The sequence below is a fragment of the Cajanus cajan genome, chromosome 6 (assembly GCF_000230855.2).
Source record: "Cajanus cajan strain Asha chromosome 6, NIPB_CcT2T_4, whole genome shotgun sequence".
Lineage (NCBI taxonomy): Eukaryota > Viridiplantae > Streptophyta > Magnoliopsida > Fabales > Fabaceae > Cajanus > Cajanus cajan.
This window is the reverse complement of record NC_138522.1, coordinates 2,901,088-3,045,266: the sequence shown is the minus strand read 5'-3', so window position 1 is coordinate 3,045,266 and position 144,179 is coordinate 2,901,088. Positions and strand designations below refer to the sequence as shown.

The following is a 144,179-nucleotide window of genomic DNA, read 5'->3' as shown; positions in this document are numbered from 1 at the left end:
ATGGGGAAAGCCCCACACATGACAATTCCTGTCTTTAGATTCTTGGGTTTGGAATGCGTGGAGGTGGACCACTTTACAACGGGGTTGCTGTTAAATTTTATATGATTCATTTTGCGTGAGTTGGTGATTTGCATGGCCCACCCTTATATTTTTTTTTCCTACACATACTTTAAAAAAAAATTGATGTCTTCATAATTATTAATAAAATTAAAGTAAAACTATTTAATTTACTTGAATAGTAGATTATGGTACTTTCTTTAAAAGATCACTAAAAAAGTGGTGTATAGATAAATAAGAAAAAATAGTGGGTAAATACAAAAATATCTAATAAATATTAATTTTATAAAAATAACATTTTAGTTTTTTAACATAAAATTGAGTCTTTTTTCACTTTTTCCCTTCAAATCACACTCATCGATTTGGTGGCGGCACCTACAACGATTTTTCTTCTCCCAGCACTATCAATTTCGTTCCAGAGGATCTGATTATTAGATGCAGAAGTAGCATCGTTAACCGACCAGGCAAACAATGCAAGATTCATAGACGAAGCTCTAGAAACCACAGAATCAATGCACCTCTACGTAATTTTGAGCGTTTCAACCATAGGCAGCAAGCCGTCACACGATTTAAGCGCTTTGATGGAGTCCTTGAGGCTCTTGAGCACGTGTTACGAGAGAAACCTCTCTGTCTTGGAAATGAGGTTGTCTTCGGAGTACTCTTCGGTCATTTTGAGAAACTCGTTGGTGCAACGTAGCGCAACTGTAACAGCCCATTTTTCGTGGGCCAAAGGCCCAATTTGTGGCCCAGAACGGGCCGTTTCAATTTTGAAACGGGCCGTTCTGGAATAGTGAGTATGGCCAAAATTGTAGAAGCAGAACGGGCCGTTCTGATGGGAGAACGGACCGTTCTGGTTTGGGAACGGGCCGTTCCAGTTGAAAAATTTACGTAGGTTTGAAGGGACCAGAACGGGCCGTTCCGATTTTGGAACGGGCCGTAGTGGTAAGTGGGCGAAAAATCCTATAAATAAGCCTCAAATTCTCTCATTTCTACACACCTCTCATTCTCACTCTCTCTTCTCTTCTGTTCTCTCTTTCGTTCCTCTTATTCTCTCTGAAGACCAAGAGGAACTCAGAGAATGAGGTTCTGCTCCAGTTTTAGTTCCGATCCTTGTTTAAGGAAAAAGAGGAGGAGGTTCTGCCCGAGTTCCTATTTATCCAGGTACGGGGGAAAAAGGGATTATTTATATGTGGAGTTACATGAGGGAATTGGGTAGAATAAGAGCCCTTAGGATTATGAGTAATTTTATAATTATTTCTGTTTGAAAAATTATTGGCATTATTTGATTCTGTATGAATTTAGGATTATGAATATATGATTTATTTGTAAAAATGATGCTCGGGGAGAGAGAACGAAATTATAGAAAAGTGCCTGTAGGCTAGGTTTTGGAAAAATTGAAATATTTCTGTTCGAGAAATTAATGATACCATTAGATTCTGTATGTATTGAGGATTAGAAATATATATTTAATTTGTAAGAATGATTATCTGAGAGGGAGAACGAAACTGTAGAAAAGTGCCTGTGAGTTAGGTTTTGAAAGAATTGAGGGTTTTATTGTTTATGTTAAAGTTATATGAAATTGATAATTCCATTGTTTATAATATTAATTTATGAATGTTGTTATTGTATTGATTGATAAGAATGAATGATCTTGATGTACTTGAGGGGTGTGTAAACCCTTATTTTGTTGGGCTTATCTGTTTTGTATGTGAGGTGGAATTGTGTACGTGATGTGAATTTGAATTATGAGATGAGATGTTGTATGAATGTGATTATGATTGTGATTGTGGTGCCTCACATCAGTGACTAGGGATGGCACGGCCCCTGGGTAAGTGGTGCTACAGGGAGGGCGTGACCCTAACATGGTGTGGGATGAGTAAGACAGTTAACACACACCACTTATGTCGATTATGGCAGCCCTGGCATAGGGTTAATTGCAAGAGACTGTATGGATTGTAATTTGATTGTGGTTCCTCACACTAAAGGATCAAGGATGATACGAACCCTGGTAGTTGATGTTTCAAGGACGAGCGTACTCCCGGATGATCAGGGATGATACGAACCCTGGGTAGGTGATGCTTCAGGGACGAGCGTACTCCTTAATGACTAGGGATGGCACGACCCCTGGATAAGTGATGCTACAGGGAGGGCGTGACCCTGGTTTGGTGTGGGAGGCAATTAACCTGTATCACTTGTGTCAGATGTGGCGAGGTCTTGGCATAGTGTTAATTGTAAGATTGGTGAGAATTATGGATGTGGAAATGATATTGTTAATTGTAAGATTGGTGTGAATTATGAATATGGAAATGATGTTGTAAATTGTAAGATTAGTGTGAATTATGGATGTGGAAATGATATTGTTAATTGTAAGATTGGTGTGAATTATGGATGTGGAAATGATATTGTTAATTGTAAGATTGGTGTGAATTATGAATATGGAAATGATGTTGTAAATTGTAAGATTGGTGTGAATTATGGATGTGAAAATGATATTGTTAATTGTAAGATTGGTGTGAATTATGGATGTGGAAATGATATTGTTAATTGTAAGATTGGTGTGAATTATGAATATGTAAATGATGTTGTAAATTGTATAATTGGTGTGGATTATGATGGATTGAGACATGTATGTGAAATGAGATATGTTAAATGTGAATTGAGATGTGAAGATGATGAATGATTGATATATATATATATATATATATATATATATTATTAAATAATGAATTATGATGAGATTATATTGTGATGTGTTTGTATGTACTTTGCATATAGATATTTTCTTTTCTCACCGTATAAACTGTGGATATTTTAGGTGAAGAAGATTCGACTACGAGTGACATCTAGAATGCCAACAGTTAAATTATGGAAATGCTCTGATAGTGTGACATCGGGGCAGATGATTTCTAAGACATAATATTTATATGGATTTGGTATTGTAATAAATGATTTTAAAATTGTAAACTCTTAAATTTTACCTTTCAAGTTTTATTTTTCAGTCATTTTCTTATATTGAAGAAAGAACAGATTTGAAGTTTTATGTGAACCCTTTTACGAACCCTTTGAAAGTTTATTATTCTTAATTAAATTATATTATATATATGTGTTGGGGTAGTAAAGGTGTCACACAACCACATTAGACGGGGAAAGGTCGATAAATTTGGCGACCATCTCAAACGCCTCGGAGCCCATTGGGGAAGGTCGTGAAACTGATGTGACACTACTCTTCGACTATTTCATCCTGGTCTTTGTTTTCTTGCTACGGTTGGTGCGAAACAGTGGAATGAGTGGCTTCCTCTTGCTACGTTATGAGATGATGGGAAAGAAGGTGAAGGAAGACTTAGTTTTCTTGATGTTGCAGGACTAAAATATAATTTTTATAAAATTTTAATTGACTAAATGCTTCCACATTTACATACTAATTTTTCTCATGTACCCATGCACCACTTGTTCAACATACCCACAGTAGAATCCACCGTAGATTATAAGTATAATTTTAATGATTTTAATTTTGAAATATTTGTATATACAAATGTAATGATAACAAGAATAGTTAAGATTATTTAAGTTATACTTGTATTATAAAAATAATTAAATATCTTCAAATTATTCAATATCATAAAACTTGATTTTGATTCAAATTTAAAGCTTCTTTAATGAATTTTAATTCATTAAATAAAATTTCACTATCAAAATTATAAGAATTATCATATTTTAGATAAATTTAAAGATGTTTGTAACATAATTTCAAGTCCTAATAAGATAATCATCTAAGTTTTTCTATAAACATAAAAATTCAATATCATCTTCAATTTAATTTATTTTTTTCTTTTCCATTTAGATGAGCAAAAGGTTTTCTAAGCAACATCTCCAAACTCAAATAATTAGATAAGTATAGACAAAAAAATAAATTATAATCTATGGACCAAATAAAAAGTTTTTAATGAGTACTCCATTTGTTCTCTATTATAAGAAAAAAAAACACAATTTTAGTTTTTAAATATAAGCAAATTTCAATTACTTTTGTTTCATTTAATGATACTTTTCCTATAATATCTCATGCATGACCTTCACTATTTCGTTTAACATTTATAATGAGAACAATTTATAAATAATATTATATGATTAGTAAAATTTAATATAGATAAATAATTTTCTTAATATGTGTAAAATTGATTTTTTTTCCTTATAATAGAGAACAAAGGAAGCAAATGACTATGAGATGAAACAATAATATATATTTTTTTTAAATTGAATTCTCAATTTGTTGTAATGAAAAAGGACCAATAATAACAACGATACAACACGTTACTATGAAGTTCATGGTAGTTAACAAACGGAGGTTTCGTAAGTTCGTTAAGATTTTAAAATATATTAGAAGAGGTTATGATTAAAAGAATAAAAAGACAATTCAGAGGGTTAAAGATAAAGGGAATGACAAAAAGTTCAAGATGACTCATATTTATTAACAATGCAATAGGTTCACATAGGTGTTATTTGATACGCGAAATATTTTAACTTCCATAAGAATTTTGGTTTCATATGTTTGGTGACGAGTGAGAATCCAACTTTCCTAGGAGAAAGTTTAATGTATATAAAAGATCATAATACCTTTTTTTAAAAACAAAAACTCTCGTTTGATTTCTTTTCTTTTTTCCTCTCTCTCTCACACTTTGACTCTCCTATCTTCCTCTCCCACACCTTCTATTTTTCATTCTCCCTTTCTTCCTTCCATATATATATTTATCATTCTCATTCTCATATTTTATGATTTTTGTTATCTAGTCAATTTTAATAATATTATTAAAGTATATTTTATTTTTGTAGTATTGTTATAATATTTTTTTAAAATTTATTTACTTTAGTGAAACAAGATAATATATTTTTATCCACTGTCATGCAACCTTTTATCCCTTTTCAAGTTCCCTTTTAGTAATGTCTTTAAATCTAGACCTATCATTGAATCGGTCAAGACATTAGTTCAAGATTCAATAGTTCGATCATGATTGAACCGATATTAATAAAATAATTACAATTAAATAATTTATAAAATAATATTAAATACACATCATATGATGATTTCATACACACTAAAAATTAAAATAAATTTATAATATTCTAAGTAAACCTAAAAAAGTCCAAATATAATATTTAAATTTAAATTTAAATAAAATATAACAATGTCTAGCAATAATAACAAACTTACATCTTGAACAAAAGTTGTCAAATTAATAATTAAAAAATTAAAATATAAAAAAATGCAAATTAATATAAATGATTAGATTATTTTTATAAGAAATTTAACAAAATAATTTATTCCAATTTATAATCATTATTAAATATGTATTTATTTATTATAAAATATTTGAAGCATTTTAAAATTTAAAGATAAAGTTGTTAATTTTTTAACGGTACTAGTTCAACTCGGATTTTTATACTTGTTTTTTTATTAGTTTAAACCAGTTTTAGACCAATTTGATTGGTTCTTAATATGATTGCACCAGCTTCTTTAAGTTATTAGTCGGGTTGATCCCATTTTGACAACTATGCTCCTTAGTCTTGCTTGCTAGTCCTCTATTAATTCCTCAACCAAATATAAAATGATGCATCTCTATACATATTTGAGAAACAAATACATATGATTGTATTAGTTGATTTTGTCGTTTGAGCTTGCCTTTTTATTTCATATATGGAGATGATGTGTGGTTGTAGTGGTTTGCAAGGGTTTTATTGTGGGTCGCGAAGGGTTTTACTATGACATCTTTGGTTTACTTTGTTAAATTATTGTAATGTTTAGAGACGAGGAAAAGCAAAGTAAATATAAAAAAATGTGAAAAAAGGCGAAACAAAAACAAAGGGGAGAAAGGAAAAAAGAAAATGAAAAAACATAATAAACCACATATACATTCAATTTTATATTATTTTATTTAGCAGTGCCAATTTGTTTCCCACTCCGGGGGATATTTCCAACTCCCATATGCTAGCCTTCGTCATGAATAAAGTCAATGTCTATGTTGAACTCGTTATACGACTAATTAGTAAAAATAATAATATTAACATGTATTATAAAGCATTTTAATTATTAAAACATTATAGGCTTAAATCCATTTTTACTATGTGTAGTTGTATGATTAATTAGTTTTGGCACCAAAATTTAATAATTAACATTTTTTTTATCGTTTTGACATCAAGTATTTACAAAATATGCTAAGTGCAATAACTCGATAACCATTTAAGTATTAGTTATAAGCAAGTATGTTGGTTCACTCGAACAATATAATCATTAAGGCCACATGATGTTAAATGAGAGGATAAGCGTGAAAGCTTCAAAGAGTAATCTTTGTTCTGTGCTCTTAATGTTAAAAGAGTGTAACGCTACTAAACAAGCATTTGGTGCTAAGTGAATGTGTGGTGGTGCTAAGTAAACGTGTGGTGATACCTAATAATGAAGCTTTTGAGAGTAGCTTTTTCTTTGTTGCTTGGATACTAAGCAAGGGACATGCCTCACCAAACAAGAGTCCATATTGTTTGTAAGTGTTATTTATATTTTTTTTTTTGTTGGGTTGAATTGATGTATGAACCTTATGAATTTATATGAGATGATTGATACCGATATGTTGTGATTGAGATGAAATATGTGAATGTCATGGTCATATAAGTTGTGAACATGAATGAGACCTAACCTAAAGATATAGGCACCTTTACGTGGAAGTATATGAAATCATAGACATTTGCATGTGATCATGCATCATGACATGATGAAACTTGTATTTTTAAGAAAATGCATAGAGAATCAAACTATTAAAAGTCCTAAAAGTTTTTTAACTTTAAATAGTGAAAAAATTATATTGGACTATGCCAATCCTACCACTATAAAACATATCATTATAATTGGGTGACCTTGATGTCTCTGTGGGGGGGGGGGAGATATTTTGTTAAGTGCCAATTTTACTTACATTGGTAGGTAAAATGAAGCACTTAATATAGAGTTATCTTTTACTTATAATTAAAACTTGTTCTAAATTTAGTAATTTATAATAGATATTTTATAGTTTTGTAAGTATTAATTATTATTATTATTATTTTATATAATTAGATTATTTTGATAATTATTATATTCAAATAAAATGTTGTTTAAATAAGTTTAATTAAAAGAAAAATGTTTAATTTTGTTAGATATAAAAATAATTTTATGTAATAAATCAACTTAAAAATAAAATTGTTGATATATAATGATCAGATTCAAAAATTTAACTTTATCAAATATTTTTTTTTTCATATAAAATATTTACAAAGTTTTAAATATATATATTTTTTTTCACAAACAATTATTTTTATAAAAAATAAAAAAAATAAAAAAAATTATAGTATTTCTCAACACAATCTTAGCTGTGATGTGAGGTGTCGATATTCTCACCTAAAAGAAAAAAATAGGTCATTTTTAATAAATCAATTCTCCAAATTTTTTCTCCTATGTTGTAATAAATTCATTGAAGATAGATAATAATATTATTTATAAAAAATTATATACATATATATTTCCCGCTAACGAACCCCGAGTGGCGTTCTTAAGAAACAAACTTTCCCGTTCATCGAACTTCAAAATTGTGCGCTCTCCACCGGCCTCAGCTCTCACTGATGTGATACTCGCACACTCACTGTTTGTGGGAAGATTCGTGTCACAGTCAGAGTCACAAATCCCTATCTATCGCTGGTGTGCGCCATGAACGTTCTGAACGTGGCGGAGAAGCCCTCGGTGGCGAAGTCGGTGTCCACCATCCTCTCGAGGAACCAAGGCATGCGAATGAGGGAGGGACGTTCCCGCTACAACAAGATTTTCGAGTTCAACTACACCATTCGCGGCCAGCCCTGCCACATGCTCTTCACCTCCGTCACCGGCCACCTCATGGAGCTCGAGTTCGACGGCCGCTACCGCAAATGGCACTCTTGCGACCCAGCCGATCTCTTCCGCGCGCCTGTCCAGAAATCCGTACCGGAGGTTTTTTCGTTTCCTTCAATTTGAACGTCGCTTTAATTTATAGGAGTCATTTCCGCGAGCTTTTTCGCTGTGGTTAATTTTGTTTGCATTGTGAACCCTAGGACAAGAAGGATATCAAGAGGACGCTGGAAGAGGAAGCGAGGAGGTGCCAGTGGCTTGTTCTCTGGCTCGATTGCGACAGAGAGGGTGAGAACATTGCATTTGAGGTGGTTGAGGTCTGTACTGCAGTGAATCGTCACCTTAATTTAAAGCGCGCTCGGTTCTCTGCGTTGATTGACAGGTTTGGTGTTGTGTTGTGGTGACTCCTTTTGGTTTTTTGTTGTTCTGTTGTTTGATTGTTGCTCCTGTTTATAGGGAAATTCATCAGGCTGTGCAGAATCTCGTGGAGCCGAACAAGTGGTTTGCTGATGCTGTGGATGCTAGGCAGGTGAGTAAACGCTTTTTTTCTTACCTAAATGGAGCTGAGCTTTTTGTATTTTTGTGTGTCTTTTGTTTGTGACTAATTGAAATTGAAATTAGGATTTGATGTTCTTGAGTTTGTTTTATTTGCTGACAACATTTGCGTGCTATGTGATATTGTTCTTGTTTTGTGCGTCAATGATGATTATTTTGTTTGTCTATAGGAAATAGATCTTCGCATCGGTGCTTCTTTTACGAGATTTCAGACCATGTTACTGAAAGATGCTTTTATCATTGACACTGCCACAGATGACAGAAATCTTGTCTTAAGTTATGGTCCTTGCCAGGTGTGCATCTTTTGAAGATATGACAGTGTATTGTTTGTGGTATTTATGCTTAAAAAGTTATTTAGTGATTATGAATTTCCGTTCTACTTTTTTTTACTACAGTTCCCTACACTTGGGTTTGTTGTGGAAAGATATTGGGAGATACAAGCGCACGAGCCAGAGGAGTTTTGGTTAATTAATTGTTCTCATAAATCAGATGAAGGCATTGCTAATTTCAGCTGGATGTAAGATACAAACCTCTTAGAGTATCATGGTTCTTCTTGTGTTTTATTTACTGCAGGCTTTGATATAATCTGAATTCATTTGGCAGGCGTGGTCATTTGTTTGATTACACTTGTGCAGTTATAGTATACGAGATGTGCATGGAGGAACCAACAGCAACTGTGAGTCTTGTTTAACGCTTGTGATTGGGCATGTGCTGAATTCAGACTAATTATTTTAATACACACAATTACTGTTCAGGTCACAAATGTAAAACAACAGGAGAAGCTAAAGTATCCTCCACATCCTCTGAATACCATTGAGCTTGAGAAACGTGCTTCACGGTACTTCCGAATGAGTTCTGAGCACACAATGAAGGCAAGTTAATGATGAAAACATCATTTACTTGTGTGCTTTATTTGGTACAAGTTTTACTTTTTCCAATGTACTAACTATTGTGTATAGTTGATTCCTAAGAAAAAAAACTGAAAGATTTAATCAAACTTTTGATCCATGGGTCTCTCTACAGTCTACATATACATCATATGTGAGATTTCTGTAAGCAAGCATTTTTGCCATGTAAGAGGCACTGTGTGTTGTTCACCAGTATTCCTAAAAGGTTTTCTGCCTGCATTTTTAGTTATTGGGAGACTGGATCATGGTTTACTGTTTATATGAAAATGTGATTGCCAAACTCTGGTGATTGTGGTGAATGAACAAATGTATTTAAACAATTATTTTGTAGACAAATTCAGAGCAGCAAAGTGGTTTTTCATTCCAACTCTCATTTAATTTGCATATTTTTACAGATTTGATGTTTTTATATGCATCTCTTGCTTACACCTTACTTAATTACTTATAGGTTGCAGAAGAACTTTACCAAGCTGGTTTCATCAGTTATCCTCGTACAGAAACTGATATTTTTTCTTCAAGGACTGACTTGCACGTGGGTAACTTTTTCTTTCCTATCTAAGCATGAATAACTATCATAGTTGTAGCCTCCCAGTTGGATTTGGACTTTAAAGATACAAAAAGGGGGTACTGTTATTGTTAATTTGCATGTAGTAACTAAGCATTGACTCTAGTTTGGAAAGGGGATGCACCCCCATTTTTCCCATTATGGACAGGCTATTTGGCATGGATTCTATTTGCTATGATGTTGTGGTTATGTGCACTTTTTTTGGTGTGCTACTGTTGTATACTACAAATTAAAGAGAAAAAGGTTAAATCGACTTGAATGTTACTTGAAACTCATAAGCGTTTTAATTTATTGTGGGTACATGACTACCTGTAGATGTTCGTTGTAAAGCATATATGATTACTTTATAAATGAAAGCTAATTTTCTTTTGTAATATATTGTTGGGAGATCAATTCAATTTTCCAAATAAATATGGTGGGTGAAAATCCAAGAACTACATTTCACGGGGTTGCAGAATGTATTTTGACACTTGGAGAACTCCACTACCATAATGAGAGGGTAGGCCAGAAGGAACAATTAAGGTCCACTGAGTCTCATTTATGAATGGAATCATGGACCTTTGCTGTTTAAAGGGGTCACGTGAAGAAGATGGATCATCCTAAACCAAAGCAAGAGGAGAGAGCGAGTATGAGTGTGTGATCACTTGTGTGAGAGAGTCTCTTGTAGTGGGAGTGTGTTATCATTTCTTGTAACTATTGAGTGTGGGTAAACTCGGTATGTAGAGATTGACAATTTGGGGTGAGTTACAATTGTTGTAATCATATTTGATATAGCGGAACACTTGATGGTTTTGTGGATATAAGCAAGAGGTGCTGAACCACCTTCCATCCAAAGTTCTTTTGGGTGTGTGGGTGATTTTCTTGGTGTTCGTTTTGCCCTCGACATATATGATAGTGGAAATTATAGAATATGTGATTTTAAGTAAAAAAGATCTGATTTTTACCACCATTATACTTGATTTTTGCGCTTAAGATTTTCATGTGTTGTTCAACTTGTACTGTTTTAACGATATTGTTGTTGCACATTAATCATCTATTTTTTCTCCAATGACTGGCCTTTTTATTTTCCTTTCAATGGCAGACAATTGTGCAAGAGCAACAAGGGCATCCTGAATGGGGAGTATATGCACAGCGGTTGTTGGACCCTGGTTCAGGACTTTGGAGAAATCCTAGAGGTGGTGGACATGATGATAAGGCTCATCCACCCATTCACCCTACAAAATTTTCTACCGGAGAATCTGGATGGAGCCAAGACCACCGAGTCAGACATGATTTCTTAGTATTTTCTTTACACATTTCATTTTGCTTTGAGTCTTTGACATTCATATTATTATTATTATTTCTCAAATTACCACAGAAACTGTATGAGCTGGTGGTTCGCCATTTTTTGGCATGTGTCTCAAAGCCTGCTGTAGGAGCTGAAACCACTGTTGAAATTGATATTGCTGGTGAACAATTTTCTGCATGTGGGAGGGTGATTCTAGAGGTGAGATTTCTGTCATGCTATGTATGTGTTTGTATTTTTATTTCACTTGTAGATTTTATTCAATTTTGCTCAGTTAATTCACTGGTTTCATATGCATGCTCTGGACAGCCATATTGTCATGTAAGACAAATATTGGATCTATTTTGAAACACTTGCAATACGAGGAAAAGTGAATACTATTTTCTGACCTCTCAAACTTCCAAAGAGTAGAAAAAGGATCACTATTTATGCAGCTTTCATCATAGAAACTGTGCTAGAATTATGGACACCAAACTACACCCGATTACTACAATTAAGGAAACCTTCATCAATAAATCCTAACGAAGGAATAAATCTAATTAAATCTGTACAAAAAGAGATAATTAATAATGCTCATGCTTCATATTTTACATGTTACAACCATAATTTTAAAAGCTGGCTCAGACCGGTTCAATTGGGAACTAGTCATGTAGCTAGTCCAAGCCTTAAATTGAATTGGTTATGTTATTGAACTGGTATAAACCAGCCGGTTTTACGGTTAAACGAGTGAACCGTGGGTTGTTTGCAAAAATCGTGTCATTACCTTTCTGCCTTTTAAATGCTTACACCCTGTCCCACATTCTTGTTTTTCACTTTTCCATTGTAATTTCTCATTTTCTCATGCAATCTTTTTCGCACAACCAAGGAATTGAGACCTGGTACTTTAGATAAACAGTGTTACTTACCATTAAGCCAAGCCATGTAATTATTAAATGTTTGCTTTAAATTACTTTTATAGTATACTTTTAATTTATAATTCATATTTAATTACATAAATTTATGTAGACATTATGGGACTTGAATTTATTTAATCACTTAGTGACCACTAAACCAATATACTCTATTATATAATTAACTTAAATAATTTTTATAGTATGTTTTTAATTTATCATTATATATTAATTTATACTATTCAACTAGCCTATAAATTGATTGTTTTGTCAGTGTTATATTAACTACAATATTTTTTAGGCCTTTTTAATTCATGGTATGAATTTTATTGAAATTTATAAGTATAAAATATATATGAAATGAATATTTTTTTAAAAAAATAATAAAAACTGGGTCATGTGATTTAATTAGTGATTCATTGGTTTGACCCTTGATCCATTGATCCAGTAGCCTGATCAGTTTAATGACTGATTTGGTTTTTAAAACATTGGTTACAACACTCCGTAGAATGAGATGAATGTCTATCTTCTTAGTTTGCTAGTAAGATCTTGGAGTTGTTCTATGGGTAGTTCCTTAGTTAGAAAATCTAGTAACTTACGTCTAGATGGACTGAAGGCGAACATATGCCATCTCTATGTCTAACTTTTCCTTGATGAAGTGACAATCTATTTCTATGTTATTTCCTTGTAATGGTGAACTGGATTATGAGCAATGCTAATGGGAATGGTGTTTTTGTTCTCACAAAAATAGGAACTTTGTATATATGACAATATATACCATAATAAGGAAATAATTTTACTGCACTACTCAAATCCTAAGCAAGTTTGTGTATGGAAACAAAGTTGTTAGGGAGTGAAGGGATGGGGGTTGGAATTGAACGTTACATTGTTACCACATCTGGCAATTGGGGTATGTGACCCATTAGCAGCAGTAATGTGATGATTACCAAACAATACCAGTAGCATTAAAATATACGAAACTAGGATTCTTACTAGTCATGGCTTGAGAATAAGTGTCAAATGGCTTACTCAACAAATCATGGTAAGGAACAAAAGGTTGTTGGCATTCAAATGAACCGTTTAGGTAGGATTGGACTGAGGATTAGCCATGGTACTCTCACCCTCCCCCATAACAAAACTACAAGGCTATGGCAGGGACAACACTCCACAATGGGAAGAGGAGGTGCCAGTGGCAGTGTGAAGGGATTGTAGAGGGTAGTGCGTGATCTGTATGCAGTGGAAGAACATCTTGAAAAGATAAAGTGTCTTGCAACATGTTCAGTGGTTGTGTCAATGAGGCTCAGGGTGGTGGTCTATCTGGCGAAGATTGGATGATGGTGGTAGAACTTCTAGTGCACTTGAAGGCACCAAATAGGGATCCAATGTTAGTAATGTATGCTGCCTAAGCTGGCTGCAGCCTGCAATGGAGGTGGCAACAATTTAGATGTCAATGGAACAACCTAGGGTTTTAGTGTGGAAGAAGCACCCCCAACATTTGGGAGCTTTGATAATTGATACCAACTTGGAAAATGAGGAAAAGTGAATATTATTATTTTTTCATTCAAAGAGTACAAGGACCAATGTTTATACAACTGTGTTAATAAAAACTATCCTAGAGTCACGGGCATCTAATCAGGCCTGATTACAAATAAGGAATTGGACCAATCAATCCTAATGAAGAAATAAATCTAATTAAACCTGTACACAAAGAAATAATGCACATGCTTCATATTTTACATATGTTATAGCCGATACCAAACATTTTTTCATTAAATTGTGTGACAAAAAATTGGAGCTTATACGATTAACACAACCCATGTTAAAATAGGTTTGATTTGTTAAATTTTAATACTTGAGTACTCTCATGCATTTGCTCCCCCAATTTCTTCTGTTGTTTTTTCGATAATGGTGTTGGTTTCTCTTGTGTTGATTTTTTTCATTGGTGCTTCTAAGTTTATTACAAAACTTTTCCCACCCCAAACGCAAGTCCTAATTAACAATGTTAGGAACCCGCTGGTGAGAGATCTGAGAATTCTATGGAAAAGGGAAATAGATAACTAATTGTTTATCGCTAAATGGATCTCAACTGAAAAGGCGAAAATTCTCCTTCCAAAGGTTTTCCCTTTTACAACTGAGCTATTGTTTTTTGATACTAACAATTCTGAGTGGCTCTCCCTTCGACCCCTTCTCCCATTTAGGCTAGGCTTCTTCCCTTTCAACTATAACTAACTATCTGATTCTATTCTGTAACTACTTTGTATTTAATCTCTAACTTCCTTGCTTCCTGGGTCCTATCAATGCCCTGCGTTTATGAGTACTTTATTATAGTTGAAACTTGTTCCTGTCTATCTAAACCTGTCTTTTTATCTTCATTCCTATTCCTTCATAAGCTTAAAATTTTGTTACCTAAACATGGCATGTTGAAATAAAGCATTAAAAATTCCTTTTCTCCTAAGAATTAAAGAGAGTGAATTTCTAACTAATCAGCATTAGTGATGGTGCAGATTACCACTGCAAAATTGAAAAGATCTCCTTAAAGCTACAACTGGTTTGCTGCAATCTGATTTTATCTTTACAGATAACCTATTTAGGATTTTTTTTCTATCTCTCTTCATTTTCAGCCACACTGTTATTTCAATCATTCAAAAATTCTTTTTCAACACATAACAGTAACAAGAACTTCCTATTCCTGCAGTCTTCATTATTCGATAAACTTAAATATATTTGTAGTATTTGTGAAATAAGCAAGTTTTAATTTTGGTCCATGTAAATATTTTTCTTTGTTTTTCATTCTCTAAAATTTGGAATTACTGCTTTTAGTGTCTATATTATGTTATCTTTGTTAACTACTTATGTGTTTATCATAAGATTCAGGAAACATCTATGGTGAAACTTCTAAATTTTTTTATAGGTCCTTAAAACAAATAGTATTTATCTACCTTAAAAGTTAAAAGAATTGTTAGGGACTAAAAATAATGATTTTAGATTTTAGATGATGAAAATAAATAAAAATTTAGGGGACCAAAATCAAAATTTGTCCATTTTTCAAGGACTTAAAACAAAAATTTCAAATTAAATAGGGATGAAAACAAAAATTCTTTTAGAGGGACCAAAATCAAAACTCACTCATTTTACAAAGACTAAATTTTAGCCTATCTGATATTATGCAATTTCATAATTATTTATTGTTGTAGGTACCACTTTTTGCCTTTTTACAAACTTGAATCTATATAATAACTTTAGCTTTGAATTACTTATGGGAATAACTAATATTTGTTTTGGTACATGTTCATGCACATACATGTATGGGTTTTATTTTATTTACTAAATTTCTAATAAATGTTGGAGGCAAGTTGCAAATAGTCTGATTATGTTTTGTCTTGTTTTAATGTGATCAGAAAAACTACTTGGATGTTTATCGGTATGAATCTTGGGGTGGATCAATGATTCCAGCATATACTATTGGTCAACAGGTTTGCTTTGAATTATAGCATCAGATTATATACAACACTCTTGTATTAGTGGTGGATTCTTTTGTTGTATATATATTTTTTTCATATTATTTCTGGCACTCGTGATTTCCTCACATGCTGTCATTGTCACAACTGTCAGATTCCTGATGGAATTCCACACAACAAAGCCCTGCATATCTCATTTTGATAAATTATTATACTTCTCTTGTATTGGCTTCACTGTTGTATTTAGTACCATATTAGAGGCTGAAGATTTAGGAGTCTGACAATTTTTTTTATTTTTTATTTTTTTTTGTGATACAAATGAAGACAAAATGGTCCAAACTAAAAATGTTGCAAGTAGTTACCCTAAGCATCTATTTAATGTGCTAATATACTTGAGAAAGTTGATGTTTTGTTGTGGCAGAGTTATGTCTGAAGCTTTACTTGCCATTTTCCTCACAAGTTGGACATACTGGACATCTATGCACTAATATGAGAGAGTTATATGTCCTTTTATTTTAAATTTCAAATAAGGATTTTAGAAGATTGAGTTAGTTAAAAATTAAAATCAAGATCAAATTATTCAGATCTGATTTGATTTTATTCTTATTTATTTTTTCTTAATCTTATCCTTATATTTATTTTGTATCTGACTATATATATGTCTCATGTAATTCTGATCAATGTAGAATAATAAAGATAATTTTCTTCTCCTAAATTTTCACTTTATAATAAGACTTGGGTAATTCTTTCTTCTAGAGCTAACTTTTGGGATTGAATTAGACTATGTTCATTTTTAATATGGCATTAAAGCCTATCCAATGTTGATGTTGGGCCATGCTAAAATTTCACACTTCATATGTACAGTATTGTGAGTGAGGATGTGCGTTAAGATGTCCCACATTCGTTAGGTATATGGTTCAAGTTGCCTTCGTAAGACTTGGACAGTTATTCAACCTTGAGCTATTTTTTGGGGTTGAGTTAGCCTTGGTCCATTTCTAATACTAGACATAAGTTTTTAGATACCTTTTCTATATATGATTGATGTAATATTTGGGTTTATGTTTGCTGTATGCTATTTGCATCTGAGTCTGAATAATGAATATTCATGATGGTGTTATTAATATTACAGTTCATTCCAACAACATTAACCCTTGATTCAGGAGTAACCCGACCACCACCACTTCTGAGTGAAGCTGATTTGCTGAGTTGTATGGATAAGGTGAGAATGATTTAGAATCTGACAGACTCAATAATACATTTAAAAATTTGATACTTTCTTGTGTGCAAGTCAGATTATGTGTCATTAAATACTGACAATTGTATATTTGTTTTTGTTCTTATTTCTTCAAAAGGAGGGTATTGGTACAGATGCTACAATGCATGATCACATCAAGAAGCTGCTTGATCGGTTTTATGCAACTAAGGATGCTAGCACTCGTTTCACACCAACTAGTCTTGTAAGCTCATACTGTTAATTTGAAGGATAATATTTTCTCTTTTTCTTGCGACAATCTCCATGCCTTATGATATTTTTCTTTGGCTGTCTTGACTCTTGTTTACTGCTGTTAAGAAGAGTTACTACATAATGTTATTAGGTTAGAAGAGGATGTCGTGAATAATATTTATAAGTCAATATTCAAATATTTCATTTGATAAAACTGATTCGTATAGGCGTATAAACTGTTGTAGTATTATTCTGCAATTGAGCATGATAACCAATGAATGTGTATATTAAGGTGTCAACCATGAACCATCGGGTTTAGTTGACAGTTACGGGAAGAATATTACTTTGATCATTAAGAATTTGACTTCACCCATACAGGTGAAGTAATCAATGCATTTATAAACATAGCAATTAGAATCTGTATGTGACCTGCATTTAATTTTGACTACAACTAAATATACAGTTTCCTGAGCTAAGAGTAAATCTATTGTGGGAGATCTGCTTAAAAGGATTTTATACTGTAGCATGAATTAAGTCATGCTATCATCTAACATCTATCCTTGTCAATTTTATTATATCTATCGAGAACTAAAGCTGCACAACAGAGTGGCGTGGGCTTGATTATTAATTTTGTATATATGCTGTAGCTGTATCCTTCTGGTTTTTACACAATGAAATTTTAGCAGATCAGTATTACAAACAATTGAAAAGTTTTACCCATTAAGGTTTTCGTCATGTTAATACTTAAAGAATTCAAGAATCTTTTTGCTTTTTCATTGGCTTTTTAAGGCATTTAATTCTCAAATATGTGGTTGTGCTGGCATAAGCAGCCAAAACAAAACATTAAGTATGATATTTTTTTCAATCACTTATTTATATTAATCATGAGTTTAATATTATTGTAGGGTGAGGCACTTGTTATGGGATATGATGACATGGGGTAAGTAATGCTATTTATTTTAAAAGTGTGTTTAATTCTCAAGTCTAATCTGAGTATATGCTTTATCTAACTTTAGTGGATAGCTATATTCTGTTAGTTAGATGCAGTATTATTTTTATTTTTGGAAAAAAATAGAAAAGAGGAATTATTGGTGTAGATATAGTTTAAGAAAAGTTAACCATTTAAATAGAGGTGTTCAATATCCATCTTGTCCTAATAATGTTTTAGATGATTAATGATGGTCAAAGAGTTGCTAATATTTATCCAGCAATTGACTCAATTATTTTGGTTGCTAATTTGTTGCTAAATTGGAAATCATTTCTCAAAGAATTTCTTTTTCATAAATTTCCAATCATGTTGATAACATGAGTTGACTTTGAATTCCTTGTTTGGGTTTGAATCCAAAATGTGATTTTCACATTCAATGCTTCCTTTGAATCTTACTCCGCTTGCTGTGTTCCCCATTCTTCATTGTACCTAGTGACTAGGGTAATAGATGCCATTTGCATCATGTTGTGATTCAGGAATTGTGTGTATTGTTGTACACATACCAATCTTATTTATAGAGTGAATACAATAAATGATAGAGATACTAATCTCTAATATTATGGAAACTAATCTAATCATATCCCTAATTGATAGTGAGGATAATAGCCCATAATATATGTATCCACAATATCTGTAATATATTCACAATATCTGTAACACTCCCCCTCAAGCTGGAGCATATATATCATATGCTCCAAGCTTGTTACAAATGTAATCAATCCGAGGTCCTTTAAGCGATTTTTGTGAACATATCTGCTAACTGGTCACCGGAGGCAGCAGTCAGACCGAAAGCGGCGATCGGAGGCGACGGCCACCTGAAGCCACGGTCGGAGTCAGCGACTGGAAGCGGTTGTAGGTGGCGACCGGAAGCGGCGGTCGGAGTTGGCGACCAGAAGTGGCGACCGGAAGTGGCGGTCGGAGTCGGCGATCGGAAGCGGCGGTCGGAGTCGGCGACCAGAGGCGATGACTGAGGCGGCGGTCGGAGTTGGCGACCGGAAGTGGCAGTCAGAGGTGGCAATCGGAAGCGACAGTTGGAGGCGGCACAGGAAGCGACCAGTGACGACGGTGTGACGACCCGAGGTGGCGGTCGGAGGTGACAACTGAAGGTAGCGACCAAAGGCGAAGGTCGGCGGCGCGGCAACTGGCGGCACGACGACCGGAGGCTGCAGTTGGAGGTAGCAACCAGAGGCGACGGTCGGTGGTGCGACGACCGGAGGTGGTAGCCGCCGGCGCAGCGATCGATGGCGGTCAGAGTGGGCACCGGAAGCGGTGGTCGGCGGCACAGCGATCGGAGGCGGTAGCCGCCGGCGTGGCGGCCGGCGGCAGCCGGAGGTGGCAGCAAGGGCCTTTGCAAGAAGAGAGAAAAATATATTCTAAAAGAAAAACCTAAGCTCTGATACCATGTTAGAATAGTGGATTAAGCCTAACTCAACCCTACAAAACCGGCTTGTAAGGTGAGGGTTGCTCTCCACTTATATACTATTTAATTGCCTAATCTCTAGCCGATGTGGGACTTGGGTTTTTCCCAATACACCCCCCTCACGTCCAGCACTATTGGGCTTGGTACGTGGATAAATGGTAGGTGGCCCTTTTTAATGATCTAGGATTGGCGGGACTTGAATACATCCCCTCATGTCCATGGTGCATGTAGCAATGAATGGTAGGTGGCCCTTTTCTAATTGACGGGACTTGAAATACACCCCCTCATGCCCATGGTGCATGTATCAATGAATGGTGGGTGGCCCATTTTTAAAGTGAATCTAAATGACTCTGATACCATGTTGTGATTCAGGAATTGTGTGTATTGTTGTACACATACCAATCTTATTTATAGAGTGAATACAATAAATGATAGAGATACTAATCTCTAATATTATGGAAACTAATCTAATCATATCCCTAATTGATAGTGAGGATAATAGCCCATAATATATGTATCCACAATATCTGTAATATATTCACAATATCTGTAACACATCAAAAGGCACTGTCAACCTAACGCATACTTTATTGCACCTGTCTTTTTCTACCTTTGAGGTTCCAGGTATAAACTATGGAAACCATATCTTAGAGCAGTTATGGAACGCGACATGAAATTAGTCAGCGAAGGAAATAAAAGCAAAGCTGAGGTTTTGGCAACTAGCTTGCAGCAGATGGAAGCTTGTTTCCTAGATGTAAGCCGTTATTTGATTCTTGCTCAGTAGCTTATAAGTTATTAGTTATTACCAAGGACTGGTTATTCAAAAGATTTGCAATATCATGCAGTTCATGTTAAAATTGCATCTTTTATGTTATTTCAAATTATGCTACCTACTTCTACACTGGGGTGACAAACCATTGTAGGTTTCTTGGCTTATAATAAATCACATGTGAAAGTAGTAATCATAATTTGATCACATGCTTCATAAAGGTTAAATATTTGAAAATTTTTAAATTGGTTTGGGTCCTGGGATGGCCTACTGTGGAACGGGACCTATCTAAAAATCAATAGATTAATTTAACATTTCATAAGTTTATTCTTGCTCAACATATGTTTCTTTTCTTCTCATCTTGTGAATATCTCATTCATCTACATCCTTCCTTATATTGTTATTAGATGTTTTCTTTACTTGAAATTTTGTTATATAAATCTTATCCCTCTTACAAGTAACAATAGAATCAACAGAAAGTAAAGAAGACAAGTGAAGTGCCTTTGTTCAGAGAACACAACTTATGATCTCACTCATTTTATTCTTGTATTGATGATGTTATTATTTATTTATTTTTTTATCTAATGATACCCTGAGGAAAATCTAAGGAATTGGGGCTGAATAAATTGATTTCACTGCAATAATACTGAACAAATGTGAGAGATATATTTAGAATTTCTATGCTATTATTGGATATAAATAATCGCTCTATTCTAATTCAAGATTCTTTGGTTGATGGGATCTTCCCTAAACACACAATCTGTTCTGATAAGTAAATCACCAAAAAATAAACTTTCCAGATTTCTGAAAATTAAACATTCCTAAATATTACATGATTTTTCACAGAAACAAACCTGCAGACCAGCTGAGTTGCTTTTGATCCTCATCCATTGGTAATGAGAATTGAGAACAGCTTAGTGCCTTTAGTAGTTAGTTTAAAGCTAAAACTGTAGGAAGCATCACAGTGGGTTGAGTATAATAATTGCATAAGCAGAATGGTGGAGAAGTTGAGGAAGCATGCACAATGTTTTAGGTGTAATCCTTGTTCCTGTCATTGTAATTCTTACTGATCAAAAAGTAATTGTGTAAGCATTAAGTAAATAAGCTGTCTTTAAATCGGATCATTGTCACCAATGAAATATCTCTCTTCAGTTGTGTAGCAATACATTATTAATTGTGCATCTGATCCTTTTGGGACTACAAGAACTCCCCTAGATGTCATTTTGTAGGGCAGGATGTGCTTTGTGCTCATCTAAACTTCTTGGTTAGGGTAGTCCAACTGCCTCGTACTTGTTACAACAAACTGGGCTTGTGGCTTTTCTCCACAAGTTATGGCCTTTCTGTGGGAGGGATTATGAGCAAAATTAGAATTTCCAATATATTGACATCTTTTGCATACATAGCAATTTTTTTTGGTAATGGCATGCACACTAGAAGAAAATGGTTGGTACTCAATTTAGTATTCCCACTAGTAGTTCCCCATTCAAGCTGCCTTTTCAGTTGCATGAAATTTATCTCAACAAGTTTATCTTGGTTATGGAGATTATGAACGTAAATGATTGATATCTTGTAAATATATGCAGGCAAGATTGAATAAAGTGAAACTTTTAGAAGCCATGGCAATATTTTTTGAAAGGTGATTATCCCCCAACCTCCATCCACTTGGATTCTTTATGCAAAAAATATTAATAGATCTCTTCAACCACTATTGCAGATCTGGTAGATCAGGCAATGATGGGCTGCATGCTACTGGAGAAGTTGTTCGACGATGTGGACTTTGTCAAGAATCAGACATGGTGCTAAGGAAAAATAGAGTATGTGTTTTAGGTCATTGTGGTTCCCTACCAAGAGAATGATTACATTTAATAAACAAAGTTTGGAGTTTTAGCGGTGCTTTCTTTTTTTTTATTCTTTTCTGTGAGTTATAGGTGGTGACGTTTTTGGGAATTACATAAATGGTTCAATTACGTGCCATTCTTGTTCAATCATGTGGTGGCTAGCCAACGAACATGAGACTAGGAGTGTGGATGTTAGGTTTTTGGTAGTAAATAGTTTTATTGCCTGAGCATGAAACATGGTCAAGAAAAGACAAAGTAGGCTCTATCTGGTTTATATAAGTTTTAAGTAAAAAAGTATTTAACCATATCTCCTTGAATACAGATGTATAATTTCTAATGTTTATACTTGCTGAATTTCTGTGCCTCTGTGCATGTGGGCATGCTCAATCATAATCTTGATATCATCCTTTTGTTTTATGTAATTTATATTTTTGAAAAGAATACAGGCAGATCCTGTTATCTGATTACATTTTTATATTATCATTTACCAGGATGGCAATTTTATGGTTGGATGTTTGGGTTACCCTCAGGTTCGTGTTTTCATTTTCTCTTCAACAGTTGCCTGTAATTGCTTTGTTATAATTACAACTTATCTAACCTTGGAGTTGCCAGTTGGCAATATGTTGTTGTGCACCTGTGCTCCAATCCCCCTTGTGTATGAAAGAGAGAAACAAATAAGTACAAGCAAACAAATAATGATAAGAAATTATCCTTAAGACATGACAATTAGAGAGAAACATGTTGGCAATATGTGGTTGTGCACCTGTGCTGCCCCCTTCCCCTTTGCAGATGAAAGAGAGAAACAAATAATAATAAGAAATTCTCCTTAAGACAATCTGACAATCACAATTAGAGGAAGAGAGAGCGAGGGCAATAAAACTAGGTTGTCTAGAATCCATGAGAACAACATCAAATAGAAGCAATAAAAACTATCCTATCCCATAACAGTGACAATTGGCAAGGATAATAAAGTAGTCATGAAAATACTGGCATTCTACTTCAACCCCGTGCACCAAACATAAAGTATCGATACTTTAATTTACTTCAAGTATCCGTATTCGATACGTATCCAATACGATACTCTCGGATACTTTTTCGATACGTGTTAGTGAAGTATCCCAACCTTTAGAAATATTATGAAAATTTTATTCAATCTTGATATTTTTAAATACTTCCTTGATATTTATTGGTGATACGTACTGATAAAGTATCCAAATTTTTAAAAAATTATGAAATATCCATTACTGCTAAATAAGACATATAAACATGTTTAATATAGAAACATAGAAACATTGGTCCTTGAAGAACTATAAATGAAAATTGTCTTCTATATAGATAATTTTTAAAAAGAAATGAGATTAGTAATATTATTTGTATTTGTAAATAATAAAAAGTAATTTATGATGAAATGATTTATAATTTATGTGTTTTTAGTAATGTTTAATAAGTATGTCTTAAATTTGGATTTGCAAAATAGCAATTATATATTTATATATTTACTGTTTATGAATTTTGATTAGAATTACAATTACACATTTATTATATTTCGTGAATATTGATACATATGATAACACATATTGTATATATTTTAAAATGATCTTATTGCTGTGTCAAATATGTGTTGTATTCAATATGCGTATTGTATTAGTGCATCATAGACCAAAGAAGTGTAAAAACAGCTCACTTGCTTAAAGTTTTTGTGTTTCTTTGTCCTTCCAATTCTTCTTTTGTTTTGTTGTGCATGTATTCAACATGTAGTAAGTTGTCAATTTTATAAAATGTAGACATTAGTTGAAAGAGAAAAGTATGTTTGATGAAATGTATAAAAAGTTGGAGTCGAGAATCGAGATGGCACAGTTCTGTCAGTTAGTCTAATTGTTTACTCTCTATTAGAAATAGAGAAATGTTAGCAAAACACTTTGTATCATATTCTTTTGGATATACTCTTTAGTATTTACCGAAATTTATTAGAAATCACAAATTTGTGTGTCCCACCTCTTATTTAATGACTCTCTCTCTCTCTCCCCGAAATTTTGTAGTTCTCAGTAAACTTTAGCCCACAATAGTGTGTTGGTAACATTTCTCAATAAGAGAAATAAGCTAGGCCTAAATCCTAAAAGCTAGCTATAGAGGGAGGATTGCCCAAGATAAGGAATATTCTGACTATATTCCTAGCCATTGTGGGACATCTTAACGTTCATTAGTTTTTGCTTAAGATGCTCAGTCCTATGAATACAATATCTCTTCGTATTGAAGAATATATTTTGAATATAAATTCCTTACCATATCCTATTTTAACCATATTTTAATGTACAATATCATTAAAGAGTAAGTAGTTAAGTACTCAATAAGATAAGTAACCGATTTTTATCCTCTCTGAATTCAGTTTAAATGAATTTTGAAAGTTTTGTGGTTTACCTCCCTTGCTGACCCCTCCATATTTCTTCGGCTCATGACTGACAGATACTAATACGAATTTGACCTCTATAAATGAACAGTGTAGGAATGCTGTTTGGCTCCCTGGATCAGTATCAGAAGCAGTTGTGACCACCAATACTTGCAACAATTGTACTCCTGGTTTGTGACTTAATTTACATCTATAGCTTTGCATTTAAAAAATGTAAATCTGTGGCTTGCATACTAATGTGTGATTTTGGACCTTTTTCTCTGTATTTTTTGATAAAATAATAATCAAATTTAAAGACTATGAGCACTTGAGTGAAAACATCCTTGTTTAGTACTGCAATTTGCTCATCCACCCTACCAAAAAGTACATGTTATTAGCCGTTTGGTGTTGAAATTTTAAGTATTTAAATTAGATAAGAGAAACAGACTTTTTAACAATATTTTCTTGAGAATGATGATGTCATTGAAGTGATATTGCAGGAAATTGTGCAGTACTTTGAGGAAAATTTTTAGGAAATTGGTGTAATATGCTGTGGTTTGTACAGATCTGTGATTAGAAAAATCCCATGAATCAAGGGGTCTTAGAGTAGAATTGGGAGATACTTTGTTTCCAAAAATACTAAAATAGCATAAAACTTATGTATTTATCCTGTATGATTATTTGGTATTGCCATTTATTCAAATTCATTCCATCCTAATTTTTGATATGGTATTAGAGCACCTGATCAGGATGGCTTTGTCTGCTTGTCCTAAACACTAAGATGTCAGGCTTCTTTCATTGTAGAGTCAAAGAGTGGGATTGGATGAAGTGGAGTGTGGGAGAACATGAGCAAATGTAAGACTTTGTCATTGAGTACAGAAGGCGGCATGCAATTGATGAGATAGCAAGATGTGAGAATGGCATTGCCCCAAAACGTGATAAAACGCTGCCATGAATGGGAGTGTGCTAGCGGTCTCAACAAGATGCTAGTTTTTTCATTCGGCTACTCCATTTTGTTAGGGTGTGTACAAAATTCGATGAAGTGTACCCTTAGAAGCCATAAATTGTTGAAAAGGGTTAGACATATATTCTCATGCATTATCACTCCTTAAGGCATGGATGGGAACAACAAATTGAATTTTAATATCTTACATCATTAAAAAAGGCTACTTACCATTTATCCACGTACCAAGCCCAATAGTGCTGGACGTGAGGGGGTGTATTGAAAAAAATTTAAGTCCCACATTGCCTAGAGATTAGGCAATTAAATAGTATATAAGTGAAAAACAACTCTCACTTTACAAGCCGGTTTTGTAGGGTTGAATTAGGCTTAAATCCACTATTCTAAGTAATACCATTATACAATGACTTGAAAATACAAAATAACCCGGATCTGCTTTTTGTTAAGAGTAACCAAGTACAACAAGTGAAATCATCAATAAAAGTGACAATGTTTAAACCCTAAAGATGATACTGTACATACAAGAGGGACCCCAAACATTTGAATGAACTAAGGTAAAGGGGGACGTAGCAATGTTTATTGGCAGGGAAGGAAGCCGGTGTATGTTTTTCTAATTGACATGGCTTACAATTGAGACTAGTTAACATGGATAGACTGGGAACCAATTATTGCAGCTTAGGAAGTCATGGATGTCCCAACAAAGCATGTATGGTTAGTGATGTGGCTGCAGGGCATTCTAATGGTGATGATTAGTAGTAGAGACCATGAGACTCACATCTGGTGCCAATTGTTTGACCAAAACTCCTCTCCTACAAAAGAAAAATATCTTTGTTAAAAATGACTGAACAATTATGGGATCTGGTAAGACGAGACAGAAAGAGGGTTAAATGGACAATAAGGTACATAAAGGACAAAGCCTGCAGTTAGAGAGGGTAATGAGTTAGTAGTACCAATCCCTTGAGATTTAGTTTGGGTACCATTTGCAGAAGTTATACTTGGTAAATGTCCATTTGTACAAAGAGAAGAAAATAAAGAGTGATTACTAGATTTGACTGAAGTCAATATCCCAGAGTCCAAGAGAAGGGTTCTGAGATAGGCAAGCAAAAGAATTATCAGTGTGTGCAATCGAAGCAGTAGCGTCAGGGTTTTGGCAACTTGCATCCTACTTGAGGAAATCATCGAAGATTGCTGGTGTGGTCCTGGAAGGCTCATTTGATCATGGCGTTTCAGCAGGGTCGGGCTTAAGCAGATCTAAATGAGCAGCAGATATGATCAAGAATCTGGGGAACCCAACACCTGCAACTATGAGAACGGGATGAGCCTTGACAACTTCTCTGAATTGCATCACATGGCATTAGGTTATGTTCCCCAGGGTAGGGTGAATTTGGTGCTGGAAGATATCCTTAATTACAAGATATTTTGCTATTCTACAAAAGAAATATATTCTTTCATGATTTTCAACACTTAGTGACTGTTGGGTCCACAGTTTGTTACAAAGATAACTTAATGCTAACAGATTTAGTACAGTACAATGAATGAACAACTTTTTTGTACAGTTATGACAACTTAAACTAATGTCTCTAACAACTATTTTTTGTTTGTAATAAATTATAAAATTATTAATTTAAATGTGTATTTAGGAGCAGATGCAATTTTGTTTTGAAACAAGGCATCGCTTTTTTTTTCCCCTACAATCATGTTAACATTTTTTTGGTGGTTAACCAGTAATGATATTTTTACTGCTAGGAATTCTCCACCCAGCATCCACCTGTCACATGTGGATAACCACATGTATAAATATGGCTAACTTTGTTTCAAGTGGTTAAGAGTAAATGAGTGTGATTGTATACAATTGTCAATCTGTACTTGTGATGCTAATGGTTAAATATGCCTAGTTAGTATTTAACAAAAGGAGAGAGAATTTGTGAAGTTTCTATTTCACTGAAATCTGAAAAATACAAAAGCCAAAGAGCTTTTCTACCTACATTCAGTACTTATAGAATGCAAAAGCTCAGAACTGGAAGTTAAAAATCTGACAGATGTCCTATAGTAAGCTAACCAACTGACAACCGAGAGGAAAGTAAAATAGCAAAAACAAATTCAAGAAAAAATATCTTAAGTGATTATAGTGTCGTGAGGTTATTGAAAATATCTAATGGTGATTAACTTTGCCTTACAATTGGCTTAGAGTATAGAATGTATGCATACAGTTATCAATTTTTACTTGTTGCACTAATGGTTAAATATGTCATAAGTGCAGTGGCATGTGGTTATTAAATGTCTAATGGTGGTTAACTTTGGTTCACAGGTGATTAAGAGTAAGTAAATGAATGTGACTGTATATAATTATTGATCTATAGTTGGGACACTAATGGTTACATATGCCTCACAAGTGGTTAAGAGTGTTTGAAGTTATTGAAATGTCTAATGGTAGTTAATTGTGCCTTAAAAGTGGTTAAGTGTCTCATTAGATGCTAGGTGGACAATTCCTTGCAGGATGTTGATAGAAATTCTTTCTTCCTTCATGTGATTTTAAGGCAGTCCAACAGTTTCCCTAACAAGCTACAAATCATTTGAGAGTTCCCGGAATAAGTTATCTTTGTGCTATGCTTGGTACATATGATCTATATAACCTTGAGGGGGAGTTTTAGAAATGAAAGTATTATTGTGTAAATGTCTAGGTTCGTTTCATTACATAAATATTTTGCTCATGGTGTAGTTAAAACACAGTTTTCTATACATGCTTCTCTTCTTTCTCTGTCTCTCAACTGTATTATTTAATTTATTTGTTTTAGTCATCTTACTCTTGCGTTTTGGTTTAGATGTTATTGTCATATCTAATTGGATAAAATGTTATAGGTCCTGTTTACTTGATTCAATTCAAGTTTAGGCAGCTGGAAATACCACCAAACTACAGTGCCAACCATTTGGGTAGGTGCACCTTTGCAAGATCAATTTCTTTTCACCTGGTTACCCTTTGGATATCTTCTGAAGGAGCAAAAGGAGACCAAAAAATATGGAAAAGGATTCTTTTAATGTTGTTCTTTAACTTTTTAGTTCATTCATGAATATATGATGACTATTCAAACCCTTTTCTTGTCAAAATGCTTATGTTTAATTAATGCATGGGAAATGATAGGTTGCATTGGTGGCTGTGACGAGATTCTTGCACAGCTGACAGAAATATGTGGAAGGGGCCCTCGCATGCCAGGTCAGTGAGAATGGCCGAGTAGTTGCTAGAAACGCAATCAAAATATAGCTTTATTACCTATTGTTTCATATGAATTACTGGTTCTTTGCAGAGTGCTTTTGAGTTCAACATTGTTTGTGAGCATTTAATGTGAAATAACTTATATGAGATGGTCTACGTGCATATGGCAGTTTCAAAACAGTTTGTGGAAATCAAAAAGCATTTTTAGGAGAGAGTAACATTTACTTTTAGGATATTATATTAATACCTCTAAGCTAGTTTTTACTTTTTTTTTTTTTTTTAATCTTCAACATTAGTTTTTAGAATTTTTTGTGGTCACAAGCTCGATAGTGGTGTCAGAACAGAATACATATTTTCATCTGCTTGCTGTCATTCACATTGTTTCGATAAACAAATATGCTCTCATTATACCTTACCATGTTTTCCAGCAAGAACTCGAGGACCAGCAGCACCAACTAGCAATTTCCATCATACTAACCCAAGGCAAGGAGTTTGTGCAAACTGTCAAGAAACAGGCCATTCTTCTAATGATTGTCCTTTACGTTCCAGGAATGTCCGACATCATGGAATGAGTGAACATAATGGTAAGGTCTCTGTAGTTTATTAAATTCCATACCAGTTTAGACAGTCTAGAGGAATCAAAAAATGTATTTCTTGTATATATAGCGTTGCCACAGGGACATGAGCAAATGATGTCAATCAATCAGGAAGATACTGAATATGTATTTTGTAACAGACAAATATTGACTTTGGATTCTGTGAAAATGGATTACTGGTTTTATTATAAAGTGGTTTGTATTAATTATCTGGGCTTGGTCTGATATGTGATACAAATTTAGAAGCTTTCCCCCGTGATATACGATGCTTGGTTACACAATGATTGCTAGGGTATATTGGTATTGGATTTGAATGCCAAGAAGCTTTTCATTGTAATCTTTCATCGATTGTGGTGAAATTTCTGTTTTTTTTTTCTGTGCACATTGGCCTATGAGTTACTGTAGCCTTAGGTCAAACCGCATAAAGTGTGCGGACACAATCGTTTTCTATCAAATCAAGGTTTGCGAAACAATACAAGGCTTTGATTCGGAAATTTTTTATTTTCCATTTTCAAGATTTCTTGTATCTTTTTTATTTATCTTATTTTATTTTATTTAATGGATTTTAGTAGACACCACTGTAACATATTTCATATTCTTAAATCTGTCTCATTCATCCTATGTTATATAATATGATAAATGTTAAAATTTAATGATTTACTTATTTCTATATTTCATAGCCAATCTAGCTCAAGTTATGGTTTGTGTTCGTAACTTTTGTGTATATTTTTTACTGGGGTGATAAAAAGTGAGGACTGACTTATTTTGCAGAAAATAAATAAGGAATTTTGATTAACTCAGTGCATCATGTTAGAAATTCTTGCTCTTCATTGTTCATGCTTTTTTGCAGTCATTATTTATCAGTTGCCAAAATTGAAATTTAAAACACTGTTTTATAAACCATTAAACAATGCAGGGGAAGCTTCTGTTTCATGCAGTTCATGCGGAACGCCATGTGTTTTGCGAACTGCAAATACTGCAAATAACAGGGGAAGGAAGTTCTACTCATGTCAAGAGTGCAACTTTTTTGTGTACGTGAACTCTAGATCTTTTTTTTTTTTTTTTGGCTGCATTTGAGGATTATATTTCAGTTTTTGTGCTATATTTATTATTTACTATTAGGTTAGGAGTGCCGGAAATGTGAAGAATTTCAACAATGAGTTCACTGGTAGTTGTGATTTAGCTAGTGCATTGTTTTATTTGGGGAGTTATTTTTGTTTTTAATGAGAGCAGGGGGATTGGCATTGATTATCTATATCAAATTTTTGTAACTATCACATCTTTGACACTTCCACTTAATAATGTCTAGACTCCTGACAATAGAATGATTAACCTACCAATCTCGTTCTTTTTGGCTGCTTTTTATCCACAAATAGCTCAAACTGACATTTATAAAATTTTATTTAATTATGACCACTGTTCATCATTACGTCTAATTTTTTGAATAGGAAACAACTCTCCATTTTCAATTTATGTGATGGATTATGTTGCAAGCGGTTTAGTGAAACAGAACACATTGCATGGTTTTAAGATAGTTATTTGTTTAATAAGCCTTATCACCCCTATCACAGATGGGAGGATAGCCTCAATGATGGCACTGGAGGCAGAAGTGTTACAAGTGGTAGAGGTTCAAATAGTATTCCAGCATCCAATCCTAGGGGAAATGGTGGACGTGGATCTCGTGGTAGAGGTGGCCGGAGTGGATCTCATACTGCTAACACGACATTTGTGTCTGCTACTGGGGATCCTATTTCTGGTAGAAGGTGCTTTGTGTGTGGTGATCCATCTCACATTGCTAATGTCTGTCCGAATCGTGGTGTCTGATCTCTTCTCATTGATTCATCTCAGATCCGTTGTATAGAAGGAAAACCAGGTTGGGCATCCAGAACCTTTTTTATTATTATTATGATTATGCATGTGTTTGATTAAGCACTGGTAATTTGATATGTAAATACAATTATAAGCCCTTGTGGAAGACAGCTGAAATAGGACAATCTCTTAAACTTCTCGTGAAAAAGTAGTTTGTTATGCATGCTTCTTATTTGTTTATTTAGGTATGCATGAGAACTGCAGATGCACTATGACATAAATTATGTAGGCTTTTGTATCATTTGCATCAACCAGCATGTATTTTCTAATTTTGAGGCCCAATTGTTTTCAAATCCAGAAAATTTGGCCACACCGTCTGTTTGTCGAGCACATGGTGGATAGGCTGTCACGAAACAGTTCATTTGCTAAATCTGTGGGAGCATGTGCGAGCAAATATTGTTTGACTGCACCTGAAGAGGGAGCATTAAATCCATACTTAGTAACGAAGCCATATATTATGTTTCAATTTTCTCGGCCAATTGAGATTTTTTTTTATGTATGCATTAATCTAATCATAGCATATACTTACACGTCATCTTCTCAACCTATTGTAAATTTGAAGATCATGTGCGTATGGGCTTTAACATTTTGCACAAAGTACAGACACGCCATTATTTTGGGCCACATAACCATGTTGCTGATTTTTCACTTAACAAGCAAGCAGGAATTGTTAATTTCCATCAAATTAAATAATCGAATGATTATACAAATGAGTAAGGAATTAGTAGGTGATATGATTAACTTTTCTTCTTTGTTGTATTATATTGTAAAAGATCTCTAAATCTCCTAATGCCCGGAGTTTGGAGGAAAGGAAAAGCGGGTTAGTGTCTTGCCAAATAATCTTTACTTTATTCTTTTTTACTTTATATAATTCTTGAATATGGGAATTTTTACTTAAAACATCTTTCCTTTCTCTCCGACTTAAGGTAAAAAGTAAATAGAACTTTCTAGAGTCATTTGTGTTGGCTACACTCGTCAGTTGTATTTTTGGATCTTGTAAACTTATAATGATATAATTTGATAATTAAATAAGGATGATTGGAAGTTCAGTTTTCGAACGTCACAGACAGCTCTAGTTTTCTCAAAATGGATAAAATTCTATTTAAAATAGATCCTCTTTTCTAAATTATATTATGCATACAAGCATGTGAACTGGGACAACTAGGGAGTAAGGACGACAATTTGCATTTTGCTTGTACTCGATAGAGGACGGTTTACGAAGATACGGCACATTAATCACGCCCAAGGCTTATGCGGTTGCGGACAATAATATTTTAGCAACCCAAAGGGTCGTACAATATTCTGATTACTTATTCTAATATTTGATAAATTTTTATACTTTTTCAATATTCTTTTTCTTTATTACTCATCTTTCACATTCTCACTTAATTAAGTGGTTCAATATTTCTTATTTTTAATTAAAGATCATGATTTCATACCTGATTTCAACCTGAAGTTGTGGTATGAAGTAGGGATGATAATGAGGTAGATTTGAGTTTCAATACTTTTGTTCTTATTTTCAAGTTTATATCTTATGATTTATATTTATTTCTGTCTTCATACTGGTGAGTATAAATTTGTATTTCATCTCAGTTTTTGTTGGATATCGAATGTATTTATACCCCTTTTATATCCACTTAGAAAATAATTAAATATTTAAAAAAAAAGAAAAATTCTAACAAGGTAATAATTATAAAATTATATTAATTAGGTAAATAATAATTATATAATTATATTAATTAAGTTTTACCTGATATAAATTTAAAAGAGAGTAAAAATTATATTAATTTTAAGTAAATTTTAAAGTAAATTCAGTTTCTAGAAATTTAAAACAAATATAAGAATGTGAAGAATTGTGGAATAGGTAAATATATATTTATCTATGATCTTGTACTTGATTTAATAAAATAAATATTATCCGTATTTATATTTATATTTAATTAAATTAGATATTTTTTTTATCAAAATTAAGGTAAATTGTACAATTAAGGTTAACCTAGTAATTGGGTGGGAAAATGTTAAAATAATTAAAAGCATGAAAATTTAGGTTCAATCTTCGTTACGATCATCTTTATAATCTTTCTTATCTTTAAAAAAAAATTAAAGTAAATTTTATCATTATTCATGAATACAAATTTATTTATGAATCATAATTGAAATTACCACTTTCCAAGTAATCCAATAAAAAAAAAGTTTCTGTTTATAAAAAGAAAATACTCTCTTTTCTTACTTGTCTGTTCCATATATAAAATTTTGTACAATTATATTTTTGTGAATTCATTTGTGTTCATGGAAGTAGGTAACCAAGAGGTGAGGGTTAAATTATAGCTTATGGCCAGAGATGTCCTTTGGTCTGTGGAGTGTAGCGTCGACCATACTGCGAAAGGTAGTGGGTAGCATCATTTTCAACCAGAAAGATCAAAAAAGTCTTTCCCATTTGTTCTTTTTAGGATATTTTAATTATTCCTTTACCTTTTTGTATTCTCTGCCATAAAAGCCTCGCTTGCCTTTTATTATTATTTTAAAACTTGACTTCAGCAGTGGTGCATGGAATTTCAAGGTAGGGAAAAGGCATCGAATGAAACCCACCGCTACCATGGTTACTGGTTAGGTACACATTTAGATGTAGATGGTTTAGCATGCTTCCCACAGGACAAATGATCTTAGCCATATGTGCCCACTTTCTAACACGTGTAATATTAAATAATAAATGAATGCAAACTTCACTCTCTTTTTTACTACAAAAATTAATACAAGGTTTAGTAGCTCCTTAGGGAGGATGAATCACAACTAACACTCTCACAAAGAAATCCATTAAATGATTATCCGACTGAATTTGACGTTCTTAATTAATGTTTTGAGTTTGAACTTAGTAGATAGTGAAAAGGTGATTGAAATGATAGATTTAATTAAAAATAATCAATCAATTTTATTTTAATTTTTAATCAACTTAATAGATGCTTCACATTAATAGTATAGTTTAAAAATTTATTAAAAAAGAAGAAGAAATAGAATAAATAAATTCTAAAAAGATATGGAAGGTTTTTAGCTTATTTGGTTTGATAAAAAAATTGCAATGAAATAATATTACAAGTCATTTAGTTTAAATAGAATGAAAAAAAATTGATTATAAATATAAATATTATGTTATTCTTATATAACATGTTTAACCCACACAAAATAGAAACAATTGATTATCAAATAGAAACCACACAACAAAACTGATTATCAAATATAAAACTGATTATCCCATATAACCTTGCAACAAAATTGATTATCAGCATGAAACTTATTACTATAAATGAAAAGGGTTGATTTTGGAAATTAAGTACGGTTTACTTATGCCAAAGAAATCCTTTTTTTTTCTCTATACTTTCACATTCTTCTCTCAATTTCTTAACTATTTTCATGCTAACAAACAGGGTGTAAGGAACTTTTAAATTTTATAAATGACTTCTTAAGTGTTGCATGAACAGTTAACAATATTACGAGAGTAATTTTGACAGTGAATATTTTTCTAGGGTAACAAAGATTATTTGTGATAATACAAAATCTAATTTAATTTTTAGTAATTGTTGGTTGATGCAAACCGTCATAAACCTTAGTTTTTGAAGTTTCACGTTAAGTAAATAAAAAAAAGTTTAATTTGATAATCAAGCTATAAAGATCTTATACCTAATTCCGTTTCTCGGCTTGAGTTGTAACGGAAAACAAAAAAGGGGCATCGAAATTTATCCGCTGTAATCCTTATATGCATAAAAGGACAACTTATTTTTCTTAGTTCATTGAATAAGCTTTGGACACATGCCTACTGTTAATGTGGTTACTTCATTAAAAGAAAATCTCAATAAAGCATTGCATTAATAGTAAAAAAAACATTTAAAAACTATTGCAATCTCGTACTATAAAATGTACATAATCTTATATTGGAATCTTGATATTGTCTTTGTAATTTTAATGAATATTTTAAAGCATTTATTAATTTTCGTTACCATATTTACATAGCTATTGTCAATATACTATTATCCTAACAAAACGTTATATCTACTAAATATAAGACACATATTTTAAAATAGAGAAAGACTTGGAGTGTAAGTTTACAATGAAATAAATTAAAAGATGGTTAGAAGGATATAGTTTAAAGGTAATTATAAAAGTAAATGGTTTAAAAAAAAAGTGTGTGCCAAATAGATGTATTGTCTTTATTATTAATATGAAAATAAATGAAAAAAGCTTTTCAACGATGAGTTAGCAAGGAGATTATCAAAAGTTATACTCTTATTTATCTATAAATTTTATTTATGTACTCCATCATTTTATTGTTATTACACACTCTTAAATTTACATAATATTTTTCATTCGTAAATTGCCAACAATGGCTAAATTATAATAAATAACACAAAGATTATGGCTTGAGTGGGGAAAAGAATAAAACTTTTGATTTTGAGGGTATCTCTGACAACGTAAGCAATCTCTAGTTTCCCCCACATTTCTCTGTCCTTGGTTTGCTTTTCGAACGGCTAGAATGATCAAAAGTTTCTGTCTTTGGTTTACATGGGTCCCTTCCCTACTATGGTGGCAACTATAGTATTATTCAACACTTCATTTTATAATCACATCTTCCATTGCCATGCCATATTCTTTTGCATTTATTCCCACGCCTCAATTCTTGTTGTGCACGAAGTAGTAACACTTTAGTCACACTAATTTTGCTTTTCATGTTTGTACAGTGATGTTGCATTTATTTTAGTGAAAATTCAAGTAGTTTTGCACAGCTTGTGGACTACGAACTTTCAACATGCACCCTGAATTTATTAGAAGAAATTCCACAACTCATTGGGGGCAGGATCTCTCTCTCTTTCTTTTTGAGATATGCCCAATGTCTTAAAATTAATAATTAAAAATTAATTTGATTGGAGTTGATATCTCCCACTCTTACAAAAGTTACATAATTTTAGGAATAATTAACTTTAATGAATTTTATATAAATGAATTAGACAACATTTAAGAGCATCTGTAATGGGGTTGCTTATAAATAGTCTTTATGTCACATCACTGCTATATCAACTCTAGCCCACTTTATAAATTGCTTAAATTAGCAGAGTTGCTTGTAGGAGTAACTCTGCTAAAATTTAAGCAATCCATAAAATGAACTAGAGCTGATTTGACAGTAATGTAGCACATGGAGTTACTTATAAACAACCTTACATTGCAGATGCTCTAATGATGAAAATATGTGATCCACATATCCTTGCTCAAACAAAATATCTTAGCCTTGACATTGTTAATTGTCTGAAAATTGTATAACTCTCGTGCCTTCAGAGAGAACCAAGACAGACATACACTCACATATTTTCTTTTATAAGGACACGTGCCAAACAGCAAGTGATTCTATGAAAATGAGATCATAATCAAGAAGATCTTTCGCATTATATATGTATCCCAATCTCTATTATGGAGCCATTTCCAAGTTATTGAGTGATGGTGACTTTCACACAACATTTTTTTCAAATAAAATAACAACAATAAAAAATTTGATAATGAAAAACTAATTATTAAACTCAATCTAACGGCAAGAAATATTGAAGTTAATACATAGATTTTAAGTTCGATTCTCAACGTTAGTTGGGACAAATATACAAGAACTTAGATCCAATTGTTATAATAGAAATATTTTTATTGATAATTAATATGATACAAACAATAATAAAATAATCCAGCAGATTATCAACTTAATGGTGTACATGAATGGACAAGAAAGCAGAATCATTCTAAATAAAGGTGGAGCCCGCATTAAAGTTTCCTTTGAATGATTTGACCTCTAACATTATTATTTGTCACATATTTGTATATTCGACCATACAACACATCTTAGCCAACTTTCATAATGAACGTTAAACTCATGTAACATGGCAACCAATGAGTAAAGTTTATACCATAAGTTTATTAATCATGTGAATTAAGGTTTTCTTGTTTCGTAATGTTCAGATTTTTTTCTTTGGTCGGAAAGGGCGTGAAATGTTTTCGTAATTTTATTTTTATAAACACTTGCAGAGAAAGATCTTTTAAATAAAAGAATATTATTTTTATGTAATTTAGATTAAATCCTACTCACTAGCACTTTTAATAATAAGTATCCAAATTAAATATTTTACAAAAAAGCGTTTAATGGATGCTTTCATACAAAGCACCCAAATTTTTTTAATCAGTCGAAATTAGCAATAGAACCATGTATATAGCACTACAAAGTGCTCATTGAATTTTTTCATATTAACCTTATTTAATTTTACAAAAAAAAAAATAAATAGATGAGAGTAAACTTTATTGTTAAGAATATAAATGAAAACAGATAGATTAATACTATCTTAAAAAGTTAAACGACAATTATTTTAGAACATTTTTTCCTCCTTTTGTAACAATTATATTAGAATGGAGGAGGTTATTTTTGTTTTCGAAACAAACGTCTAAATACACGGTCTATATATATATATACATAGTGTTTCTCTGTCATAATGCTTACAAAGCTTTCTTTATTTTGAAAAAAAAAAAAAAAAAAACTCTTCAAGATGTTTCCAATATTCAAAATCTCATCACGGAGACATAAGAATGTATATTCCTCTTGTTAACGAGTGTGGTTTACATATGTGCATAACTGAGTATAATGGGTTATATAAATCATAATGTGTTATGGGTGAGATTGATTGGACTTTAATTGATTCCGATTGGTTTAAAATTTAGATTTCAAAATTTTTTGTTGTTTAATTCAAATTCTTTTAATTAAAATCATCGAATATATGATGATTTTTTTAAAAAAATAATGGAAATAAATTTTCTTGAAATAAATAAATTTTTTAACATTAACTAAATTAATACATCACAAATTATTAATTAAATTGGTAAATTTGTAATATAATTTATTTATTTTTACTCTATTTAAGTATTTTAAATGCACTATAATACATGAAGATGACCCTCAATATATTTCAATATAATTTTTTTATTTCTTTGAGAAAATCTAGACCTATATATTATACTACAAAAATATCTTTAAAATAATTAAAATAATAAATATATGTTAATTAAATAAAAAATATAAATTAATTAGTTTGGTTCATATCAATTTGAATTTTAAATGTCTAAATTTTATACTTAAATCAATCAACATCAAATTTAATTAATTTGATTTAGATTAAAAAAATAACTAATTTTATTAATTTGATGACTCTAGGTCTAAAGCACTAAAGTATATAAAGAACATAAAAAAAAAAAACTCTTAACATGTCTTTCTAACAATATAAAATTGTGGATAAAATTCGTTTGAATTTGTGTGCAAAATTTATAACTCTTACATGTGTTGAATTGTTATTATATCTTATTTTAAACTTTGATTTACTACAACATTTTTCTCTTTTTATTCCAAAATAATAACTCTTACATGACATTATGACAATATCCAAAAATAAATTTCTTTTAAAAAAATTTAATGGGCATACTAGCTACAATATCAATCAATTTAAAAATAAATTTTAAATAATTATTATAAAAATTAACACTTAATATACTTGACAATTTGTTTTAAGATAATATTATATAAATTTTATATAAATTTTTGGGTTAAAAAAGTTTATAGTCCCTTAATTTTTAAGAATTCAATTTTCAAATTTTAATTTTTTTTTGTCAACTTTTAATTCTCTATTTTATTTATGTCACATAAATTAATTTTCAATATTAAATCTCATTTATTAAGTAATGATATATATTAATAAATGTCTGACTGAATTATTGATGTTAATATAGCTATTTAATAGATATTAAATTATATGATACGTATTATATAATTAATAATCACATGAATATCAATAATCAAGTCAATAATAATTTATTAACATACATGATGACTTAATAAGAAAACTTTAACTTTAAAGCCTATTTTATAGAATAAAAAAATAAAGGATTAAAAATTAATAAAAATTTAAGAAAAATTTAAAAACTAAATTTTTAAAAAGTTGAAAACTAAAAACTTATTTAACTTAATTTTTTTATTAAAGGAAGTGGTATTAGATTGAATATCAATATTATATTTAGATGGTTATTTTTTTATATATAAAAGTCAATGTTAAGAAATAAGAAAAAAAAAATGTTTTGATGATCTTTTATGCTATTTAACTATACGTATTGTTTATTTATTACTAAATGAATAAGTATTAATTATGAAAGTTTAGGTGGTCATAAAAGTCAATTTTAAATAAGTATTTTTAATGTTTAGATGACTTTTTTATATTGTTTATGTGTATATAATTATTTTTATAAATGAATAGATACTAAATTTCACCATCACGCTTAGTTTTTGTTTTTGCTTTTTTTTTTTTTAATTTACAATACGGATACAAAATTTAAAACTTAACATATATCACTGTTTTAACTAAATGGACAGGACATTTTTGTGAGACAATCATTTCTTTCTGTAGTAGGCTTATTTGGAAAAACATGTTTGATTTTATGGTAAAACGTGTTTATTTAATTAAAAAAAAAACAGTTTGACAATGAGAATACCACAGAATCCAACAAAATTCAACAACGTTATAGTTATTTTTCTTATCCATCAGTGTTATAGTTATTTTTTCTTCTTCATATTAATAGCCATGCGTTGTATAAAATAATTAAATTATGGTATAATAATCATAAATTATGTATCATAATATATATGATTTTTAAATAATTTATATAAAAATAAATAAATTTATTTTACTAAATAAAAACACATATTTTTACGAGTTTAGATTCTTTCTTGCAATTTTCTCTCTCAAGTCTCTTTCCTGCAATATTAATAATTATTAGATATATCTAATAGCTCAAATTTAATTATTTAAAGAATTATATTAATTATAAAATTAAATTTAAATTATTAAATATATTATTATGGTAAGAAAAAATTTAAAAAGAAAAAATTGCATAATAAGATCCAAATTCCATATTTTTACTGTGAAGGAAAAGGAATCAACCTCTGTTCTGCAACGCAACAAGAGTGGAGTCTGCAGTGCAGTCTACAGTACCTGCATGCGTCTTCCCACATCCCATCAGTGCGTGAACCAATCAGCATTCGCCACGTGAGCGCGGGTCCACTTATTAATAATTGATGCGACCGAGACGAGATTCGAGGCACGCCAGCGCAATCGTGGTCGGCACAAGCAACGGTTGAAAACGAACCTGCAATCCCAACACACACCCGCGAAGCAGCGTAACGTTCCCCCTAAGACAGTTGGTTCGACACCACGGTTCTCGAGCACGATTCGTTCTCTCTCTCGTTCGCCATTCCCAAGATAAAGCATTAAGCAACCATCACCAAAGAGAGTTAAAGGAAAAAATAAGAGTTAGAGAGAGAAACACAAACTCACTCTTCCCATGAAGCTTATCGGCGACGGTGCCGGTGGCCGGATTGTCCTCGTCGGCGTCAAATTAGATCCTCGCAGCCGTGAATTGCTCACGTGGGCGCTCGTTAAGGTGGCGGAGCCCGGCGACCTCGTCATTGCGCTTCACGTGCTCGACACCGCCACCGGTATCTCTCTCTTCTTTCTCTCTCTAACTTTATTCTTAATAATAATCTGAATCGTGATTTTATTTTTTCGTTGCAGAGGGAGCGGCGTCGCTGTTATCTCTGGTGAAGACTTTCGATTCCGTTCTCGCCGTTTACGAAGGCTTCTGCAACCTGAAGCAGGTTCGTTTCGCCGTTATTTATTTATTTATTTTTTTGTTCTTCTTCCGTTTCGGTCACGTGGAATAAATGTTTTGTCACCGCGGTTTCGGTTCCGGAACTCCGTTTGTTTGTACGATTTTCGTTTCGTTCAGGTTGGATTGAGGCTTAAAGTGTGTCGCGGTGGTTCGGTTCGGAAGGTTCTGGTGAACGAGGCGAAGGCGTTTGGCGTTTCCACGGTGATTTTGGGAACTTCTAAATCTCACCACACTATTCGTTCTTCCGCTTGGGTTGCCAAATACTGCGCGAAGAAATTGCCCAAGTGTGTCTCTGTGTTCTCTGTTGATAATGGCAAAATCGCGTTCCGCAGAGAAGCTTCCAGATTGTGTAGTGATCGAGGTTTAATTAGTTTTATTTCTTCGTTTTCTGCGTTTCTTTTGCTTAATAGTAATAATATGCGTTTAATTAATGATATGCTTCGTGAGTGAAGTGTGTTTTAGTACTTTTTTGGTGAGGGATGTTTGTTGATGAATGTTTGGTGAGAGAAATAAAAGTGAGAATGATAGAGTTTTTACTGTTGTGGCAGAAAAATTACTCGAAGGGGCAAATTTGTCGGCAAAATCATTGGTGGTTTATACAAGTAAGAGTACGAAGAGTTGTGGAAGTTGTGCGTTGCAGGAGTGTTCTGGAATTGAGTTTGAGCAAGGGTTGTGTGAGGATGTTGAGAAGGAGAATCCACTTGCTTTGGTTCCGTTTAAGAATCTTGATGAGGATGATGCTCCTTGTTATTCAGTTGTGGCCAGTAATTCGAAGCGTAGACCTGGTTGGTCGTTGCTTCGTCATGTATTTCATCCCAGAAAGCATACCCATACCCATAAGCATTGTATGAAAAATACATTTGTTTTTCAACGGGCATTGCGACAACCGACTTTTCATTCTTCGGCTGTAGTCCATCCAGATCAGAAACAAATTACTATTGAGCAGATTGATGATTCCCCACTTGATGGGGTGAGTGGTGCCATTGTGCCATTTGGATCTGCTTCTGTTTTTGCTTCTCCCTCCCTTTGTAGTGATTTGAGTAGCCTTCCTGAAGAATTGTTGGTGTTGCAAGAGAAGTATTCGTCTTCATGCAGATTATATAGTTTGCAGGAACTTGTATCAGCAACCTCCAACTTCGCACTGGGTTAGCTTTCCCTGCTTTGACTTTTGTTTCCCAGCTTCTGTTCTGGTTGCCTTCTTGGGGTATCTTCTAATAGGTTTTTTTTTCCCTCTTGTTTTCAGAAAATTTGGCTGGCAAAGGTGGTTGTAGTTATGTTTACAGAGGATGTCTTCCAGATGGCAAGGAATTGGCTGTGAAAATTCTGAAGCCATCTGAAAACGTGATAAAGGAATTTGTTCAGGAAATTGAGATCGTTACAACTTTGCAGCACAAGAACGTAATATCTATATCTGGCTTTTGTTTAGAGGGCAACCATTTGCTACTAGTTTATGATTTTTTATCAAGGGGAAGCCTAGAAGAAAACCTTCATGGTAGATATTTATTTAGCTTTGCATACTAATTGCTAGGGATTGCATAAACCTTTTCATTCTCTAATTTGTCTCTCTTACTTGTACTTTCTGGCAAAGTCAACAAGGCGGACTGTAGTGCATTTGGTTGGCAAGAAAGGTACAAGGTGGCCGTAGGTGTAGCAGAGGCACTGGATTATCTGCATAATGGCTGTGCAAGAGCCGTGATCCATAGGGATGTGAAATCTTCGAATATCCTTCTTTCTGATGATTTTGAGCCTCAGGTAATGTAATAGATTTTCTTTCATTTCTCTGTTAGATGTTACACTGTGAAACTTCTTCCACTGGATTTCAGCTATGCTTATGCTTAAATCCTTGTGTTAATTTCTTCAGCTTTCAGATTTTGGACTGGCTAGTTGGGCTTCATCTTCTTCTTCCCATATTACTTGCACTGATGTCGCTGGAACTTTTGGGTGAGTAGCATAGCATCCCTCTTGTTCCTCCTTTGGCCTGTTTACCTATACTTCTGATTTGCTCTGAGCAAGTTTTATCCTGCAGATACCTCGCACCTGAGTACTTTATGCACGGTAAAGTGACTGATAAAATTGACGTATATGCTTTTGGTGTTGTACTCCTTGAGCTTCTCTCTAATAGGAAGGTCATTAGTAATGAATCTCCAAAGGGCCAGGAGAGCCTTGTTATGTGGGTAAGTTTTTTTTATTTTTATTTTTATTTTTTTACCTTTCTTATAAATTCAGCTTCTAAGATTATTACAACACTGTTTTTACAGTAATGAAACGTGTGCCAATATAAGAACTGAACATCTTGCATTGTACTATATCCCTATGAATTGGATTTGAATGATATTGTTGAAAATCTCCAGGCAACACCAATTTTGAAAAGTGGGAAGTTTTCCCAATTGCTTGATCCAAGCCTAGGCAATGAATGCGACGATTGCCATATCAAGAGAATGATTTTGGCTGCTACTCTCTGCATTAGACGGATGCCTAGATTGCGACCTCAAATCAGCCTTGTAAGTCTTTTGCCCGTGCAAAGGTGCTCCGTTCCATTTGTCCTTCCTTTTAAGTCCTTTTGAATATCAATCATGTTTTTTAAATGATGCTGCAGATATTAAAACTTCTGCATGGTGATGAAGAGGTGACAAGATGGGCAGAACAAGAAGTTAATGCACCAGTGGAACTTGATGGATTTGATGAGGAACAAGTTCCAACTAATAATATTCAGTCCCACCTGAACCTTGCTTTGCTGGACTTGGAGGATGATACGCTTTCTATCGGTAGCTCTGAGCAGAGTATCTCGTTGGAGGACTATTTGCAGGGAAGATGGAGTCGCTCTTCAAGTTTTGACTGACCAGTTCATTTCGACACCATATTGGAATGAAATGTTTGTTTCATATATTATTCTTTTGTTTTTCTTAGGTTAGATTTTCAAATTATGCGGTAGCGCAGATTGGGTCTTGGAAGAGAGGTCCAACGGAAAAATGTTCAGCCCCCCTCCTTGACTTTGTAGCTATGTCTCAATCTGTATTCTGGAAAGCTTTTAGCGGCAGAACTCGTGTTGGTGAGCGTTTGGGCTTTTTGGAGCAAATTCTAACGGGCTAATTGTGTAAAATTTGACAAAAACAATGAAGAGTACATATTCCACAATGAGAGAACGACCTCTTGCTTCTTAGTTCTTACTTCTTAGTTGTCTTGTCACATACCAAAAGTCCACCTGTGGTGTTGTTTCGTCGGGGTTAAGAGGTGGCATCTTCTTTTAATCTTTCTTTCTTTAACTGTAACTATTTTCATGTTTCATTCTTGTGGTGTGAATAAAAATGAACTGTAAAGTTTGAGTTTAAGGTGATTTTCGCTAGATTTAGATGCTATAATTGTTTGTACGCATATGTAAGTACCATATGTATAAAGCGATGCAGGGAAAACTTTGGGATATTGTGAAGTTCAAAACTTTGATAAAAATAAAGTGCTGTTTAAAACATGTAATTATGATCTTAATACAAATGAAATTAGGGGACTTTAAAACAGATATTTAGCATAGGAAATGACGGTGACGCTAATGATGGTGAAGCAACGATCAGATTTCTAGATGACTTTCTGATCAAATATTCCATTGAATACTTGTAAATAATTCAACGGCTATTTTTTTACGTATGGTATCCTTTACTGGAGGCACTTGACAGCGATTGAGAAGAGAGAAAAAGATAATTAAAAAAGAAAAACAATTGTAAAATAAACACGAGTATAAGTGAAGTTTTTGCTTCAACTGAACCAACCGTCATTTTCGCAAGAATTTATTGGTACTAAATAGTTATTCTGAACCAACTCGTAGAGATGAGGACTCATGTATAGATGTACATTTGGACTCTTGAAATACAGATATATCAGGACTGTTTAATTACACTAGGTTAGTGGTCACTGGTCAGACATCAATACTCGGCTATGAACTTGTATAATCCAAGAGAAATACAGCTTTACTGTGGAGATATGGTATTAAATTGTCTCGTGACTTTTAACAGTTCAATTAGATGTATCCTTTTACTAATTCTTAAAGAAACGATTTCCTATACAGGTAGTTATCATTTACTCAACCAATAAAAAAAATAATAATTAGTAAAAACATGAGTTTCTTAATTTGTCTGCAAACCAAAAAATCTTTTGCCTTAACCATTGTTCTAGTAAAAGGATATCTTTAACCATATGAGATCTAAGAAAACTTACCCGCATTTATCAATTTGTGTTACTTTCTTTGTGAAGAAAAACCCTTTTTCTATATATACAGGTGTCATATTAAGGATATGAATCTTTTTCCTCAACTCCAATTCCTTAATGTACGTGAATGTTATTTTCATAATAAATCTATCATCTGTATTTATAATTTTATCCAAATTCATGTGCGAATCACGAGAGTCATAGTCATGATTAATTTTTAGGGAGATAACTCGATAAGCAATCTGTGAGTTATCTTGAAATATGAATCTCTCGGTCGAATGACAATCAAAATGGTAAAGAGTCTCTCACTTGTTTGTCACTAGCGTGAAGAACCTCTGTTTGGCCTATTCGAGATAGAAGAGCATGTTTAGTTAAATGGAGAATCTTGTTAATTCATTCTTTGATACTTTGACGACATGTCTCTTTTTGTTAGTTATTTCATGCTATATGCTAAAAAATTTAAAGGATTATTATAATCGATCTAGTGTTAGAGAATCAAAGTAATATACACAAGATTTTAGCTTTAATATTTTTGCTGTTGTTGTACAAAAACTAAATGCTATTATTTTTTTCTAACCTCATACACTGGTCCATAAAGTTTACAAAATGTTTCGTAAAATTAAAAGCTTTATATTACTGGTCTATCAAAATATATTCAACGTTCATGCTAACATTCATCTTCTATATATTAATATTTTTATTTGGATTTGTATTGACGGTGGTCATTCATATACTCATGTGAATCACTCTAGATGATAGTGTCAAGAGAGACTATCGAATGGTAACTGATTATAATCAAGTTAACTGACAGATTATATTATTGCAAAAAAAAAAAATAATAAGTTACATAAATCAAGACAGATAAAGAGTGCAAATTAAAGAGAAAAAAGAAAGAGAAATGAAAGCTAATGAACGACAAAACAAATATATCAACACTGACACATGCCGGGTGTCTTTTACAAGTGGTGCATGGTATATCATCAATTTTAACTTAAGATACATCTAAACTAATAGACCATTATACATCTTATCACACTATATTCAAATTTTTGAATTTTTGATTGAAATTAATTTTTTTTAATTACCAAAAAAAAAAGAGCAAGTGTTACGATGCACTGACGTAGCTGTTATTCACTTTCGGAACAGGCCGTTCTGAAATCAGAACAGGCCGTTCCAGATGAAAAAATAATAATTAAATAATAAATCAGAACGGGCCATTCCAGATGAAAAAAATACATGACGAATGGATCAGAACTGTCCGTTCCGAAATCAGAACGGCCCGTTCCAGATTCAAAAATAACACATGACTAGTTAAGGGCCATTCTAAATTCAGAACGGGCCGTTCTAACTACAAATTTGTCATAAGAATTTTTTTAAGCAAAATAATATTTTTTTTCACTCTACTGAATTATATTTAAAATTTCAGTATAGTTTTTCAATTGATAATGCTTTTCTAGTAGAATTAGAGGTTTACATTAATTATATGCGTAAATTTTTAATTCTAATTAGAAAATAACACCAAACAAAATTTCCTATTATAAATATAATTTTCTCATTTAAATTATTGCAAAAAATTGTTAGTTTTAGTTTTATATCTCGACATTTTCTTCTTAAAAAAACGATGTTACCAAATATTTTTAAATTTAATTTACATTAGTTTAATTGCTTTTAAGGTGCATAGACTTTCGTGGTTTTGTTGCCAATGCCACAAACATTAGGCGTTAATTAAATGTCACCTAGTGTGAGGAGAGATACTCATTTTTTGTTTGGATTTGCATTGGTTGCTAATGTATGTGGCATTAAACATAAGTTAGACAAAGGCTCTCTGCCTAATTAGGGTCGGACGTGAGTTTTGTCATACCAGACACGAGAGAATAGGAGACTCTTTGCCTCAATGACATTAGGTGCGGGTAGTTTGGTGCTAAGCGTGAGTGAGATATGAAGCTCATTCCTCAATGACATCAAGCATCCTATGAATGAAGTCCAAAACTAGGTCTAATAAGTTTAAAACCCAAAAAGTCTTATACTAAGGTCCATAATACAAGACCAAACAATATAAACTCCTATACTACCAAAAATATGATAAAGGTGGTCATCCATGTAAAACCTAAGTGAAAAGAAACCCAAAAAGTCTTATACTGAGGCCCATAATACAAGACCAAACAATACAAACTCCTATACTACCAAAAATACGAGAAAGGTGGTCATCCATGTAAAGCCCAAGTAAAGAGAACCATAGGCCCACCAAACCCATTGGGCTCACTAAGCTCAGAAGCAGTCAAAAGCCCAAAGGCCCATGAAGTCCAAAATTAGGCCCAATAAGCTTAAAACCCAAAAAGTCTTATACTAAGGTCCATAATACAAGACCAAACAATATAAACTCCTATACTACCAAATATATAAGAAAGGTGGTCATCCATGTAAAGCCCAAGTAAAGAGAACCCTAGGCCCACCAAACCCATTGGGCTCACTAAGCTCAGAAGCAGTCAAAAGTCCAATGGCCCATGAAGTCCAAAATTAGGCCCAATAAGCTTAAAACCCAAAAAGTCTTATACTGAGGCCCATAATACAAGACCAAACAATATAAACTCCTATACTACAAAATATATGAGAATGGTGGTCATCCATGAAAAGCCCAAGTAAAGAGAACCCTAGGTCCACCAAACCCATTGGGCTCACTAAGTTTGAAGCAATCAAAAGCCTAAAGGTCCATGAAGCCCAAAACTAGGTCTAATAAGCTTAAAAACCAAAAAGTCTTATACTGAGGCTCATGATACAAGACCAAACAATATAAACTCCTATACTACAAAAAATATGAGAAAGGTGGTCATCCATGTCAAGCTTAAGTAAAGAGAACCCTAGGCCCACTAAACTCATTGGGCTCACTAAGCTCAGATGCTGTCAAAAGTTCAAAGGCCCATGAAGCCCAAAATTAGGCCCAATAAGCTTAAAATTTAAAAAGTCTTATATTAAGGCCCATAATACAGGAGCAAACAATATAAACTCCTATACTACCAAATATATGAGAAAGATGGTCATCCATGTAAAGCCCAAGTAAAGAGAACCATAGGCCCACCAAACCCATTAGGTTCACTAAGCTTTGAAGCAATCAAAAGCCTAAAGGCCCATGAAGCCCAAAACTAGGCCCAATAAACTTAAAACCCAAAAAGTCTTATACTAAGGCCCATAATACAAGACCAAACAATATAAACTCCTATACTACCAAAAATATGAGAAAGGTGGTCATCCATGTCAAGCTTAAGTAAAGAGAACCCTAGGCCCACTAAACCCATTGGGCTCACTAAGCTCAGAAGCTGTCAAAAGTCCAAAGGTCCACGAAGCCCAAAATTAGGCCCAATAAGCTTAAAACCCAAAAAATCTTATACTAAGGCCCATAATACAAGACCAAACAATATAAATTCCTATACTACCAAATATATGAGAATGGTGGTCATCCATGAAAAGCTCAAGTAAAGAGAACCCTAGGCCCACCAAACACATTGGGCTCACTAGGCTTAGAAGCAATCAAAAGCCCAAAGGCCCATGAAACCCAAAACTAGGCTTAATAAGCTTAAAACCCAAAAAGTCTTATACTGAGGCCCATAATACAAGACCAAACAATATAAACTCCTATACTACCAAAAAATATGAGAAAGGTGTTCATCCATGTCAAGCCTAAGTAAAGAGAACCCTAGGCCCACTAAACCCATTAGGCTCACTAAGCTCAGAAGCTGTCAAAAGTCCAAAGGCCCATGAAGCCCAAAATTAGGCTCAATAAGCTTAAAACCCAAAAAGTCTTATACTAAGGCCCATAATACAAGACCAAACAATATAAACTCCTATACTACCAAATATATGAGAAAGATGACCATCCATGTAAAGCCCAAGTAAAGAGAACCATAGGCCCACCCAACCCATTAGGCTCACTAAGCTTTGAAGCAATCAAAAGCCTAAAGGCCTATGAAACCCAAAACTAGGCCCAATAAACTTAAAACCCAAAAAGTCTTATACTAAGGCCCATAATACAAGACCAAACAATATAAACTCCTATACTACAAAAAATATGAGAAAGGTGGTCATCCATGTAAAGCCCAAGTAAAGAGAACCCTAAACCCACCAAACCCATTGGGCTCACTAAGCTCAGAAGCAATCAAAAGCTCAAAGGCCCATGAAGCCCAAAACTAGACCCAATAAGCTTAAAACCCAAAAAGTTTTATACTAAGGCCCACAATACAAGACTAAACAGTATAAACTCCTATACTACCAAATATATGAGAAAGGTGGTCATCCATGTAAAGTCCAAGTAAAGAGAACCCTAGGCTCACTAAACCCATTGAGCTCACTAAGCTCAGAAGCTGTCAAAAGCCCAAAGGCCCATGAAGTCCAAAACTAGGCCCATATTATATTTATGGTAGAAAATTTTGTTTGGTGTTATTTTCTAATTAGAATTAGAAATTTACGCATATAATTAATGTAAACCTCTAATTCTAATAGAAAAGCATTATCAATTGAAAAACTATACTTAAATTTTAAATGTAATTTAGTAGAGTGAAAAAGAAAATATTATTTTGCTTAAAAAAATTCTTATGACAAATTTGTAGTTAAAACGGCCCATTCCAAATTCAGAACTGTCCGTTCTTGTTTAACTAGTCATGTGTTATTTTTTTCATCTGGAACGGCCCGTTCCGATCTATTATTCATGTTTTATTTTTTCATCTGGAACGACCCGTTTTGATTTCAGAACAGCTCGTTCCGAAAGTGAATAACAGTTGCGTCAGTGCATCGTAACACATACTTTTTTTTGGGTAATTTTAAAAAAATAATTTCAATCAAAAATTCAAAAATTTGGATCCAATGTGATAGGGTGTATTGGTAAACAGTAGGCTTAGATGCATCTAATGGTAATTTTTCATGGTGCACCCATACACCACTTGTAGTAATGGTCCATTAGAGAATTTACCCTTAAAAATGAATAATTAATTCCTCAAAAGAAAAACTTAAAAAAGACAAACTACTTATATATATATATATACATATATATATATATACATATATATATATATACATATATATATATATATATATATATATATATATATGGGAATGCTAATATACTCCACCTATTTTTTAGTTGGAGTATGTTAGCAACCTACACCAAAATTTTAGGACAAAAAAATCACTCATTTCTTTTAATTTGGTTAATTTGTATAAAGGATATTATAATAATTTAATTTAATTTTAAATAAAAATAAAATATTTTATCTCTCATATTAATTTCATTTTTCAATTTATTTCTTTTTTATTAATTAATTTTTTATTTGTTGAGGGGAGACATCATGAGAGATGAGAGAGAAATGAGTTAAAAAAAAAATTTAATAAGAGAGAAATAAACTGAAAAATGAAGTTAATAAAAAAGAGAAAATATTTTATTTTTATTTAAAATTAAATTAAATTACTATAATATTTTTTATATAAATTAACTAAATTAAAAGAAATGAGTGATTTTTTTTCTAAAGTTTTGTTGTAAGTTGTTAATATAATTCAACTAAAAAATATGTGAGAGTATATTAACATTCCCTATATATATATATATATTAATTTGCAATAATATGATGATCCGTTAAGATGATTAAGAATTGTATATACATTTTATAGTTTGCCATTATTATTCTTAAATTATATATATTTCAATACCACCTTACCTTGTGTTTGATTACACTGTCACAACATACGTGTCAAATTTCCACGTTCAATTCATAAAAATGAATGATAGAAAACATACGTCAATCTTATCTTGTTACCAAACATGTAAGTTCACAACAAAATCCCTCGCATGCATCGAATTCAAACCAACTCAAATCCCAAACACGCATAACATAACCCACCATAAATGGAACCCCCTTCCCTCTTTCTCTCTTTGTGGGCGTGTTAATTTGTTTCTTCATTAACCACCACCTTTTAGGTGAACAACGTTTGAACATATCTACCATAGGATCAAAACCCCAATTTTGATCCCTTTTCATAACACATAAATCAAAAAGAAGAAATTAATCAAACTGGAAAATTACCCATCTCCAGATGAAACCTCCCCACCCTTTATCATCTTCTTCCAAAAAAAATAAACCCATCGAACATCATTAAAATGGAGGAGGATAAAGAAAAAATATCGAGACATATTTGATCATATTCGACACAGAAGACACCAATGCCTGAAGCTGATCCTAGTGCCGAACGCACCTTCATATGGATCATTGCATGTATTTTGTTCATTTGTGTTCTTGCTGGGGGAGGGTGCCTTGTAGCATACACGGTCCTTCCCGTGTCACAAGTTCCACCATGGACACCTCGTATTGGGATCATGTTGGTGTGTCTTCCGTGGGCTTTTTGGCTTCTCACATTCTTATACCGAATCTTCTCACGGATTTGTGGGTGTAGAATCAATGTTGGTGGTGTTGGAAGAGAGAGGTTAGGAGATGGTGGCCGTGCAAATGCACCTGGTGATGCAAGTGTTAAAGAAAATAATGGTATCAATAGGACATTCTCTGTTGCTTCACATGAGAGTCAAATGCCATTGGCAAAATCAATGGCTTCCTGATCAAATTGGAATTTCACTATGGCTTTAATTTGGTGGGTTTATTGTTTCCAATTTGCACCATTATATATAACTCTTGCAATCCTCCACTTTCTCCATATCATATTGTTATATATATATATATATATATATGCTTCATCTACTTGATGATCGACGACCCTTTGCATCGAATATATCCCTAGTTCTTACCAATCTTCATGGATATACTCTCATTATGTATTCAACAACAATGAAAATATTATGATCCACGTCATTATATTTTCACTCAATTTAAACTTCTCTTTCTTTCTGTCTCTCTTAATTTAATTTCCACCTTTTATAATTAGTTTTTAAGATCTCTTTTGTTAGCACAGATGAAATTTGATTATTCAAATTTTCACTAGTGCAAAAGAGGCTTTTTACGTCAGTTATTTTAAGGTTTTTACGTCCGAAAAACCTCCGACGTTAAAGCCAGAGACGTAAATTTACGTCAGCGTGTTAGAGTGACGTAAATTTACGTCAGAGATTAGCGAACACCGACGTAAAAAAGTTACAAAAACCCAAAAAAAATTACGCTGAAACGGCCCGTTCTGCAAGGGGAACGGCCCGTTCTGCAAGGGGAACGGCCCGTTCTGCAAGGGGAACGGCCCGTTCTCCTTGCAAAACAGCCGTTCTTCTTGCAGAACGGGCCGTTCTCTCTGCTCCTGTCTGCAGCCAAAGATAAACATTACGATACCTTCGAACGAAATAAAGAAAAGAGGGAAGAAGATAAGAAAGGAACCTTCGAACGTAGGAAAGGAGCGAAGAATGGAAACAAAATCTGAATGCTCCCAAACAATGGCGTTACGTGTTGGCTGCGAAATCTGAACGAAATCTGGTGAAGAATGGAGAGGCGTTACGTGTTGGCTACGAAGCAGGGAGAGCGGGAAGGAAATCTGGTGAAGAAGGAGAGGCGCTACGCAACTTAAATTCAAAAATTCAACTTGAATATACGTCGGACAACAAAGGGACCGACGTAAATTCAACAATCTACGTCGGTTGTAGCTGAGGTCCGACGTAGATTGTTGAATTTACGTCGGTCCCTTTGTTGTCCGACGTAAAAAAATTTGCGTTATTTTCAAAAATGCCACCGCGTCGTTTTTACGTCGGATATATTGTAGTCTACAGACGTAAAAAGCCTCTTTTGCACTAGTGTTCATTGGCCTTGGATTTTGTAGTATTTTTTTTCATTTCCTTTTAAGATTTGCCAACAAACTAAGCTGAGATACTTATTAATTCCTTTCACACTTGGACATTTTCATGCCTATGTATATATATAGAGTTAATAATTACCTATATACGGTCGGTGTCGTAAACTTTTTTTACACCGGTAACCAATCATGTACCTTAATTGTGTCATGTCGTGACATGACACAATTAAGGTACATAGTGACATGACACAATTAAGGTACATGATTGGTTGCCGATGTAAAAAATTTTTACACTGACAGTGTATAGGTAATTAACTCATATATATATATATAATGATTATAATAATACCGGTGTAACTTTTACTAAGTATTACACCACTCAATAACTTTATATTAAATGTGAATTTTGTAAATCTAACCGTTAGATTTAAAGTTCTTTACTCTTAGATCATATATACAAAATTTTATATTAATCCAAGATGATTTGATACTTCATTTTTATAAAACAAAATTGACATAATATATTTATTTCAAAATATACTAAAATATGAATACTTTGATTACTTTTAAGTTGTTGCTCAATTTTAACAAAATTTGATATACACATATAAAGTGATATAAACTTTCAATCTAACGGTTGAATTTACAAAATTTACATTTAATATAAAATTATTGAGTGATGTAATACTTAGTAAAAATTACACTGATATTATTATAATCTTTCTCATATATATATATATATATATATATATATATATATATATATATATATATATATATATATATATATATATATATATATTTCAACGTGTGCCTGAACTTGTTTAAATTGTTTATTGAGAAATTAACATGAACATGCATGGATGCACGCAGGTTTATGGACAATATTTTACGTACAAACCCCTTAACATATGTGCAAAGCAGATGGATTTGGTGTTACCTTCGTGACTATCGACATGTTTTGATGAAAACTTTGGATATAAGTCTAAGAAAAAATGAATTTTTTTTATTAAAAATACTCTTTATTTTCATCAAATTAACATTTAAGAACTCTTTTATGCTGCATCAAAACAAACTTTATTTCTTGATGATGAGATCATAATTAAATAGAGACACGCATGTGTGATGTGTATGTTTAAATTTGTGCCCTTGATCCTGAATCACGAAAAGAAAAAACGGCTTAAAGGAAATACAGAAATTTTAAACAAAGATTTATCTGTTGTAGGCACAAATTTTGTATTTGTTAATGTAACTTCACGACGTATACAGAACCTTATTCAAATATTTTATCAAAGTTGTCTATTAAAAAAAGAAAAACTTTTTAACATACGCATGAACCTTATCGTTGTTATATATATGCATGTAAGAAGAAAAATCTAAATTAGACATTAAATATAAAAAATAATAAGTCTTAACAAAAATAATTTAAATTAAAATATAAAAAAGGATAAATATTAAGACTTTGTCACCTTTTCATAAAGAAGAAAATCATCTCTATATTGATTACAACAGTTTTATTATTAATCAATTTTAATTTTTATTACAGATATGTTCATATTCATATTTTTATAAACAAATATTCATATTTAAATCATACATATTCCTTAAATTAATTATTATTTAATATTTCTGAATTTTTTAATTAACGTTACTTAAAGTAATAAATAATAATAAAGCGTAAATAATAATATAAGTTACAAGTGAATTAATATCAGATAATTAATACAGAATTATAAACTTTGTTATTAGAGAATTACATCCTCAATTTGGAAATAGTTTGTTTATTATATCTTCATTTTTTAATCACGGGGAAAAAATTTGTTAGTACAAACACTTCTATTTATACATAGAGATTTTTAATTTTTATTACAAAATAAATTCATATTGATATTTTTTTTATAAACAAATATTTATATTTAAATTATGTATACAAATAAAAAATAAGACACTTCATACTTCATACTTTTGTGATGTCGTTCTTTGAATTATGTGTTAATAAGGATAATGTACCGGTACAAATCAATTTCAAAGATAATTTTTTTATAAAAAAGTTTTTTTTTATAATTATTATCATGTGATTCATGCGATTTTATAAAAAGATTAAAATTGTCAAAAAATAATGTGTACACTAAAATAGATAATCATATATATATATATATATATATATATATATTAATTTAGTTATTACTTAAAGAAATCCTTAAATTTTTAATTAATAATAAATAGTAGGTTAAGGGTGTTTGTTGGACTGTTTATTAATTTTTTTTTTCAGTTGTTCTTGTGAGTATATGAAAAGCAAGAAATAATGTTTTTTTTTCTTCATTTTACTGAATTTAATCATGTTGAAGTGGAAACAATGACTTTTCAAGCCTCACACACTACGATACATAGTGACAAATGCATTTTTAATTGTTAATAAGTATCACTAGTTCAAAAAAGATAATTTATTCAGTTATTTTAAGTTTTTTACGTTAGAAAAAAGTTTGACGTTAAAGTGGGAGACATAAATTTACGTCAGTTGTGAAATTCAACGTAAATTTACGTCGGATATTGACAAGATCTGACGAAAAAAAGTTGTAAAAAAAAAAAATATAACGAGTAAAACAGAACGAACCGTTCTGATTGGAGAACGGCTCGTTCTGCTTGGAGAACGAGCCGTTTGATAGAACAACCCAGCAGAAAAAGCCAACAACCCAAACAAATAGAACAACATAAAGACCGAATAGAACAAATAGCCATAATAGCAACGCGAAGCAAAAAGGTGTTAGCGATTCATACCTGAGTTGCAACAATGTGTGAATGAGAAACGAAGAGTTCATCCCACTCTACAGAAGATTAAAAAAACGATTTAGCAACAAAGGAGAGAGAGAGGGTTTATACATTGAAGAATCTAGAAAAGTGATGATATTCGAGTGAGTGTGTGTGTGCGTGTGCCTCCCATGCACTCTTTTTATTCGCTTTCGCTACTTTTTACGTCGGACCTGGTAGGGTCCGACGTAAAATGTAAAATTTACGTCGGTTGTTTGTTGTGTCTGACGTAGATTATACATTTTACGTCGGATCCTACCAGGTCCGACGTAAAAAAATTCACAAAAATTACAAAAATGCCACCACATCTTTTTTATGTCAGTTTTTGTTAAGTTCAATGAGAAAGATGTGACGTGAAAGCCTCGTTTTCCACTAGTGTATAAAAATCATGATTTGGTCTCTCTCTCAAGGTAGTTGATTCAAAGCTAATTTGGATGGATATGTTACCAGCCTCTTGTGTTGCTATATTACAAATTGTTAATGATAATTGATGCGGTGGATTTTTTAAAAGAGCATTGCTATATAAGCTGAAATAAATTCTGAATCAACGTCTGAATTATTAAAATATTAATATTTTTAAATAATTTTATTATAAAATAATTATTTAATTTAATATTTTATTATTTAAATAAGATTTTTAATAATTTATAACAAGTTTCAGAGTCTACTTTCGAACGATGCGACATTTTTCTTTTGAAAAACTTGGGTAAACTAATGTTTTATTTTTTTTTTGGTTCGTCTTTGGAGTATTCACCGCCGATAACAGTGATTAATCTCCTCGCTACGTTTGAGGCACCTCAAAGGATGGGATAGCTGGCCCCAAGATTTAACGCTGCTACATATACAAGACAAGATTCAAACCCCTTAAGGTCAACTAATGTTGTTATGGTTGAGATATGAGGAATTGCTTTTACCCTCTTTTTGGCATGTTATAAAGGTGTGTGAAAACTTGTAATTGAATAATTTTAAGATGATTCATTTCGACAATAAAAAAGTGGGAATATCTCATTCTATTTAGTTATTAATCCAATTTATAAGAGATTAGGTTGAGAAGTTATATTTCCAAATGTATTTAGAGAGGTTAATATAGTTGTTGACTATATGGCTTATTTAACTCACTCTTATGATATTGGTTATTGTATTTTTATATTAAAAAATCTACCATTTACTTTTATTGATAAAATATAACTATTTTATCTGGAATTCATTCCTCTCTTATATTAAAAAAAAAAAAGAGAAATAAATAGTAATAAAACGTAGTTAATATAAAATACATGGGAATTAATATCAAATAATTAATGTAAAATTATAAACTTTCTAATTTAAAAACTATATCTTTAATTTAAAAATAATTTAACAATAATATCTTAAATTTTAAAGAGAAATTTGTTAATATAAACATTCTTTCTTTTATATATAAAAACAATGTATTAAAATATGTGTGACATATTATTGATCCATATGAACCTAGTTTCCTAAGAAAGGCCACAAAACACTACACGATATGAATTTATGGTTATATTTGACAAATACAATATATATACCTGTATTTTAATTATAAGCTTAATTTAATTAATAATTTTGATTTCCACATAGAATTGCAATAAGATATATTACTATATTCTTAAAAAATTAATCCAATAAAAAAGAGTTTTACCTATTTATTAAACTTAAATTAGTAATTTACTTCCGCGTTAAATCTTGGGGTCAGCTATCCCACCCTTTAAGGTGCCTCCAACGTAGCGAGGATATTAGTTACTGCTGTCGGCGGTGGATACTCCAGGGACGAACCAAAAAAAAAAATAATTAGTAATTTACTTGATCGACTGGTAGCACGCTAATCTAACATTTTTTTTTTTGTTAACGTTACTAGCTTTTTTAAATGTATAAAAAACCCGAATTTAACACGAATGAAAACATTATTTTTATCAAAATTAGGTTAAAAACAAACGGGACCTTGCAAATTTGAATTTAATTGCGAGATCAGTGTAGACATGTGTGGATAATGGAAGAGAACAAGGAATCTGTAGTGAAGGAATTATCTGATACTATTTGATGATTCCGATTTTTTGGTTCCAAAAATTTAATCAAGTGAGAGTCACATGCAGTGTTTTAAAAACCGGATCGAACCGGCAAGTCGGACTGATTGAACTGGGTACCGGTGGTCCAGCCGATCCGAATCTTAAGTTAGATTGATTATGCAGTCGACTCGTTTCAAACCGGATTGGACCGGTCAATTTTTCGGTTCAACCGGTAAACCGGTAAGTCAAACCGATTCAACCACACTTAATATATATATATATATATATATATATATATATATATATATATATATTATTTTTTTTAAGGGACCATAAACCTAAAAGAATAATAATAAAAATTGAATTTCTTAATGGAAGAGCAAAAAGTCTTATTAAATATAGCAATAATTACTTTTCTAATTTATTTGTTTGTAATATATACAACTTAAATAACTTTTATAATATATTATTAATTTTAAATTATATATTTAATAATATAATATCTATATAAATATTATATATATTATTTTGTGATATCAATTACAAGCATATTATATATGTACATATTATTTATATTTTTAATTTGTATTAATATACAATTTAACATGTAATTTTTTAATATATATTTTTACAAAATAAAAATAAAAATAATTTTAAATAAGATAGAAAAATTAAAATTTAAAATAACATATGAATTTATTAAAATTTATAAGTATAAAATATATTTAATATAAATATTTAAAAAAATAATAATAAAATTGAATAATGCGATTTAACTTATTGATTCAGTACTTTAGCCGGTTTGATAACCGGTTCGATTTTTAAATCTATGGACACGTACTTCGTAAGCGGGAAAATCTCACTGCGCAACAACTCCCCTAAAAGAAGTGGAGGGAACTCATCAGTCATTTCATTACTCTCTCGTCACTCCACGCTCTCCACTCTCTCCCTCTCCCAATTCCGATGAACAAAAACGGCTCCCGGAAGCGCGCGCCGCCGCCGTCGCAACGCCCACCGGCGAAGCTTCCCTCGATGACTCAGGAAGAAGAGTTCATGGACGAAGACGTGTTCCTGGACGAAACCCTCCTTTCCGCCGACGAAGAGTCCCTCATTCTCCGCGACATCGAGCAGCGCCAGGCCCTCGCCACGCGCCTCTCCAAGTGGACGCGTCCTCCTCTCGACGCCGACTACGTCGCCCAATCTCGCAGCGTCGGTGAGTTCATATTTTCCGTTAATTGTTTCGCCTTTCCTCTGGTGCTAGGGTTTTGTTTTCGCCTTCTTATTAGTGGAATTTGATTGGTTTGTGTTTTTCGTGTTTTCTGCTCCTCTTTGTGGCCTTTAGTTTTCCCGCAGCTGGAGATTGATTACGTGATCGGAGAGAGTCACAAGGAGTTGCTGCCGAACTCGTCTGGACCTGCTGCCGTTATCAGAATATTTGGAGTTACTAAGGAAGGTTTGCTCCTGTTTCTGTCTTCTTTCATGCTGCAAAATTTGGTTGCTTATACAATTGGAGATAATAAGCATTGCTGGGTTGTCGCTTTTTAGTGTTACATGAGGTTCTAGGGAAGAAGGTGATAGGTACAGATAGTTTAGAGCCTTAGTTAGATAATTGTTAGATTCAGTTAGTTTGTTAGGGCGGCTGGATAAAAAGAAATAAGGCATATTGCCTATAAATCGGAGAAAAGTTTGAGTGATTGGGGTACTGCGGCAACCGGAACGGGTGACCAATATTTTATTTTAAGGAAAAAATATTAGAAAATTCTTTAAAAAATAGTTTTTAAAACTAAAATTAGGTTGAAAAGTTAATCACGTATAAGTAAGGAATTAGTACCCTACGATGTCTGTAAATATACAGTACCTTTAATTAATTACATAAAATTTTATAACTTTATAAATATTTAATTTATCCCTAAAAATATATTTTGTTATTCTTTTTTATATAACCTTTATAGATGAAGGGAATTTTTTTTTTGTATTTTATTAAAACTTACATAATAATTTAAGCTAATAAATAAATAATCGCTAAACTATCAAAATAACGTTAAAGATAGAATTAGCGTTATTAATTTCTTGAAATACTTTATTTTACCAAAAGAAAAAAAATATTTTAATACAAGAATTTAAGCTAATAAATGACTAGCATTAAATCCTGTCATTTGAATAACATTAAAGATATAATTGTTACTCACTTAATGTTATTAATAAATATTTTTATTTTCATAAAATGATAATTTTTATTTTATCTTATATATAAAAGCTTATGATAGCAAATGACTATTCTATAAATTTTTATAATTTACATGATATTAAAAGTAGAAGTATTACTCAATTAATATCATTAACCATTAAAAGTAACTTATATGTGCAAGAAGATTGTTTTTATTTTTATTTTATCTAAAGAAAAAAGATTTTATATAAAGATTCAAGTTAGTAAATGACTAATCAATAAATTCTTATGAAATTTTTTTTTCCATTAATGTTATGAATAATTGCTTTTTATTTTTATAAAATGATAATTGTTATTTTATAAGCTTCTATGATTTCATGATATTAAAGATAGAAGTGTCATTCAATTAATATCATTAACCAATAAAACAACTTATATGTAAAAAAAATTTATTTATATCAATATATTTTATTTAAAGAAATAAATTTTGTATAAGGATTCAAATTAGCTAATGACTAGTTATTATCTTACAATTAAATAACGTCAAGGATAAAAATGTTATTCAATTGATGTTAGAGCATCTTCAATGGGGTTGCTTATAAGCAACCCCATTACAGATGCTCTTATTAGCTATTACATATTAAAATAAATTTTAATGAAAAGAAAAAAAATGAGTTAAGTAAAGAATATGATACTAAATGTGAGGTGAATAAATTGTTGAACTTGCTATCACGCGAAACCTTTCTCTTAATCTCTAACTTTATTGTCGATATCTTTTTCTCTCTTTGTCTTTGCTTTCTTTTTTGTCAGTATTTCTCCTCTCTTCGTTCCCTCTAATATCCGTATATGCTATTTTATAAGAGTGTTTTTTTAAACCATCTCTCTCCACTATCTTCACTTCCTTCATTTTTGCTAACTATCTCTAATTTTCAGCTAGTAACCACCTTCCCTCTTATCTTCTTTTATTTTTTATTTATTTATTTATGCTTTATTTGTTAGTTTTTTATTTATTTATTTATGCTTTATTTGTTAGTTTTTTATTTATTTATTTATGCTTTATTTGTTAGTTGTAACTGCTTCCTTACTTGAAGACCAAGTTTTTACCCTTCCTTTCATAAATTTAAATTCTATTTTTATTTAAAAATTAAACCTTTCTTATTTAAAATTTCTTATTCATAATTGCCCTTCTTTACTTATTTTTATTAAATAATCTGAATGATAATATTTTTAGATCATTGTAATAAAAATGAGTAAAGAAGTGAATAAATTTTATTTGAGAAAATATGTTATATGACTCTTATATTGAACGCTATTGTTGGATCAAATTGATACTTGTATTAGATCGACTAAATGCTTTTGCTGGGTTGACCGAATGCTTTTGTCAGATCGATCAAATACTGGTGTTCTGATGATTGAACTTGGGCAACTAAATATTGATACTAGATCAATCGAATGCTTGTGCTGGATCGATCGAATGCTTATGTTGGGTCGATTAAATGTTGGCGCTGAGTGCTAGTACTGGATTAACCAAGTGCTAGTGTTGGATTGGTCAAAATGCTAGTGTTGGAATGATTGAACGCTAGTGCCGGATTAGCTAAATACTAGTGTCAAATAGATTGCATGCTAGTGATTGTTCAATTGAATGTTGATGTCGGTTTGACCAAATGCTGATGTTAGATCGACTAGATGTTGCTGAAATGACTAGATGATGGTGCTAGTTAGGCATGGCAATCTAACCCGCCCCCGTGGGTACCCGCCCGAACCCGCCCCGATTTGGATGGGGAAAACCCGTGTTTATCGGGTTCGGGTTCGGGTTTTCCCCGATTGATAAAATCGGGGGCGGGGGCGGGGGCGGGGATGTTAATACCCACCCTGCCCCCGTCCCCATACCCGCCCCTGCCCCCCGCCCCGCTTAATAATATAATTAAAAAATTATTTATATATATATAAACCAAAATTATAAATATTTATATGTAAAAATTTATATTATTTTATTTTTCTTTTATTTTTTTTAAATTGTTCATATTTATTTAAAAGAAAAAAAGAAGAAAAAAAAATAAAAGCGGGGGGCGGGGGGCGGGGCGGGGAAACCCGAACCCCGCCGGGGGTGGGGATGGGGACCTAGATTTTATCCCCGGCGGGTATCGGGGGCGGGGGCGGGGAACGTAAAACCCGCCCCCGCCCCGCCCCGTTGCCATGCCTAGTGCTAGTTCAATCAAATGCTAGTGCTGGATTGATTGAACGTTTATGCTAGATCGACTGAATATTGGTGCAAGATTGATCTAATGCTTATATTGGATCGACCAAATGCTTGTATTGAATTGGTTGATGGGTCGCGCCAGGTAGATACTGGGCTTATAGAAAAGAAATTGTAACTTGTGCCAAGTAAGTACTAGACTTAAACAAAGAGTCATGTGCTAAGCAAGTACTTAGCCTAAAGACTCTATGATATTGGTTTTAAAGACCTAAGAAAACCAAATAATAAGTTTTAGGAAGCAAGAGATGCAAATGAAATGTGATGCAATGGTGATGTGATGTAAAATGTTATGAGATACAACTTTTAAGACTTAAACTTTTGTTTCTTTTTCCTTTTCTTTTTGCTTTTGCTTTTCTTTAAGGTTATAAATTCCTTATCGTGACACACGACCAAGGATCATGGATGAGTGAGGCCTTTGAACACTCTTTGATTTGAATGACAGTTGGTTATTCCCTTGGGTTACCCTTAAGCTGTTGTAAGCACTTATGAGTTGAAATAACGTTATCTTGTTGGTTGCGCTTTGTAACATTTATCAAGAAATTATCAAGCATATTGTGACTTTAAAAACTCATAAAAGTAATTTGTAACACCCTGGATTTTCTTTTTTAGATGTAACGTGCATGTCCTTTCAATATATTATCATAAAATGTAAGGAGAATTGACAATAAGGGAATAGGATAATCTTATTCAAGAAAGTCATTGTGTGACAAAAATGAAAAATATATACAACGATAGCAATAGGAGGTAGTTGTTATGTGAGTGACACTTTCTAGATGATCAATGCTAGTACTACATTTCAATAACCTTGATTGCTTGCTAATAAGATTGAGAGGATAATTCAATGTATTTTTGCTCTAGCTTTTTTTTTATTGCTCTACTGTGTCTTGCCCCAATTGATACCTTGAAAATTAGCATGATGCTTATCTCTCATTTCGATGGCTTTTTTTTAATCCTATTTTTTCCTAGATTGCTCTTTCGAGTTTTTGACCTAGCATGTTGCTTTGATTTTGCTTAAATTGTCTTTTTAGGTTTTCAATTTAACGAGCTTTTTTTTACCATAATTTTTGCCTAGATTGTTCTTTCGAGTTTTCAACCTAGCAAGTCGCTCTAACTTTTGCCTAGATCGGTCTTTCAAGTTTTCAATCTAGCGAGCATTTTTTTATTATTATTTTTAGGCATAATATTTTTTCATTGCATTAGAATTTACAAGATGTAGGAGATCTTTGCCATCCATATTTGTGAGGATCAAGGCTCCCCTAGAGAAAACCTTTTTAACTACATAAGGTCCTTCATAATTTGGTGCCCATTTACCAAGACGATCTTTCTGAACTTGTAGAATTTTCTTAAGCATTAAGTCTCCTTCTCGAAACTCCCTGGGGTGTACTTTCTTTTCAAATGCCTTCTTCAATCTTTTTTGATATAATTGGCTATGACAAATTGCATTCAACCTTTTCTCCTCAATGAGATTTAATTGATCCAAATGGGTTTGGACCCATTCTGATTCTTCCAATTTGGCTTTTGTTAATACTCTTAAAGATGGAATTTCAACCTCAATTGGAAGGATTGCGTCCATTCCATAAACTAAGGAAAATGGGGTTGCCCCAGTCGAGGTTCGATATCCATGTAAAGAAAATGGAAGCATCTCATGCCAATCTTTGTATGTCACCACCATTTTCTAAATGATCTTCTTGATGTTCTTGTTTGCTGCTTCAACTGCCCCGTTCATCTTTGAGTGATATGAGAAAGAGTTATGGTGCTGAATTTTGAAGTCAACACATAACTCTGTCATCATCTTGTTGTTCAAGTTGGTTCCATTGTCAATAATGATTCTGTTTGGCACACCATAATGACAAATTAATTCCCTTTTGATGAACTTTACTACCACATTTCGAGTCACATGGGCATATGAAGCGGCTTCAACCCATTTGGTGAAATAGTCAATAGTAACCAGAATGAAGCGATGTCCATTTGACGCTTTTGACTCAATAGGACCAATAACATCCATTCTCCACATAGAAAATGGCCAAGGTGATGACAAAACATTAAGGGAAGTTGGTGGAGCATTGATGTTATCAGCATATGTCTGACATTTATGACATTTCTTCACGTATTTAAAGCAATCTTTCTCTATGGTTAACCAATAATAACCAACCCTTAAGATTTTTCTTGCCATGGCATGCCTATTGGTATGGGTGCCAAAAGGGCCTTCATGAACTTTTTTAACAATCTGTTGTGCTTCAGCAACGTCTACACATCTAAGCAAGATCATATCATGATTTCTCTTATACAACACCTCCCCATTTAGAAAGAAATTCATGGCTAATCTTCTCAAAGTTCTCTTGTCATTCTCTGAAGCATTTGGTGGATATTCTCTACTTTTGATATACTCCTTAATATCATAGTACCATGGATTTCCATCTGGCTCTTCTTCCACTAATTGACAATATGCAGGTTGGTCACGACCTTGAATTTTTATAAGTGGCATATCTTCATCATTACTCAATGTGAACATAGATGACAAAGTGGCTAATGCATTTGCCAATTGGTTATCCTCTCGAGGGATGTGATTAAAAGTGATTTTTCTCAAATTATCTTATCATTTCCTTAATGTAAGCTTGGTAAGGGATTATTTTTGTGTCTCGAGTTTCCCACTCCCCTTTTAATTGATGAATGACCAAGGCTGAATCACCGTATACCTCAAGTATTTTGACTTTTGCTTCTATTGTCGCTTGTATTCCTAAAGTGCATGCTTCATATTCTGCCACATTGTTGGTGCAATAAAAGCGTAACCTAGCTGTGATTGGAGTATATTGTTTTTCTGGGGATATCACACTGTATCGATTGATAATCATCCAGAGGTTGGTGTGCTAGATAATCTGCCAAAACACTACCTTTAATTGCCTTTTGAGTCACATAAGTAATGTCATATTCTGATAAGAGAACTTGCCATCGAGCAATCCCTCTTGTGAGAGCAGGCCTTTCAAAGATGTACTTGATTGGGTCCATTTTAGACACTAACCATGTTATGTGACTTAGCATATATTGTCTTAAAGGGTGGGTTGCCCATGCCAAGGCACAACAAGTTCGCTCAAACAATGAGTATCTGGTCTCATAATCAATGAACTTCTTACTCAAATAATAGATAGCATGCTCTTTTCTTCCATAATCATTGTGTTGGCTTAATATACAACCCATAGACCCGTCGAGCATTGTCAAATACATAATGAGGGGCCTTCCAGGGATAGATGGCACTAAAATTGGTGGACTTTGCAAATATTATTTTATTTTGTCAAAGACTTCTTGGCAATCATCATTCCACTTCATTGGTTGATTTTTACGTAACAATTTGAAGATGGGTTCACAAGTAGTTGTTAATTGAGATATCAATCGGGCAATATAATTCAATCTTCCCAGGAAACCTCGAACTTCTTTTTCTATGATGGGCGGTGGCATCTCAAGAATTGCTCGAACCTTGTCGGGATCCACTTTTATGCCTTTTTGACTGACTATAAATCCCAACAATTTACGAGATTTCACACCAAAAGTACACTTCGATGGATTTAGCCTCAACTTAAACTTTCTTAGCCGCTCAAACAATTTCTTCATATGGATCACGTGATCTTCTTTTCTTGATTTTGCAATCATGTCATCCACGTAGACCTCACTCTCGTTATGTACCATGTCATGAAACAAAGTCTCCATTGCCCTCTGATATGTTGCCCCAACATTTTTTAGCCCAAATGGCATGACCTTGTAGCAAAAGGTGCCCCACGATGTGATAAATGTTGTTTTCTCCTTGTCCTCCTCAACCATCTTGATTTAGTTATATCCTGAGTAGCCATCCATGAAAGATAAGAATGAATGTTGCGCTGTGTTATCTACTAACACATCAATATGAGGTAGTGGAAAATCATCATTTAGGCTGACTCTATTAAATATCGATAATCCACACACATCCGAACTTTCCCATCTTTCTTAGGAACTGGTACTATATTAGCAACTCATTGTGGATATTTGGCAATTGCTAGAAATCCTGTGTCAAATTGCTTTTTGACCTCTTCTTTAATCTTCAAAGATAATTATGGTTTCATTCGTCTCAACTTTTGTTTGATGGGAGGACATTCTGGCTTCAACGGTAGCTTATGTTCCACTACGATAGTATCAAGCCCTGACATATCCTGATACAACCAAGCGAAGACATCCTTATAATCATGTAAAAGCCTTATCAACTTATTACGTTTAGTTTCTTTCATGAGTGTGCTAATCTTGACTTCTTTCTTTTCCTCTTCGTCACCCAAATTAATTGTCTCAGTCAGCTCTTCATGTTGTTTGATCTCTTTGACCTCTTGTTCCACTAATCTTAATAACCCAGGGGAAGGCTCTAAATCATCCTCTATTTCCTCGCAAGTTTGATTAACGGGACAATAAAAATTATTTGATGCAACACTAGCACTGTCACTTTCAAGCACATTTTTCTCAAATCTATATTATTTAAAGTTAGGATAAGATTGATAAAGAGATTAAGGAGAAAGAAATAGGCAAGAGGTGAAGGAAGAATGAATGCATTTTATTTAATATTAAAAGGAAATACATTAGCTCTTATTTAAAGAAATAAATCTTAAAGCCTTGGGCAGAGCAATAAGATTAGCATTACAAGAAAATTACTTTAAATCTAAATTAAAAACCGTAGGCAACTTGACAATCTCTCAATTATTAAGCTCCATGTTTAGTGGACAAGCGTGAACCAGACTAACATGTTTGTCCTCACGAAAGTCTTGCTTAACAACAGGTATTGAGTTTGGAAACTCGAACCTAGCACTCCAAAAGCTCTCTTATAAATCACAGATAGGGACCCCATTAATTTTTGCCTCCTTCTTTTCCAGCCTGGCTAACCTCCTTTCTCTTTTCTCATACACAACTCACCTTTTATCAACCTTTGAGGGTCTGTAACGCAAACCAAATCGATCCTTATTATCTATGAATTTGGCAATTAACTTAGTCCTTGTGCATCTCTTCCCAGTCCACAACCATATTGATATCCACTCCTTAACTTGATTTTAGCTACCATCATGGAGGCACCAGATGGTTGTGGCTTCATGATGTTCTTTCCAAAACTTACATTTGCAATTTCGAGCCCCTGAAATGATGTCTCCAAAGCTTCTTCAGCAACTTCAATATAAGGAGTGGATGAAGGTTTACTAACCAATAAGTCTTCTTCGGCCATGACAATGATCAACTTGTCATCCACAATAAATTTCAGCTTTTGGTAAAGTGTGGAGGGTACAACCCTTGCATAATGAATCCATGGTTTTTCCAAAAGGCAATTGTAAGCTGGCGCAATGTCCATCACATGAAATACTACCTCAAAAGTAACAGGACCAATTTGGATAGGTAAACTTATCTCGCCGATCACTCCTCTACGAGACCCATCAAAAGCTCTCACTATCATAGTGCTTAATGTATGATCCATTATAGAGAAGTTTTGCCAATGTTACCTTTGGCATCACATTCAACAAAGAAACATTTCAACAAGTCTCTAGCTCTACTTATTTATGGGTTAGTTTTGTTCCCATTCACAATGGGCTTGATCGATCAAGTAGTTATGGATGTGATCTTTGCTTACGAAACGCAAAAAAAGAATCCCATTCCAGCCATTCTGTAGATAGTCTCTTCTCTCTAGAAGTATGTCATCAAAAGAAAAGAGGAATTCTATGATGTTGTAATCATTTACTATATGTTTGGATCATGACTCATTTATATGCTTCCAATCATATGGAATATATGCCAGATCCTCTAAGAAGTTTCCATCGTATTCCAGTGAAGAAATTAGAAGCAGCAGAGTGGAAAAGAGATCTCTTGACATTCGAAGTAGAGCACTTTACATGGGTATGCCCTTGGTACCATCCCAGAAATACAATCTTTAGTTGTGGGAGTTTCTTGAATGTTCCATTAATGGGGTCGAGAGGATGTGTAACACACACCCCAACAATCGCTCTTAAATAACTCAAATGGACTCAAGCTGTGCCTTAGAGCAAAGAGTTAGGAGGTTTGAGTTTTCAATATGCTTTAGATAATGTGAGGCAACAGGTAGAAGTTAGAGCTACTTGGGGGAAGGTTAAAAAGAAAGGGGAAGCAGAGCTCGAAAAACCTCGTGTGGTAGCCTCTTCGGAATATAAAGAATGGAGAAAGGCCAGAAGAATTTCCATCCTGATCCTTAAAGAAGTCCAACATGGAGAAAGTCAATCTCATGAAACCAACCAAGCATTGGCTTCTTTAACCTCTCCGTTAGAAGTCATGAAAGCTCAAATGAGATTGATGGAAGAAAAAGAAGAACGTGCTCAAACTGAAATAGAGATTCTTAAGAGGCAATGTCAAAAGAAGGACATGGAATATGAACACTTAAAAAATGAATGTGCCGATGCTTATGAAAGTTCAACTCAGCTGAAATAAGTAAAGAGAATGACAGAAAAAGAGACAGAAATCCTTTTGAAAAATATGAAAAGACAGATTGAAGCAATGAGAAAAGAGATGACAAAAATCCAAGAAGAAAAAGAGTGCTCAGATTTAAATGATCGTGAGAAAGAACAAAAAATAGAACGCATGCAAGAGGAGCTAACAAATGCACACCAAGAAGTAGAGAAATGGTGGAATGTGGCTATAAAATACTTTAACTCACTCAAGATAGCTAGTCAAAATGAAGAACAATGGTTGAGAAGAATTGATGATTTAACATTGGAGCAGGACCAACTAAAATTTGATGTCAAGGAGTTACATTTAATTGCAGAACACCATCGTGAAAAGGTAAAAGAGTGGATGAAGACATGCGAAGATATGACTAATGCTGTCCAAAAACAAACAGAAAGCTTGAAGACGCATGTGCACAAAGTAAATGAAGAGATCAACTCAAATCCTGAAATGAAGCTTCCTTGGAAGATCTTTAAGCTCATGAAATATTGTCAAAATTTAGCTAAGAGTCTCGTGTAAAATGAGATAACACAATTATTGTAACTAATTTTGAGGCGGAATATAATAATAGCACATTTGACTTGATATATAACTTGTCTTAGATATCATTTATTGAAGAGAGAATTCTCCCTTGAATGATTGTTAATCACATTTTTATCTTGAGATAATTGATCCTTGTTTGAAAATGTGGGTCGTACTGTTCCATTGCTAGTAAAATGACCTTATCCATTGAGGAGTTAATGCTCCCTTGGAATCAGTGTCAACCATTGTACGACCTAAGAGATTTTTGCCTCTAACGTTGAGATGTGGGGAATTACTTTTCAAATTGAATACAAAATCAATTTTTTTTTCTTTTATACTCATAAGTTCAATTTTATATTCAGAAAATAATACATCAAAAAACAAAAGTGTTTCCTCAACATCGTTATAGGACACGCTCTCGGGCCAAGATCATGGATGACATAGAGGAACGCAACGAAGAATTGAGGAATGATGTTAATCAGTTGAAGGAACAAATGTCCCAAATTCTAGAGATGTTGCAGTCTATGCAAGTGAAAAATGTAGAAGAGACCCCTCCAATAATCAGAGGAGAATCGTCAACTTCTCCTGCATAACCACCTGGCTTTATCCCAATCCCATCACAACCATTAACTCTAGATCTTAATAGAATTGGCCAACAAGTTGATCCTCCAGAGGTCCAATGGCCATCATATGGTCTTCCGCCCAACTACACACCTCCAACAATCATGGAACCTCTAGGTAAACACCAACTATTGGTGAATCAACCACCTACACAAATGCAACCTACCCAACCTGAGTGTTCACCCATGAATGTCGCCTCTTATAAACATCAAGTTCCCTGCCAATCCCAAAATACTGATTTTATCAATTAAGGGAATCTTCACCAAACTTCTGGGGGATATCAACCAACCTCTGGAATTGAGCACGTCCAGTCTAGTGAGAAGTTACAAATGCTAGAAGAGAGGCTAAAGGTTGTGGAAAGAGGTAGTTATGATATCGGTGAAGCTGTCGATCCTTGTTTAGTTCCAGATATAGAGTTCCCTCCAAAGTTCAAAGTGCTTGAATTTGATAAAGACAAAGGAATGAGTTGTCCAAAGAACCATATGACCATGTATTGTAGAAAGATGACAGCATATGCTAGCGATGATAAGTTGCGTATGCATTGTTTTCAGGATTTTTTAACTACGGTAGCTTTGGATTGGTATATGCATCTTGAACGGGCCTATATCTGCTCCTGGAAGGATTTAGCTGATGCTTTCCTTAAACAATATAAATATAATATTGACATGGTTCCAGATAGATTTGAACTACACATCATGTCTAAAAAAGATAGATTTGAACTACACAACATATTTGGAACCATGTCAATATTATATTTATATTGTTTAAGGAAAGCATCAGCTAAATCCTTTCAGGAGCGAATATAGGCCTGTTCAAGATGCATAAACCTATTCAAAGCTGCCCCAGTTAAAGAATCTTGAAAACAATAAATAAGCAACTTATCATTGTGAGCATATGCTGCCATTTTTCTACAATATATGGTCATATGGTTCTTTGGACAACTCGTTCCTTTGTATTTATCAAATTTAGGCACTTTAAACTTTGGGGGAACTCTATATCTGGAACCAAACAAAGATCGACAGCTTCATCGATATCATAACTACCTCCTTCCACAACCTTTAGCCTCTCTTCTAACATTTGTAACTTCTCACTAGACTGAACGTGCTCAATTCCAGAGGTTGGTTGATATCCCCCAGAAGTTTGGTGAGGATTCCCTTGGTTGATAAAATCAGTATTTTGGGGTTGGTAGGGAACTTGATGTTTATAAGAGGCGACATTCCTGGGTGAACCCTCAGGTTGTGTAGGCGGCTGATTCACCAATAGTTGGTGTTTATCCAGAGGGTCCATGATTGTTGGAGGTGTGTAGTTGGGTGGAAGGTCATATGATGGCATTGGACCTCTGGAGGATCAACTTGTTGGCCGATTCTATTAAGATGTAGAGTTAATGATTGTGATGGGATTGGGGTAATGTTAGGTAGATACGCAGGAGAAGGTGACGATTCTCCTCTGGTTATTGGAGGGGTCCCTTCTACATTTTTCACTTGCATAGACTGCAACATCTCTAGAATTTGGGTCATTTGTTCCTTCAACTAATTAACATCATTTCTCAATTCTTCGTTGCATTCCTCTATCTCATCCATGGTCTTGGCCCGAGAGCGTGTCCTATAACGATGCCGAGGAAACACTTTTATTTTTTTATGTATTATTTTCTGAATATAAAATTGAACTTATGAGTATAAAAGAAAAAAAAATTGATTTTGTATTCAATTTGAAGAGTAATTTCCCACATCACAACGCTAGAGGCAAAAATCTCTTAGGTCATACAACGGTTGACATTGATTCCAAGGGAGCATTAACTCCTCAATGGATAAAGTCATTTTATTAGCAATGCAACAATACGAACCACATTTTTAAACAAGGAACAATCATCTTAAGATAAGAATGTGATTATTAATCATTCATGGGAGAATTCTCTCTTCAATAAATGATGTCTAAGACAAGTTATATATCAAGTCAAATTTGCTATTATTATATTCTACCTCAAAATGAGTTACAATAATTGTGTTATCTCATTTTACATGAGACTCCTAGCTAAATTTTGACAATATTTCACGAGCTTAAAAATCTTCCAAGGAAGCTTCATTTACTTCGTGCACATGCATCTTCGAGCTTTTTGTTTGTTTTTGGACAACATTAGTCATATCTTCACGTCTTCATCCACTCTTTTACCTTTCCACAATGATGTTCTGCAATTAAATGTAACCCCTTGACATCAAATTTTAGTTGGTCATGCTCCAATGTTAAATCATCAATTCTTCTCAACCATTGTTCTTCATTTTGACTAGCCATCTCGAGTGACTCATAGTATTCCATAGCCACATTCCACCATTTCTCTACTTCTTGGTGTGCATTTGTTAGCTCTTCTTGCATGCGTTCTATTTTTGTTCTTTCTCACAATCATTTAAATCTGAGTGTTGCTCTTTTTCTTCTTGGATTTTTGTCATCTCTTTTCTCATTGCTTCAATCTCTCTTTCCATATTTTTCAAAAGGATTTCTGTCTCTTTTTTTGCCATTCTCTTTACTTTTTTCACGTGAGTTGAACTTTCATAAGCATCGACACATTCATTTTTTAAGTGTTCAATTTCCATGTCCTTTTTTTGGCATTGCCTATTAAGAATCTCTATTGCAGTTTGAGCATGTTCTTCTTTTTCTTCCATCAATCTCATTTGAGCTTTCATGACTTCTAACTGAGAGATTAAAGAAGCCAATGCTTGGTTGGTTTCATGAGATTGACTTTCTCCATGTTGGACTTCTTTGAGGATCGGGATGAAAATTCTTCTGGCCTTTCTCCATTCTTTATATTCTGAAGAGGCTGTTACACGAGGTTTTCCGAGCTCTGCTTCCCCTTTCTTTTTAACCTTCCCCCAAGCAGCTCTAACTTTTTCCTGTTGCCTCACATTATCTGAAGCATATTGAAAACTCAAACCTCTTAACTCTTCGCTCTGAGACACAACTTGAGTCCATTTGAGTTGTATAAGAGCGATTGTTGGGGTGTATACTACACATCCTCTCGACCCCATTAATGGAACATTCAAGAAACTCCCACTTCGAATGGTACCAATGGCATACCTATATAAAGTGCTCTACTTCGAATGTTGAGAGATCTCTTTTCCACTCTGCTGCTTCTAATTTCTTCATTGGAATACGATGGAAACTTCTTAAAGGATCTGACATATATCCCACATGATTGGAAACATATAAATGAGTCATGATACAAACATATAGTAAATGATTATAACATTGTAGCATTCCTCTTTTCTTTTGATGCCATACTTCTAGATAAATGAGACTATCTGCAAGAATGGCTGGAATGGGATTCTTTTCCTGTGTTTCGTAAGCGAAGAACACATCCATAGCTCCTTGATCGATCAAGTCCATTGTGAATGGGAACAAAATTAACCCATAAATAAGTAGAGCTAGAGTCTTGTTGAAATGTTCCCAATCACCTTTCTCGGCTAGAGATATCATATGATCTTCCAAAAGACCTTTATTCCATCCTTGAGTCGTGCCTTTGCTCACCAATTCCGCTTGTTGTAATGACAAGCCAATTAAACCAACAATTTTCCCTCTTGATACATAGTTCCCTTTATATAGATAAAAATCGGCTTCTTCTTTGAGGGGTAACCTTAGTATCATCTCATATTCTTAAATTGTGGGAACCAAATCTAGATGAGGTAACTCAAAACATCTAAAATCTGAATTCCAATATTGGGCTAATGCACTTAGCATATGAGTTTCTATTGAGATCAATATCAAATCCAGAATCTGCCCGTATTTTTTTTGAAAGTTTGAATGAACCTCCTTAGTCATTTTTTTGGCAAATCTTACCTACCATTTGGAGTTTTTTAGCACATTTATCCTGATACTCTTACTTAACCCTGATACATTGCTAGTATGATTTTGAATCTCCTCCATATTGAATACTATCAAATTTTCAAATATTAGAAAAGAAAGAAAAAAATGAGACAAAGACTTAATTAAGTGAAGAAAAAAAATGCAACCTAATATTCTTTTAATATGCATGTATGCATGGCTTTCCATCATTTATCCTTTATTTATTTATTTATAAATTTTATTTTGGACAAGTAAAGCAATCTAGATGCAAAAATGATATTGGATATAAATGTATGATGCATGAACGTATTAACATGCTTGTTTTTTTAAATGTTAGTGTGAACATATATAAAATGAGGGATAGAGAGTAGTACAATGTGACCTATTACAGTAAACTTAGGGTAACAAATTTCTAAGGTTAACACCCTAATTTGAAAGGTCATTAAATCTACCTATTAGTGTGTGGTTTTGTGGGAGGATCTAAACCCCTTAGGATTTATTGGTCCTCGGGTTGCCTTTATCATATAAATAAAGACCTAGCACATGAATCAATCATAAGTAAGGAACATACCCTCTCAATATGATTAATCCATGCTATTATTAACAACCTGAGCAGTAACTCAACAACTGTCAAGTGAGCATCAAGCCCCTCAATAACAGTCATCAAGCCACATTCTATTCTTAGGCTCGCATAGGCTCGGGTATAGAGCTCAAGGTGTGTGAGGTAACAAACAGACATGTAAACTTACAAATTATCCAAATCTCACAAAGGATAGGTAAAGAAAAATGTATATATAACAAATAAATAAATAAAATTCTAACTTAAGCTTAAATCCAAACAAAACATGCGTAGCCAAACAAAAAACAAAAAAAAAACAAGAAATAAAAATAAATAAATAGATAAATAAGGGGTAACATCAATTTATAAAATTATAATTTTGCGCAATTAATTTAATAAGGCTAAACTCTCAAATGTCCCTAGTGGAGTCGTCATCTGTCGCAATCGGAATCACGACGGGGGTGACGCAAAAATATTTCTAAGGGAGTCGCCACCATTATTTTATTTTAAGGGAAAAAAACATTGGAAAACTCTTTGGAAAATGGTCTTTAAAGCTAAAACTGGGTTTGAAAGTCAATTACGTGTAGGGAAGGTATTAGCACCCTACGAAGCACGTAAAAACACAGTGTCTTTAATTAATTGCATAAAATTCCATAACTTTATAAATATTTAATTTACCCCTAAAAATATATTTTGTTATTCTTTTTTATATATAACCTTTATAGATGAAGGGAAATTTTTTTTTGTATTTTATTAAAACTTACATAATAATTTAAGCTAATAAATAAATAATCGCTAAGCTATGAAAATAACGCTAAAGATATAATTAACGTTAAAGAATTTAAGCTAATAAATGACTAGCATTAAATCCTGTCATTTAAATAACATTAAAGATATAATTGTTATTCAATTAATTTTATTAATAAATATTTTAGTACAAGAATTTAAGCTAATAAATGACTAGCATTAAATCCTGTCATTTAAATAACATTAAAGATATAATTGTTATTCAATTAATTTTATTAATAAATATTTTTATTTTCATAAAATAATTTTTATTTTATCTTATGTATAAAAGCTTATGATAGCAAATGATTATTCTATAAACTTTTATAATTTACATGATATTAAAGGTAGAAGCACTACTCAATTAATATCATTAACCATTAAAAGTAACTTATATGTGCAAGAGGATTGTTTTTATTTTTTTTTATCTAAAGAAAAAAGATTTTGTATAAGGATTCAAGTTAGCAAATGGCTAATCAATAAGTCCTTATGAAATTTTTTTTTTCCATTAATGTTATGAATAATTGCTTTTTATTTTCATAAAATGATAATTGTTATTTTATAAGCTTCTATGATTTCATGATATTAAAGGTAGAAGTGTTACTCAATTAATATTATTAACCAATAAAACAACTTATATGTAAAAAACAAAATTATTTATATTAATATATTTTATTTAAATAAATAAATTTTGTATAAGGATTCAAATTAGTTAATGACTAGTTATTATCTTACAATTAAATAACATCAAGGATAAAAATATTATTCAATTGACGTTATTAGCCGTTACATATTAAAGTAAATTTTAAAGAACATTTTTTCAAGACAATAATTTACTCTAAACATAAAAATTCATGATAGCTAAGGGTTGTTCTATAAATCCTTATGACTCACGTGATATTAAAGGTAAAAATGCTACTCAATTAACATCACAAACCATTGCATACAATAAGATAATTTATATATGAAATAAATATATTTTATACTTCTTTTTTTTTTTTAAAAGGGGGACACTTGTATAAGAATTTAAGTTAGCAAATTGTTAATCATTAAATCTCAAAATAGAATTAAAAATAAGATTATTATTCAAATAACGTTATTAATTATAGTAAAAAAATTGAATTATTACTTGAATAAAAGATGATGATTTTCCTATTTTTGAAATAATCCTTACATAAGAATTTAAGATAACAAGTGGCTAGTCATTAAACTCTCGTAATCAAATAACGTCAAAGATAAAAATGTTATTCAATTAACATTATTATTTGTTATATATTGAATATTTTCTAAACAATAATTTTGAAGACAACAAATCATATTTACTTTGTACATACAATTATTGATAATAAATGACTATTTTGAAAACTTTTGATTTAGATGATATTAAAAGATAGAATTGCTATTTAATTAATATCATTAATCATTGCATGAGTTGAAAAATATTAATTTTATTTAAAATCTTAAACAATTATTAATTAAATAAAAAGGTCCTCAGACTCATACAATTATTTTCAACAAATCAAATTAAATAAATAAATAAAAACTAAACACAAAAATACCAAACTATTAATCTACTTAACACGTGAAAATCAAATAAAAAAAAATCGCAATAATTAAAGCTCAATATACTCCTTCAATCTAAGAGCTAGAACATTAGACCCCTCCCCATCGTACCAATCGCAAATAAAAGAGAGAAAGGAAAAAAAAATGAAACTTCATCTAATTAACGCATAAAAAAACTGCAATAATTAAATTTTAGTACATACTACAATCTAAAGAACCAAAACATCAAACCCTTTTATTGTATCAATTGTAAATAATAAAAAAATGAAACTTTAACATGAATTTAACATATTAGCGGTGCAACCATATATGTTTCATTAAAAGAAAAGGAGAGAAATTTAATGAAAAGAAAAAAAATGAGTTAAGTAAAGAATATAATATCAAATGTGAGGTGAATAAATTATTGAACTTGATATCGTACGAAACCTTTCTCTTAATTTTTAACTTTATTGTCGGTATTTTTTTCTCTTTTTGTCTTTACTTTCTTTTTCGTCAGTATTTCTCCTCTCTATCACAGTCGTTCCTTCTAATCTTCGTATATGTTATTTTATAAGAGTGTTTTTTTTTTAAACCATCTCTCTCCACTATCTCTACTTCCTTCATTTTTGCTAACTATCTCTAATTTTCGGCCAATAACCACCTTCCCTCTTATCTTCTTTTATTTTTTATTTATTTATTTATGCTTTATTTGTTAGTTGTAACTGCTCCCTTACTTGACGACCAAGTTTTTACCCTTCCTTTTATAAATTTAAATTCTATTTTTATTTAAAAATTAAACCTTATTTAAAATTTGTTATTCACAGGTACGTTAATTGACAAAAGTTAGGGACTTTGAGCATTGGGATGAAAACTTTGGATATAACTCTAAAAAAAAAAAAATTATTAAAAAATACTTTTTATTTTCATCAAATGAACATTTAAGAACTCTTTTAGGCTGCATCAAAACAAACTTTATTTCTTGATGATGAGTTCATAATTAAATAGAGACACTCATGTGTGATGTGTATGTTTAAATTTGTGCCCTTGATCCTGAATCACGAAAAGAAAAAACGGCTTAAAGGAAATACAGAAATTAAACAAAGATCTATTTGTTGTAGCTACAAATTTTGTATTTATTAATTAATGTGACCTCACGACGTATACAGAACCTTGTTCAAATATTTTATCAAAGTTGTCTATCAAAAAACAAAAAAGCTTTTTAACACACGCATGAATCTTATCGTTGTTATGTAAGAGGAAAAATCTAAATTAGTCATTAAATATAAAAAATAATATGTCTTAACAAAAATAATTTAAATAAAAATATAAAAAAGGATAAATATTAAGATTTTGTCACCGTTTTCATGAAGAAGAATCATCTCTATATTGATTACAACAGTTTTATTATTAATCAATTTTAATTTTTATTACAGATATGTTCATATTAATATTTTTATAAACAAATATTCATATTTAAATCATATATATTCCTTAAATTAATTATTATTTAATATTTCTGAAATTTTTAATTAACGTTACTTAAAGTAATAAATAATGATAAAGCGTAAATAATATAAGTTACTAGTGAATTAATATCAGATAATTAATACAAATTATAAACTTTGTGATTAGAGAATTACATCCTCAATTTGGAAATAGTTTGTTTAAATCTTCATTTTTCTCAATCATGGAAAAAAAATTGTTACTACAAACACTCTTCTTTCTATACATATAGATTTTTAATTTTTATTACAAAATAAATTCATATATTGATATTTTTATAAACAAATATTCATATTTAAGTTATGTATATAAATAAAAAAGAAGACGCTCTATAATTGTGTGGTGTCGTTCTTTGAATTATATGTTAATGAGTAGAGCTGTCAAAGTGGGTTTTAGCTCGTGGGTCAATCTGATCCACTTTGAAAACGGGCTGGGCCGGGGCAAAAAAATGAGAAAAAAATTATGATGGGTCAAAAAAATGTGGTCCGGCCCACTTTTGACCCGACCCACCTGGTTTGAACCCGTGGTGGGCTGAGCTGCCCACCTGACCCACTTATCAACCCATCAACTTAACCTATTGACAACCCATTAACAACCCACTAACAACTCATTTAACTATTTATTATTATATATGTATTATTTTAATAAGATAATATTTTTTTTATCGATAAAGATAAAATTAATGTTAAACAATATGAAATTGCTATGAATTTATCTACCTAAACCTCCAATAAAATTTAATATTGATGAATAATCACTCTCATGAAAGGTTTTTTATTTTTATTTTTTGTTTTGATTGTTTAAAATTGTACACTTTTTAATTTAAGTTGAATGTTGTATCCATGATACTTAGTTTGATAATTTTTATTTTAGATTAGAGATTATTTTATTTTAAAATTTATTTTAAATTATAATGTTTTTAAAAAAAATTAAGTGAGTTGGTGGGCCGGCCTGTTTAACCCACCAACCCGTGGTGGCTTGGGCCGGGCTAGAAAAAATTGCATAATAAATTTAGTGGGTCGGGCCGGGTCAGCCCACTTAAAAAGTAAGTTGAGGTGGGCCGGGTCAAACGAGTCAGGCTGGCCCGTTTTGAGAGCTCTATTAATGAGGATAATGTACGATTACAATCAGTCTCAAAGATAATTGTTTTTATACAAAAAGCCTTTTCTTGTTTTTATTAATTATTATCATGTGATTCATGCAATTTTTTTTTATAAAAAGATTAAAATTGTCAAAATTAATGTGTACATATATATATATATAATCTTTAAATTAATTATTATTTAAAGAATTCCTTAAATTTTTAATTAACATAGTAAATAGTAGGTTAAGGGTGTTTGTTGGACTTTTTTTTCCGGTTGTTCTTGTAGGTATATGAAAAGTAAGAGAAAATGTTTTTTTAATTTTGCTGATTTTTTTTTTATGTTGTGAGAAATTAAAACAAAACTAAAAACTAAAAAAGGGAAATTACATAGGGGAACAGAGGTCTTCCCCTATTACTTGTAAAACAAAATCTAGAGGACTCCTCCATGTTACATTAATAGTTGAGTTTTTTGCTCCCAACCTGCAAGAACATGAGCTACTGAATTAATCTTTTGAGGAATGTTGACAATCTTAACACTCCAATCCCTAGCCACCAATTCCTTATCTGCACCAATGATGTCGCTATGCTTATGAAGATTATCTCTCTCTAGGCTGGGGCCTTGTACTACTTTCATCGCCCGTATACAATTTGGTTCATAAATTATATATCTAAACCCTGCATCCCAATAGAAAGACAGTTATTTCGCTATTGCAAGAATCTCTGCTCTAAGGGAATCACCATCCTTGAAAGAACGTGCAAACCCTCCCTTCCAACGTCCAACCGCATCTCGTACTACACCTCCTACTCCCGTGATCCTCGATTGGCCAAGCCAACTACCATCGACATTCACTTTAACCCAAGGATATTCAGGAGGAGACCACTTTACATTTTCTTTCCATAAATTGTGCTTCTCTAGATACACTTTATTTTGTGCAATAGATACAGCAATCATTCGTTTCACATACTGCATAAACCAATTATTTCCATGAAAGACCATGTTATTCTGTAACCTCTATATCCACCAAATAATTATGGCTAGTTTCTTAGCTGCTGGATTAATTATAATTTCCTTAAACCATGTAAAACAATCCATCATTGAGAAAACCTGAGAGGGGATATTACCAACCAACAGCCATACTTCCTTAGAGTGTGGACAATCTCGAATTGCATGGAGAATGGTTTCTTGTGGACAGGAGCAACGAGGGCAACCTTCCATGGAATCTAAATGACGAATATAACGAAAATGATTTGTCGGTAAGGATGAGTGTAAGCCTTGCCATAAAAGGAACTTAACTTTTTCTAGAATATGTAGTTTCCATACACGCTTCCATATAGGGTCCGTAAATCTATGATCAGATGGAAGAAGAAACCTGAAGCTAGAAGCTGTTGTATAGCATTCGGAAGAATCACCTACCCAAGAAAAAATGTTAGCTCCTATTGAGGAGGAAGGAATTTGTACCTGTTGAATACGATTAGCCAACTCCATAGGGAGACGAGTATAGAGTGAATCAAAATTCCAAACACCCTGTTGCCAACATTGTGCAACTAATATATCCGTGTCACTGATATGCACGTATGGCACCTCTCTGCAAATAAGCCCTAAGCCTAACCAATCCTCATACCATAGAGAAGAATTACCTGCACCAAGATTTGGATAGAAGCCTTGTCGCAAAAACGGAAGAGCTTTAACAATGTTATTCCATACTTGAGATGCACCCTTACTCTTTTTTGCGTGCAACACTGATTCCCTGTGTAAGTATTTTGCTTGCAAAAACTTGACCCAAGGTTTATGTGGTGAATGGATAAGATCCCATATCAACTTGCCAATAAGAGAGACATTGACTTGTCGAGACTCCCTGATACCCAAACCTCCCAACTCTTTTGGTCGTGTAACAATATTCCAACCTACTAAAGACCAACATCTCGATGATCCAACCTTGGCCCATAACATAGTTCTGCTTGCTTGATTAATCTTATTGCAAACTTCTTGGGGTAACCAGAGGGATTGCATGCTATATAAAGGAATAGATGGGATAACTGAGTTAATGAGGCATAACCTACCAACTTTGTTAAGAAGTTTCCCCTTCTAAGAAGTTAGACGATTATTAATTCGATCAATTACATGGTGAAAATCATATATCTTAGCCTTCCCCTGGATCATTGGTATCCCCATATATCTTTTAAACCTGGTTGTGTGTTCTATACCTAGTGTCCTTTCTAAGTGCTCTAGTCTCAACCTAGATACCCCTTTCGAGATCACAAATTTTGATTTCTGCAAGTTTATCTTGAGGCCTGATGTAGTGCGAAATTTCTCTAATACAGATGCCACTACTTGGACTTGATCATCTATTGCTTGGCTAAAAAGTATAACGTCATCTGCGAATAGGAGGTGGGAGATATAGGTGGTCTTCCATGTGAGAGATGGATTGGGTTCCAGTAACCCTTTTTGTTCGGTTCATTGATTCTCAGGGCTAGTCTTTCCATGCATAATACAAATAAGTACAGAGACAGAGGATCTCCTTATCTTAAGCCTCAAGATGATGCAAAAGGAGGTTACTTACTTCCATTCCAAAGCAAAGTTAAAGATGAATTTGTAACACCCAACATGATGAGCTTGATAATCCTCTATGGAAATCCAAATTTCCAAAGCGTGGCCTGAAGGAAATTCCAGCTAATTCGATCATAAGCTTTTTCCAGGTCAATCTTCAATGCCAACGAACCCATTTTGGACTTGTCCTTTTGTATGAAGTTAATTGCTTCATGGGCTAGAATACTATTATCTAACATCCCCCGACCAGGTATGAAGCTCCCTTGAAAAGGACCTATGATGTCATTTAAAAAGGGGCGAATTCTAGCAACAATTACCTTAGAGATGGTCTTGAATGCTACATTACACAAGCTATTGGGTCCAAATTCCTTAAGGTGCACGGGGTTATCAACTTTTGGGATTAAAACCACAAGGGTTTCTAGGAGAGAATAATCCGAAGAACCATTTATGAAGGCCTCATTAACAGTTTGTCATAACTCATCCCCTACAATGGGCCAATACTGCTTAAAAAAGAAAGGTTGGAAGCCATCTGGTCCCGGTGCCTTAAACCACTGACGAATCTACTTGTAATATAGTGGGGGCACTTGCCCCCACTACCATTTGATAAATACATATGGTTTTTTATCTAAAAAATTAATATATTTTAAAAAATAAAAGTTATATTATAATAAGATAGATATATATTTATATTATTGTATGCATAAAATATAAATTTAGTAAAGATATTCATTTATTTGATATCCGTAAAATTTTTGAAAGAAAATAATTTTTATATATGATAAATAATATTTCTTAATAACGAATCAATTTTTTTTAAAAGTTATTATATATATATATATATATATATATATATATATATATATTAATGTTAACATATATAATGTAATTATTAAAGAATCAATTTTTGATAAAATAAAATTTGCATGATACATGTTTACTTTTGTACTTTTTATTTATTGTATACGTTGATTAAAAAAATCAAAATAATAATATTATATATGTTGGTTTAAAAAAATCAAAATAAGAAGTATCAGAAGATTTATGTTTTATTTATAATTTTTATTACAAAATATATTTAAAAATAAATTATCATCTAAAAATTTATATTAGATATTAAAAACATTTTTATATCACAAATAATTAAACTTGATTTTTATAAAATTTAACATATTTATTTTTATGTTTTTATTAGTGTTAAATTATTATAAAATAGGTCTTTGGGATTGTCGTTCTAATAAAATATTTTAAAAATGTTTATAACAGATAAGTAAATCATGCTTATGATAGGTATTTTTAAAGAAAATTATATTTAAATCTACTAAATTATAATATAATTTAGTTTGACCTAGTTTATATTTTAAAAAGATACATGTAAAATTTTTAATACTACAAATATATAAACAAATATTGCTCCTACTATCTAAAATTTCTGGATCTGTCACTGCCTTAAACGATTTCATACTCATTACCGTTTTTGGAACCTCCTCTTTTGTAATGGGTGCCAGTAGCGACTCCACTGCTTCTACACCAAGTTGAGGTGGTGCACCGTATTGCATGTCTACGAAATGGCCTTGTGGATCTTCTGAGAAAAATTTGCTATAGAATCGAATAGCTTAATGTTGAATTACTTTTGGATCTGTGTGCCATGTTCCATTAGGGAGGAATAAACCTCTAATTTTATTACGCCTTCTACGGGATATGGTTTGTGCAAGAAAAAAAGTTGTATTCCTATTCCCAAAACGTACCCATTTCTCTCTCGATTTTTGAAACCAAAGAAATTCCTCTTGTAAGCAGACCTCTTTGAGTTCGTCCTAGAGTTTATTCTCAAGTCTAAAGAGAACCTCAGATTCACACTTTTCTAGTTCAAGCTGGACACCCTTAAGTCTAGCCTGAACCTCCCGTTTTCTCGAGAATATATTACCAAAAACATTCCTGTTAAACTCAATGGCCTCCTTCATAACTGCATTCAAACCATTCACAAGAGTTGGCAAGCTCCTTGTCCAAGCATCCTTAACAATTTTCTCGAAACCTCTATGAGTTGCCCAAGCAGCTTGGAACTTGAAGGGGCAGTCCTTTCTCGTTTCACGTAAGCTGCCAAACCTAACAAGCAGAGGACAATGATCAGAATAAACCTGAAAAAGGTTCTCCACAAAGGCATTTGGAAACAAGGTTTGCCAATGTGTGTCACATAGAGCTTTGTCAAGGTGTTTAGCTAAAACGGATTTGAGTTGTTTACGATACCATGTGAACCTAAGGCCCTTGGCTCCCAAATCCAATAGGTTGCATTCATCTATTAATTGCACAAACTGTGATGCTCTAGACATAGAAAAGATTTCGCTCTACATTCAAAAGATGATACTATCTCATTAAAGTCACCGATCAAAATCCAAAGAGTAGAAATCTGACTTCTTAAACTTTTTATATGAGACCAAGCTTGTACCATAAGGTTGTAACTTAGACTAGCATAGACAACCGTTGATGGACCCGAAAGGTTATGGCTTGAGGAGACACAACTACTTCACTCGTCACTAGTTGACTATGGTGGACAATCAATATCCATATGCCTCTTGAGTGACCACGTGCTTTTTAAAAGGTTTTTAATCCTCACACACTACCATGTATGGTGACAAATCCATTTTTAATGGTTAATAAGTATGAAAATCATGATTTGGTCTCTTCCTCAAGTTGGTTGGTTCAATGCTAACTTGGATGGGTATGTTAGAAGCCTTTTGTGTTGGTATATTTCAAATTGATAATGGTAATTGCTATGGTGGATTTTTGAAAAACTTGGGTCTACTAATGTAGTTATGGTTGAGATACGATGAATTGCTTTTATAGTTTTATCCTTTTTTTGGCATATAATAAGGACGTGTGAAAACTTGTAGCTGAATGTGACTTTAAGATTATTCATTTTGACAATAAAGGTATGAGAATATTTCATTATAATTAGTCATTAATCTAGTTTATAAGAGATTGGATTGAGAAGTTATATTTACAAATATATTTAGAGGGGTTAATATAATTGTTGACTATATAACTTATTTAACTCACACTTATAATGTTGGTTATCATATTTTTATATCAAACAATCTACCATTTATTTTTATTGATAAAATATAACTATTTTGTCTAGACTTCAATCCTTTCTTACATTAAAAAGGAGAGAGTAATAAATAGTAATAAAATGCAAATAATATAAAATACACATGAATTAATATCAAATAATTAATGTAAAATTATAAACTTTATAATTTAAAAATCATATCTTTAATTTAAAAATAATTTGACAATGATATCTTCAATTTTAAAGAGAAATTTGTTAATGTTTTTTTGGTAAAGATAGGAAAGATTACAAAGATGGTTGCAATGAGGATTGAACATAAGCCTTTTCATACTTCTAACTACTCCAACCCCTCCTCATCCAATCACTAGGCTAACCCTAGTGGTTGAAATTTGCTAATATAAACATTCTTTCTTTTATATATAAAAAATAATGTATTAAAATATGTGTGACATATTATTGATCCATGAACCTAGTTTTCTAAGAAAGCCTACAAAACACTACAACATATGAATTTATGGTTATATTTGACAAATATAATATATATACCTATATTTTAATTATAAGCTTAATTCAATTAATAATTTTGATTTGGACATAGAATTGCAATAAGATATATCACTATATTTTTGAAAAAGTTAATCCAATAAAAAAGAGTTTTACCTATTTATTAAACTTAAATTAGTAATTTACTTGATCGACCGGTAACACGCTAATGTAATTTTTTTTGTTAACATTACTAGCTTTTTTAAATGTATAAAAACCCGAATTTAACATGTATAAAAACATAATATTTTCTTCAAAATTAGGTTAAAAACAAAGTCCTTGCAAATTTGAATTTAATTGCGATATCAGTGTAGACATGTATGGATAATGGAAGAGAACAAGGAATCTGCAGTGAAGGAATTATCTGAGACTATTTGATGATTCCGATTTTTTGGTTCCAAAAATTGTAATCAGGTGAGAGTCACGTGCCTCGCAAGCGGGAAAATCTCACTGCGCAACAACTCCCCAAAAAGAAGTGGCGGGAACTCATCAGTCATTTCATTACTCTCTCGTCACTCCACACTCTCCACTCCCTCCCTCTCCCAATTCCGATGAACAAAAACGGCTCCCGGAAGCGCGCGCCGCCGCCGTCGCAACCCCCGCCGGCGAAGCATCCCTCGATGACTCAGGAAGAAGAGTTCATGGACGAAGACGTGTTCCTGGACGAAACCCTCCTTTCCGCCGACGAAGAGTCCCTCATTCTCCGCGACATCGAGCAGCGCCAGGCCCTCGCCACGCGCCTCTCCAAGTGGACGCGTCCTCCTCTCGACGCCGACTACGTCGTCCAATCTCGCAGCGTCGGTGAGTTCATATTTTCCGTTAATTGTTTCGCCTTTCCTCTGGTGCTAGGGTTTTGTTTTCCCCTTCTTATTAGTGGAATTTGATTGGTTTGTGTTTTTCGTGTTTTCTGCTCCTCTTTGTGGCCTTTAGTTTTCCAGCAGCTGGAGATTGATTACGTGATCGGAGAGAGTCACAAGGAGTTGCTGCCGAACTCGTCTGGACCTGCTGCCGTTATCAGAATATTTGGAGTTACTAAGGAAGGTTTGCTCCTGTTTCTGTCTTCTTTCATGCTGCAAAATTCGGTTGCTTAGACAATTGGAGATAATAAGCATTGCTGGTTTGTCGCTTTTTAGTGTTACATGAGGTTCTAGGGAAGAAGGTGATAGGTACAGATTAGTTTAGAGCCTTAGTTAGATAATTGTTAGATTCAGTTAGTTTGTTAGGGCGGCTGGATAATAAGAAATAAGGCATATTGCCTATAAATCGGAGAAAGGTTTGAGTGATTGGGGTATCTTGTCAATTGACAAGAGTTAGGGACTTTGAGCATTGGGAGGTGCAGACCCTTGAAGTTCTGCGATCATACTGTAATCAGGGGAATTTCCCTATTTTCTCAATGAATCTGAATCAGTTTCTATCAGAGGGAAACCTGAATGTCTTATTAAAAGCATAATCAATAGACAGAAATAACAAATAAATGTGAAAGGTTTCATACAAGTACAAATAAGTAGAAATCTGACAATCTATAAATATGTAAGTATGTAAATTATAGGCAATATATGAGTACATAGCTAACCATACAATTTCAGTCTGGTTTTGTAACTGAAAGGAAACCAAACTTATTCGAGTTTTTTATGCCTTTTGGTTGCCAAATTAAGATTTTGCAACCCATACATATAGTTTCTTTGAGTCCAGATATGAAGTGATCAGTGCTTCAAAAAAGGGCCAATTAATACTTTGCCAATCTTGTGCTGAACATATATTTTTAGGGTGGACTATTCATTTGGTTCCTATAGTTGTCCCCATTTTAAGTTTTATTACCTATGTGAGAACAATAAGTTTTAGTCCCCAAACAATTTTATTGGTAGTGATAAACTGCCACAAAGTTTTTGTAACACTTTTATATTGCCAGAAAATTCTCTAGTGTTAACAATGAGGACTGAAACTTATATTTTATGCATATGTAGGGACTAAAGCATAAAATTTGGACAATATAGGGACCAGGTGAATAGTTTAACCTACTTTTTATAGTTGAAATAAAACCCAACATTATGATTGGTCAAGTGGAGCTAGATAGAGTGTGTACTTGATAGGTCACAGGTTTGAACCCCACTCATCTCTTTAGGTGAGGTAAATTTAAGTTCTCTATAAGCGCTCTTTGATGCTAGAGGCTTTCCTTGCCTTGGGCTAGGGCACCATCTACTTTCCCTAAAAATTTTTATTACCAAAAAAACCCTAGCATCATGGAAGGATTTTAAATTATTGCATACCCAGTTTCCTTCTTCCGCAATTCATGATGTTTTACCATTACCTTACCTGTCTCAATCCCCAGAAGTCATCTGTTTCTATAGAACTGGTCAAGTGTTTATTTGAAGAAGTTGGTGTGAAATTATATACGACCCACCATTGTACTCATGATTATGGCTCTCAAGTAACCATGCAGTGCCTTGTAGGAATTATATAATAAATTATAAACTTATATTTTGTTTTTTTGTCAGGACACAGTGTTTGCTGCAATGTTCATGGGTTTGAGCCATATTTCTATGTCTGTTGCCCACCTGGAATGGGTCCAGATGATATCTCCCGTTTTCATCAAACTCTTGAGGTATCTAGTTTAGTACCTGAAAGTAAAATTATTTTTCAGTTTTTAGTCTAGAAAAGGGAACAAGCTTCATTTTTTAAACTTATGAACTGCTTTAATTTACTTGCTTTTGTGTCCTATGATGCTTCAGGGAAGGATGAGAGAAGCCAATAGAAACAGTAATGTGGGAAAATTTGTTCGCCGCATTGAAATGGTGCAGAGAAGGAGTATTATGTACTATCAACAATCCAATTCCCAACCCTTTCTCAAAATTGTAGTTGCACTTCCAACAATGGTTGCCAGCTGTCGTGGTAAACTAAGATATTTTCAGTAGAAATTCTATTTCCCAATATATTAATCAACTTATCAAAACTAGTCCAGAATTACTTGTTTAATGTTTAAGCTACATTCTTGGTTCTTATTGGCTGTACTTTTTATATTGTCAATGGTCATGTCATACACTTAGTTTCATGCATCTTGACACTAGTATGTTTCCATTTTTGTTTTGACAGTGTTGTCTTTCTCATCTGTACTTTACTCATGTATCAATGTTTCTTGCCAATATTTCAAAAATTGGAAGGCATACTTGACAGGGGTATTCAGCTTGATGGTCTGGGAATGAAGAGCTTCTTGACTTATGAAAGCAATGTACTTTTTGCCCTTCGCTTCATGATTGATTGTAACATAGTTGGTGGAAATTGGATTGAAGTTCCAGCTGGAAAATATAATAAGACAGCAAGAAGCTTGTCTTACTGCCAGTTAGAGTTTGATTGCTTGTATCCTCTTTCATGTGGCAATATTAGGCATGATTGTTAAATCGCGTGTTAAATCATAAACTTGTAGAAGTTTACGAGCTTACAAATCCAAAAAGAGACAAATTGCATATAGACTCAGAATCCTCTAAACTCGGATGAAATTGGTGAACTCAGCAACAAACTTGTTAAACTAGTGAGTTTGGGTTCAATTTTACGATTTTAATTTTTTAAAAATACTTGCTGAACCACTCCACCCCCACTGCCCCCCAATTCCATTCGACCTGAAATTGTTGTTTCTCCCAAATTGTTCTCAAGGCAAATGCATGTGGTGCCCCAATACCACTGCTGTTCAAAATTGCCCCTGCAACCATATCTGCTGTTCGACGAAATGCGAACTCTTCTCCATGATGATCCTTATCTTCTGTATTTGTGTTAAATTTGATACATTGTTACTGACATCTTATGGAATTAGGGCTTATTTTCATTATTTTGTTTATTTATGGATAATTTTTACTTATAGTGAGTGTAATATTTTATTATTTATGTTAAAATTTTAGTATTATTTTAATGAGATACAAGTTTACGATTTGAGTTTACGAGTCGAGTTCACTGGTCCTTCACGAGTTTACTTAAACTCTCGAGTTTAATAACCTTGGTTATAGGAATACCAAAATCTTTAGATTTTCCTGTTTTCCCCTTAACAATGTTATAGGTATTCCGAATTGATTAGTCATCCTCCAGAAGGGGAATATTCAAAGATGGCTCCATTCCGCATATTGAGTTTTGACATTGAGTGTGCTGGTCGTAAAGGTCATTTTCCTGAGCCTACTCACGATCCTGTTATCCAGGTTGATTGCCTTCTCTTTCCACACCTGCAAATTCATGACAATGTTATTGTTTTTAAACTGAAATTTTCATTTCTTACAGATTGCTAATTTGGTTACTTTACAAGGAGAGGACCAGCCATTAATTCGTAATGTGATGACCCTTAAATCATGTTCTCCTATCGTTGGTGTTGATGTGATGTCATTTGATACAGAAAGAGAAGTCCTGCTAGCTTGGAGGGTAATATCATCGCGTGTTTAACCATGTTTATAATTATTAGGCATATGAATTTCAATATAACCCCTGAATATGATTCACCAGCCCCCAGAATAAACTATGCTTTTGAGATAAGCTAATTAAATGTCTGACAAATTGCATGTTGTCACATACTAGGATGTTTTATTTAGTGTTTTTAACTTTATCAATGGTTATTGCTATTATCTGACAAATTGCATGTTGTCACATACGGTTTGATGGATGTATTTTTTTTTTCTTGCAGGATTTTATTCGTGAAGTGGATCCAGATATTATTATTGGATATAACATCTGCAAATTTGACTTACCATATCTTATTGAGGTGTTGACTTGACTTTGAGATTAAACAGTACACTTAGAGTTGATAATTGGAAGGTTTTGTTATTAAAAAAGAAGGTTGTGTGCTTGTTGTTGTGGTTACTTTTTTAATGTAATTTAATTTGTTATTTTCTTGCTTTCAGAGAGCTGCGAATCTGAAGATAGCAGAATTTCCAATTCTGGGCCGTATCAGGAACAGTAGAGTTCGAGTAAAGGATACAACTTTCTCGTCAAGGTAAAGAGATATAGTCTTTTGTTATGTTCTTGCTTTCTGTCATTTTTTTAGTTGTGTTCTGCTGGGTAGGTAGGTTTTGTATAGTTTCATCAACTTTAATGACAATAAAAACTTGGTTTCTAGAGTACATCCTGCATCTATTTCCTTAACATTTTCTATGATTTTTGGAATTACTTTGTTTATCCCTTTATTTTCTGACTTTTAATCATTCGGCTATCTGCCTTGTTAATATGTTTTGTAGGCAGTATGGGACCAGGGAAAGTAAAGAAGTTACTGTAGAAGGGAGAGTTCAGTTTGATTTACTCCAGGTTCTGTCATTATTGTTTTGCGTTAATTACCTTGTGCTTGGACAATCCGAGTTTACTGCTTAAGAGGTTTATTTGTTCTGTTTTTTTTTGCAGGTTATGCAAAGAGACTACAAATTAAGTTCTTATTCATTGAATTCTGTGTCAGCCCACTTCCTTTCTGAGCAGGTAAAGTCATGCTTTTTACATCATTTCAAACAATTATTTTCCCCCCTTTATTGTGTGTCTTGGCGCAATGGTAAGGTTGACTTGGAGGTGATGATTTCAAATCCTGGAAAGCCTCTCTGCTTGGGGTATGAGGTTGTGTACATGTATCTACCCTCCGTAGATCCCATAAGGTGGGAGCCTTGTGCACTGGGTCTCCCTTTATCTGTTTTTATTCCTCTATTTTCTGTTTCAAATACATCTGGGAAGTGGGAACTGTTTATGGGACTTAAAGCATTGTTGGAAAGTACAATTAACGCATCTTTTATATTTATATATAAATACAAGATATTTATCTATTTATAATCAAAGAAGTCGTTGCTGATTTATTTGCATAAACTCATGATTTGATGTAAGCACTGGTCATTTCAATTGGATTGCAATGGAGTTGTAACTTGACAGATATACATTTCAAGTGGTCATTTTATTTGCTGTATGTATGTGTGTCTATGTGCTTTTTCTGCATTTGTGACCTATTCTTATGTCTACAATTATCTAAACAGCTTCTTTTGCTGGAATTTTGTATTTGTTCTCGAATATTATTGTGCATGTCAGTTTATTGACTTGGTCACTCCATGTTCTTCATATACTGCAGAAAGAGGACGTTCATCATTCAATTATATCTGATCTTCAGAATGGAAATGCAGAAACTCGGAGGCGCCTTGCTGTGTATTGTTTGAAGGTTTATATTCTGGTTCTTGTCTTGGGGTGCTCTTTGTTGCTGCCTTTTATTTAAATGATTATTGTCCAGTATTTTCATTCTTTTACTTATCAAGTTCTCATTGGCTGGTAAACTTTATGGAGATATACTAGAAGTCAACAATAGTTAGTTTGGAAGTCTCCATTGATGATGAAAATTATGATCTGACTGATAAGCACAACATTTTTGGTTTGCATTTTTTGTTAAAGAACATTTCTGCTAGGAAAGGATTTACTATGTTATTTGGTGGCCCTTGGCTTCTGTCACAAAGTTGTAAACAACTGTTTATTTATTTATTTATTTATTTTTTGTGGGGCAGCAAATGAAACTTTTAACCACTTCATTTTATTGACCATTTCTGCTACCTTTTTATGAGGCTTTAATTTTTCAAGATCACTTAACAACTGACAATTTGCTCAAATATTTTTTTTCTCAATATGAATAGCCAATAGGTTCAATATTTGTGGGCCTAAAATTCTTAACAATGCATTTAGCTTTAAAAAAGTTGCATTGTTTGTGGTTGTTTTACCCAATACCCATTAAGGCGTTGTGTATCAGATAAGGTGAATCCATTATTAGGATATTGCATGCGAGGGAAAACTATGTGCAATAAATTGACCATTCAAAATTCATACTTTGCTTGTCTGCATGCAGGATGCATATCTCCCTCAGCGGCTTTTGGATAAATTGATGTTCATTTACAATTATGTGGAGATGGCTCGAGTAACAGGTGTCCCAATTTCTTTTCTACTTTCCAGGGGCCAAAGCATTAAGGTAAGCAGCATTTAAGTTCCTTATTTTTTCTTCTTCTTATCCATCATTAGAAATGTAGAAAATGATCGACTCATTGAATTTGCAGCAGTAATTGCTTGTTTTCTTTTTCTTCCTTTCCAGGTTCTTTCTCAACTTCTTAGGAAGGCAAGACAGAAGAATCTTGTCCTTCCTAATGTCAAACAGGCTGGGTCTGAACAAGGAACATTTGAAGGTGCCACTGTAAGTCTATTTTCTTTTTCATACTCATTATCTTAAATGGTTAATTGGCGTTTATTTATAGATTCTTTCCACTTTCAGTATATGTACAATTGTACATGCATGTTTGGGTGTATGGATATTCTAATATGAAATGAAATATGTTGTATTAGCTACCCAGTTATACAACTTTTCCATACCTTGTATTATCTAAGAGTTTTATTTATATTTTTTGTAACCACAAATTAGATTATATACTTGATTGACGCATGAATGGAGTTAAAAATTCAAAGGCTTATATTATTCTTTAGTTGTTTACTCCAAGATTGCTTTGCATCAAGGTTGTCAGGGATTTGGCAAGCATACCAAAATTACATAGTACTTAAGTAGTAAAGTTGGCAAGACCAAGTATCGTTTCCCGAGAGACTTATGTAATACTCACTCAAATTCAATTCAATACTATTAAGGTTAAAAGTATATTGAATGTTTGTTTGCAAGAATTTAAAGGACTTAATTAAAAAAACAAGCAAAAATTGTATTTAAAGAACTGTTAACATGGAGTTTTGGTGTGACATATAACTAACAACATGACATAATGTGTTACGTCCAATTAACTTGTCATGTTAATAGTTAGCATGCGATGTCAGCTGCCAACTAACAACATCATTTGATCATTTTACAATGTGACAAAATGTGCAAATTTTTTAAAGTTGGATGGCAAAATGTCTAATATCAAAAGTGGGATTCTGATCTTCCACGTGAAATTGTGGGATCATGATCCCTAGCTAGCGAGGCAAGTGGACCCAAAATTTTCCGGTTGGGAGCTGAGACATTTTAGAATTTGTGCTTTAGGACCTTAGTCAACTCCACAAAATCATTTTGAAAGGTGAGGACTGAGGACCGACCAAACTTTATTAGGACTACATTGTCCATATTTCTAGTTGATGTGGGATCTCAAATCCATGAGAGCCAATATCCTGATGACTGCACTTTACAATGCTACAACCTGTTTGGTTAGCCTCTCCGTAGGTAGCCGTTTTCAAGACATTGACAACCAACTTCGATATGCCACATTAAAGGCATGCTAGGGTGACCACGATTAATACAATTTTCTGACACCCCCCTCATGCCCTGGCTATGAGCTTGGAGTGTGACAATGCAGGTGGTTTATAATGGATCTCAAATAGATTCTGATATCAACTTGAAAAATAACTGAAGAACTGAATATAATTTGATTTGAGTGTAATAAAAGCTCTAATTTCCTTTCACTCTGACTAACTACCGAATATTCTAACTGTTGATACTTTACACTAATTTCTCTAACAGCATTTTAGACCTGTTTGATTTGAGAAAATATTTTTGTTTCCTGTTTCCAAGGATTTGTAATTATTTGTGAAAACTGAAATGAAAACAAAAAAAAAACCTCAATGAATGAGGCCCTTAGCTATCGATAGAAATTTCAGTTGTTAAAAGTGTTCATATGTTATGTACTGTTCATGCAATACAAGAAAAAATTGAAAACATGCTCAAATTTCAAGTATGGTTATGCATGGAGATCTACTACATAAGTTTTGGAGTTAATGTGCTACATCTTTCCTTTATTTGCCTTTGGATGTTTCAGTTGTCTAGCTGTTGCCATTTGATGCATGATTTTTGAACTGTACAACTTGCAGGTATTGGAGGCAAGGGCGGGATTTTATGAAAAACCTATTGCTACTTTAGATTTTGCATCCTTGTATCCATCTATTATGATGGCCTATAATTTATGTTATTGCACTCTGGTAAATATTTCATCTTTTTTTTAGTTTTGCCTTTAGTTTTTGAGTTTGTTGTTTCTTTAAAAATATTTATGAATAGGACTTTATTTATCAGATTAGTTCAATTTGTATGGGGTAACAATTGGTAGGTTTTTATTTTATTTTATTTTTACTGTTCTTTAAGGTGACTCCAGAAGATGCTCGCAAGCTTAACATCCCTCCAGAGTCTGTGAACAGAACTCCATCTGGGGAAACATTTGTTAAATCAAATTTGCAGAAGGTATGTTGCTTGCGTAACTTACTATTTCACTTTTTGCTTTAAGGCTCTATGATAATTTCATTTTAGAGGTTAATGCTTATATGAAGTTGAGGCACTGATGTAATGAGAATAAATTTAGGGAATACTTCCTGAAATTCTTGAAGAGCTATTAACAGCCCGGAAAAGGGCAAAAGCAGACTTGAAGGTATCCATTCTGTTCTTGTGAAAATTGACTTTCGATTTAGATTATCTTACAGCCAGCTGTAGTGTTTGATTAATTCCAAATTCACTAATTGAATTCCATATGTTATTAGTTATCTCTGCCTGTACATGATTTCTCTCCTCCATATTTCTACTTCAGGAGGCAAAAGATCCCCTTGAGAAGGCAGTGCTAGATGGTAGACAGCTGGCCCTGAAAGTAAGCTGTTTGTTGTTTTATATCTGTTTTCCTTGTCCTTTTCCCTTTTGATATTTGTTCAGTTCTCTCTACTGCATAGTGTGTACTAATAACTGCTAATTCTTAGTAACATTTTAAAGTCCATTTCTATTTTCTTTTGGTCAGATTAGTGCAAATTCCGTGTATGGGTTTACAGGGGCTACCATTGGTCAGTTACCATGTCTAGAGATATCATCAAGTGTAACAAGCTATGGTATTGCTTTTATCTTAGTCTTTGTTACTGTGTAATTTTAAAGTTATCCTTTTGTCAAATTGAAATAACATCTCCTTTGAGTTCTTACCGTCATGTGGATTGGATTGGATGTCTTGTAAAGGTCGACAAATGATTGAGCACACAAAAAAACTCGTGGAAGATAAATTTACAACACTTAATGGCTATGAACACAACGCTGAGGTATAATATTTAGAATTTTCTTGTTTTGATGCCTATGGGATTTCATGGATTAGTTAGATGGTGAAGCTATCTTAGGTGTCTTTATTTGTCCTTATTGCTGCATCTTGGCCTGGGGAATTTGACATTGAACCAATATAAAACTTTCTATCCTTGCCAATAAATTTTACACTTTCAGTTATGCATCTGCTTTCTAAAATTTAATGTAGTCAAGTCATATTTTTGTGCTTTACTACCATAATCAATTGGCCAGATGACTTACATAGTAATGTAATTCTTGCTACTAGGTAATATATGGAGACACAGATTCAGTCATGGTACAATTTGGTGTGTCTGCCGTAGAAGAGGCAATGAACTTGGGGAGAGAAGCTGCTGAATATATTAGTGGAACTTTCACAAAAGTAAGTTCATTTTGCGTTTCATTTTTTCTTTAGTCTAAGTTTGAGAAGTATGCTAGCCTGTGTAAGTGATTAAATCCTGAAAATTGTTTTTTTTTTTCCTTGAAAAAGGAAATTGTTTTTTATGGATCACTTGTACTCATTATGTATGGCAAAATGTTCCTTTTTTATTTTCTCCAAACAATAAAGTAAGAATTGATTCTTTTGTTTTTGATTATCACGAGACATCAATAAAGATGAGCCTCCCATGGCTTGCAAAACAAAGTATTTTCAATTTACTTATTCCAGTCATTTCCCAAATTCTTCAAATATGGAATAAAAAGATGCATAGTTTTCCAAATAGTTTAGATTCAGCAATTATGATGTTATTTAAGTCATTAACATACACGGTAATTACAACTTCACATAATTTGCAAGCTAATCTAGTGGTAGTGTACAGAGAGATGAGGAGCAACAGTGCATTGGTCCTTGTAATTCAGGAACTTGCATTAATGTGTAACGTTAGATGTTGAAGCAGTAGCAGTCTTGGCCTGCAGAATTTTTAAGTTTCAGCTTCAGATATCTAAAATTTATTCTATCAACCAATTAAAAAAATAAGAAAAGAAATCCTCAGCTTAGATTTTCTTGAGACTTCATTCCTGTTTAAATTTGTTTGAATTTGATTTATTATTTAATTTGTTACTTTCTTATGTCCTTATGTAATTGTTGTCTTTTTGATTGTGAAGCCCATCAAACTAGAATTTGAGAAGGTTTACTATCCATATCTCTTGATCAGCAAGAAGAGATATGCTGGTTTGTTTTGGACAAAACCAGACAACTTTGACAAAATGGACACTAAAGGTAAACATTACTCTTTACTTTCCTGTTGCTTTGTTGAAGTTTCTCTAATACTAAATTTGCATTGAGCAGGTATTGAAACAGTTCGAAGAGACAATTGTTTATTGGTCAAAAACCTGGTGAACGATTGCCTTCACAAAATACTGATCGACAGAGACATTCCTGGGGCAGTTCAGTATGTCAAGACTGCAATTTCAGATCTTCTCATGAATCGCATGGATTTATCACTTCTGGTCATTACAAAGGTGAGAATTCTATTGAATCCACAGACCACCGAATGGTCTTTTATGGCTATTTTCTTTTTGTTGAGCATGCAGATGTTTGATGTGAGTGCGCAACTAGAATAATTCTTTTTGAACAAAGCACTAACATGCTTGTTTTAATAGGGTTTAACGAAGACAGGAGATGATTATGAAGTAAAGGCAGCTCATGTTGAACTTGCTGAAAGGATGCGCAAGGTTGGCTAGATGTACATTGGTGGTTCTGTTTTTTTACTATTTTATTTTTTGTAAAAATGAGATTCCTTTGGAACTGGAAAAACAAGGCAGTGTTATAGTATATTATCATTTGCACTATATGTGCCAAAACATGAAACCGACATTAGAAAAAGCCATGAATTACTTTTAATCTACATTGCATTCTATATTCTTTGCTCAGGTCCTGTAATTGGATTTTATGTTTCTAATGTTTGGTGAGTTATTTGTGAAACTATACAGTATTTGTCACTGCTCTGAAAGATTTTATATTTATGATTTTAGGCTTATTGAGCTTATCAGTTGTCATGTCTCCCTTAAGCCATAAACTTTTTTGTTTTTGCAATTGACAGCGAGATGCTGCCACTGCTCCAAATGTTGGAGATAGAGTACCTTATGTTATTGTTAAAGCTGCAAAAGGTGCAAAGGTAATACCACATGTCACCCTCTTTTTTTGAAGATTTTTAGTAATCTGTTTAGATTTTCTCTAGACTAACCTGTGTTAGAAAATCAGGCATATGAGAGATCAGAGGATCCTATCTATGTGCTAGAGAACAACATACCAATAGATCCCCAATACTATCTTGAGAATCAAATTAGCAAGGTTGGTCTATTAGATGTTTCAGATTTCTCCAATGTTTACTGTTCTTTATTAGATCCATTTTTATTGCAGCCAATTCTGAGAATTTTTGAGCCAATTCTGAAGAATGCTAGCAAGGAACTTCTCCATGGAAGCCATACAAGATCTATTTCTATTTCTACCCCGTCAAACAGTGGCATATTGAAATTTGCTAAGAAACAGCTTACGTGCATTGGTTGTAAAGCTTTACTTAGGTATCTATTTTTTTCTCTCTTAATAGTGACTTTAGGCTCTATGACTTTCTTGGCTGATATTACTTTTACATATTACCTTTTCTGTGTTTGCTTCATTATATTTTAGTAAATAGAAGATACAGGAAATACAAAGAATTAACATTTATGCACATGCTAACTTATTCAATAGCCAGGCTGCATATTTCAGAGGTTTTCTCTTCGCTTTAAATTTATAAGAAACATAGTCCAGCACAATATTATGGAGTAATTATGAATTTGCTAGTTGCAACTTAAGAAGATCTGTGCTTTATGGAAGTGAACATAAGACCCTGCCAAAAATAGCACATATGTAATAGAGGCGAGACTCCTTCAGACATTATGTTAATGAACATGTGAGAATTTTTGGGCATCTTAGTGAGAAAGAATAATTGATTTATTTAATTTCATATCCTCTGTAAATTTCTCTCTTTTGAACAATGTTTTTGTAGATACTACCTAGATAGCATTTTGCATAGGAGGTGCGATTGATCTGTGTGCATAGGTAGGTTATAATAATATTTTTTTGTTGCATTTGGTTCAGCAATGGTCATCACACTCTCTGTTCACATTGCAAAGGAAGGGAAGCTGAGCTGTACTGTAAAACAGTAGCTCAAGGTAGGCATCTGTTGAGCACTCTGTTCAATTTCAAATGGTTTTGTTGTACTGTATGGTTCCTGGTATTTTTTGTTTGAAAAAACATGTGGTGTGACTGCAGTGTCTGATCTGGAGATGCTTTTTGGGAGGTTGTGGACACAGTGTCAGGAGTGCCAAGGTTCACTTCATCAGGATGTTCTCTGCACAAGGTATGTTCACCATTTTGTGAAATTTGTCACTCAGGGTACTTTGCTGGTTGGGGTTCTCAATTTTTTGGCTTTAAGAGGCACCATATTATAGTATTAAATAAATCACATCCTGGGGTGGAGTCACAGGGCTTGTTTACTGATTTGGCATAACATGCGTCAAATTATTGTGGTGCCTTGGTGTCTTCCCATCTGCTCTTGCGGATTGCGTTCAAGAACGTGCAATTTAGTTGTGGTTTTTCATTGTTAGTTCGCTACCGCTGACTTTTCAAGAACTATTGTGTTGCAGTCGGGATTGTCCAATTTTCTACCGACGGAAAAAGGCACAGAAAGATATGGCCGAAGCAAGGTCGCAATTGGACCGATGGAACTTCTAAGATTTTGTTAAGGTCCTTTTTTTCTCTCTTTCGTCTTATCACCTGTAGGAATTTAACCCATTAATAGCTGTAACATTATTCCTTTCATCTCAGGGAGTAGTCATATTTTATATAGTAAAACTAAAAAAATTGAGGCATTATGAATTTTGTCAATCATAACTGGATTGAATTCTGAGTATCATTTGAAATTTCTATACTTTTTTTGGGTACTTATATCCACATGCACGTCCATTCCATACCAGGTCTGTTTGTTGGGTTGACATAATAAATAACTTCCAATTGTAGGTATCGTTAAATTTGCTAGTTTTGGGAAGGAGAACCTCTAGGACAAGCTCTTGTGACCGTATTTCTACCACTGGAGGAGATACATGTAGCCAAGAGCCTAGCTTTTGGTTCAGTTCATGTGCAGAATTTGCGTTGCGGATCTCGGAAGCCAATGGACGCTCCGCAATCCTGACATTTATAAGTGAGAGTAAACCCAGAATTTGCTAATCGAAAGATTCGTGTGGAATCCTCGAATGAGAATTTAGTTATCGGATGACATCAGCAGTAACTACTGGACTATTTTGATGTTCACAAAAATATAGTTCGATGCAAAGCAGTCTTTTCATGTCAGTGAGATGAGATTTGTAGATGCTTCCCTAGAGAGTAAGAGGGTGTTCTAAAACAATTAGTCGAGTGAGTTTTTATCATATCATAGTAATTGACATTTGCCTCATGTTCCGATAATGTTTTGGTGCGTGATTAATATAACAGTTTCAACCAACACAAGTCAGATTGCTAGTTTATTTTGTATATAAATATAACAAGACACTTTGTGGAAGGCAGTGTTTTTGCGTAAATAATTTTTAACCCAAAATGGAATTAATATAAGTAGCTTCTATATTTTTTATGCTTCTAGAACTAGTTTAAAGTTAAACCAATAAGAAACAAGGTTAAATATTGTATGTATCTGTCGGAGCCACCCTCGTATGTTCCTGGATAACTTCCGTTTTACCAAGTATGTCATAAATTTATTTTTGGTAACTAGGAAATAGTACGTCAATCTCCGGAATTTAACGAGACATTTTATTAAAGAATTTTACACCCAAAATATCTGTACATCACATTCTGAAAAGGTTAAGAGATATTTAAGCCATCATGTATGACGGAAATACATGACGTAAAAACCTGAGTCAAGTGTACAATCGCAAGCGAGTTGTGATTTGCATCCGGCACATAGGGCATGAAGATAATGTCGAGCCACACTCTTTGCAAGTCTACATCATCATAAAGGGAAAATCAATGTTCGATTTAAATGCAGATAAAACACGGACATGCATTTGTTTCTCTTCACATACAGGTGAAAATAGAATACCTTTTTTAACCATTTAGTACTTTATTAGGTAGTTTTTCCAATATCATACGAATGTTGAATGAAAAATGTTAACAACACAATCTCTAACACTCTTTTAAACACTTTAATGAGTTAAATTTTATTGAAAAATACTAAATTTGATAAAATCTCACCATATTTAATGATTCTTTTTTGATTTTGTAATTTTTAAAAAATTATAATCAATAAAAGTGTGTTAGGAGGAGTGTATTAAAAGGAGTGTTAATAGCACTCCTCATATGTTAAATAATCTTTTAATTTGTAAATAACAGTATTTTGAATTTGGCTGTCTTTAAGTTATATAGTTATATGCATTATCACAGTAGTCTTACAAAACAAACCACATTAGGCCCTCGTTCTTTTTGTCATTCTTTTAGTTCTTAAATAAAGTTATTTGTCATCACTTAAATCCTTCATAAAAACTCGTGTGATGACATTTTCGAATTTTGAAGGATTAGTGACATTATTCTGAATTAGCTTAATTTAAGAAAAATCATTTATTTTTGCCAAGCTTCCTGAGATTTTAAAAAATAAATGACTATTTCTTCATAATTAATTTTCAAACATGCCTAAAATCTGTGTTGTGCGCTAACAGTATCTCCTAGTTGACATTTGAAAATTATTTCCGTTAGTGATATAAATTACTAGTGAGTTTTATTTCTTAAAATTTTTAGGTTTAATTGTGTTTTTGATGTCTTAAATATTGTAATTGTGCAATCTTAATTCCTAAGATTTTAATCAAATAATTTTAGTTCTATAAGTATAACAGTTATACAAATTGAATACATTCCATTAAAAATTTAATAATTTTAAAATATTATATATATATATATATATATATATATATATATATATATATAATGTTTTAGAATTATGCAATAGTAGACCTATTTAAATTACATATATTATAATTTTCATTTATGTATCAAATGATATATATTATTAGTATTATAATATTGATAAATTAATATCGATCATATTATTATTATATTTATAGGTAAATTAATACTTACATAAATATAAATTAGTATATATTAATATGCTTTTATAAGAAAATAATTATATTAGAGAAAAATTAATTAGAAATATCGATATATCATGTTATCCATTAGTGTTACATTTTTAATGGATCTTACAATTGGAACACTCTAAACTAAAATTGTCCAATTAAATATTTAGGAATCAAAATAACACAAGTGCAATAGGTAAAGGATTAAAATTGCTCAATTAAATGTTAAGGGCTAAAATTGCACAACTATATTTAAGAGACAAAAATGTATTTAAACCAAGTTTTCAAACATGTTCAGGAGTTGAATCCTAACAAATATGCTTAAAGACCCAACTATCTACTATGTTGGGTTTTGTAGGTGAGCGACGGATTAAGTTTTTTCTAAGAAACTAATTTGGTAGCAAAATCTCTTATTTGGTGATAAAGTCTGAGGTAATAATATCGCGACCATAATTTTTTAACTAATGTGGTAAATCAGGTAAATTTAGATGATGAAATTAAGAGTTCTCTTTATCAATTTGTCAAAAAAAAAATTTTCCCACCCTTCCCCTCATGTTTTCTGAATCTATCCTTGAACATGATAGTGTTAAAATGTTTACTTATTTATTTATTTGATTCGAGCAGGGGACGATCATCCTTTTCATTTTCCTTTGAAATTTCATCAAAAGTACGAGATCTATTGAAAAGGATAATGATATATGTAATCTACCCATCTAGTCGATTTTTCTTCTTACTTTTGTTATCGAGTACAAGAAATTAGAATATGAAAATATAACCTAAATTCCCTTCAATTTCTACTATTCACCCAAAATTAGCTATAAACAATAATAGGTTCATTAAACAGACTTACCGTATGACCACATCCAAAAGCCATGTCCTTCGGATTGGTTAGGCAAACGGGGCATACCTTGAAAAAAGGAAAGACATTAATTTCATAGGCTCAGTGATCTCAACATGAATCTATGGGAATAAAAATTAAGCTAACAGGGAGGAGCGAGGAACACATACTGGTTCGGCACCAGCTGGAGCCGTCGGTTCCACTGGTTCAAAATTTGTCAGTTGAGGAATCGCGAAGCGTGCATTATCATGATCTATTACTTCCTTGGGTGGAGGGAGAGGTCTTTTATGTGGATGAAGAACTGATTCTCTACTACATCAGATGGATTTGACAGTCAGGGATCCTTGAATACAATAGACTTATCATACCTTTAATTCAGGGCTTACTCGGTAAGTTGTATATTTAGAGCTGCTCGATACTGAAATGGAATTTCCATAAGGGCAGCAAGGGCAAATGCTGCTTCCTTCTTTGATGCTTCTGTGTTCTCGGACATGATCTTTGTGAAGTTCACAAACTAAGGGAATAAAAAGGAAAACAAATTAGTTAATATACCATTTCATCAATAAAAGAAGGAAAATAATAATAATAAAGGAATTAAGAATGGGTTATTGAGATTATCCAGTCCTTTAGTCACACTTTCAAACTGATCACCACTAGTTTACATACCAAGGTATTGTTATTTTCACAGAAGAGCTCTAAGAACAATTACTAGTGCCAGATTGGTGTTTTAAGTGGAGCATGAAATTGAAGGATTACTAGTTTTAATTTTTATGTCAGGAAGCCTTAGAATTAGCATAATAATTTATACAACAATTTTCACAGAACTACAAAATACTTGGCTAATATATTTTTCAATTCTTTGTTAACAACCTAAAAAATTGTCACTTTCACATTGAAGAATTAAAAATAAAAATGGTAGAATGTTGCCTTACGAGATTTGGATATGTTTAGAGAAGACTTGTAGAAATCCCTATTAGGAGAGTAAATTATATTGAAGGTAGCCAAATTGCTAGATGTAGGATATAGAAAAAAACTATATTCAAAAACCTTTAAAAGGATTTAGAGGTTAATGATTTAACTATAAACATGGTTTACAAAAATTATCTGACATTATTTGGTCTATGCAACCAATTCCACCTAGTGGGCAAAGGCTTGGTTGTCATCCACATCTAGGAATTTAAATGTGCTCAACCTAACAATAAAAGATGTGTCTCTCCTACTTTTTTATTTAGGTGAATTGCATTTTCTTTTGAGGAACTTCGTATTAGCGAGCCTCCGGAGACATTTTCCCTCTCTACAACTTTTAACTGTCACTGGCAACTCATTTTGAACACCCTATTGCCAATTTTAAGACCTTAGAAAATTAAAACTATTAAAACTAAAGTTTTAACACTAATTATTTTGGAAATTTTCCCAAAAATCTTCATTTTATCTTATAAAAGCCCTAAATCTGAAACTAGGGGTTCAAAACTAGTTGTTAATGACGCCGAGAGTAGTAGAGAGAACATCTAACCCTAAAAGGCTCGCTTAAATAAAATAAACTAGAGCAAAATATATGTTAATCTCTCTCGAGAGGGCAGTGTAATTTATTTTAAAATAGAAGACATTGTAATTTAAATATTTTTCTCAAAGGAGGGAATGAAATTTACTTTTTTCTTTTTGTAGAAAAAAGATTATGTTTTTAACATTCATACAAGTTTAAAGATTAAAAACTAAAAGTAGTACAGACTTTAAAATACACTTAAATAAACTATCGACTGGAACCTGGATGGAAATTTAGTGAATGTTATGGATAGAATTTTAAATAAGTGAAAAAAAGGAAAAAGGTTTATCATCGTAACCCATGTCGTCCTTGCTTCATTTTAGACATTAGGTAAACCTTCTTTTTTTTTTTGAGAGAGGAGACATTAGGTAAACCGTGTTGGTAGTCATTTAATATTTATGATTTATTAATTTCAAGACAATAGATCTCCATATTGTCTGTCTCGAGTCTCGACTAACAGAACAGCTTCATAAAACATTTATTTCCCTAATATCCAATTATTACAACCTATGATATTGGTTTAGCTGAAGTGCTATCAAGTTTGCCAATGTCATGCCAAACTCTAATCCTTCTTATCTCCAACTATCAAAGGTAAAGTTACCATGAAAACAGACAATATTGAACTTTCAAGTGCTATCAAGTACCTGAAAGTTGTCAAATAAGCGCTCAGTAATGTTATCATCAAAGTGCTTCATCTCATCCCATGGTCCATCTCCAACTCCAACCAAAATAATTGACAGAGGATAGTGACTGATAATCAAAACTGCTCCACATTTAGGACAGATACATAAACAACAAGAGGTTACAAAAGAAGTTGGTCTACCTTGCAGCAACGATAGAACTAATGGTAGCTTGTTCTTGTGGACTAAGCTTCCCACGTGGTGTATCTGGATTTCTGGTAACCTAAAAAAAGAAGACATTTTAGAAAAACCAAAAAGAGAAGTAGAATAAAACAATTTAATCATGCCATGACCAGAAAATAATGGCAAAAAAAAATGGATAAAACCTGTCCATCAGCAATAATGACAAGAACGTGATATTGACCATTGTTTCTTTCCACGATGTCAATTGCTGCATCGATTACAGGGGCAAATGATGTTGGACCTGTAAATGAGGGAAGTGTTATAATTAAAAAGAAGATGCACCAACTGAAAAATCAATGTAGTCTTTTTGCATATAAACTCCCCAAATACAACTGGTCAAAATTAGGGATTTAGCCAGAGAATGATGAAAGAAAAATAACAAACTCCTACTAATAGAATATAATATTGGGTGTGTGATGATGGATTAAAAAATTACATCGAACTAATCCTTACTCTTAATCCTAATTGAATAAAGAAATATAATGAAATAAAAGAACACTTGCAACATATCATTTAAGATACTCTAAAATAATTTAAGATACAATAATCACATTATAAGCTATTTTCAATGTATTCTAACGTGCTCCCCCACAAGCTAGATCTTCCTAATGTAAGTTTGTAATAATTAATCCCAGAAAATAAACTAAATATATAATGTGCCAAACAATGTAAGATGAGAAAAAAAGACGTCCCACATTAACATTACAAGAATGAGCAGTTATCAAAGATAGTGTTGCTTGTGAATAGGTTGAGTGTCAAGGTATGGTGGTTTTCTGCTAAGATGGTGGAAAGAAACTGCCTCCAAAATACGAGAAATGGGTTCTTGGGTATAAGAGGAAGTTTACGCGAAGATAGGTTAGCCTTTTACTTACTCATTGAATGTTTAGGTAATAGAACTCTCTTTGTCGACTGAAACACCACTCATAAGAGATCATCTAAGATATGTTAAAATATTCCAAGATACAATGCTAATTTAAGTTGATATTTAATAGATAGTTTACGTTTTTAACACAACTAAAGAGTTGAACTCTACAAGAAGGCTAAAATAAGCCTACCCGCACCAAGATGAGTAGTTGGAAGAGATCTTCAGCTAAAGATTTTGAAATTTCTCTCCAGCCAAACGCACTACACTCGAGCTGAAAAAGAACAACACCAAACCACCTTATTCTCCTTAGAGTCCTTTCTTCTCCCTAACCACGATATTGGATAGAAATGAAGAATACCAAATAAGGTGCACAGAATCAAGATTATCCAGACAGTACAAACTCCTTACTTTATGAATCAAGTTACTTCACATTTCAAGTTTTTTTTTTTTCTTTTCTCTTTTGTAATATCTCGAGCACATAACATAAATGTCAGGAGAAAGGGCACTACAAGGCCTATGCACAGTAGCAACTCATTACTGTTATGATCTTATTTTGTACCACCAATCCACCATCCAAGCAAAAACCTTAACCTTAGAAGGAGCTTGGGCAAATCTGAAAAAAGTTGTCAAAGTAGAGTTTACGGAGATGACATAGAATTAGAAATTGGGAAGTCTATACAGGAAATATCCTGCAGCATCTTCAGTCAAAGAGCTCTTCCGGTTTATGTTAGCCAAAAATGTATAGAATTACCATAGCATCAAACAGGTCTAGAACCAGTAGCTCATCCTCTATCATTGTTCTTAACAAGGATTAGGTCCCAATTAACGGACCCTGGGTTCAGAGGCAAGTAAGAATTTAAACTTATGATGAGCTTAGTCATACACAATAAATCATAATACACTTCCTGCCCTCTCTCTCTCTCTTGCAAAGTCAAATATTTGTCACATAATTGAAAAATATAACCGGCAAGGAACAGAATGTCGTAAAACAAACCTGACAGTTTCAAGTATGGAACAATCTCTCTGTAGCGTGCAAGTACATCCTCAAAACCATGACAGAATCTATTATCATGATAAAAACTGAACACATTCTGATCATGTGTAGAAGCTACAAAAGTAAATTCGCTGAAATCAACAGAAGAGATAACACAGAACATTTGTCTAACTTCAGAAACAGCTACTCACCATCACCAAATCCAAAACACGGTATCAGATTATCTTCATCAAAGGAAGACAGAGTACGGCCAATGATGGATATTGCTTGCTCATATGGATTAGGAGTGTTTCCAATATGATGAAGGCTTTTTCGATGGAATGAGTGCTTGCCTACGATTACCAAAGTGAGACTTTTCTATATTCACTGACATGTATACATTACAATATTAATTTCATATCGAAAAGGAAATGGAATAACCTGTCCACTCATTGCTTTTGGTGAAGTCAATACCAACTATTAAATTTGAAGATTCTAAACCAGCATTTCTCAGAGCAGAAACAACCTGAAATATATCTTCTATAAGCATGATACCTCTACAAATACTTATGACTTAGCATGAACATCAGCCCAGGTACAGTCAATCAAGTTAACCAATATTGATTACCCTTATTCCACTAAAATCGCTATTGCCTATCCTCTCTAAATGACTAAGCAAAAGTAGCAGTGGTAACCTGATCCAGTGAACTGAAATGATCAGCTATATATGTGGGTTGCCGCTTATGTTGATGGCGAGTGTTTCCTGAACTCCCACCATAAGTAGAGGATTGATGATAGCTTGTATCTGATGAGTTCCCAGCATAAGAAGATGGTTGATGATATGTAGTATTCTCCACATTCCCAGCATAAGGTGAGGGTTCATGATAGCTATCATTCACTGAATTCCCAGCATAAGATGGGGGACGTTGGTAAAAATTATCTTGGGATTCATACATTGATTCCGTATTACCCATATTTACAGGCCTGCTACCAGCAACATCAACATAAGTAAATAAACAATAGACAATAGAGGTAAAAAAAATAGGATTAAAGCGAATTAAAGCAAAAACCACAGCACCCGAAGCGACACCAGTTCTTTGTCAATAATAAAATATCACAAGAAAACAATATCATTAGCATATATATTCTGGTGTCATTTTCAGCAGCTCATGCAACAAATTAACATCTTCATTATGTTTTTTCAACATGAAATTTATTACGACTTCCTTCTAATGATTCCCAAAGTAGAGCCAAAATGTGGTTAAATCTCAACATTCGAGCAAACACGGCAGTCACATACAGTACTAATTACGAAATAAATCATCAGTAATAAGACCAACGTCGCCATAAACACTTTTGTGCTTCCACTCGTAATACCTAACAATTTGCGACCTAAAATCGAAACGCAAAGTTACATACCTCTTCTCTCTAATCAAGCATTCATAGCTAGTCCAATAACACAAGCAATGACTACAATAACTATAACACAAGCAAACGCTGTTCCGCGTCCAACTTGTTCTGCTCCTAAGATCGAAGCCAAAATCACGACGACTTTCAATGACCAAAGAAAAAACCGATAGGATCGAAAATTCCACAGCAACAGTTGCATCCAATTCACAACATCAACGATCACAAACTCGAAACGACACCGTAATGCCGGAATCAAATTCGCCTGAATCGGCGGTGATAGCGGTCAATTATCAGCTACGTAGAACTATTATCATCATTAAAAGAAGGAGAAACATAGAAAGGAAAACGCGAGAATCGGAATTCAAAGTTCACCTCGTCGAATTTCTTAGCGCGGAATCCTAAGCTCCGTTGCAGAGTTTGCGTTTGACGCTTCGGTGTATGAGGGAACAGAAATGTGATGATGGCCATTTTGTTTTATTAGAATATATATTATTTTTGTTAAGCCTCTCTTTGAGGCGTGTACTCGTGGAAAAGTGAAAACCACTTCCCTTCGTGTTTTTCTTGGCTTTCAAGTTTCAACCGAGGTAGTTGCTTGCTCCAAAGGTGCGTTATCCATCTGAGTCAAAGCTTTTTACGAACTTTCCAACTCACCTTTTCTGGACCACTTCCAAAATCTCTTCTCTTCAAATAAAAAAAAAAACACGCGACAAACGTGGTGTAATGTATATTTCTAAGAAATAATATTTTATTAAGTTAACTTAGAAACCCTTATTAAGATAGGTTTTCTATAAATAAAAAAATAAGTCATGAATGAAGCTAATCTAAATTTCATTGGAGTATACCTCAATTAATTAAATAAGATCTAAGAATTGTAAGGATGAAACTCATATCTTTTATGAGTTCAATTATATTTTATTAATCGATAATGTGTAAGTATTTATAAAGTCTTGTTGACTTATTATGATGCTAACAAGTTATCTAAATTTTTTTACATTAAAAAAAGTTATACTCATTTCCTGAATGTAGTCTGATGATATTTTGAATGGATTAATATAAAAAATTTCTCTCCCCCAATTGTTTATTATTTTGAACTTATTTTTTCTCTTCTAAGATTCGTATATTACCATTTTCAAAACGAAACAGCTTAAAATTGACTCAATGATATAGAATTAAGATAGATATGGAGTTGACATAAAATACATAAAGTCTTCAATTTAAAGGTTGTTATTATTGTAATTTTGATATAAAAAAAAATGCCCCATTTTATATCTAAGAGAAAAGATTGAAAAAAATATAGGGAGGTGAAATAGAGAGACACGTAACTGTGTCTAGTTGAATTAAAAAATTGAGTCTGGAATTCTAAAGAGGACATGCATGACTATATATGTATGTTTGATTTCGTGTTAGAAATTCACAAAACTGTGTTCGTTTTTTTAGATTTGGTGTTTTGGGATGTGTATTCTTTTTTTTTTTTTTAATGATAAAAAAACATGTTCTAGGTCTACATGTAGAATGTGGATTCTCTTTTAACCAGTTGACCCTTTTTAAATCAACGCAGTGGTTCCCTTTGCCAGGTTTGCTTGGGTGCACGTTTTGGTTATTTTTGTAGCATTTCAGGACTTGCATGTTTACGTTGGGTCCCAAACATTTGTTCCTGCAGAAGATTGACCTACTTGCCACAACTCATTGCATAATAATATATTGAAAGTACACCACCTAAAATCTTTTGATAAGTCAAGTTTGTCGCCTAATAGAACCCAGAATTGAATATTATCTTTACTTTGCAAGCCTGCCACATGATATTAACAACGCGTTTGGTAAAAACAAAAAATAATGCAGAACCGCAAAAAAAGTGGTAAGTCACTATTCACCTTCATTTGATGCAGTGATAGTTCGTGAAATTGTGAAGTAATGCGAGTAAATTTTGAATATGCAGAAGAATAAAGAAATGCGTCAAAAAGTACAACATAAACAATTATGTGGTAAACTATAATCAATTATGCAATTTTTTTAACATACATTTTTAACACACTTTGTTATCCCCTCTTCTAACAAAATACACACATAAAAAAAATTGATTAGCACTTCGGTGCTAATTGATTACATTCCCTAAAATAATTAAAATGATAATAAAGTCTCCTCTCTCCCACTATTCCAATAATGAAAAATAATTTGACTAAAAAAATAATAAAATAATTATTATTATAACAATAATTTTTATTTATCATCCATGTTTCAATTTTCAAAAATGATAGTAAATAGTTAATAAAATAATTTTTTATTATATATAATTATTATAAATTATTTTGTATTATAAACACAATACTTCTTCTCTTATATTCTCTGCCAACATGACAAAAATTTTAATTGAGAATTTAGATTTATATATTTACTTAGTAGAAACAAAATTAGTAAACTTTACAACTTTCATATGATAACAACCTTTATAAATAGAATATTAAAATGGATCATTTCGCAATGCAATCTTTATGGAAAAGAAAAATAAATAAGAATAAGAACCTATCTCTTAAAAGTTAAAATAATTAGTAGTTCTTAAATGAAAATGAGTCTCAAAAAATTAATTACAATCCTTCAATATTGATAAAATAAACTGACTTTTTAAAAAGAAAATTATAATATTAGTATTAGTTAAGTATTTACCTAAAAATAAGTATTGGCTCACTTTCTTAACTCGTGTCTAAGTTGTTTCAAATGTTCAAGTTGTGTTAAAGAAATATCTAAGCCAAAATAAAAATAATAATTAATTGTGACATAATAAGAAGTAGAATTGTCAAAATGGGTTTAACTCATGGATCAACTTGGTCTACCTCGAAAACAAGTCAAGTCGGGCTAAAAAATCAAGAACTTCATAATTAGTCAAAAAATCCAACTCGGCCCACTTTTAACATAGCCCACCCAGGTTGAACCCATGATGGGTATGGTTGTCTACCTAACCCATTTACATCTCTATTAGCCCAACCAACCAATGGTCCACTTAACCACTTATTGTTATATATGTATTATTTTAACAAGGTATCATTTTTTTTTATAGATGAAGATAAAGTTGATATTAAATTACATAAAATTGATAAGGATTTATTTACTCAAATCTCTAATGAGGTTTAATATTGACGAATAACCACTCCAATGTGTAACGACCCGACTGGCCACTACACTCACAACCACAGCGCACCGAAAACACTAGACAGAATAGAACGAGTATATAAATATAGGATCTAGAATATAAGTATATACAAATGTCCCAATCCGACTAGAGTTAGGGTGTACAACACAAAAATACATCCAAAGCCACTATGCCAAGTGGCTGAAACAAACAAAGCATCAAAAGGAGTCAGCTCCACCTACCAGCTACAGATACACCACCTATCCCTGCTCTGCTCCCATACATAGTATGATCATTGCAGTCCAATCACATGGAAACAAAAAAAGGGTAAGCTAGCATAAAAAGAAACCATATATAGGAAGATTTAAGTAATAAGAACAACTACAATTATCAACACTTCATCAATATGCATCCCGTCAATTCTTACAGCATAATCATCCATAAGCATACAATGTGTCGTCACGCATATCAACTCAGAGATCTCCTACAATAACTCAGCCTTACGGCCTACAACAACTCAGTCTTTTGGCCTACAACAACTCAGTCTTTCGGCCTACAACAACTCAGCCATCACGGCCTACAGCAACTCAGCCAACATACAACACAACACAACACATCATCTTACAACACATCAACACATCTTACAACAATATTCATCTGATACAGCCCAACATCATCAACATCATTATCTACTAGTCACCACATCATATTTATCTATTTCAACTCATCTTATCATAAAATAACATTAACCAGCAAATATTAAAATCTCATCTCCACGCCCGGTGTACTCCGGTTCAAGTCACGCCCAGCGCGGTTCAAGTCACGCCCAGCGCGGACCAGCTAGAGACCCACATTCGCAAGCACGCCCGGTGTGACACCCTCTACCCCAACATTAATACACAAAATACTATCTTATTGTATTTGAGTAAATAAAATCTTTCATAATTTGATACCATCTTTCATGTATAAAACAATTGTCTCAAACATCATAAAGTAGAAGATTCACATTCGTAATTCATAAATCATAGAAAGTCGTCTTGTAAGTATTAAGATTCAAGAAAATCATATAAAAGAAAATATAGATTAATTCCAGCAAAGGTGGCAGTGCCTCCTAGTTAGGAATTAATTTATAACTTTCAATTCATGTAATAAAAATAATATAACAAAGATATACATTTTGGTCTTTTCTCAAGAACGTTCAAAATTACAAAAGAAGAGAAAATTAAAGCTTTTTAAAACAATAACATCCAAAATAAGCCTAGCTATGCCCGATGTCACATCCTATCAGAGCATGCCCAACTGAAGCCTTAAGCCTCATGATGCTGATCACCTACAACATAATTTAAACATATACAAAAATAACAAGGGAGTGAGAAACTTCTCACTCAGTTTTAGGTGAAGAAATAAAGGTTAGATAGCATACACACGCACAACAAATATAAGTCACATGTAAATAATACACATAAATAATCAAATATCACATACATATTTATTTATCATGCTATGATGTCCTGGACTCGACTCATAAATACATGCATGTGGCGCCATAAGGAAGTTTCACATATCATCACTGGTGACCCTAAGGCACACCTGGTTACATCACTGGTGACCCTAAGGTACACCTTGTTAGCTTGTTACATCATCGGTGACCCTAAGGTACACCTTGTTAGCTTGTTACATCACCGGTGACCCTAAGGTACACCTTGTTAGCATGTTACATCACCGGTGACCCTAAGGTACACCTTGTTAGCATGTTACATCACCAGTGACCCTAAGGTACACCTTTGTTAGCATCATTGGTATGCGGCCTCAGCGGCACACCTGGAGTAATATATGCATATGATGCATGTCATTCAATCATTATTTCATGAACTCAACATTTAACTTATTACAAGATTTCATCAAGTACATCATGTCATTATTTTTCATATTCTTATTATCACAGCTTGTCTCAATAGTCCATTCTTAGGTCTCATGTCATTGTCCATATTTCCATGGTCATGTCATAAATACTCCTCATAAGGTCCGCATAGGTATTCATAGAGATTCAGAGAGCATTCTTATTCATATTAAAACTCATTTATTATTAACATTAATTTCATACTCATTTATTACTTCAACAAATAACAAGGTAGAGTAAATAGAAAATCAAACAGAACAACGACATCTTCAATAAAGAACAAAGTAGAGTAAGTAGAAAATCAAACAGAACAACAACACCTTCAACAAAGAACAAAGTAGAGTAAATAGAAAATCAAACAGAACAACGACAAGGGATTGGGGGCCAATCCGACAATCATACTATCCAACAATCCCCACACCCCCGAGCGAGGTTTCTCACTCCCCCCTTACCTGGATAAGCGGAGTTGAAACTTGGGCAGAGCCTCCTCCTCTAGATTCCCTCCTTCTTTCCCTCTGTTTCTCTGTCTCTCTCTCTCTCTAGAATTTTCACTTTTCACTCAGTTATAATTTTTCACCCCCTCCTAGTCCCTATTTATAGGCATCCTGGGGTCCCCGGAACGGCCCGTATTGGATTCGGAATGGCCCGTTCCGGATCCTTCGAACATAGGCAAATTTAGCAACTGGAACGGCCCGTTCCAAAATCGGAACGACCCGTTTCAAAAAACAAAACGGCCTGTTTCAAAAAGCAGAACGGCCCGTTCTGAAGTTCACGTTAACACTGATTGACCATAGTTGGAACGACCCGTTTCCAACTAAGGTCTTTAGGTAATTTCATAACCTTGGAACGGCCCGTTCTGGAAATACAAAAATGAGTAATTTTCTTCTTTGGAACGGCCCATTCCACTTTTGGAACGGCCCGTTCTAGTCCCTCAAAAATAACTTATTTTCATTATCTGGAACGGCCCGTTCCACTTTTGGAACAGCCCGTTCCAGCCTAAAAAATATAATTTATAAAAATTTCATAAATAATTTTAAATTAATACAAACCTCTATAAAACCCCTTTAATTAATAAATAATAATCAACAAGAAAATTCAGGGTGTTACACCCGGCGCACCCATCATTGCACCCGACGGCTTGCCTAAATGGAGTCCACTGGTGGCCACGCGCCCGGCGCGAAGCTCAGCAACAACACTCCATTTTTGAAAAGCTTAACCAAATCCTGCAAAAACAGCCAGAAAACCAACATGCAAACCATCTAAAAGTTCCCTTTTTCATCAAGCATCAACAAAAACGGCTCATTTCCAACATGAAACCACAAATCATCAAAGACCCCAAAATTTTATCAAAACTCCGAAAAACCCCAAATCCCATTTTTCAACCATCTCAGCTCAAAAGCCAGCAATCATCCAACAACAAATGAGTATACGCACTCAGTCCTAGCCAAACACAGTAAAATAACTAGCTTCCCTTACCTCGGGCAAAGATTCCGAGCTTCCGGGAACTTGAAAGGAGAAGAAAAGTGAAAAAGAACTTGAACGGAGAGGAAGAACTAGCTCAAGGAATCAGCTCCCACACCACTTGTACCTACGGCCACCAAGATTCACCACCAGAAAATTTGAGAGAAAAGTGTGAGAGTTTTGGGGGAAAGAAGTGTCTTGAGTGAGGGAAGGTGAGTGAGGCTGAAGTGAGTAAGGGTGAAATGAGAAAATGAAAGTAGGGTCCTCACACAATGACTATAATTTTTTTTGTTTTGATTATTTAAAGTTGCACACTTTTTTAAATCAAGTTTAATGTCCTATGCATAATATTTAATTTGATAATTTTATTTTAGATTGAAGTTTTTTTATTAAAAAAACTAGGTGAGTTTGTGGACTTACCCATTTAGCCCAACAACCTATGGTGGGTCAGGCCAAACTAGAAAATTTTAGGTATTAACACAAGTGGGTCAGGCCAAGTCAACCTACTTGTAAAGTAGGTTGAGGTAGGTCAGGCCAAATGAGTCAACTTGATCTATTTTAACAGTCCTAATAAAAAAGTGTTAAACATGTGTTAAAAGCGTGTCAGACAAGTGTCGAGTCTGACATTTTGCAAAGATCTCGATGCTTCATAGGATGGAGGCTTTATTCGGTGTTTTTTCTCTTTGTGGTGGCTGTTAGTGTAACCCCTTTCAAATTACATTTAATACTCTTACTTTCTTTATTTAAAAGAATTATTAAGATATTTAATATATAGGAATTTTAGTTTAAACTAAAACATATTATATATCATTTATTAAAGTGTTATAACATAAATGTAAAGTTATTCAAAATTATAATATACTTCAAACTATATTCTTTATCGTAATAAAATTCTAATATTTTATCATATACAACCAAACATTTCCAAAATTCTTAATGCCTAGACTACATCAAACAATTCTTCTATTTGTTTCTCTTATCTTCCTGCATAGTAAAATTCCTAGAATTTTAAGGTTCCAAAATTTTATAGAATTAGTCATTTAATTTTAAATCAATAAATATCAAACATAATAAAGAAAAACTAAAACGATTCATACATAAGACAATTCATGTTATGCAATATGTTCATGCAATGCAGATATTTACTCAAAAATATTTTGACTCATTGTTCCATGAATATTTATCTTTTGAGTAGTTTCTCCCTTTTAAACCAGTTTCTATCTCAATTCTCAATTCTTCTAGATTGATAGATTTTTTTAATATATTTTTTAAGTCATTTTAATCACACAATGATTAGGTCATCATGTTGTAGAATTTTATAGGACTTTCTACAATTTTGTAAAATTATTTAAGTATCTTAATAGTTAAGGTTCCAATCCATTCTAGATGTACATTTTGTAGACTTATGGAACTTTATAAAATTATTTAATATCTTAGGGGTTAAGCTTCCAACTCATTTAATCATTTGAGGATAAGATATTCACTTTGGAGAGTTTCATAGAACTTTGTAGAATTATTAAAGTATTTTACAAATTAATTATAGTTTTGAGAATCTAACATCATCATTAGAACCCTCACTATAAAAAATTAAGATTAGGTCTCATGATCATCTCTTAATTATGCTAATTAATCCTAATTTAGAGATAAATATATGGATAGGAAATTTATAAAAACTTGGACGTTACAGTTAGCACCAAAGTTGCCAGTTGAAGTGTCTATTATGTGTGAACGACTAACATTTACACAATTTGTAACTCACAACAATTTAGGCCAAACTATTAAGAAAGTAATCAATTTGGGTATTAAGATTTACCATATATTAAGTCCAATAGGCAAGTGTGTTGAGTTTGAATTCATGTTTTAATGGACCTTCACTTGTGTGTAGGACCTAATAGAGATAGGAAATAGGTATGACAACAAAGTAGATTATAGCCCTATAAAAGGCAGAACAAGGTGAGTTCGAGTTTAAATAATGCACAAAGTTATATTTTTAAAACTCATGCCCCCTTGTTGGATTTTTATTGCATTTGGATAAACTCACATGAAACTCATCAATTAATTTTTATAATTTTAGTTTATTTATACTTTTTAAAAATAAAATAAAATTTAAGCTATTAATTATATTATAATTCAAATAATATAAAAAAATAATAAATAACAAAGAACTTTAAAATAAAAAATTGAAGAATTAAATTAGATTTTTAGGTAATGTATAATTTTAAATTTATCACTGAATTATTGCTATAATTTAAATTATTTAACTATTAAAGTAATTTATTTATATTTTTAATAATTAAAAAAATAATAATAATTCTTAACACAGGGACAAATGCACATTTAGCATTATGGGGGCAAATGCCTCCACTAAATTTTCATATCAATTTTTTTTATATACATTTTAATAAAATATCTTAACTTATCATTTTAAAAAAGTTAAATGTCTCCATTATTTTTGGTATTTTATTATGTAAAAAAAATTAAAGTCAATAAATTAATATTTTAAAGTATTTTTCTAGTATATATACTATTAATAAAAATAATATTTCTTTTTAGTGTATATAAATTTTGAATTAATTTATTTTTATACTAATTTTTAAATAAATTTTTATTTCATTATCTTTTAATATTTATCTATTCTCTATTTTTTTTCCTACTTTAACAACATTTAATTTCTAAATCTCTTATCCTTTAAATAATAATAATAATTTTTTATTTTTAAATAGAGACACTTTGTATATCACTTTTTCTCCTAATATATTTATATATGTAATATTAATTATAGTTATTAAGTTAGTAAAGGAGTGATGCCTGACTCAACCAAATCTTTATTATACTATTTTTAAAAGGAAAAAAAAGTTAAAATTTTGATTCAAAAGATAAATGGTTAATTAATTATTTACATAGATATTTTTAAAATTTAAAGTGAAAAAAATATTCAATATTTTGGAAATATGAGACTTCTTAAAGAGTAATTATAATGTATATTTATATTTCAAAAAAATATCTTTTAAGAAAATTTAAAAAATAAAAAAATGTTAAATAATATATTTAATATTACAAGTCGATATTTAAGTATTGTCTCCACTATTTAAAATTTCTGGATCCATTACTATAACGACCCGTCTTGATCGTCACAATGTAGAGAAACAACTAAAATCAACTGAAAATATATACTAAATAGTATACTATCAATCAACATAAGTAAAACTACAACCATCCAACGGTAGTGGCTCAACATGCCATAAATTATATACAACTGTCTATAAAATAAACTCTACCACTAAGGGTATTTAGCAAAATATAATTCTCCAGCCCCTGCTACCAAGTGACCTCCATTAGCTAACACCAGTCTATCCATGCCCTGCTCCCATACATCATATGATCATTGCAATTCAAACCACATGGAAACATGCAAGGATAAACTAGTGAAAATAAACAACTCATATATATGAAATATACAACATAGCCAATTTAGTATCACTGTCATCATCTTCATCAACTTGTTCAACATACAACACATAATACTTAAACAACATATGAATTTAAAAGCAACCTGCAACACAACATCACTATCAACAATAATGACTTATTCATCATGCAACACACAACACATAGGCAACACACAACTTGATAGCAACTTCACAACATATCAACACATACAATTCATCAACACATATGCACCATCACGCATTTCAACTAGGAGATCTCCTACAACATAGGGTGAGTAGTCTAAGTGGCTAGGTCCTACCGAACCAACAACACATAACCTTTTTGGGCTTGTTAGGTAAACAACAAATTTGGATAAAAATTCACAACACGATAACGGTTTCTCAGACTTTTTCACTTAAATAATGAAGTATAGTACTATGTCAGGATATGACAGCTAGGTTTAGGCCTACCACAACATTAGTTAGCTCAACTAAGTCACATTTGAGATTAGCCTACTGACTATCCTCCAAATACTACAATCCTCCGATACTCGGCTAGGAACTAAGTTCCTGACTTTATACTTTACTCGAATTGGCCACTTGTAATCGGTATAGCTTGACCTAGCCACTATATCATAGTCGTTTCATACCCGTGTGCCTCGACATTGTCCACACACAAGATCAACTAAGTCTTAGAGGAGAACAACACATCATCTACTCCAAGGGACAACTTTCCAATGAGAGTTTTTCAACAAATTGGGTTCTCAGAACACCACAACTATCTCGATTCACACAATGGGATGAGAAACTTTAAAATATCTCCCCTAGTCTCATTGATCAACAACTCATCATCACAACACAATCAACACAGTTTTCAACTCATCATCTCAATCAACTTTCAACTTGAACAACACAGTCAACTCACAACTATGTTTCCTCATCCTATTATAACATTTATCATTTTTCAACATTTTATCATATATATATATCAATATACAACATTTTCATCACATAATACAACTCATACTACATATTTACAACTTATTTATCAAGCCAACTTACACATATAAAAAACATACATTAACCAAATCACTTAGTATGAAATGACAACCTTCACATAAAATAGCATAAATGAAATTATACTACTCCTATCATTCTCATCCTTAGCTCAAATGAAAGATAATAAGATTTCCTACAACTCTCATGAAGACATAAAGTCCTAGTTCCATCATCTACTTTGTTAAAAATTTTAAAAACCGCAACAACTACAACTAATACTGACAGCTTGACTCCTGTTCACTAAAACAGCCATATCTGGAGTTATACTACTCCTATCATGTTCATCCTTATCTCATATGAAATATAATAATATTTAATACAACTCTTATGAATACATAAAGTCCTAATTCTATCATCTACTTTGTTAAAAATTTTAAAAATTGCAACAACTAGCCTAAATCCTAACAGCTTGACCTTTGCTCACTAAAAAGGTCATAACTAGAGTTTCAGAGATCCTTTTTGGATGATTCGGGTACCATTGGAAAGCTAACATGCACGGCTACAACTTTCATGAAGACTTTAAGACCAAATTCGGTCATCTATTTACATAATTGCAGTGCTCAATTCAGCGCTTCAGATTAAACTTTCTGTCCTTCCGTGGCTTCCCACATGTTTTTCACCCAAAATCTATCAAAACTTACAACCCAAAGGGACCCAACACCTGCACTTGCAAGAAAACAGTCCTATCATCAACATGCAACTCAACAAACATCACAAACCCACGTACAACAAGAATCCAACCAAATCCATCACATTCTTCAAACAACTCAAAACTCTTCTTTTTAATTCTACACACACTCCAATTTAATCAACATGCATCCAACAATTTGCTGCAACAATAAAACATTTTGTCTCAAAATCAACAAATTCTAGCTTCCCTTACCACGTAAGGAGAAGAATTCCGATTCCGAGCCCCCGGGGAAGAGAAGAAAAAGAAGAAGAGAAATGAAATTGTTTCAGGGAGGAAGACTAGCTTTGTTACTCTTTTTGATCCTCAATAATTCCACACCTTCCAAATCAAATACCAACACCCATGTTTCAGCCAAAAAAAGGAAATGAGAAGAGAGTAATGGAAAGAAGAGAAAAAATGAGAGAGAGAGGCTCGTGGGTGGAGTCTTATAATTACTGTCTTAACGAAAAAATTTATATATTAATTTGAATATATATATATATATATATATATATATATATATATATATATATATATTCTAATTAGTATATTGTTATTTTGTTGTAAAAAAAATATATAAATGAGATTGGGTGAAGAGTTATATCTTCGAACCCAATTTTCTAAGTTAGGAAAAATCTGTATCCAAACAATTTTTTTAAATCGAGTCGGGAATAACACGGATACATACATATGCGAGTTTAATTGTCAGAAGTAGGCCCAGTAATTAAATTTTTTGGTGTGTGAATTGATATAAATTTCTTACCAAAATTCACCACCTTATCACCGGTGAAAGCTTTGTTTTGAAGGAATCACCAGTGAAAGCTATCCCTTGATTAGTCGTGATTATTTGAGATAAACCTATGAATTATCTTTTATCGACAAACTTGATCATATTAACTTTAATGCCTCCATCATTTGATTAAAAAACATATTAGAATAATTGATTTGACTACTTTGTGAATTGGTCAAGTCTTCTATTTGAACAATCTAGAAAGTTGATGGAGTGAAAAATCGATCAAATTTATCAATAACTTATCAAAACTAGATAAGAATAATAATATTAGATCAAGTATTCTTTAAAGTTTTAAATTTGTTTTAAAATTAATAAAATTCTTATATGATATATATTATGGATTGTTGTTATTTAATTACTCATTGTAAAATTATCTTTAAAAAAATTACACTGATTTAAAGTTTCACTTAATTAATTTTAATTATTCTATATTTTTATTTAATTAATGTATTATATAATATTAAAATTATATATTTAATTTTTTTATGAGTAAAGAAATTTATATTAAAAAATAGAATACAACTAGTACTGTAACCCAATATTATAAAGTTTGTATATGATGCTGCCTCTCTTAGCCTATCTCGATTGTTGATTAAATACGTTCAAAGAGAAAGATAAAGACAAGTTTTAGGATTAAATCACTTAATAAAAAGACTATTGACTATTAACCTTAAACCATATATTCATGTTCAAATCTTTAACAAATCCATAACAAATTATTGAAGTAAAAATAATGGTATGTATAATTCAAAAAAATTTCAAATACATCATACCCACAACATATTAAAAAAAAAATAGAAAAAATGCAATTTTTTTCCTTCTTAAACAAAATGTTAAATTGGAGATAATAAAAAATGTTATTAGGTAAGATCCTAATATACCTAAGTGTTGAAGTATTACTCTCTCTTCCGGATGTTCTTTAAAGTAAGGAAATTATATAAATAATTATTAAAGTATTACAAATCACGCTACATAGTTTAAAGTATTGAAAATTTGTTAATTTATTTGAAAAAATTTCAATATCTTTAAATTACTTATATAATCTCATTACTTTAGAGACAATTTAGGAGGGAGAAATACTTATCAAATTAATATTTTGCTCAAATTGAATTTGACATTGGACAAGATAGGAATAGTGATGAATCTTCCTCCATAGAAAAACACATCACACAAGATATTATCCGGTAGTTGAAACAAAATTTTGTTTTTTTTTAAATATATTTTTAATTTTTAAATTTAGAGTAAATTTATTTTTATTATTTAAATTTAAAGTTATTATTTAGTTTTTATAATTTTAAAAAAATCTTATCTTAGTCTCTTAGATTATCAATAATATATCTGAAAGTGTCAAATTGAGAGTAACATCAATTAGGTTTAATATGATTTTTTACTAACAAAAATATCAATAGGTATATTTTACGCAATAATATTTGATAAATTTTTTAATAAAATTTGAATATAAAGATTAAAATATTTTTTTTTAAAATTACATGAAGTAAAAAAACTAATTTTAAATTTAAAAAATTAAAAATAAATTTATATTGAATTTGAGAGATTAAAAATATATTTAATTTTTTCTTTTTTTACACATATTAACTAAGTTGACACTAATAATATATGACATAATTAAAAATTAATTTTATAATATGTGATTAAAAGTTAGATTCATATTCATAGTTTATATATAAAAAAGAAGATGTTTGTCGAAAAAAGATAAACTTTCTAAATGTATATCAATACTTTAAATAATTGCTAATGAACTTCCAACTAACTAATATCCCAGTTGAAAAAACGACTTGACAATCTATTTACAGGACTCTTCAATACTTTGAGTGGAGTAAAGATATTCCAAAAGTTTTCATAAATAAAAGAAAAAGAAAAATGCATACTCCTTATATCAATCAAGCCTACACATAAAATCTTAAATCACATATTCAACTTTGGTAGTTATATTTATTCAAGAAAAAATTTTAATGTAAAAAATAAAATTATTTTGATGTGTGTTTGTTGTCTCTCAACTTGATAAATAAAATCCCGGATTAAATTGGATATTATTAAACTTTGATTAATTACTAGGTGGATAATAATATTTTGTTTGAGAATTCTCATTTTTAACATGTTATTAATTTGTTGCTCCATAATTATAGAAGTGTCATTTCATATCTATCATTTTTATAAAAATTAAAATTAAAATTGAGCCAGTAAAAATATGGAACCTTATTTACCTTTAAAAAAAAAAAAATCTCCTTCCATATCCATTGTTTCAACAAACCTTACTCAGGCAGAACGAACCCAAGGTATTAACCATGCCTATATCAACAACTAACTCTTCTTCCCACACACAAAAAAATATTTTATCCACCTCCATCCCTAAATTACGATCAAATTAATTATTAGTTTTAATTCTGATTTGCTTATAATCAAATTATTGTGAACCAATTTGTTTACTAGTTTAATCAGCAATCTAATGTGGAGCCATTGGAAAAAAAATCATTTAATCTATTCCATCATCTTTCACTGGATCAGAAACATATAGAAATAATTCGGTATGCAGTTCATTTTAATTTTTTTTTCAAAATGGTTCAAACTTGCTTAACTGCAAACAAATACCAGTGACCGATATATAATGCATGAAGTGATGGATGAACCTTAAACTTAATAACCAAAAAATGTTTTGATTTTTAATATAAAGATATTTTTGAAAATAAGAAATACATCAGCCCTACCTATGATTGTGATTTGTGGGACATAGGATGGGCCCAAACATGAGGCCGAACTCCTTTCTTTGGACTCTCCTTAAAAAATAATTAAGCTTTCATAGTTTATATATTAATTTTTTAATTAAAAAATATTTATTAATTTGAATTAATGAATATATCTTCTTATAATTAGTCGAGTCATAGATACTATGTCATCATTTGTCTTTTAAAGATATTAATTATTAAAATTTATATTATTTAAATATGATAATATATTAATTATTTTTATAATCAGTCCAACAATTTTTTTAAAATATTAATTCTGTTTAAAAATTAACTCAAACCCTTTGTACTTCTTATTTATTTTCTCTTATTCTTTCAAACTTCTCATAATATTCATACGTATATTGTGTGTCAAATTCTCAATCCTTAAATTACTCACTAATTTCATCTCTTCTCTTTTACAATTGATACTTTTATAACTAAATTATTTTGTTATCAATTGTCTGAATTTATATTAGTTCATCATTTTTCAAAAGGTATAAATTATTCAATACAAGATTGTATTTTTTTTCTTCTTATTATTAACTACCGCCTTTCACTCTTTTTTTGTGTTTGATTGTTTGTAACACTTATAGTCATTGAAATGATTTTTTTAATTTTTGTTTTTGCAATATTTGAAAGTTGAAACACTTAATTGTGATAGCGTGATATTGTTCTTAATATCTACTCAACTATTTTTGCTACTAAATTTGGTAGGTTTTTCTTTTATTATTTTTTATTTATTTTTAGCGTTGTATTTATACAATTATTTATTTATTTTTATTTTAATTGTTCATATTTGTATGATTCTATTCATTTTAATTGCTCTTACATTTTTTTTGTTACTCATTACATGAAATTGAAAGTTAGTAAAATTAGTAAAAGAGAATGGAGGGTTATAAAATGTTACAAAGTTAGTTTGTCCTTTGCCATTTATGTTATAAAGTTATGAACTTATTATCACGATTTTTAAAAAATAAAATAAAAAATTGTAATCATGTTGTATTGTTTAAAACTATTTCTTGACTGTTTTCATATTGATAAATTATTTTTAGTTTTTTTCAAATTTTTGTGACTTATAAAATTATGGATGTTATTTTATTTTTATATTCAATAATCTAAAATCTTGTAATTATTTTTAATCAATTATTTTATGTTATGCGGATGAATTTTTTTATATATATTTTTGTTTATTCTAACAATTTGAACTTATGTTATGCATAAGGGATATTTATGTTTCAAAATTACTAGATTTAAAGTTGATCAACAATTTTTTTTATTGGTGGAAAGAGTCATTTGACAAAGCATCTTAAAAAAAATGTGCGAAATAATCATTTCACAATCGGATTTTATTGTTTCAACATTTTCTTTGTATTATTGATTTATAATTTATATATATATATATATATATATATATATATATTTGATATAGTGTAAAACATTAATTCTTTATTTTAAAATGTCAACTAGAAAATATGAATCTGGTTATTTAAAACTAGAAAAAATTAAAAATTAAAAAATTGATGTGTTAATTGAGTCACAAAGAGAGACTATAAATGGATTTACCGAAACAAATAAGAAAAATAGAGTTAAAAATATAGGTGATTATTCATTGAATGAACAAGTTAATAATGTACATGTTAATGAATATGAAAGTAAAAATAGAGAAGATGTATTAGTTAATGCATATATTATTTATAGAACAATGTTAATAATTCCTGAAGTGTTAGCATCAATTTAAAGAACTTTTTTAAAATTAAAATTCATTAAATTTTATTTTTGATCAATAATGTCTTAATAAATATTAAGTGGATTAGTTTTAATATTTATGGAAATTTTTTTATTATAATAACTTAATAAACAATTTTACATCTCTAAAGACTTAACAAATAAATTTTTAATAAAATATATTTATATTTTTTTATTAAATTATATTTTTAATATTAAAAAATGTCATTTTAAAATTTATTTTAAGTTAAAAAATATGTTGAGACCGTTATATAAAGAAAGTAAGGCAGATCTGGCATTGATTCCGGAGAAAGGAGAGGAGGAAGAATACGTGGTCGTGGTCGTGATCGTTATAATAATTCAAAGAGTGAAGAATCCCATGAAACACGCACGACAGCAGCAACTATCACGACAAATGACACATTTGTAAACACGAACGAATGATGGGTCAGGTTCACGTGATTAACACGTGTTAAGCCATTGGGCTTATGCTCCATTTGTAGGCTTGAAAACGATGTTCAGACCCAAACTTTATATGGCAATGCAAAAATGTGACAAGATGAAAGGATGTGAAGTTGTTGAAACCACGTGAACATCTCTTCCTTTACTTCGATTTTGACAAGTATTCTGTTGCTGTTACTGTTATAACACAGGTCCACAAAGAACTGGACAAGGATCATTTTTGGGTGCATATTTCATAAAGATGATGCATCTCGGAGTAATCATATACATATATATTAATTCATTCATACAATAATTTGTATAATAAATATGATGAATGATGTCACAGAGAGAAATAAAAAATAATAATAATGTTATACAAATATCATTTCTTTTAATTTTATAATATAATTGAAGTTTTTTTATTAGAGACTTAAGGTGTTATATTGTCATTTTTATACGATCTTCTATTTTTATTATAAGATTCAAAATTTTAAATTGGTTTGATTATTTTTATAAGACTTAATCTATTATATCTCAAGCATTAAATTTTTTAAATTTAAATATATTTTTAGTCTCTCAAATTTAAAATTATTATTTTTACTCATTGTAATTTTTAAAAATCTTGTTTTAGTCTCTTAGATCATCAATAACATATCTGAAAGTGACAAATTAAGATGATTATACAATATCAATTAAATTTAATATGATATTTTCACTAATAAAGATACTAATAGATAGATTATGCAATAATGTTTGATAAATTTTTTAATAAAATTTGAATATAAGGACTAAAATAAGAAATTTTGAAATTAGAGGGATTAAAAACATCAATTTTAAATTTGAGAGAGAAAAAAATAAATTTACTCTAAATTTGAAAGACTAAAAATATATTTAAGAATTTTTTTTATAAAAATATTATTCTTAAATATATTTTAATTTAACACGTAAGTAAAATTCATTTAATTTACATCTCTTAACATATTAATGGTATTTTTTTTTTGTTTTTAAGAATGAATTTGTTTAAAAACATATATTAAATGTCTCATTAACTTGGGGGTAATTTTGGAAGGAACTAAAAATTAAAACAATTATTGATTTTAACAAAAAATAATAATTTTTCTTAATTTTGGTGAATTATTAGATGTAATAATAAATAATTAAAAATTATACCAATAATGATTTTTGATTGGTAAATAATATATTTTTTTTATATTGATAATGCATGATCATCAAATTCTTTTTGTCATATTATTAATTAGTGTGAAATATTTATTTATTTTATCAATAATAAATTTATGTTAACAAACTTGACTGACTATTAATTGATTTTTTTGTCTTATTTTTATTATATATATATATATATATATAGGAGGGATCTTTTTACTATAGGGGTAAGTTTATCTAGACTTACTCCGTTCAATAACTCATATTCTACATCAAATTTTAACAATCTAACTGTTCAATTTAAAGTTCTTAATGTATAGATCAAATCTGTAAATTTTTATATTATTTGAAAATCATTTGATACTTCATTTCATTAATTTAAATTGACGGATAATCATAAAATTATTTTATACATTGATTCAAATTAATGAAACGAAGTATGAAATGATTTCAAATTTTTTAAAAATTTGCATATTTGATATATGCATTAAAAACTTTAAATTGAACAGTTAGATCGTTGAAATTTGATATAAAACATGAGTTATTGAACAGAATAAGTCCAGGTAGACTTACTCCTAAAATAAAAAGATTCTTCCTCATATATATATATATATATATATATATATATATATATATATATATATATATATATATATATATATAAACTTAATATACTGTTTCTTGATTGGTTTCATGCTTATACCATTAAGAAAAATATAGATTATTCTTTTAGAGATTTTTTTAAAGAATTCATAATTGTTTTACTTAGACAGATGCAATATTGGTTTTAAATTATTGGTTAAAATGTTTAAATTTTTTTAATGTTCTTAATATAAAATTTTATAAAAATAATAAATAAAAATATTATTTATACCTATTAATAAAGGGGAGTGGAATATGTAATCGTTTTTGTCTTTATTTTTTAATAAATCATTATATTCTATCTAAATAATTATTCAAAAAAATTTAATATTTTATCTATGTGTAATTATTAAAGATACGAAGTGTCTTGATTTTTCCAATCTATAATAAATATGATTAAAAATATTTTAAAAAACAGTATAAATTTTGTATGAAAATGTAGAAATTAAATATATTTAACTAATTTTTTTAATATGTATAAAATTGGTTTTATATATCTTTTACTTTTATATATAGGTGTTGACGGAATATTATTTAACATAAGACGGAAAAGCAATAATTAGAGTGTAACAGCCCAAGAACCCGCATGTAGATATTGTCCGCTTTGGCCGCAGCCCCCCCCTCAAGGGAGTCCAGCGCCCTCGCTGGCACACCGGCCCGGGAACCTGGCTCTGATACCAATGTAACAGCCCAAGAACCCGCATGTAGATATTGTCCGCTTTGGCCGCAGCCCTCACGGATTTGTTTCTGGCAATGGCACGCATGCCACCCCAAAACGCGTCTACACAAGGAAGGTATCCACACCCATATATATGGCATGCTTCGTTCTCCTTCCTAACCGATGTGGGACTATATCACAGTCCAAACCACATGGAAACATAAAATTTTTGATATAGTCCCACATCGGTTAGGAAGGAGAACGAAGCATGCCATATATATGGGTGTGGATACCTTCCTTGTGTAGACGCGTTTTGGGGGTGGCATGCGTGCCATTGCCAGAAACAAATCCGTGAGGGCTGCGGCCAAAGCGGACAATATCTACATGCGGGTTCTTGGGCTGTTACATTGGTATCAGAGCCAGGTTCCCGGGCCGGTGTGCCAGCGAGGGCGCTGGACTCCCTTGAGGGGGGTGGATATAGTGTGCCAGCGAGGGCGCTGGACTCCCTTGAGGGGGGGTGGATATAGTCCCACATCGGTTAGGAAGGAGAACGAAGCATGCCATATATATGAGGCTGTTACATTGGTATCAGAGCCAGGTTCCCGGGCCGGTGTGCCAGCGAGGGCGCTGGACTCCCTTGAGGGGGGTGGATATAGTCCCACATCGGTTAGGAAGGAGAACGAAGCATGCCATATATATGAGGCTGGACTCCCTTGAGGGGGGTGGATATAGTCCCACATCGGTTAGGAAGGAGAACGAAGCATGCCATATATATGAGGCTGTTACATTGGTATCAGAGCCAGGTTCCCGGGCCGGTGTGCCAGCGAGGGCGCTGGACTCCCTTGAGGGGGGGTGGATATAGTCCCACATCGGTTAGGAAGGAGAACGAAGCATGCCATATATATGGGTGTGGATACCTTCCTTGTGTAGACGCGTTTTGGGGTGGCATGCGTGCCATTGCCAGAAACAAATCCGTGAGGACTGCGGCCAAAACGGACAATATCTACATGCGGGTTGCGGCCAAAGCGGACAATATCTACATGCGGGTTCTTGGGCTGTTACATAGAGGGAGCAGATTATGAAAGTGTTAACAGAGGAAGGAATGACTAGTGTAGTTGTTGTTAGTCTTATGTTATGATGTTGTTTTCCGATATGTGGAGGTAATCAGGTGGGTTGTCTCCCCAAAGAGCAACATCAATTCATTACGCATCAAAAACATGACATTACATTTCTATATCATCCATCACCCAAACACCAAACTCTATTTTTTCCAAATTATTAAGAAGCTTTCTAACTTTTCAAAGACGCTGCTAGAAATGATATGAAATGCCTCCCCAAACTCTCCTTACATGCTTTCGCCAGTATACTCTATACATACATTTACCATTGTTTCATCCACTTTTTAACTGGATTACTCTTCATCTATTCATTCTAATGTTTAAAATGTTTTCATCATGGGTCGTGGATTTCACGAGTTCACCCATCAACTCACTTATTTTTTTTTTAAAAATTAATTTAAAATAAAATAACCTGTAACATAAATTAAAAATTGTCAACTAATAATTTTTTTACACTATTCTTAAATAATATTTTGAAAAACAAGAAGGCTATCTCAATTTTGTACAAAATGTGTGAATGGTTATTCTATTAATATCAAACTTAATTCTCACATATAAAAAATACTTTTAAGAATTATTATTTAATTATTGTTTTAAAATCAAAGGTTACATTTAACAATACATACATATTTTAAGATTATATAGCCTTATCAATAAAAAAATTACACAATACAATCATTATAAAATTTACTCTTTGTAATTTAGGGGTACATCAAATTTTTAAATTAAGTAAATCTAATTCCTATATAAATTAGAATTAGAATAATTATCTTATACAAAAGTAGTTTTAGGAATTATATTTCGAAAATAATACTTTGAACTGATTTTCTTTAATAGAAGTAATTTCAGAAAAATTTCTCAATTATCAGTTAAAAATAAATATTAAATATGACTCTTTTTTTTTATATAGATTTTTAAATAAATTAAAATTATTTTAATTTTCTTAATAAAAACAAAAATGTATTTTTTTTAGTAAAAAAACACACACACACTTTACAAAAGGTAAAAAAAACTAAACAACTAATATAATTGTGTGACAACTTTAAACTGGGCGTAGAAATGTAATATCTTGTTGCACAACATTGATGTTTAGAATGCCTAAGGGTGTGTATGCTTGTACTTTTTTATTTTTAGTTTTTAAAATTGTTTCATGAAATAATTATCAAATATTACAAGACTAATAGAAAATAATAATTGAAATTAAAAACAAACATCCCCTAAAAATATGGGTAAGATTTAAAAAAAAAAACTAATTGAAAAAATAACTATAAATTACAGATATATTCGGTTAAAAATTTAAGATGGTTTAAACTCAAGTTAAAAATATTTTTATCTTAGCTTTTAAAACAAGAATGAGTGTTTTATTATTGCTTTTAGTTAGTAGTAAAAGGAAAAACTTGTCACCCCTAATCCTTTAGCTTCCAAATCATTTGGTGAATCTCCTTTTTCCATCATAACCTACGAACAAATTGTCGTGTATTGTGCCATCATTTAAAGCTTCGGATAAAAATTATTAAACTTGGGACTGATGATGATCAACATGGTCAAAAACATTGGAAGAATGGAAGTGCACTACATACAATGCTATTGACGTGACCAGCCTAATTCAGTTCTCACAATTTAGTCCAAAAATTGCTTGTTACTACGAATTTCTATGATACAAAATCTTTGAAAGAATTCAAGTGCCTTCAAACTTTGTTCTTAGTACCATATGGTCCATTGTCATTTTTTTTATTCTTATACAGCACATATTAACAAAAACATGTCCTCACATTCTATGAAGATTTTTGACACGAGATTCTACATTTTTGAATTCATCAGTGAAAAAAATTTCTATACTTTTTTCACTCTGAAAATTTTTATATCTACTCTCCTAGTTAGGCCATCAATAAATAGTCAACAAATCATATTAATAATTTTGACATCATAATATATTAATGTATTTTATTTATTTATATATTATTCAACATACTTAATTATATTTTATGAAATTTTTATTCTAGCTTGAACTCCAACTTTTCATACCCATGTATTTTTTAAAAATAAAAATAACAAATTAATAATAAGTTTTTGAATAGGTGTAGTTGTAAAAGTAGTTTTTGAAAAATAGTGGAGGAGAAAGAGTAATTTGAAATGTATAATTTGAGAGGTGACTATTAGATAAAGTTGTCCAAAATATATGTACATCAAATTGGATAATCTCCTCTATGAATAGTATAGAAGATTTATTCATTTAAAATATTTATTCACTGTATAGAAAAATATTTATTACTATAATTTTAACATGTGTGTTTCATAAGTTAAATATTTATTATATATAATTAAAATTTATAATAAATTATATACATACAAGTAAATATTATATTAAATATATAAATTAGATAAAAAAAAGATTGTATCGATATATATTTTTAAACATTGATATTATATTTTATATTTCAGATATATAACTTATATTACGATATAAAATTATTTTTAATTATTGAAAATTTTTAAAAAAATAATAATTTATAAATAAATATGATAAATAAAAAATTAAATTAGAAAAAAAGTTAAGAGAATCCCTAAAAATACTATGCACAAGTTAATCGTTCACGTTTAATATATAGAAATTGATTATAATTTTTTTTGCTAAATTATACTTTTTATCTTTTTTTTAATTCATTTTTAAAAATATTTGTTTAGTTTTTTATCTCTTAAATTTAAGTTATTTTAGTCATTTTAAATCCTTTTTGACATATTTAATACTTAAAACTTGTCTTATAAGATTCAATTATACAAAAATTAATAAACACAATTGGAATTCAAATAAAATGTGTTATAAACATGGTGAAAATAATTTTTTTGAAAAAAATTAATTTTATATTATTTTTAATTATTTATAGATATAAATTTTTTACTATGTTTATAATTCTTTTGTATTTAGATGTTAATTACATTTCAGGGTTTTCATATAAGTACATATAATATTACAAGTTTTACATCTTAAATTTGTCAAAAGTTATTCAAAATTATGTCACAAAATTGAAAATAATTATTATTTTAGAAAGACTAAATTAATTCAAATATAAAAAATAAATGATCAAAATAAATATTTTAAAAAATTAGAAACTAAAATAAATTTTAAAAAATAAAATAAAAGATAAATATATATTTTAGCTTAAATTTTAATTATATAGGATAAATACTTATCATCTATTTAAATTACTAGCATTTTTTTAAATTTAAAAGGTTTATCTTTGTTATATATTTTTAAGTTAAATTAATCAATGGGTCCATAAATTATTTCAAAACTTTTAATTAGATCTGTAAACTAATATATATATATATATATATATATATATATATATATATCCTCCATTTTGTGAATTTTTTAAATTAATTTGGATCTTAAAGTTAGTTTACGATAACTTTAAATCATAAAAATGTCAATTTGTAGTGATTTATTTATTTTTATTGATAAGAAAATAATAAAGAAATTTGTACATGTTTAGAAAAAATTGGGACATGTGACACGTCAATCAATCAATACAATGAAAGTATGTATCCGTTAAGACTTGAGAGGAATTGGTAGATCATGGTATCTTTAAAAATTAGACCTTACCTTACATCCGAGATATTTTCACTAACATAGTATAAAATACAATCAAAGTAGTTAGATGTCGAATCCTCAAATATTGATGTAATTACCACTTAATGAAATAAATTAATAAAAATTAGAGCATGAGACACGAAAGTATACCAATCAAAGTATAATAGAGTCTGCTCCGGTGCAGGGTGAACTGGTGAGGCGTTTTTATTTTGAATGTGTAATTTTATTTCAAAATTTTTTAAATGGGTTATTTTTAAAAAGAATTTGAGAATGGGTAAGTCGTGTTTTTAAAACACGAAATATAACGTAAAAATTGTGTTTAAAATCATAACTTTTTTATTTATAATTTTAAGATATTTTTTAAAAATAAAAAATAAAAATTGTGTTTAATAACATGAATCTTATGAATAACTAGAATGATCGAGACACTTCATGCCTGTAATAATTATACAAAAATATAATATTAAAAAGTTGTATATAGTTATTCAAAGAGAATATAAGAATTTTTATTATTATTTAAGAAGTATAATGGTCCACTAAAAAGTGGAAACTAAAAACAGTTACATATCCCTGTATCCCCTTTATAATAGGTATAAATTAATTTATTAAACACAATTTTATTTCTTTTTTATTTATTTTTTTTGAAAAAAAAATGAAGTCATATTATTAAATATAACCTTTTTTCAAAAATAAAATAAAATAGGAGTAGTGAATCAAACACAACTTCTCTCAACCCTAAGCATGTGGTTCAGCGGTAGGGGTTGATCCACCCTTAAGCAAGGTCAAGGGTTTGAATCATGTCTTGTGTATACAGCATTTTAAAAAAAAAAAAAAACATAACTCCTCCCCAATTTTAATTTTTTTAAATTGCATAATATTTCTAAAAATTAAAATAAATTTTGTAAAAAATTATTTGCTTCAGAGTCCTATTTTATTAGGGTTTAAAATGGTGTTCGTAGTATTTTCTATTTCCTTTTTAATTTTTATGATATTTTTAAAAATTGAAGTAATTTTTAAAAAAATATTTGCTTTATTATTAATAAATTTTCTAAACCATGTATATTTTCTAAAAATTAAAAAAATTACTATTAATAAATATGAATATTCATATATAATAGTATATTTAATTTTATAATATTTAATTAAATTTATAATATTAAAGTTAATATTCTTCATATTTAATATAATTTGATATATTTTAAAATTTTTTAAATAACTTTGTAAAAATATTATTATAATTTTAAAAATATTACACATTTAAAAAAATAAAAACAAAATAAAAACTGGGGAGGAAAGAGTCGTGTTTCGAATCACGACTCCTATTTTATTTTTTTTTGGAAAAAAATGTATTTAATAACATGACTTCATGTTTCACAAAAATAAATAAATTAATCAAGTCGTGCTTCATAAGATGATTATTTATAAATTTCGTGTTATTAAACATGACTTTTATTTTTAAATTTACAAAAATATCTTAAACTTATTAATAGATAAGTTGTAATTTTAAATACAACTTTTACGTTGCATTTCGTATTTAGAAAACACGACTTATCTATTCTTAAATTTTTTTAAAAAATTATCCAGTTCAGAAATAAAAAAAATAAAAAAAAATTAGACCATTAAAGTAAAAAGGACAATTGGTGATTTATCTTCAAAATCGTAAAGAAGGAGACACTACCAAATACCAACATGTAGTTACTTCGAATCATAACAAGCACGGTTGTTTTTAAGTAAAATTTTGAATTTATATTAAAAAAGTACTTAAAGAAAAACTTTCACTAAAAAATAAATTATTTATTGACTACTATGTACTTATAACATAATTATATATATATATATATATATATATATATATATATAATTTATAACATATAAAAATAATAATTTGATTTTGGTGTACACATTTTTATATGATTTTACTCTTAAAATTTTAAATAATAAAAATTAATTATCTTCATGTATACAAGACTTAAATCTGACACCTTAAGATTTGAGTATCAAACACAACATCAATTAATCTAATAAACATCGGTAATTTTTAAAAAATTTATAAATAAAATATATAGACACAAAATGCTTTGACCCCACTAACATATATAGAGAAAGGAAAGGTTTCCCTCCTAATAACTAATATTTTACATCAAATTTTAATAATTTAATTGTTGAATTAAAAATATTTAAATTTTAATGATTTAATCGTTGAATTAAATTTTTTTAAAATATAAATCAATTTTGCAAATTTTTAAAATATTTTAAAACTATTTGATACTTTGTTTCATTAATTCAAATTGATGAATAATTATAAAAATATTTTATAGATTATTTGAATTAATGGTTTCCAAATATTTAAAAAATTTGCCTAATTGATTTATGTACTAAAATTTTTTAATTTAATTATTAAATTATTAAAATTTGATATAGAACATGAGTTATTAAATAAAATAAGTCTTAAAAAATAAATAAATAGTTTCTCATATATAGAAAAAAAGTTAAATGATCAAATGATATATATAACTTTATGACTTTTTTTACCTTTTTAAATTACCTTCTAACCATTTTCACTTTTTTTTTTCTTTTCAAGTAACTCTTATTCCATCAAAATTAACTATTATTTTCGTTTTTCTATTTAGTGAGACAAAGTACCTTTTCTTCTACAAGTACATATAAAGACAACAGCAGAGCAATTAACGGATCCACTTGTTGCCTCATTTTTAAACATTAATTAGATTCCACTTTTACAAAATTTAATCCTCAATCCTTTCATGTTCCGGAGTTTAATTTCCACTACACTAATTATTCATTAACAGAGTACTACACTGGTGTGAAATATTTTTATTTTTAATTTAATTTAATGATGGTAGGGATGAGAATAGCACAAGTCTTAAATAGGAGTTTATGATATGATATCTTTAAAGTCAGATCTATCCTAACTTGTCTAATAAAATGGTTAAATTTATACTTAAAAAAACTATTTTTATTAAAAAGTCAAACTTAAGTTTATAGAAAAATCTATTAAACTTCATAGGTTAATCTATTTATTTATATAATATAATAAAAAAATTAATATATATATATATATTATTAAAAATATAAATAAAAAATAAATTTATAAAAAAAATAAATTATTAAAATTTAAAATATTTTTTATACAATCATATGTTTTTCATTATAAATTTATAAACTTACGATTTATGCATGAATGTATATCAACATACATAATTATGTATGAATTGTCCCTTCAACAAAAAATATTCAATTTTCTTCTATATTTCTTTTAAAATTTAAGATTTAATAATATTGAATAAATTATATTTTAAAAATAATTTTATTTATTTAAAAAAATTAAATTTATTAGACTAATTAACATTAATAATTTAAATAGATTAATAGGTCAAATTAGACCTTAAAAAACCAGATTAAACCTATAAAAAAGTCAATGATAGATATTACGCCAAATTTAGACTTTAATTTTGTAAAACAAGTTTAACTTATATATTCAAAACTTGACCTGACTTGACATATACCTATCCTTACAAGGTGATAATCAAACATAGAATTCCCATTATTATTTTCACAATATTTTATTTTTATCTATAAATATAATTCACATGATATTTTAAAATTAATAATTAAGAATTAATATATGTTTATAAAATATAATTTCTGATCAAATATATTATTTTATCACTAATGAAACAAAATAGTCCTCACAATATCTATTAACATATTGAATTAAAAAAAATAGTTATAATTTTAATATTTTTAATCATTCTTTTAATCTTTTCCTTTTTTAATTGACATTAGAAATAAATTTTTTTTAAATAATACATTAGTTTTAAGAAATTAACTCTTAATAATGAGTTTCTTAAAAGATTATTTTTAAGGATAAAATTATGGAAAAGATCATTCTAAGTTTTAGATTTTATGCTTAAATTTCGATAAAATTAGGGTAATTTGCATGGTTGGGTATTGAGATATTGTGTGCAATCACTATAATAAAATTAACTTTTAGTGACATTTAATATGATTTTTAATGGCAATAAAAATTGCTACAAAATCTTTTACTGGCATTTCACACATTAGCTATAACGTCCGATTCTAACGCCCAATTTATATAATAATAATTATATATTTTCTTATATAATATTTTCACAATTATATCGTTAACAATATATTTTTTTTAATAAAGATAAAGATAAAGAACAATCATATTTTGTGAATTTAATACATGATATATCATTCTAAAATATTTACAATAATGTATTATTTTACACAATATATTTTTTTTTTCACTTTTATTACAATATTTACATTGATAGTGAAAATAAATTTACAAAAATTGTAATAGATTCATCAAATAGCCTCCACATTCCAATTCCTTCCAAGGAATACCACAGCTATATCAACTGCAAAATGATCTGGAATCCAAAGTAGATCCATCTATTTTGTAATATATTTAATTTATAAAAACAAAGAAAAGAAAGGAGTAAGAACAATATCCAATAAATATAATAACTCAAAAGAATATACAGAATTATTTATAATCAATATTAAACACACATATATATATATATATATATATATATAAATATATATACAGATCATATATTAAATTTTCATGATACAATAAAATTTGAATTATACTTGTAGTGACTAGTCAGGATAAATGAGCATCATCATAACATCGACCAATAAAAGGATATTTCACCTTAATCAACAATAGGATATTTCACCTTCATTTCTTTACTCATTTAAATCCCCAAGGTCAAACCTCGAGCTACAAATAATTCAAACTTTATCTTCTATGGCCATAGAACAATATTTATCTTCAAAATGAGTCAAAGACAAAATTTAGTCAATCATAGAAAAATAATCACACTAAAAAAAATTTAAGAATTTATCGTTATTTAAACTTTAATTAAATAACATATTAATTAAATGATAATGATAATTACTATAATATAATTAAACAATAAAAAAAATATGAACACCTTAACAATTATTATAGATAAAAATAGACATAGATTAAGCAAATAAATGAGGTTAGGGACACCTCACTAAATAAATGTAACAAGAAAATAACATAAATAAATAACATAGTAGTAAATAAAATTTTAAAGAGATAAAGTTCTCCTCCCCCTTACCTCGAAATGCACACGTCTCAAACTTTTATCTTCTTACGCTGTGATTTTTTCTATTTTCTCTCGTTCTCTCTTCTCTTTTGATTTTATTGCTGTTGCTGCGTGCCTAATTTTTACTGTAACGGAGGCCTATTTATAGAGAAGGAAGACTTACTGAATTCACGGATTTGAGATGAAATTTTTATCACGGATTTGAGGTACAATTTTTTTTTTAATCCCCGTAATGATTTTTTTTCACATCTGATCAGTAAATTTTTGCCACGAATGTATATTCTCTGCTGTGCTATTTTCACGTAATTGCTTACGTCTAAGCCTCTTAAATGTTTTGCCACATTGCACATTCACCTTGCTGCACATTGCACCTGCACCTAAAACTTTATCATAACAATCGTGCGTACAGGCTTAATATCCTAGTAATTATCAATTTTTTTTACACCCATACGTATTGTTTATCTATATATATATATTTATTTATTAATCTTACTGAACATAAAATAAAACATTATTTATTTATACTAATTAATTTAATTATTTATTTAATATATATGTAATTATAATATTATAAAATTCTATAACATATAAATTAAGAATATTGTATCTCAAATTTGGAATATTACAATTCTTCCCCACTTACAGAAATTTCGTCCTCGAAATTTACCTGAAAACAGAAATGGATAAGCTTCTCGCATCTTGCTTTCTAATTCCCATGTAGCACTTTTTACCTTATTGATGCACAAATCTATCAATCTCTCTTTCTAATGTTCATAAGTACAAGATGCGCAAACTCGGTAAGTCTATCCATAAGATCAAATTTCTTAAGAATATCATACATAACTACAACTAAGTCCATGGATACAGAATCTTATTTCCAAATTAGGACGTCTAAAGACTGTAAAAATATTAAAGACTCTAGTGTTTCACCTCAAACTTTTGGCATATTATATACTAGTATCCAAATTTGTAACATTGTTAAAAAAAAAAAAAAAAAAAAGAAGAGGCTGATTCAGTAGCCCAGAACGGGCCGTTCCCAAATTGGAACGGGCCTTTCCAAGCTACTGAATTGAACTACATATTGTAGTTGAGAACGGGCCGTTCTGGGAAGGAGAACGGACCGTTCTGGAGGGAGAACGGGCCGTTCTGGAGGGAAGGTCTCTGGGTCAGTGAGCTCCTTTCTCTCCCAAATTTCTCTGTTTGACTCCTTTTCTCCTCTAGATCACTAACTCCTTCTGACTTTTCTTGAAATTCAGATTAGAAAGCTTGTTTTGGGAGAACTGAAGTTCCGAGTTGAGCCTCGAGGGGAAATTATACTTTTGTTCAGTCTTTGGCTATCTGAGCCAATCTTCAGGTAAGGGAAGCTAGAATGTTTGTTATTTAAGTTGCATGTGAGTTTAGAAACTCAATTGATGCATGAAAGTTGAGGATCCATGGCTGGATCAGAGAATTCGCTAATTGTTCAAAGTCTTGGAAAAATGGGGGTTCTAGTGAATTTGATGCATCAGATGGGTGCATGTTGATTCTAGGTTTATTTAAGTTGTATGGAGTCTATGCATTGTATTTTGTGTTTGCATGTGGCTGGATTTGTTGGTGTGGATGAGAGTTTGTGAACTCTGTTATTGGAATTTAGGCCGGGCGCAGGTTGAATGCGCTAGGCGTGGATGAGTCTTGGGACTCTCAGGCTGGGATTAGGCTGGGCGAGCTCAGGCTACGCCGAGCGTGAATAAGTTTATGAATGAATTGATGCTTATGCATGTTTAAAGTTAAAGTTTTAGATCATGTATGTATGATATATGATGTATGGTGAGGTGTGATTCATATGTATGCTTTGTGATGATACGTATGAATGTTTGAATATGATATGACATGCGTATATGTTCATATGAGTATGATTGTTGATCATAATGGTGGGCAGACCATTATGATGTATGATGCATTATTGCATGTGATGTCTTATGACATGTGTATGATTGTTGATCATGATGGTGGGCAGACCATTATGATGTATGATGCATTATTGCATGTGATGTCTTATGACATGTGTATGATTGTTGATCATGATGGTGGGCAGACCATTATGATGTATGATGCATGATTGCATGTGATGCCTATGGCATGAGTCTAGCCTAGGACTTGAGGAGAGGAAAAATATTTTCGAACTGGAAGAGCTCACATAGAGTCTCTTGAGAGTGGTGCTTGGATAGACCACTGATATATGAGAGTGGTGCTCTGGGAGGCCACTGGATTTGGGAGAGTGGTGCTCAGATAGGCCACTGGGTTGGGTGAGTCTCCTCTAAGTCCTTAGCTAGTGTTGGAGCGGGGTATGAGGTCGAGGGTTATTCCCTTAACCAAGTACTCGGGAAGGTGCGTGGATCCTTGCGGATAGTCGGTGGGCGAACTCCACAATTGACTTGGTTAATGCATGCCAAGGTCGTGGTAAGCCCGTACCCAGCTGTGCTATACCTGACGGTGGATCTGGACTTCCAATTGTGTAAGTGACATCATCCGAGTAAACCCGAGGGAGGATTATATATCCTGTTTAGCTGTGACCGAGCGGGCGCATTGGGCGTGAAAACGGTTGGGGTGGTTTCGGTAGGATGGAATGTCACTTATACAGCTCTATTGTTGTGGAGATCTCCTAGGTGTATGCGTGACGACGCATTAGATGATTGATATGCATTGATATCTGTCATGAGATGCATTTATTGTATGATTATTAATATGATGAAGTGTGGTGTTTGACTTCATGATTGGTGGATTGTATTTTATGCATGAGTAGTATTAGATAGAGTGTATGGTGTGACTCTATGAATACGATTGTGTAATATAGATTATTATGATTCATTTGTGAATTCTAGCTTACCCTTCTGTTTCCATGTGGTGGAACTGCGATGATCATACTTGGTATGGGAGCAGATCAGGGCTAGCTTGGAGTCGAGGTGACCGCTGCGAGACGGGGAGTTTGATCCTTGTGTTAGGGTTACCATTTTGGGTAGCGATTTTTGTCTGTTTGACCGGCACTAGGAAATATTATTTTTGGGATGACTGTACATATATGGCATTTTATTTTGTATTTAAAGAATTTGGTTATTTTTATTCTTATCTATACCTGTATGTATGAGTTATCCAATTTAATATTTTCCTTAGTTCACTAGTAGTAGTGCGATTCCACTAAGTGTAGAGACCATGGCGGGTCGTTACACTTTTATGGTATCAGAGCCGGTCGAGTCTGTTAGGATGCTCTGTGGGGAGTGATCCTTCTATGTTTCTGTTGTGTCATATCTTTGATATGTGTTAATTTTGGTGAGTTGTAGTGGTAAAGTGTTAGTAAAAGAATGTTTGAATTCTTTTAGTATGGTGAGGTCTCAGTTTGATCATATCGCTAGAACTATGGAGATGATGGCCATAGTGATGCAATAGTAAAGTGCTTACTTTGCTTAGATGGAGGTGGGTAGAGCTGCGGTTGAGGCAGCTAGACCGGTGGTCTCTCAGGCAGAGTTTAGGAGATGTTAGCTTCTTCAGTTCAAGGGGGATTCAGATCTTGATGTGGCATATTAGTGGTTGTGTGAGATGGAGAAGATCTTCAGTGTTTTGAGATCTTCTGAGGAAAGGAAGTTGGCCTATGCAATATGTATACTGGCAGGCGAGGCTGAGTACTGGTGGAGAGACACCAAACAAATGTTAGAGAACAGGAGTGTACCTGTTGATAGGGATTGCATTAAGAGAGCCTGTCTGTTCTAGATTATGCTATGAGGTTTGAGCATTTAACTCGTTTCTACTCTCAGGCCATATCTGAGGCTTGGAGATGTAGAAAGTTTGCAGAGGGATTGAGGCACGAGCTGAAGAGGGTCATAGTCCCTATGTCCATAGTGGAGTTTCCTGCCTTGGTTGAGAAGGCAAAGACTGTTGAGAGTTTGGAGGGTGGTAGTAGCAGTGGTAAGGCTGCTAGAGTTCAGGAGGGGAGGCCAGTAGAGGGGACCTATGACAGACCGGTATAGTCTCAGAGAGGAGCTGTTAGTAGAGGATCTCGTCCTGTTACTGCTCAGGGCGGAGCACAGTCGGTGCGGTACTACAGATGTGGAAGAGCACATATGGTTAGAGATTGTTCTCATCCGGGGAATGTTTGCTTCAGATGTGGTAGGCCAGGCCACATCTCTAGAGATTGTCAAACACCGCCGACTTCATCTGGGAGTGCCCCGAGGCCACCTAGACCTACAACTGCGGGGAGAGTGTTTACATTATCAGGTGCAGAGGTTTCCACTTCATCAGACTTGGTGAAGGGGATAGGGAAGGCAACAGGTGAGGATGTTTTATTTTTGTTCGATTCTGGTGCCACACATTCATTTATTTTTGTTGATTGTGTGGGGAGATTGGGTTGTTGGTGTTTGCAGGGCACGTTGTTTTGTATGTATCTACTATGGCTTCAATTTCTTTGATGACATTGGAGATGTGTGTGAGATTCCTAATAGAGGTGTTTTGGTAGGAGGTTCTGAGTGAACCTGATTGGGTTGCTCATGATAGATATTAACATAATCTTAGGGATGGATTGGTTATCTGTCCATCACATCCTTATAGATTGTGCTCGGAGAAGATTGGTATTTCCTCAGTTGGAGGATGAGGTGTTGTTGTCAGCGGGTCAGGCTGAGTAGTTGATGAAAGATGGAGCTGAGTGCTTCATGTTGTTTGTCGTTTTGAATGATTGAGATGGAGAGGGCCATCACTGGGATTGAGATTGTCAGTGAGTTTCCTGAGGTGTTCCCAGATGATGTGTCGGGATTGTTACCTATGCGTGATGTTGTATTTAGCATTGACCTGGTATTGGGTGCAAGATCGGTATCAGTGGCTTCTTATAGGATGGTTCAAGCTAAGTTGGTAAAGCTGAAGAAACAGATCGAGGATTTGTTGGAGAAATAGTAGTGAGGTCCAATGTTTCTCCTTGGGGTGCCTTGGTACTGTTAGTAGAGAAAGATGGTGGGGCCCGTTTGTGTGATTATCGGCAATCGGTAACTGAATAAATTGACGATAAGGAATAGGTATCCGCTTTTGAGAATTGATGAGTTGATGGATCCACTGAGGGGAGCTTCGATGTTTTGATGATATATTGGTGTATTCTAAATCTTTGGAGGATCACTATGAGCATTTGAGGTTGGTTTTACAGGTACTGAGAGAGAGGTAGTTGTATGCCAAGCTGTCCAAGGGTGAGTTTTGACTGTCTGAGGTGAGATTTGGGGCATGTGATATCGATAGAGGGGATTACAGGAGATCCAGCCAAGGTGGGGGCTGTGATCCAGTGGGAGCGTCAGAGGACTGTTACGGGGATTAGGAGTTTTGTTGGGTTAATGGGTAACTATCAGAGATTCATGAAGAGTTTCTCTCGAATAGTAATGCCTTTGACTTAACTGACTTGGAAAGATCAGCTTTTAGTTTGGATGGACGCTTGTGAGCAGAGTTTTCAGGAATTGAAGGAGTGATTGAATACTTCTCCAGTTTTGGTGTTACCTAATACTGGTGAGTATTTTGATGTGTGTTGTGATGCTTTTCACCAGGGGTTGGGCTGTGTGTTGATACAGGAAGGAAGAATAGTAGTGTATGCTTCGAGGCAACATAAGACTCATGAGAGGAATTATCCTACTCATGATTTGGAGCTTGCACAGCTATGGTGGTTGCCTTGAAGTCGTGGAGGCACTATCTGTATGATGCGAGATTCAATGTATTTAAGGATAAAAAGGAGTTTGAATATGAGGCAGAGGAGGTGGATGGAATTCCTAAAGGATTTTGATTTCAAAGTTGATGTATATCCTGGAAAGGCGACTGTGGTAGCAAATGTATTGAGTAGGGAATTCATTCATGTGTCGGTTATGTTGATTAAGGACTTGGAGCTGATTGAGTAGTTTAGAGATTTGAGACTAGAAGTGGAGGTTGTCCAAGATCACATTAGTTGTGGTATGATCACCATAACTAATGATTTCTTAAGACAGGTGGGAACTAAGCAATTACATGATCTAGAATTGTTGAGGATTTTGGGATTGCTTGGTATTAAGAGGGCAGCTGTTTTTGAGCTTAGTGCTTTGAGCTTAATGCAGATGGAGATTCTCAAGTGGAAGTGTGATAGTGTCACTAAGGACTTTGTGGTTGAGTTGCCTAGGATAGCTAGGAACAGTGACTCTATCTGAGTGATTGTTGATAGGTTGTTAAAGTGTGCGCACTTTCTTCCTATCAAGAGGTGGTCCTTGGAGAGGCTTGCACAGTTGTATATCAGAGAGATAGTACGGTTGCATGGAGTGTCTTACAGTATTATCTCTAACAGAGATCCAAGGTTTACTTCCCGGTGGGCAGACTTTGCATCAGGCTTTGGGAACAAGGTTGAGGTTGAGCTCTGTTTATCATCCACAGATAGATGGTCAGTCGGAGAGGACAATTCAGTCAATGCAGGATCTCTTGAGAGCTTATGTGTTGGATCATCTGGGTAGCTGGGAAGAGGTGTTACCATTGGTAAAGTTTATTTATAATAACAGTTATCACTTGATTATTGGCATGACACTTTTTGAGGCTTTATATGGCAGGAGGTGTATGACTCCATTATGTTGGTATCAAGAGGGTGAGCCAGTAGTGGTTGGTCCAGAGTTAGTTCTTCAGACTACTGAGATGGTGAGATAAATTCAGCAAAGGTTGAGGGCTACCCAGAGTTGATGAAAGTCCTATGCCGATAAGAGGAGGAGACCTCTAGAATTTGATGAGGGAGAGCATGTGTTTCACATTTTATAGTTGAGGAAGTAAATCCCAGATCTGAGTC

The 144,179-nt window shown here is 32.0% G+C and overlaps 5 protein-coding genes across 10 annotated transcripts; 4 read left to right on the top strand and 1 right to left on the bottom strand.

The window, feature by feature from the left end:
- Positions 1-7,612: 7,612 nt before the first annotated feature.
- On the top strand, positions 7,613-31,829 carry TOP3A (topoisomerase 3alpha). Of its 3 annotated transcripts, none has more exons than XM_020379373.3 (25): positions 7,613-8,056; positions 8,158-8,336; positions 8,411-8,483; positions 8,680-8,802; positions 8,905-9,026; positions 9,113-9,185; positions 9,265-9,381; positions 9,866-9,949; positions 11,064-11,243; positions 11,340-11,468; positions 15,556-15,630; positions 16,745-16,834; positions 16,968-17,072; positions 17,965-17,999; positions 20,092-20,221; positions 21,820-21,872; positions 21,951-22,050; positions 22,566-22,604; positions 24,573-24,651; positions 28,281-28,352; positions 28,561-28,632; positions 29,061-29,216; positions 30,145-30,259; positions 30,800-31,101; positions 31,396-31,829. In XM_020379373.3, exons 1-24 carry the CDS (start codon positions 7,781-7,783, stop codon positions 31,050-31,052), a joined length of 2,730 nt encoding a protein of 909 aa, XP_020234962.2. In that variant the 5' UTR covers positions 7,613-7,780; the 3' UTR covers positions 31,053-31,101; positions 31,396-31,829. The 3 variants fall into 3 exon arrangements, with proteins under 3 accessions (XP_020234962.2, XP_082932638.1, XP_082932640.1); XM_083076512.1 differs by having other exon boundaries at positions 11,064-11,261; XM_083076514.1 differs by having other exon boundaries at positions 11,064-11,261; positions 28,561-28,633; positions 29,065-29,216.
- Positions 31,830-40,290: 8,461 nt separating this feature from the next.
- On the top strand, positions 40,291-44,155 carry LOC109814859 (kinase with adenine nucleotide alpha hydrolases-like domain-containing protein). The gene is made up of 10 exons (XM_020379374.3): positions 40,291-40,653; positions 40,730-40,812; positions 40,944-41,187; positions 41,375-41,971; positions 42,070-42,318; positions 42,415-42,578; positions 42,688-42,767; positions 42,853-43,000; positions 43,178-43,327; positions 43,423-44,155. The coding sequence occupies exons 1-10, from the start codon at positions 40,500-40,502 to the stop codon at positions 43,663-43,665; spliced, it is 2,112 nt and encodes a 703-aa protein (XP_020234963.1). The 5' UTR covers positions 40,291-40,499; the 3' UTR covers positions 43,666-44,155.
- A 6,680-nt stretch (positions 44,156-50,835) lies between these two features.
- Positions 50,836-51,916, top strand: LOC109814839 (uncharacterized). Its single transcript, XM_020379351.3, has one exon. It carries the CDS (start codon positions 51,229-51,231, stop codon positions 51,616-51,618), a length of 390 nt encoding a protein of 129 aa, XP_020234940.1. The 5' UTR covers positions 50,836-51,228; the 3' UTR covers positions 51,619-51,916.
- A 6,612-nt stretch (positions 51,917-58,528) lies between these two features.
- Positions 58,529-99,676, top strand: LOC109808737 (DNA polymerase delta subunit 1). The gene is made up of 33 exons (XM_083076511.1): positions 58,529-58,826; positions 58,956-59,066; positions 85,523-85,909; positions 86,039-86,149; positions 87,604-87,710; positions 87,838-87,997; positions 88,267-88,462; positions 89,154-89,289; positions 89,369-89,506; positions 89,766-89,843; positions 89,983-90,074; positions 90,316-90,382; positions 90,476-90,547; positions 91,179-91,265; positions 91,938-92,057; positions 92,178-92,276; positions 93,926-94,033; positions 94,194-94,289; positions 94,408-94,473; positions 94,630-94,686; positions 94,831-94,918; positions 95,040-95,119; positions 95,404-95,517; positions 96,240-96,354; positions 96,424-96,596; positions 96,738-96,809; positions 97,178-97,252; positions 97,339-97,428; positions 97,498-97,658; positions 98,218-98,291; positions 98,392-98,479; positions 98,766-98,865; positions 99,139-99,676. Exons 1-32 carry the CDS (start codon positions 58,577-58,579, stop codon positions 98,851-98,853), a joined length of 3,756 nt encoding a protein of 1,251 aa, XP_082932637.1. The 5' UTR covers positions 58,529-58,576; the 3' UTR covers positions 98,854-98,865; positions 99,139-99,676.
- A 222-nt stretch (positions 99,677-99,898) lies between these two features.
- Positions 99,899-108,306, bottom strand: LOC109807454 (E3 ubiquitin-protein ligase RGLG3). 4 transcript variants are annotated; one of them, XM_020369972.3, is made up of 13 exons: positions 108,102-108,306; positions 107,739-108,033; positions 107,015-107,303; positions 106,761-106,845; positions 106,532-106,672; positions 106,341-106,454; positions 104,625-104,722; positions 104,442-104,521; positions 104,263-104,368; positions 102,462-102,589; positions 102,246-102,387; positions 102,088-102,144; positions 99,899-100,112 (listed from the first exon to the last, which is right to left on the bottom strand). In XM_020369972.3, the coding sequence occupies exons 3-13, from the start codon at positions 107,291-107,293 to the stop codon at positions 100,029-100,031; spliced, it is 1,314 nt and encodes a 437-aa protein (XP_020225561.1). In that variant the 5' UTR covers positions 107,294-107,303; positions 107,739-108,033; positions 108,102-108,306; the 3' UTR covers positions 99,899-100,028. The 4 variants fall into 4 exon arrangements, with proteins under 4 accessions (XP_020225561.1, XP_020225560.1, XP_020225559.1 ...); XM_020369971.3 differs by having other exon boundaries at positions 107,739-107,991; XM_020369970.3 differs by lacking the exon at positions 107,739-108,033 and having other exon boundaries at positions 108,102-108,305.
- Between the last annotated feature and the right edge of the window lie 35,873 nt (positions 108,307-144,179).

Excerpts from the sequence above, each read along its gene's own strand:
- LOC109807454 (XM_020369972.3), bottom strand. The coding sequence starts at position 107,293 with ATGGGTAATACGGAATCAATGTATGAATCCCAAGATAATTTTTACCAA. Across the intron at positions 106,673-106,760 it reads CAAAAGCAATGAGTGGACAG|GCAAGCACTCATTCCATCGA; the intron begins GTTATTCCATTT and ends TGGTAATCGTAG. Across the intron at positions 102,388-102,461 it reads CTAAATATACAACTTACCGA|TAGAGAATCAGTTCTTCATC; the intron begins GTAAGCCCTGAA and ends CATCTGATGTAG.
- LOC109814859 (XM_020379374.3), top strand. The coding sequence starts at position 40,500 with ATGAAGCTTATCGGCGACGGTGCCGGTGGCCGGATTGTCCTCGTCGGC. Across the intron at positions 41,972-42,069 it reads AACCTCCAACTTCGCACTGG|AAAATTTGGCTGGCAAAGGT; the intron begins GTTAGCTTTCCC and ends TCTTGTTTTCAG. Across the intron at positions 43,001-43,177 it reads AGGAGAGCCTTGTTATGTGG|GCAACACCAATTTTGAAAAG; the intron begins GTAAGTTTTTTT and ends GAAAATCTCCAG.
- LOC109814839 (XM_020379351.3), top strand. The coding sequence starts at position 51,229 with ATGCCTGAAGCTGATCCTAGTGCCGAACGCACCTTCATATGGATCATT.
- TOP3A (XM_083076512.1), top strand. The coding sequence starts at position 7,781 with ATGAACGTTCTGAACGTGGCGGAGAAGCCCTCGGTGGCGAAGTCGGTG. Across the intron at positions 9,382-9,865 it reads GTTCTGAGCACACAATGAAG|GTTGCAGAAGAACTTTACCA; the intron begins GCAAGTTAATGA and ends AATTACTTATAG. Across the intron at positions 30,260-30,799 it reads CAAGAGTGCAACTTTTTTGT|ATGGGAGGATAGCCTCAATG; the intron begins GTACGTGAACTC and ends CCCCTATCACAG.
- LOC109808737 (XM_083076511.1), top strand. The coding sequence starts at position 58,577 with ATGAACAAAAACGGCTCCCGGAAGCGCGCGCCGCCGCCGTCGCAACGC. Across the intron at positions 94,290-94,407 it reads TTAAATCAAATTTGCAGAAG|GGAATACTTCCTGAAATTCT; the intron begins GTATGTTGCTTG and ends GAATAAATTTAG. Across the intron at positions 94,474-94,629 it reads GGGCAAAAGCAGACTTGAAG|GAGGCAAAAGATCCCCTTGA; the intron begins GTATCCATTCTG and ends TTTCTACTTCAG.